The sequence below is a fragment of the Pongo pygmaeus genome, chromosome 13 (assembly GCF_028885625.2).
Source record: "Pongo pygmaeus isolate AG05252 chromosome 13, NHGRI_mPonPyg2-v2.0_pri, whole genome shotgun sequence".
In the NCBI taxonomy this organism is placed as follows: domain Eukaryota; kingdom Metazoa; phylum Chordata; class Mammalia; order Primates; family Hominidae; genus Pongo; species Pongo pygmaeus.
The window spans coordinates 20,504,005-20,648,183 of NC_072386.2; the positions used below are offsets into that span (position 1 = coordinate 20,504,005).

The 144,179-nt window shown below is 42.1% G+C and overlaps 1 protein-coding gene and 1 pseudogene across 15 annotated transcripts; both read right to left on the minus strand.

The window, feature by feature from the left end:
• Positions 1 to 17,778: 17,778 nt before the first annotated feature.
• MELK (maternal embryonic leucine zipper kinase) lies at positions 17,779 to 116,800 on the minus strand. 15 transcript variants are annotated; one of them, XM_054502052.1, is made up of 19 exons: positions 116,602 to 116,741; positions 109,423 to 109,521; positions 107,859 to 107,954; positions 105,888 to 105,973; positions 100,255 to 100,371; positions 95,153 to 95,296; positions 92,360 to 92,428; positions 90,165 to 90,257; positions 83,252 to 83,350; positions 61,943 to 62,011; positions 59,135 to 59,233; positions 49,370 to 49,456; positions 40,265 to 40,396; positions 34,810 to 34,932; positions 29,872 to 30,103; positions 25,987 to 26,083; positions 24,231 to 24,399; positions 20,532 to 20,635; positions 17,779 to 18,303 (listed from the first exon to the last, which is right to left on the minus strand). In XM_054502052.1, exons 3-19 carry the CDS (start codon positions 107,914 to 107,916, stop codon positions 18,126 to 18,128), a joined length of 1,956 nt encoding a protein of 651 aa, XP_054358027.1. In that variant the 5' UTR covers positions 107,917 to 107,954; positions 109,423 to 109,521; positions 116,602 to 116,741; the 3' UTR covers positions 17,779 to 18,125. The 15 variants fall into 15 exon arrangements, with proteins under 15 accessions (XP_054358027.1, XP_054358023.1, XP_054358026.1 ...); XM_054502048.2 differs by having other exon boundaries at positions 116,403 to 116,602; XM_054502051.1 differs by lacking the exon at positions 109,423 to 109,521 and having other exon boundaries at positions 116,602 to 116,800.
• A 1,357-nt stretch (positions 116,801 to 118,157) lies between these two features.
• Positions 118,158 to 120,684, minus strand: LOC129044744 (tigger transposable element-derived protein 1-like; annotated as a pseudogene).
• Positions 120,685 to 144,179: the final 23,495 nt, after the last annotated feature.

Genomic DNA, 144,179 nt, shown 5'->3' on the forward strand with positions numbered 1-144,179 from the left:
TCACTCTTGTCGCCCAAGCTGAAGTGCAATGGCGCCATCTCGGCTCACTGCAACCTCTGCCCCCCGGGTTCAAGCTATTCTCCTGCCTCAGCCTCCTGAGTAGCTGGGATTATAAGCACCTGCCATCACGCCTGGCTAATTTTTGTGTTTTTAGTAGTTTTCGCCATTCTGGTCAGGCTGGTCTCGAACTCCTGACCTCAAGTGATCCACCGGCCTCAGCCTCCCAAAGTGCTGGCATTATAGGCGTAAGCCACCGCACCCAGCCTAAAATTACATCTTTTGCTATACACTCTATGTTTGACCATTTGGATTATGCTTCTATGAAGTTATTCTTCTCCATCAAGGGAATGACTGAAGTTTTCCAGAGAGATTATCCAAATGAGGCTGAGAATTTAGGACACCAAGCAAGTTGGCAGAATGGACACCTCAATGTAGAAGAGGTGTGCTGTTCAGGCCAGAGCATCTTGGGAAGAAATGTGTATTTTGAGTATTTTTACATCACACAGTGAACTGTTTGTAGCTACCCCGCTGGAGCTACTTACCTTGCTGAAACTTTTTTTTAACTTTTATTCTAGGGTCGGGGTACCTGTGCAGGTTTGTTATGTAAGTAAACTCTCCACCTTTCCAAATTACACATCGAGCCCTGATGTCATTTATGATGTCAGCTATGAGCAACCCTAAATTAGGTGTGTATGTGTTTGCATGTGTACAGAAACAAACCTGCAAATAAGCAGTGCCTTACCCAAGGTGTTCTAGGTCTGGAGTCCAACTGCCTGACTTCCAAAATCTAGTGCTTTTCCCACTAATGTGCACAGCCTCATAGGCAGTGATTCAACACCACAGCTGGTCTTAGAGAATCCTACTGTGCCTCACAGTAGGAATAAGAGGTCACATGACAGACCTTTCTCTCATATGCTGTGAGAAACAGGTGGCTTACAGTGAAAATTGTGTAGAAAGGACCCACCAAAAAATCTTATGTGTAAACTTGTATGCATCTTGGTGTCACCCGGTGTGCTTTTCACTAAGGCCCTAAGCAACTTGATGGCAGGATAATGCATGTTTTCTTTTCCATATACCACCTAGCACCAAGTATGAAGTTCAAATTTAATAAATGTTGACTGGATAAATGAGCTAAATGAAGTTAGAAGTGAGCCAAGGATGAATAAGAAGTGAGCCACGGCTGGGTGCAGTGACGTGCACCTGTAGTCCCAGCTGTTTGAAAGGCTGAGGCAAGAGGATCACTTGAGCCCAGGAGTGCAAGATCTGCCTTGGCAATATAGCAAGACCCTATCTCAGAGGAGGTGGAGGAGGAAGAGGAGGAAGAAGAAATTAAATTAATATTCAATAAATGGTATTGGGTCAACTAGCTAATCATGGGGCAACATAGCAAGATCCCATCTCAAAGGAGGAGGAGGAGGAGGAGGAGAAGGAGGAGAAGGAGGAGGAGGAGGAGGAGGAGAAGGAGAAGGATAAGAAAAGGAGGAGGAGGAGGAAGGAGAGGGGTAGGAGAAGGACGGAGAGCAGGAGGAGGAGGAGGAGGAGAAGGAGGCCAGATGGGGTGGCTCATGCCTGTAATCCCAGCAGTATGGGAGGCAAAGGCGGGTGAATCACCTGAGGTCAGGAGTTCCAGATCAGCTTTGCCAACACGGTGAAAGTATTCACCTTGCAAGTATTCACCATCCAATTGTGAACAATTGTCATGCATCCACCATTATAGTATCATAGGAAATAGTTTTACCATCTAAAAATCCTCTATGCTTCACCTATCACCTATTCAACACCCTGCCCCTGCCCCACTACTACCATTGGCAACAACAAATCTTTTTTTTTTTTTTTTTTTTGACACAGAGTCTCAGTCTATCACTCAGGCTGGAGTGCAATGGTACGTTCTAGGCTCACTGTAACCTCCGCTTCATGGGTTCAAGCAATTCTCCTGCCTCAGCCTCCTGAGTAGCTGCAATTACAGGTGTCTGCCACCAAGCCCAGCTAATTTTTGTATTTTTAGTAGAGATGGAGTTTCACCATGTTGGCCAGGCTGGTCTCAAACTCCTGACCTCAAATGATCCACCTGCCTCAGCCTCCCTAAATGCTGGGATTACAGGCATGAGCCACTGCACTGGGCCAACCACGAATCTTTTTAATGTCTTTATATAGTTTTGCCTTTTTCATAATGTCAAATAATTGGAATCATTCAGTAGGTAGTATTTTCAAACTGATTTCTTTCACTTAGAAATATACATTTAAGTTTCCTCCGTGTCTTTTTATGGCTTGATAGCCCATTTCTTTTTACTGCTGAATAATTTTCCTTTGTATAAATGTACCACAATTTGTTCATCCATTCACCTATTGAAGGACATTTGGTTGCTTCCAATTTTTAGCAATTATAAATTGTCACTCTAAGCATTCATATGCAGGTTTTTGAGTGGACTTAAATTTTCAAACCAATTGAGTAAAGACCTAGGAGCTTAATTACTGGGTTATATGGTAAGATTATGTTTAATTTTGTAAGAAACTGTCAAACTGTCTTCCAAAGTGGATATAACATTTGGTGTTTCTGCTAGCAGTGAAAGAGAGTTCCTGCTTCTCCACATTCTTGTCAGAATTTGGTATTTGGTGTGTGTGTGTGTGTGTGTGTGTTTGTGTGTGTGTATTTTAGCCATTCTAATTGGTATGTAGTGGTATCTCTTCATTTAAAATTCTCTAATGACAAACGATGTTGCATCTTGTCATATGTTTATTTGCCATCTGTATATCTTCTTTGATGAGGCATCTGTTCAGACCTTTTGCCCATTTTTACTTTTAATTTATTATTTTTTTCTGTTCAGACCTTTTGCCCATTTTTAAATTGGGTTTTCTTACTGTTGAGTTTTAAGAATTCTTTTATATTTTGGATACAAGTCTTTTTGCAAATGGATACAAGTTCTCGCAAATATTTTCTCCCATTCTGTAGGTTGTCTTTTCACTTTCTTGATGGTGTCCTTTGAAGCAAAAAGTCTTTTTAATTTTGGTGAAGTCCAATGTGTAACTTTTTTCATTTGTTGCCTGTGCTTTTGGTAGCATATCTAAGAAACTATTGCCTAACCCAAGGTCATATTTACTCCTACATTTTCTTCTAAGAATTTTTATCATTTTAGTTCTTACATTTAGGTCCCTGATCCATTTTGAGTTTTTATATGTGGTATGAGGTAGGGAATCCAACTTCATTTTTTTTTATATGTGTATATCTACTTGTTATAGCACCATTTATTGAAAAGACTATTCTTTCCCTATTGACTTGTCCTGGCATCTTTGTTAAAATGCAACTGGCCATTGTAATAATCAGAACAATGTGACCCCCTACACACACACAACATCCTAATTCATGGAATCTACAGATGTAATATGTTACATGTCAAGGGAGAATTAAGGTGGCAGATGGAATCAAGGTTGCCATTTAGCCCACCTTAATATAGGAAAATAATCCTGTAGTATCTGGATGAGCCCAATGTAATCATAGGCATCACTAAAATGAAACAGAGAAACAGAAGAATTCAGAGTCAGAGGGAATGTGACTACAGAAAAAGTCAGAGTGATGTGATGTGAGAACGACTTGACTTGCCTCTCTTAACTTTGAAAATAGAGGAAGGGAACAATGAGTCAAAGAATGTAGGCTGCTTCTAGAAGTTGAAAAAGGCAAGAAAATGTATTCTACCCAGAGTCTACAGAAAGGAATGCAGCCCTGTCAGTGCCTTAATTTTGGCCTGGTGGGACTTGTGATAGACCTCTGACCTACAGAGCTGTAAGATAATAAATCTGTGTCTCCAGCCACTAAATTTCTGGTTATTATGAGAGAACTAGAAAAATAATACAATTATAATGTGTTTATTTTTGGACTTTCAATTTTATTCTCTTGCTCTTATATATATATCTTTATGCCGGTACCACACGATCTTGATTACTGTAGCTTTGTAGTAAATTTTGAAATTGAGAAGTGTCAGGCCTCCAACTTTGTTCCTTTTCAAGATTGTTTTGGTTATTGTGGGTCTTTGCATTTTCATATTAATTTTAGAATCAGCTTGTCAATTTCTGTAAAAATAACAACAACAACACACAGCTGAAATTGTGATAGGGATTGCATTGAATCTGTTGGATCAGGTTGGATAGCACTGCCATCTTAACAACATTATGTTTTCCAATCCATGAACATGGGATGTCTTTCCATTTAGGTCTTATTTCTTTCAATGACGTTTTGTAGTTTTCAGTGTACATGTGTTACACTTTTTTCCTAAGTATTTTTCCGTCTTAATTGTTGTTTTTTAAATTTCATTTTCAGATTCTTCATTGTTAGTGTATAGAAACAAAATTCATTTTTATATATTGACCTTGTATCCCACAACTTTGCTGAACTTATTAGTTCTAATAGTTTGTTTTTGTATGTGTGTATTCCTTAGTGTTTTATATATACAAAATCATGTCATCTGCAAATAGAGATAGTTTTACTTCTTCTTTCCAATATGGATGACTTTCATTTCTTTTTCTAGCTTAATTGCCCTGGCCAGATCTTCTAGTACAATGTTGAAGAGAAGTGGCAGGAGCAGACATCTTTGCATTGTAATTGATCATAGAGTGAAAGCATCCAATCTTTCACCATGAAGTATGATCCTAACTTTGGGTTTTCAGGCTGAGGAAGTTCCCTCCTATTCCCAGTTTGTTAATTATTTTTATTACAGAAGGGTGTTGGACTCTGTCAATTATTTTCCGCATCTATTGAAATGATCATGTAGGGTTTTTTGTCTCTTATTCTCTTAAAGTGGTGCATTACATTAACTTATTTTTAGATGTTAAGCCAACTCCCAGGGCATTTTTAAAAACATCCATTTTGTGCAAAGTTCTATGATTCATATACATTAATTCAGGTCATTTACAGGACATTTCTAGACATTCTAATTTCTTCTTTATAAAACTACTGTCTCACAGGCATTAGTTTCATATAGATGAAACTAAAGCAACTAGAGGGATAAAGCAACTTCCTCAGGGTCATGTGTCTAATAAGTGAGAAACCAGCATTACACCCAATTTTGACATTTTGTTCTCCTCACCCTGCCACTCTGTGTCTCCATACAAACATCAGTCCCAGGGCAGACAGCTCCCAAGGCACAAAAAGTACAGGATTAAGGGAAGGATTCACCCACAGTCAAGTGATCCTCCTGTTACTTTAATGCTTTCAGGTAATAGCTGATCATCCAAGGGTTGAGGACGGCATCCAAGTAACTGTTGAATTCTTTCACCTCTCGACATGCTCCTCTCCTCCCTCCAGACCCTTATAATCAAACCCATTTCTAGAGATGACAGTTTTGAGGTATGGACCCCACCTTTAGCAAGCACCAGGTTAAAGCCCAGACCAGACCTTCCACATACCTCAAACCATTCACCCGTCAGGGGCATGAACTCTTCCCCTAGGCCCTCCTGCATAGGGGTAAGGCTTCTCGCTGTAGTTTATCTGAAGATCCAAGACTGATAAAGAAGCACTCTGAACAGTTGATGGTGCTGGATCCTCTATTTGAATACGAGATACTCTGCCTTTTGACTTCTGGTTGAACCAGATGTCTGTGTAGCCACCACCTGGCCATGAGGTTTTCCTAGAGCAGGCTTGTGCTCTTTCTTCCAGGTCTTTATTCTGAGGCCCTTCCAATCTCCACTATCCTAGATTCTCTGCATTCCAGTCTCATTTTCCTGTCTAATCCATTTTATTCAAAGTTTCCTTAGCTTCTTACCATTTTCCCAACAACATCATCAAGTTGCCTGGGTTCTGAGGATCTGTATCCCCACTGATGCCAGAATAGACAGACCTTCTCAGGGTTCAGCAATTCTCACTTGCATGTTAATCATCGCCATCACCTCATCCTCCTGCTTATAGTATGTGCTCCAGATGACGCATTACAAAGTCAAACATCAAAGGCACTGAATCACATCATTTTAATACATTAACCTTCAGGCTCTTGCTTACTCTTTGATTACTCCAAATACTGTTAGATGTGGCAGTGGGGGCAGGAGATTTTGCCATGGTAGTGAACAGGAATTCTGTGAAAGATGGTTCTTGCAATAAACTTACTCTCCAAAGAAAGGTGCCTCACAACACCTTACAGTTCAAAACAGTACCCAACACTCTGGGAATACCAGTGAACATAGGGCTTAATATCATAGTACCTTCATTTCAATCCCTTTTCCAGAGTCTCCCATACCTTTCCCACAGCTTCTTTCAGTTCCTTTAACTCAGAAACAAGCTTAATCTCTGCCAAGGTTCACCCCAAATCCTGATGTAGAGCCTGCTGGATGAGTATTGGGCTAGCCAGAAAAAGCCCCAGCTAGAGTCCATCTACCTAGGAAAAGAGCAGTGAAGTCGCATCTGTATCTGTACCACAGTCTAGAGAGGCACACTCCACATTTTTTGCAGTTGGCTCTGCCCCCACACTTGGCAACAGGCACCCCAGATCTGTTGTGTAACACAAATAAACTCACAACAACAACAAAACTACTAATACCACCAACCTTATATCCAGATGTCTTGATCATTTTTATCTTCGTCGTTTCTAAAAGATCATAGTATCTACTATCTTATTTGACAGGATAAATATTATTATTATTTCATTATGAAGATGAGAAAATTGATGGTTAAGAGAGAGGTAAGCTCTCCTAAAGAGATTGTAGATATCTGAGATTTTATAGATAGTAAGTGGGAGTCAGAACTAGAAGCTAAGTCTTCAGACTCCTTGTGCAGTGCTTTCTGCTACTCTCTGCTAAATCTGCTCTTCAGTGCTGCTTCACTACTTGTTTGAAGAAGGGTCCCGGGATATATCTTTATTCAAATATATGTATACATATCTCAAAGTCAATGATAATTATTAATCAATCATCAGGGCTGGACTCGGTAGCTCACACCTGTAATCCTCTTTGGAGAAGAGGGAAAGAATTGGAAAAATATTTTTATTCCAGGAAGCTTATGGGACAACCTAAATAAATTAATTCAGATATACTTAAATTACAACTTTTTTAAGACTATCACAAAATCTCACTAGTTTGTAAAGAGATTAGTCTCACAATTATTAATAAATATTTGCATTATAAATCATTGCAAAGAATAGGATTTTTTTTAAATTATATAATGCTGTAGGCCCTATATTACATAACAACAGAAAGTTCTTTAAAATGCATGAAATTACAGAGGAACCTAGAAGCTGAAAGTCTTTTGATTATTTTCTTAGTAGACTCTATTCTTATTCAGAGGAAAACACTCTGAACTTGTTACTTTAACAAATAAGAATCACATAACGAGATCTCAACTGTAGTAAATACACAGTAATCTGGTTTGAACTGGTGAAGTTTTCCTATACTTCAACAGTTTATGTAAGATTGCTGCTATAAAAAGGCAATGTCTTAATAAATATCATATATAATCATGCTTTCATATATGGTACAATTTCAGGAGAGAGGTAGAACTTCTATTTCTAGTATAAGAAAGAACATGGACTTTGGAGCCTGCCATACCTGGTTCCAATCCAAACCACTTATAAGTTCTTTGACCTTGAGAGTTATTACTTTGCCTCCCTGAGCTTGGGCTTCCTCTTCTGTAAAAAGGGACACCATCTACCTTGCAGAGTTAACATAAATATTAATGAGTTAATACGTATAATATGCAGAATTGTTATATTTACCTAAATCAGGGGTCAGCAAACTTTTTCTGTAAAGGTTCAAATAGTAAAATACTTTATACTTTGCAGGTCATCAGTCTCCGTCAAAACTATTCAATTCTGCCACTGTAGCACAAAAGCAGCCACAGACAATGTGAGTATGACTATGTTCCAATAAAACGTCACAAAAAGGGGCCACAGGCTGGCCCACAGGCCAAGTTTGCCGATCCTTGATATAAATTTTTCAACATAGTGTCTGGCACATAGTGGGTGCTCAATATATGATCGCTGCTGTGATCATCATTTTATTTCTCCCTATTACAGCCAACAAACACCCAAATAATTGATCCATTATCTTCCATATTGTTACTGGATCACAGATGCTAAGGTTAAAGGAAGCTTTTATGACAATGGGATTTAGTTCAATACTTAAATCCCTTCTATGACAACATCCCATGAATGGTTGTCCAACGTCTGAACAACTCCAACAACAAGGAAACCACTGTATAAGCAGCCCTTTCTCTTGTCAGATAGTTTTGAGTGTCTCTGAAAGCTTTTTAGTGTGAGCTCAAGTTCAATGTGATTCAATTTTATGAGCATCTGCTGAGCCTGATGTGTTCCAGACTCTACTACATGCTGGAAACACAAAGATGAGTAAGATGCAACCTCTACCTCCAACTTCTCACTGGATTTACTTAGCCTGTGTGATGATTAATACTGAGTGTCAGCTTGATTGGATTGATGGACACAAAGTATTGATCCTGGGTGTGTCTGTGAGGGTGTTGCCAAAGGATATTAACATTTGAGACAGTGGGTTGGGAAAGGCAGACCCACACTTAATCTGGGTGGGCACCATCTAATCAGCTGCCAGCGTGGCTGGAATATAAAGCAGGCAGAAAAACTTGAAAAGACTACACTGGCCTAGCCTCCCAGCGTACCTCTTTCTCCCATGCTGGATGCTTCCTGCCTTTGAACATCAGACTCCCAAGTTCTTCAGTTTGGGGACTCAGACTGACTGTCCTTGCTCCTCAGCTTGCAGACAGCCTATTGTGGGACCTTGTGATTGTGTGAGTTAATGCTTAATAAACTCAATACTTAATTGAGTTAATTAAGTTAATAATTAATAAAGTTAATACTTAATAAACTTAAATACTTAATAAATAATAAACTTAATACTTAATAAATAGGAGATATATTTATCTCTCTCCTACTAGTTCTGTCCCTCTAGAGAACCCCAACACAGCCTGCTAAAACAAGTCTCATAATCTCCCACACATGACAGTCATTTAGATATTTGAGGGTAATGCCCTGAGTTTTCTCAGGTTCCAAATGCTTAATTTCTTCAACCATAAGTTCCCTTATCATCTCTTCATACTGCCTTCCTCTGGATGTAAGATTCCTAAATGTCCTACAGAGAAGCCTAGGTGTGGCTGGCCAGCAGATGATGAGGCAGACTTACAACTGTGCAGATTTAGTTTAGTGCCAGCAACCTGATCATATTTGCCTCTTAGGAACTAGCCTGGCCTCATTTGCCTAACTCATGTCTATATTCCTTTAATTTTTCAAGTGGTTCTATAGAATTAGAACTAAATGATAGCTTTTAGATGATATGGCAACCATTGATGTTTTATTTTCCTTAAAGAAAAGATTTAGGCCGGGTGTGGTGGCTCACGCCTATAATCCCAGCACTTTGGGAGGCCGAGGCAGGGGGATCACCTGAGGTCAGTTCGAGACCAGCCTGGCCAACATGGTGAAACCCCGTCTCTACTAAAAAAAAAAAATACAACAATTAGCCAGGCATCGTGGTGTGCGCCTGTAATCCCAGCTACTCTGGAGGCTGAGGCATGAGAATTGCTTGAATCCGGGAGGTAGGGGTTGCAGTGAGCCAAGATCGCGCCACTACACTCCAGCCTGGGTGACAGAGACTCTGTCTAAAAAAAAGAAAAAAAAAAGAAAGAAAATATTTAGCCTAACTAGCAGAGTACCTATTTTTACTTGATCCAGCCTGATGGGTAGTAAAATAGCATTTGTCAGCTGAATTGATGTGATTAACTAAAAAATGTACAAAATTGATGTGAAAACTTCTACCTATCCACTAATGAGTAACAAATTCACAGCTCCAGCTCCCATCTCTCTCTTGGGTTCCAAATAAGTGATTCTTTCTGCATATCAGAAACTTCCACTTGGATGTCATATAGGTATCTCAAACTCAATGTGTACAAAAGTAAACTTAATCTCAATTCTCTAAAATAGATCCTTCTCCTGTTTTATTACTCCATCTTGGTAAATGGCTTGCCTATCCACCTGGATGTCTGAGTCAGAAAAATCAGTGCATTCTTCATTCCACCATCTCCTTCCCCTTTGACAACTAAACACTTCCTAAAATCTGATAATTCTACGCATCTCCTGGATTTGTCTCACACATTTATCCTTTATGCATTTCATACACTGCAGGTTGCAACTAATCAATGTGTCATGAAATAAACTGAGTAAGCTTTAATCTGCATATTTAAGAGTAAAATAGACTTCTCCCTCAAAGTAGGATAGAATAGTTTGTGGCAGATTAACACTCCTGCAAAGAACTAGAAAAAAAAGGATTAAAATATGTTTGTTCAAACTACTATGGAAAACAGTATGGACATTCATTGAAGAACTAAAAGTGGAACTACCATTTGATTCGGCAATCCCACTGGGTATCTACCCAAAGGAAAAGAAGTCATATGAAAAAAAACACATGCACACACGTTTATAGTAGCACAATTCGCAATTACAAAGATACGGAACCAACATAAGTGCCCGTCAACCAACCAGTGGATAAAGAAAATGTGGTATATACACACCATGGAATACTACTCAGCCACAAAAAGGAATGAAATGTCTTTTGCAGCAACTTGGATGGAACTGGAGGCCATTATTCTAAATAAAGTAACTCAGGAATGGAAAATCAAATATATGTTCTCACTTAGAAGTGGGAGCTAAGCTATTAAGATGCAAAAGCACCAGAATGATAAAATGAACTTTGGGGACTCAGGGGGCAGAGTCGGAGGTAGGTGAGGGATAAGAGACTACACATTTGGTGCAGTATACACTGCTTGGGTAACAGGTGCACCAAAATCTCAGAAATCACCACTAGAGAACATATCCATGTAACCAAAAACCACCTGTACCCCAAAAACTACTGAAATAAAAATTATTAAAGAAATAAAAAATAAAAAAATGTTTGTTCAAAAGCGTCAGGGAGCTACTGAAGCAATGAGGATTAATAGCCAAAATACTGGAGAGGAGAGACCTGCAGAGAGCTGACCCCAGGCTTTATCCAGACAGAGGGGCACTGCCAAGGATCAGAGAAACAGCAGAGCTTTTTATATTTGTACAGGGCTACAGTAACAAAACTGGAGACTTGGGGAGCCTCAAACACGTAGTCAGTCTCCCCAAGACATTCTGAAGCTGTGCAAAGCTGGAAGTAAAAAATTAAGCCAAAAACTAACCAAAGCAGTTTTCCACAATCTTGTAGTGTTGAAGAGGCAAAACTTAGATATCTTTCAGGACCTGTTGGGAGCATGGATCTTGGTAAATACAGCAGGCTCTCAGTTGAAAGCCCTGGTCCAACTGAAAACATCAGTTCAGTCCTGATGGAATTAATTTGATCACCCTTGACCCTCTCTGCCTGACAGAGAAACGCTGAATTCTCCTTGAGGAAGATATCATCTGAAGCTTTAACAGTTTTTAATACACAGTATCTAGCATTCAATAAAAATTACTAGACATTCTAAGAAATGTGTTGAAAAACAAAGGGAAAAAATACACAATAAAAATTTACCCACAGGTGATTCTGAAACTAGAGTTTTATTAGACAAGGACGTTTTAAAAATTGCTGAGATTTATGTCCAAGAAAACAAGACAAAATGAAGAGACAAAAAGATGAAAAATTGCACTGGAGAAATGAAATATGTTTTTTTAATCAAATAAAAACTTTAAAGTTAAAAATACAATAGCCACACTGACAAATCAATATAAGCCAGGTGCAGTGGTGCACACCTGCAATCCCAGCTACTTAGGAGGCTGAAGCAGGAGGATCACTTGAGCCCTGCAGCCAAAAATGGTTAGCTGGATTTAACTCATTGAGCCCAGGATTAAAGACCAGCCTGGGCAACATAGTGAAAATCCATCTCTTAAAAACATTTTAAAAATCAAAATGTTTACAATTTTATAAAAGAAATAATCTTTTTCAGTGTCTAGAAAGATTCCATTAAAAAAATAAAAACAATCAATACATAAGTATGACTGCAGATTAGACACAACAAGAAGACAAAGTTAATGAGCTAGAAGACATGTTAGTAAGTAAACTGAAGCACACAAAGAGTGGAAAACATACAAAAGGGAATAAAAGTATGTGAGACACAAGGAAAAGGTTTAACTTCCATGTAAGTGGAGCCTCAGAAGGAAAGACTAGAGCAGAAGCAGTATTTGAAGAGAAAACAGTAGAGAATTTTTCAAAACTGGTAAGACATCAACATAAAGATTCAAGTCTCTCAACAAACTCCAACCAGCATAAATTCCAGAAAACAAACAAAAAAATGTACATCAAAGTCAAAATCAAAAGCAAATAAAAATAATTTTTTAAGCAGCCAGAGGAAAAGAAACATTATCTTCAAAGAAGCAACAATGAAACTGACAGCTGATTTCTCAAAAGAAATGATTGAAACCAGAAGACAATGCAATGACGTCTTTAAAATGCTGAAAGAACAGGCAGGAAAGCAAACTTGCCCATCTGGAATTCTATTCCTAGGGGGAAAATCTTTTTAACGTGAAAGTAAAATAAAAATGTCTTCAAACAAAACGAGAATTTACCATCAGCAGACCTGCACTAAAATGCATATAAAAGGGGGTTCTTTATGCAAAGTTGCAAGGCAAAAAAATGACCCAAGATAAAAACACAGAAATGCAGGAAGAAATCAAGGGCAATGAAGTGGGTAAATCTAAATGAATATTAATTGTAAAACACAGTAACTGCAATGTCTTTTGAAATTTAAAATGCAGACAACAATAATGCAAATTGCAGAAAGGAGTAATGTATTTAAACTATTGGAAAATGTTTGCTTTGTTTGGAAAATGCTGTGGTAGACTATAATAAACTAACATGCATATTAAAATCTAGCAGGACCACTAACAAGGGAGCAAACAAATGTATAACATGTTAATAGATGGCAAATAATAAAATAATATAAAGTATTTGAACTAAAGGGAGGCAAGGAGAGAAAGATGAGTATAAAATGGGTGGATTAAAAGAAAAACAAATAGTGGTAACTGTAAATTCAACTATATAATTATATTAAAAGTAAATTGGTTGTAATTCACTATATGAACAAATTTAAGAGAAAACCCATGTAATCATCTTGATACAGAAAAAGGATATGACAAAATTCAGCAATCGTTCATGAACAAAAATCTAAACAAACTAGGAATAGAAGGGCTCTTCATTGAAATGATGGCAAATATCTATGAAAAACCCAGTTAACATCATGCCTAATGGTAAAAGAATTATTCTTTCTCCATAAAATCACGAACAAGGCAGGAATGTTTTCTCTCACCACTTTTATTCAATATCATACTGGAGGTCTTTGCCAATGTGATATGGTAAGAATAAGAAATAAAAGGCAGAAAATTTGAAAAGGAAAAAAAATGGCTTTATTCACAAATGACATGACTATTTACACAGAAAATCCTCAAGAATCTACCAAAAAAGCTACTAGAATTACTAGTGAGTTTAGGAAAGTTGCAAAATACAATGCCAATATATAAAACCCAATTGTGTTTCTATAATGAACAATTAGAAATTGAAATTTAAAAAATACCAGTTCAAAGGCATCAAAAACACATGGAGGCACTGATGAGACAAATTAAAGACGACCAAATACCATGTTCACGAATCAAAAGAATCAATATTTTTCCTGACACGACCTAAAAAAAGAATCAGGCTGGGCACGGTGGCTCCATTCCTGTAATCCCAGCACTTTGGGAGGCCAAAGTGGGCAGATTACTTGAGGTCAGGAGTTTGAGACCAGCCTGGCCAACATGGTGAAACCCTGCCTCTACTAAAAATGCAAAAATTAGCTGGGTGTGGTGGCACATGCCTGTAGTCCCAGCTACTCGGGATGCTGAGGGAGGAGAATCACTTGAACCCAGGAGGCGAAGGTTGCAGTGAGCCAAGATCGCGCCACTGAACTGCAGCTTGGGCAACAGAGGGAGAATCTGTCTCAAAAAGAAAACAAAACAAACAAAAAAACCTCTCATATGTGCTAGTAACTGTTGGTAGTTCCTTCTACAAACACACTGACCACAGGATCCATTAATTCCATTCCTGGATATTTACCTAAGTGAAATGAAAACACATGGCCGGGTGCGGTGGCTCACGCCTGTAATCTCAGCACTTTGGGAGGTCGAGGCGGGTGGATCACGAGGTCAGGAGATCGAGACCATCCTGGCTAACACGGTGAAACCTCGTCTCTACTAAAAATACAAAAAAATTAGCTGGGCGTGGTGGCAGGTGCCTATAGTCCCAGCTACTTAGGAGGCTGAGGCAGGAGAATGGCGTGAACCCAGGAGGTGGAGCGTGCAGTGAGCCGAGATTGAGCCACTGCACTCCAGTCTGGGTGACAGAGAGAGACTCCGTCTCAAAAAAAAAAAAAAGAAAACACATGCATACATCAAAACCTGCACACAGATGATTACAGCACCATAAAAGCCCAAAAGTAAAAACTCAAAAGTCCTTCAATTGGTGAATAAACACATTTTGGTATATCCAATTGACTACTGTCAATAATATTGTTCAAACTATTATTCAACAATAAAAAATGAGCTACTAATATAGACAACCACATGGATAAGTCTCAAAATCATCATGCTAAATGAAAAGAAATTATACCCAAGTCCCATGTAGTAAATGATTCCACTTACATAATACTCTGGAAAAAAAACAAAACTATAGAGATGGAAGTCCTATCAGTGATTGCAAGGGCCTGGGAGAAGGAAGGATTGCCTATAATATAAAAGAGCAAGATGAAACTTTTTAGGGTGATGGAAACATTCTAATCTCAACTATGGTGGTAGTTACACAACTACATATATTCATCAAAACTCATCAAAGTGTACACCCAAAAAGGGTAAATTCCACCGTATGTAAATTATATCTCAATAAACCTGATCCCCCAAAAGGATTTTAACTTCAAAGTAAATGTGTTAAAGAACTCTAATTTAGAGATTACAATTGTCAGACTAGATATTTATAAGAGAAAATAGAATATGTTGTCACTTACAGTAAGGCTAAGCAGTGCTTCATATACGTTTATATGTGATGGATCCCAAAGTCATTAGGGAAACGTAAATTAAAAGCAAATGAGATAGATACTACTAACGCACTACAAGTGCTTCCATCATGTGTACTTGTTTCTTGCTGTGGCTAGTGGTCAAAAACTTTTGAGAATCATTGTTTCAAACCACGCCACTTCCCATAGGGATGGAAGATTAATCATACCTCTATATTTTATAAAAATAGGTAAATTGGACTTCAGAAAATTAAAAACTTTTGTTCTTCAAAATACACTATCAAGAAAGTTAAAAAGCCCACAGAATGGAAAAAACATTTGTATATCATATATTATATATATTATCATATAGCTGGTAACAGACATATCTAGAATATATAAAGAACTCTTACAATTCAACAATAAAAACATAACCCAATTTAAAATGTGCAAAGGATCTGAACAGACATTTCTCCAAGAAAGATATACAAATGGCCAAAAGCATATTAAAAACTGCTCTATATCATTAATCATTAGGGAAAAGACAATCAAAACCACAATGCCATACCACTTCACACCCACTAGGATGACTAAAATTAAAAAAACAGATAACAAGTGTTTGACAGAATGCGGAGAAGTTAGAACCCTCGTACATCACTGGCAGGATCATAAAATGGTGCAGTGGCTTTGGAAAAACAGTTTGATAGTTCCTCAAAATGTTAAATGACCCAGCAATTCCGCTCCTAGGTATATACAAGAGAAATGAAAACATGTCCACACAAAACTTGTATATAAGCATTCACAGCAGCATTCATAATAGCCAAGCGGAAACAATCCAAATGTCTATCAAGTGATAAATAAAATGTGATATATCCATACAATGGAATATTATTCAGTTATAAAATGAAGTACTGATATATGCTACCTTATAAATCTTGAAAATGTTATGCTAAGTAAAAATAACTAAACCCCAAAGGTCTTATATTGTATGATTCCATTTATATGACATGTTCACACCAGCCAAATTCATAGAAACAGAAAGTAGGTAAGTGGTGGCCAGGGGCTGGGGGGTGGGGTATGGGGAGTGACCGCTGACGGGTATGGGGCTTCTTTTTGACATGATAAAAATGTTCTAAAATTACATTGTGGTGATGGTTGCACAACTATGAATATACTTTTATTTTATTTATTTTTTTGAGATGGAGTTTCACTCTGTCACCCAGGCTGGAGTGCAGTGGCACAATCTCGGCTCACTGCAACCTCCACCTCTCAGGTTCAAGTGATTCTCCTGTCTCTGCCTCCTAAGTAGGTGGGATTACAGCCACATGCCACCACACTCGGCTACTTTTTTGTGTTCTTAGTAGAGACGGGGTTTCACCATGTTGGCCAGGCTGGTCTCAAACTCCTGACCTCAGGTGATCCACCCACCTCAGCCTCTCAAAGTGCTGAGATTACAGGGATAAGCCATGGCACCCGACCTGAATATACTCTTAAAACCCCACTGAATTGTACACACTTTAAGGGGTAAATCTTATGATACATGAATTACATCGTAATAAAGCTGTTGTTAAAAAAGTAAAAACCCTTTGACAGCTCTCCTTTGCCAAAACACTTATTTTAATGGGCATTCAAGTACTTTCATGACTTATTTCCATCTAAACTTTCAATCCTCATCTACTGTCATTTCCCGCTTCCACTATCTTCTGCTTCTACCCCAAACACATAATGACATTTTATAATTCCCTATCTTTGCACGTATTGTTCTCTCAAAAATGTCATGTACCAAGCGGGGGTGGTGGCTCATGCCTGTAATCCCAGCACTCTGGAGGGCTGAAGTGGGAGGACTGCTCGAGATCAAGAGTTTTGAGATAGGCCTGGGCAGCAGAGTGAGACCCTGTCTGTACAAAAAGTAAAAAAATTTGCTGGGTGTGGTGGCGCACGCTTGCAGTACCAGCTACTTGGGAGGCTGAACCGGGAAGACTGCTTGAGCCCAAGAGGTCGAGGCTGCAGTGAGCTGAGATCACGCTACTGTACTCCAGCCTGGGTGACAGAGTGAGACTGAGTCTCAAAAAAAAAAAAAGAAAAAAAAAATTCATACTCCTCACTCTTCTCTTTCTGCTGAACTCCTATATATCCTTCAATGACAAATGCTGTTTCTTCCAAGAATTCGTTTCTAATTCCATGCAAAGTGGGTAGGTCCCGCTATGCTACAAATACATCTAGTAAATCCTTGGGTTTACTAGACAGTAGCAGCTTCAGCCTGAGGACCTAATGCTTGTAAGCACTTAGTAAACATTTATTGAATAAATGAATGACAAAACATTCTCTTCACTACTGACCAGGAGTGCTATTTTTTCTCCAACTAGTTTAATTGGTGAAATCCATACCAATGTAACTTGAGTTCTAGCCTTTGGAGACCAATAACATGAAATAAAAATACAAATTTGGGGCCAACATTGAGACTTAGGGAAATTACCATAGAGTAACATTTCAGGGGGGATTCATAGTTCGGATACTTATCATTTGTTGACCAAACATACTTACTGAAGTCAATACTCTTTTATTCAACATATTAAATGTGTTGTTTAACTCTGGTAACCACAGCTGTGACTTAGTTAACGATCTCAATAAATCCTACTTAAATCAGAGACAGGAAAAAATTATGCAAATGAATTCTTATCTGTTTTTCTGCCCAAGGCATATTTGATAACACATAAAACATACTCCAAATAGTCTCTACTTAATAGTCAGGAAGCCATTTGAGGTTTTATTTGGATCAAAATCAAATACAAAGAAGAGAAGCCTGCTATATTCACAAATGGTTTTATTTCAGAAAGAAATTACACATTAAAAAGAGACATAGTTAAGAGCTTACATTCACATATGGAAGTGAATCTAAGAAAGTCAACAATTATTAATATACAAAACCACATGATTAAAAAAGACAGTAACAGATAATGACAGATGGGCTTGATTTAGATTCATACACAAAATAATATCTTTTGTTTAAAAACAAAGAGATATTGGTCTTAAGATAGCTCTTTAGAAACAAGTTGGTAGTTCCAATGAACTTTAAAATCAAAGCGATCATAACAGTCTTTATGTAGGCTGTATCACACCCACACTCATCCGGCAGGATGGAAGAATCCATCAATTATACCTTGCAGCTAGATAGGATGTCTTCCACTAATCTTTTGTAAACCCAGGCATCGCCCTTAAGCCGCTGCCTCCTGATACCCACCACATCCGGTTTTTGAAGCTGGCACACTTCTAGTTCAAATTGCATTGTCACTTTGCCAAAATCTGACTGTGTTTGACACTTCAGTGTATAACTGTGAAAAACAAGATAAGAAGCTAGTTAGTAGGAGAACCATATTCTGTATAAGAGTTTTCTAAGCCTCTAGGAGGCCAGTGGAGGAAATGAACCATTATTTCATATTAAGCAATGTATTACTGTTTACAGTTTCCAAATGACCTAGCTATGCTTTAGTAATAGAGTATGACTGGTGTTTTCCCAGAAACTGCACTAGGATCCTAAGAATAAGCATGAAAAGGCTTTAGTAGAATTCTCCCTTGCTCCAAAGAAAAGCCCCTGTTTCATAGCTATACATGCCATTCATGCTCAAGAAATCTGGCATTCTTTATGCAATCCTTTCAACAGTGTAATCCGCAAACACTGGGCATTTCCACAACATTCACAACAAAGGAAAGTGCAAGAAAGATAATATTTCATGTGTGTGAGCCTTGTCAGAAACTTCTGTCTTTCATATAAATAAAGCTGAAGCCAGTAACCTGTCAGAAAGGCACATGTGTTTTTGAGGTTTTTCTAATTAGTAATAAGAGATAACCTCTTATGATGATCATCACATCACTTTATGGCAGAAAGAAAAGCAGAAGAAAAAGCTCAAGGAAATGGTATATTCTCATAACTGAAACGTATGGCATTTATAGCTAGAACTGCCGCATTATCTACTCTGAGAATGGAAAGGCCTAGTCAAAATGAAGCCTGAAACTCATCTTAAGACATATGTATGATCCTGAAAAGCTGTATAGATTTAATTCATGTAATAATTTTTAGTTAGTTTACATTCTATTTTAGAGTTTTGTTTGTCTTACCAATCTTCAATAAATAGGACTGATTTTAAGTTTCAATTCCCTAAATACTTAAGGGTTCCTGATTAGGTGCTGTTCCACAGATGTGTGGAGAAGTTACATTGTTTCTGTTATGTACTTTTTTCTGTTTCATATTGTTATGTACCAAAATATTCTTTTTCTTACTAACTTAGTCATGTGTTTTGGGAAAGAGGCTTGATCTCTCAAAAATAAGCAGTCAACATCAGAAATGCCAAAAGGAGCACCCTGCAGTTAAGATTCTTGACAGGAAGATGAGGCATAGAACAATTTAGTCACATGTTAGATAACAGATCATTGAGAGGCCTGTGACAGAGATATGCCCAGAGGCTCATAAGCCCCAAGCATGAAGAAGAGATCAGAGTGGGAGAGATGTGTTCTAATGAAGCCTGAGAGGAATGCCAGGGTTCACAGAAGGAATGCTTGCCAACATTTACAGATAAGTAAAAACTAAAATTATATCTGCACAAGATTGTTTCTTCAAATCTTACTCTATATTGACTATTCTATTTACATGTTTAAATCCATGCATGCCTCTTCTGGTTGCTTTAATAAAGAAATTTTAAAGGGAAATAATCAAATGGAAATGCTTAGAAATATGGCCATCTTGGGTAATCAGAAGAGGCCTGGCTATTGAGACCAGGAGATCATAACCAAGGAGCCTTTGATGGCAGTTTCTTCAACAGAGGGAGAGAGGTAAGGTGAAAAAACTTCCCAAAGCACTGAAAACCCAGCCCTGTAAAATAGCCAGTCATGAAGAGAAGGATTCTATATAAATCCCTGATTTGTTTGAAATGTCTCACAAATTTAGATTATAATTTATAAATATTATTGTAAAGCAGAAAATCAAAGGAAAATAGAGGATCTACAAGAAAGCCAGAAGAATTTTGAATTTTCCTATTTTGAAATAAAGTGGGACAATATCTGCACTTCTAAAACTTCTATAGCTTGAACCAAACAAAAGAGAATAAATTATAAGCAATAACACTACCTTAAAAGCTTTTGGGAATGAGGTGGGAGAAATACATTTTTTCTAAAGCACAGGGGTGAGGAGATCAACTTCTATTTTCTCTTTTTTTTTGAGACAGAGTCTCGCTCTGTTACCCACGCTGGAGTGCAGTGGTGTGATCTCAGCTCACTGCAGCCTCCACTCCCGGGTTCAAGTGATTCTCATGCCTCAGCCTCCCACGCAGCTGGAACTACAGACATGTGCCACCATGCCCAGCTAATTGTTTGTATTTTCAGTAGAGACGGGGTTTCTCCATGTTGGCCAGGCTGAACTTGAACTCTTGGCCTCAAGTGATCTGCCCATCTCAGCCTCCCAAAGTGCTGGGATTACAGGCGTGAGCCACCGCGCCCACCCAACCCCTATTTTCTCAAAGTCCAAAAGATATTAATAAATGCAACAGCTTGTAAATGTGCTTCTTACCCCTTTTGTACAAAGTCAACATGCTTCTTTGGAAGAATAGACATTATTTCATTCAACAGTTGATCTGGATTCACTAATCTAGTTGTAGTCACATTATAGTGAAGCTTAAAAAAGAAAAAGAAGAGATGAGAAGTAAATTTTTACATCAACACAAAGACCATCACACCAGATCAAGAGTTCCAAAACTCCTCAATATAGTACCGTTTCAAATGGAACTATTTCCTAAAAAAATATCAAAGGAATTTACAGTCAACCCTTAGTGAGTTAATGGCACACTGGGAGAGCTTGGAGAAATTATGGTTATTAGTAACCACACCCATAGCTTCCTTTTCATACTTTCATCTTACTCTCCTACCAATCCTTTTAAAGAAATAAATATTAAAGAGCACCCATCTAACTGCTTGAGCTTTGCCTGTTTTCCCCTTCCCACACTATTTTAAGAGACATTAACAGTCCTGAAATGTATAACACGGAAAGATAAACAAAGTATGCTTTGTACCTAGTTGGATATGTTTCCTTAATTCTTTCTGGATTATCTAAAGAATATTATAGAGTTCCAGGAGCTGATTTTATGACAGTTCTATGAGGAAATAAATGTAACAGGTATTCCTTTAAAAAAGTGATGTCATATTATTTTTTCTCATTGACTGAGAGCCTAATTCTCAGAGATAATTTCATTCCTAATTGATATTTATCCTTCATTCAACAACTATTTTTTGAATGTTTACTATGTGGTAGGCACTGTTTTAGTGGGTCCTGGACACACAAAAATCCCTCCCTTCCTGGTAAGTACCTTCACTGTCAAACAAAACCATAGTTTCTATATCTTTCAGGTTTGAGTTCATTGTATAAATAATGAACTACCTTACTTTTCAAAATAAGAACCTATGGCCCAAAGAAGAGATACAAATTTCTTAAGGTAGTGCTTCTCATAGTGTGATATAAGATATACAAGGTAATTCTGGGTGGCACATGGATAAATATTTTTAAATATGTATTTGTTCCCATCTGATTTCGAAAACATAATTAACAACAACAACAAAAAAACCCTAATGATATATGTTTCCTTTTAAATAAATTTGAGTTTTAAAAAATTATCTTGATTGTGGTAATGGTTTCACAGATGTTATATATAATGCCAAAGCATATTAATTGTACTTTAAAATATGCACAGTTGGCCAGGTGTAGTGGCTCATGACTGTAATCCCAGCACTTTGGGAAGCCAAGGCAGGAGGATTACTTGAGCTCAGGAGTTCAAGACCAGCCTGGGTAACATAGTGAGACCTTGTCTCTGCAGAAAATTAAGAATTAGCCAAGTGTGGTAGCACGCGTCCCAGCTACTCAGGAAGCTGAGGCAGGAGGATGACTTGAGCCCAGAAGGTTGAGGCTGCACTGAGCTATGATCATGCCATTGCACCGCAGCCTAGGCAGCAGAGCAAGAATCTGCCTCAAAAAATTAACAACAAATAAAATATGTGCAAGTTTATTATATGTCAGTTATATCTCTATAAATCTATTTGTTAAAGGAGAGTCAACATAACAAAAATACCAGATAAATAATAGTGCACCCAATACACCCATAGAGCAAATGTCGTGGAACTGAGTTTTAACGAAGGGACCCTCTCTTTCTTGGTTCCTGATCCAGTACTCTTTTCACCAAACTAAATTGGCTCTGTTAAGATGATATTAATAATAAACTGAACACCTTCAAATCACAATATAAATTACTGCTTTGGTAAAATAAAGAATGAATCCTAATTTGTCTACTTAAATTTTGGATTTTTTATAGACTGCTTCCTAAAAGAGGACATAACTACATATGATTTGCTATCTTAAAAAACTAAGGTATTATTTCTACTATCCTTGCAACTCTTCTGGTAAGTGTATAGTTTTTAGTACAGTATTTGAAGTTGGTGAAAAAAAATAAGGTTAATTTCCCAAAGAAAGTCCTTCAGTTTTGCAAAAACTTAAAAGCATTAAAAAGTGTTAATGACCTAAAGTTAAACTTTTCGATCTTAGGACTGTGCTAATTAGGACCATGGGTCTATACATGGGTGGTAAAATGCTCAACACTGATAGTAATCCTTGACATTGGAAACACCACCTTATACTAATAAGCATTTAATATGCCATGTAGCATCCCATATGTAGAGTCTTGTTTCTATGTCTCAGCCCTGTGAGGTTGCCAGGGTAGGAATTATTTCAGATTTTACAAATGTAAAATGATTTATCAAAGCTATACAGTACAAAGCTGGAGCCAGAACCCAGGTCTTCTCATTCCTAATCCTGTGGTTTTTCTCCCACATTCTGGAAGTACTGGAGAACTACCTAGAAAGCCAACTAACACCACAGTAGTTTCTGTTGAAAAATGCCATTCAGGTTCCAAAATATTTACATAAGTGACCATTTTTAGAACATTATCTGTTAGTATTTGGTAACTGCTTAGCTTCTCAATAATGTATATATATGTGGTTGAACTAGTTTCCTTAATTTTATTTAACATTTTTCAGTGCAATGGTACTATGGTTTTTTTAAATCTCAGTGTCAGTGCTTGAAATACTTAACTAACTCCAACCAGAGAAATTTCAGAACAAAAGGATAAAATATGCCTAATAAACAGCCATATGTAACGTAAACGTCTCAGCACACTACGTAAGTTCAAGGCAATGACTGCTAGTGGATAAGTCCTATCTTCTTCCACTTTAAGACAGAACATAAATGAGATCTCAGAACATTCTCCTCTAAAACACCCTTCTGCCCAAAAGCTCAGCATTTTCCTTCCCTCAAACCGCCCAGATATGCTCATTACGAGAGTCTCAGTGCAAAAACTAAACACAGACCCAGTCCCCAAATGATGGGCACACTACCATCTTCTCCCTGGCTTGGGCCCACACCTCTTGGAATGTGTTTTTACTATAGCACTGAGCCCAGTGTTTCAGAACAACATCCCAGCCTGTTTTCACAGCCAGCCTAAGAGTTCCTCAAGGACATGGGCTGTGTCTCATTTGTCTCTTTACCTCTTAATTACTCCCCTTCTACGAAACAAACATGTATTCATTAGATGTTTGAATGAATGCTCAGAGAGAATTCAAGAGAATAAAAAGTACTTTATATCAACTAACAGCTTATTTTTCCTTTCCTTCCTTGACTAAATATATTGTCCACACCAGTGACACATTAACCCTTTTAAAGCATACTGGGTCTATTAAATAAGATCCACACCTTCTTAGCCAGGCCTTGAGGCCCTTCCGGCCTTCCCTGCTTGTCACTCACTATTTTCCTGACACACATCACACTCAAAGTTCCAATTATCTTCCCATGCATTCAGATATTTCATGAGGGCCTACAAAGTATCCATGAATCAGGGACACAACTGAGCTCAAGTCCCCCTCCTTAAGGCAGCTCTCAGCGCTCCATCTGTGCCCCCTGCTTCCTCACCTCCATGTTGCCCCTGTGACTAATCCCTCCACCTGTTCTTGAATATTTGAATGACAGCTGTTTGCTCCTTGAAGGGAGTGACTGTATCTATTTACTGACTGCACAGTAACATGCAGATTTTAGTTGCTCAAAAAACATATATTAACTAAGTGAATAAATACTCAAATAAAAATACTAATCAATTCATTCAGTACCTTAAAAAAAAAGGCAGTCCATTAGCAGTCAGCTTCTGCTCCATATGAAGAATCCCAGCCTGCTTACCTTTAGTCTTCTGGGCCCGTCTCTGGCAGCGCCCTTCCTCTTGCTCCTGGTAAGCACAGTGATAACCTTATCCAACCCCCTTTCAAGGCTCCCAAACACTTTGGCTCCCTTTCTTTTTGGAGTCTCCTCCATATGTGCTTGGTTGAGATCCAGTTCCACTGAGCGGCACCTGAAACAAAACATAAAACAAGGCACAAGTAGAGCTGGGCCTCCGGCCTGTGGGGTCCACAAGGGCGAACTTTTGTCCCTTCATACACATTAGGGTGCCTCATTCAGGTATGCCAGGGCCAGATCACCTCTCTCCTCCTCAGGAAGCACCAAAGCCATCTCCCCTGGACAGGAGCTGTCACGCTTCCACCAGGCAACTGCCACTCAGCAAAACTATTTATCCCCTTCCTTTTTAAAAAAGGATATATATATCCTTTTTTCATATATATAGAAAAGTTCAAAGAAGAGTACAATGAACACCGGTATATCCTCCTAGATTCAACAATTGTTCATATTTTGCCACATTTGCTTTCTATATGGATATAGATAATATATTAATGTACATATGTATATAGATATATACTTATATATATACATCAATGTATATATCTATATATACACATAAATTTAATGTATGTAGATGATACATTAAATTTACTTATTTGCTAAGCCATCTGAAAGTAACTCATCTGAACATATCATGACACTTTACTCTGAAACACTTCAGTATACATCTCCAATGAACAAGGATGTTGTCTTCCATAAAGACAATACCATAAAGTGTGCTGAGAAGTTTACGTTATATATGGCTGTTTATTAGGCATATTTTATCCTTTTGTTCTGAAATTTCTCTGGTTGGAGATAGTTAAGTATTTCAAGCACTGACACTGAGATTTAAAAAAACCATAGTACCATTGCACTGAAAAATGTTAAATAAAATTAAGGAAACTAGTTCAACCACATATATATACATTATTGAGAAGCTAAGCAGTTACCAAATACGGATAATGTTCTAAAAATGGTCACTTATGTAAATATTTTGGAACCTGAATGCATTTTTCAACAGAAACTACTGTGGTGTTAGTTGGCTTTCTAGGTAGTTCTCCAGTACTTCCAGAATGTGGGAGAAAAACCACAGGATTAGGAATGAGAAGACCTGGGTTCTGGCTCCAGCTTTGTACTGTATAGCTTTGATAAATCATTTTATTCCTGATCTACTCAGTTTCTTCATCAATAAATTAATAATAATTCCATAATATCATCTAATACCCTGTTCACATTCTAATTCTCCCAATTGTCTTGAAAATAGACAATGCCTTCAAGAAATTGCTATAAAAGAAGAGCAACTTGAAGGGTTACCTATGCTGTAGAACTTTTCATACAGAGGATTTTCTTTGAAACAACAGTATCTTTATGATTTGGGAGGACTACAATCTGTTAGAGGATATCTGTATTTTACTGGCAGAAGCGAAGGGTAAGATGGGCCTCAGAGAGGTAACTAGTTGGCTGGGGTGAGGACCACTGTCTTCCCAGCCTGTTGTACTTAAGGTGCCGTCCTACTGCTGATCAGTTTCATGATTCTACCCCATGAGGAAGGCAGTGGCTACAGGTCCAGGAATGGCCACAGGTCATCCACATATAAACAGATATTCCTACTCTCCAACAGAATCTATGTGATGATTTACCTTAATCAGGTCTATTAATACATGAAAAAGGAAATCTGGTTACATATACTAAAGAGTAGAGTCTAAAAATACCAAACACTTACCGCCTCTCAGGGCTAATGACACCTGTCATTAACTTGTCTGTTCCTGTTGAATTTACTGGTATTTTAATTGGAGTTTCTTTCAGGCACTGGTTTCTAACTATTAGAAACAGAACAAACACAATCCATATGCAGCACATACTATGGTTCTGAAATTTCTGTTATTAATAATAATGCATGTATCACATCATTCATTGACTCAGAAATAGTATAATCACTTGACCTGTGATGTCAAAGGATCTAATTCTTTCAAGATACGTTTCCATGTGATTTATAATAAAAACAAAGTCATTTTGCCTTGTATGTGTGGCTCTTCTTTTTTTTTCTTCACTGCAAATTGAGGCCATGCTTTTAATTTTATTATAAACATCATATTATAAATCTAAACAGATCATATAAATACAAATCTCATAATTACTGATTCTTTTTCTAAAAATAAAAGTCAATCTGTATTTATACAAGGGCCCAATTTATGCTTTTAATTGATCTAGTATTAAAAGGTGTTAATTCAATTCATAGACCGATTCAACTCATGTTAGGCAAAAAGAACAGACCCCTGTGAAAGCTTGACATAGGTTATTAAAGAGACGTAAGCTTTGGCCAGGCACAGTGGCTCACGCCTGTAATCCCAGCACTTTGGGAGGCCGAGGAGGGCGGATCATGAGGTCAGGAGTTCGAGACCAGCCTGGCCAACATGGTCAAAACCCATCTCTACTAAAGATACAAAAAAATTAGCCGGGCGTGGTGGCGCATGCCTGTAATCCCAGTGACTTGGGAGGCTGAGGCAGAAGAATCCCTTGAACCCAGTAGGCAGATGTTGCAGTGAGCTGAGATCACGCCATTGCACTCCAGCCTGGGAGACAGAGCGAGACTTCATCTCAAAAAAAAAAAAGAGATGTAAGCTTTGATTATTTTTTATATTCCCTGTTCCAGAATTTTGTGTTTTATTCTAAGTAGGGTATTTGCATTCCAGATAGTTTATGACAAATTTGTACTAACAAATCTGGTTATACTGATTAGCTCATGATCTAAAAGTTTTATACCCTTTAGAATAATATTCACACTATAAAAACAAAGATATATCAAAATTTTTAAAAGAGATTAGGGGCTTGGTTTTGTTTATGACTATTTGGCTATATTCTCACTTTCCACAAGAACAAGAAAATAAGAGCAATCAGAAATATCTATAAAAACAGTTTTCATCTTTGTATACAGACAGTATCTATCACCATACAGAACTGCCCTTCAACAAACTGCCAATGCCTGCATTGTGTAGGAGTGACAAAAATGAAATTAATGTTCATGTCAAAAATAACTCACAATAAAAGTAAAATGCAGGGCTGGGCATGGTGGGCTCACCCCCATAATCCCAGCACTTTGGGAGGCCGAGGCAGGTGGATCACCTGAGGTCAAGAGTCCGAGAGCAGCCTGCCCAACATGTTGAAACTCCATCTCTACTAAAAATACAAAAAATTAACCGGGCATGGTGGTGCGCACCTGTAATCCCAGCTACTCAGGAGGCTGAGGCAGAAGAATTGCTTGAACCTGGGAGGCAAAGGTTGCAGTGAGCCAAGATCACGCCACTGCACTCCAGCCTGGGCAACAAGAGCGAAACTCTGTCTCAAAAAAAAAAGAAGAAAGAAGAGAAGAGAAGAGAAGAGAAGAGAAGAGAAGAGAAGAGAAGAGAAGAGAAGAGAAGAGAAGAGAAGAGGAGAGAAGAGAAGAGGAGAGAAGAGAAGAGGAGAGGAGAGAAAAAAGAAAAGAAAGAAAAACGCAAAGTGCCAGTGGAAGCTAGCAATCATGGCTTCAGCCACTTGCTTCCTTAAGTGGCTCTTGTGTTTGAAAAGAAACAACCAATAATAGCTTTGACCAACACAATATTTCTCGTCATGGCAACATATGTCAACTGATAATATTTCAAGATTATAAAATAAATTCCAAACTACCCACATTGCAAAACCTTCAGAGTTACACAAAAAGTAAAAAGTGTCAATAATGGAAGGGATTATGGCATTAAAAGTTTCTTTAAATAAAAAAGCCCTGGGCCGGACACACTGGCTCACGCCTATAATCCCAGAAATTTGGGAGGCTGAAAAGGGCGGATCACCTGAGGTCAGGAGTTTGAGAACAGCCTGACCAATATGGTGAAACCCTGTCTTCACTAAAAATACGAAAATTAGCTGAGCATGGTAGCAGGCACCTGTAATCCCAGCTACTAGGGAGGCTGAGGCAGGAGAATCGCTTGAACCCAGGAGGCGGTGGTTGCAGTGAGCCGAGATCGCGCCACTGCACTCCAGCCTGGGCGACAGAGCAAGACTCTGTCTCAAAGAAATAAAAAAAAGAAAAAGAAAAAAAGGGAAAAAAAAAATCCTTGAATGAGCTAAGGTGAGCTGAGGTCCATTTTATCTCCCTGCCCAATCTCATGATTCACAAAGGGTACTGTATTTACAGTAAGAAATAACAGAACAGAAAGAGACCCTTTCATTGGGAAAGAATGCAATAGCAGCTACCATTGCAGGGTAGAGGCTACCTCACTGAATTCTCATAACAACCACAGACAGCCCCACCGCACCCCACCCCACCCCCACCCACACACCATCACACACACACACAAACACACACATCATCAGGACACCAAACTGGCCTCACATTTTGGCGGAAAGTGTTATTTGAGTTGATGAAATGGAAAATGTCATTAACATAAAAATGGGACTTCTAGCAAATATTCTGGCAAAGTCTTCCATAATATCTTTATAGATAAGAAGTTAACCCCTCAAACTGGCTATGAGCTCCATTAGTACACTAGAAGCACAATGGTAGGATGTGGTTTCACAGCAGTTCACATGGCAATGCTCCAGAGTTTAGGTTTGTTAGAATCTTAAAACTAGAGAAGGTCACAATTGGTGGGGGGAAAAAGGCTAATAAAGTTTAGGTAACATTTTTTAAAGTGACATAAACAGGATCAGTGTAAATAAAATTCCTTTGGGCTCTAATTTATTACTTCATTACATAAATATGGCCCCTATTATGTACTAGGCATCAGGTCTAGCACCATGTACGATGTACCAGACAGGTATGGCCCCTACTACAGACCATGCCATGCTGCAATAAACAAGGCAGAGAGTCTCTACTGTCATGACACTTACCACCCTTATCCTAGTGAGACCTAGTCTAGAAAACTCAGTTTAGTTCTAGGCACTGTATTCTAAGAGGCAGACTGATCAAATAGAATGTGTCCAGATAAGGCCAGCAACCAAAACAGTGAAGTATCATAAAGGAAATGGTTTAAATAACTGGTGATGACTAAATTGAAGAGGAAACCAAGGGAAATGAGGAAGTTGTGATAACTGGACAAAGACAGATATCTGGAAGGGCATCACGGATTCACCCTGTCTGCTGAGGACAGGCAGTAATACCATAGGGCAGAATAGGACCAGACACCAGAACTGAAGATCCAGATAAGTAAAGGCTCAGCGAAGGTGTCAACTTGAGCCATAAGTCAGGGTAAATGGGCATGCAAGGTCTAAACCTAGGTATATGACCTTGGGCAAATCACTTCACTCCTTCTGAGTCTCAGGTTTCTTAGCTGTGAAAAAGGGAGTTGGATTAAATGAGCTCTAACTTGCCTTTCAGCTTTGATATCCTACAATGCTATGATTCAATTTTATAAACATGAAAAAGAGGAAAAACTTGGTATCATTTGAGAAGAAATTGAAATTGACAAATATGCTTTCATTTCAACTAATGCAAATGACATGATAAAAAAAACAGCTTCACCTCTCCTAGAAATTCCTGAAAGCAATGCTAGTCATTTCTGACCTGCTATATGTTTACTTAACATGGTAAGAAAAATGAAACTTCTTACTGCTTAATTCACTTAGCAAATACCTTTTGAGGGTGTAGTGTAATGATTTGGCGTAGTGAGTATTTCTCTCTTATGCTGGTTCTTATTAACTGGAGTCTTTGGCTCAGGAAACATAAAGTGCTCTTCATTCTTTACAGCAGACTTAGGAGTATATACATTTTCTTTGTTCTTTAATTTATTTGCAGGTGTTCTGCATAAGGCTGGAGTTAATGATTTAGATTCCACCCCATTTGATTCTGTCCAGTACTTGGTAAACTGGAAAAAAAAAGTTACTAGATAAAGCACACTGAAGAAGAAAAGTCAATTTCTTTACAACATTCCTTAATCATTTGCAAACTACCTTGTACTATTTTTATTAAAATGAATTATCAAAAGGATATTATTGACAATATTAGGAAATTTGAAAATATATAGTTTTCTTTAATACATGTAGATCACTTTAATCTGTTCTATTGACAGTAATTTTCAACATGATACAGGCTGAGTGTATACACATACCCAGATCCTAGGCAATATTGTGAATGGCCACAAATCAATCGCTAAGAAATGTTTTCCATACCTAGATAGTCACGGCTTGCCTATGACATGTACCAAAAAAAAAAAGTTTAGTCAGCAATTAGGGCAGAAAAAACATGTTAAACTACTCTAACAGAAATGTTGGATAAAAAACACTTTTTTAATCCTTTTAAATTTATGGTTGAGCTTGCAAGAGAGTAAGGAAAATCCTGACAGGCCAAACTAAAAACATGAGAATGAATCCAAAGGAGTAACCAAAAGGCTGAAACTCTCTGCTGCCCTAAGGGCATCTATCTTCTGCCTCTGATAACCTATAGCAAGTGTTTCTACAGCCACAGAAGCCTTGGGCCTCTGCAAGGTGGTGAGTTAGATCCAAAGCTCCCATGTAAAGCCAGGAAGGGCTATAACTAAAATGAAAGGCTGAGTTAAATATAAATCTGCTCTTCAAACGGAATAGGCAAGAAAAAGGGTGTCTTGGTCTTGGTTCTGAGGGAGGAGAAAAATGAAGTTTCTTTTAATAATTTGTAAGTAAACACAGGCCAGTCTTCAGATACATAAAGGTCCAAATTAATACAACCTGCATGGTTCCAGAAACCTCAAGCCTAAATTTAACTTAAAGTAGTCCTAGGCTAAGTTGTGCCCCAGGAACCTGGTAGAAGCAAGCACAACTCCTACCTGAAAGAAAAGCTTCACTCCAACCCAACTCAAGCCCTTAACCCAAGCCTCAGATAATTCCCATAGAGTTCAAAGAAAAATAAACCTACATAAAAAATTCCAAAAGACACAAGCACTATGAGCATAAACATTTCAGATATTAAAATTATCAAATACAGAACATAAATAAGTATGTTTGCATGTTTAAAATAGTGAAACAAAAACATGAGAAAAGAACAAAAGACTACCAAAACTGTTCAAATAGATTTGAAGAAGAATAAAAACTTCTAGAAATAAAAACATGATAAAAATGAAAAGTGCAATGCACATGTCAAATAACAGAATAAAAGAAATAGAGACATTTGGATAGAAACATAAATCCGAAATTACTCTGAATGTAGCCAAGACAGAAAAAGATATAAGATACATGAAAGATGGTTGAAGGAAACAGAAAATGAAATAAAATGTCTAACATAAGGCTATTCTAACTTCCAGAGATAGATAGTATGGACCGTGCAAAAGCAGCAATTCCCTCTACTTCTTTCCCCAAAGGAAAGGAAATCAACACATCAAAAAGATACCTGCACTTGTATATTTATCTCAGTACTTATTCACAATAGCAAAGACACAAAATCAACCCAAGTGTCCATCAACAGATGACTAGATAAAGGAAATGTGAGACAGACAGACAGACAGACACATAGATAGAATACTATTCAACCATAAAAAAGAATGAAATCCTATCTTTTGCAGCAAGGTGGATGGAAGTGGAGGTTATCTTAAGTGAAACAAGCCAGACACAGAATGACAAATATTGCATGTTCTCACTCATAAGTGGGTGCTAAAAAAAAGGTGTACACACGGGTGTAGAGAGTGGAATGATAGAAAATGTAGACTTGGAAGGGCGAGGATATGGAAGGGGGTGGGTGATGAGAAATTACTTAAGGGGTCCGATGTACATTATTCAGGTGACACCTTAAAACCCCTCACTTGACCACTATGCATGTAAGAAAATTGTACTTGTACCCTATAAATTTATATAAATATTGTTTTAAAGAAAAAGCAGGCTGGGTGCGCTGGCTCACACCTGTAATCCCAGCACTTTGGGAGGCCAAGGAATGTGATCACCTGAGGTCAGGAGTTTGAGACCAGCCTGACCAACGTGGCGAAACCTCGTCTCTACTAAAAATACAAAATTAGCCAGGTGTGGTGGCACATGCCTGTAATCCCAGCTCCTTGGGAGGCTGAGGCAGGAGAATCGCTTGCACCTAGGAGGCGAAAATTGCAGTGAGCTGAGATCGTGCCATTGCACTCCAGCCTGGGCAACAAGAGCGAAACTCCATCTCAAAAAAAAAAAAAACAAAAAAAAAAAACACCACACTTTAGAAGGATCTAAGATCTCACCTCAAGCTGACCTTGAGGTTCTATACAAATAGGAAGTGAAATCTAATGCAGAGTTGTCAGCTGCCTGGCTGAAAGTTGAAGGCATACCCCAGATGTACACAGAGCCGGCACAAAGACTGAGAGACAAATTGATTCCAGGCATCTAAGGAAACCTCGCCAAGCATTAGCTGATCACTATGCTAATTGAGCAGAGAAAAGGTATAGTAAAAATATGCTATTATAATCTCATGGACCACCATCATAAATGCAGCCCAACACTGACCTAAACGACTTTACAGAATTAGTTCAGAAAAGTCACTAACCAACAACAACAAACAGCAATAATACCAAATCCTGAGGAGGGGATAAATCTGATTACCAGAGCTGCCACATGATATTATTTAAAATGTCTAGTTTTCAACAATTACAAGACATATACATGCAAAGAAATAAAAAAGTATGGCCGGGCGCGGTGGCTCATGCCTGTAATCCCAGCACTTTGGGAGGCCGAGGCAGGCAGATCACCTGAGGTCAGGAGTTCAAGACCAGCCTGGCCAACATGGTGAAATTCCATCTTTACAAAAACACAAAAAAAAGGCCAGGCGCAGTGGCTCAAGCCTGTAATCCCAGCACTTTGGGAGGCCAAGGCAGGCGGATCACAAGGTCAGGAGATTGAGACCATCCTGGCTAACATGGTGAAACCCCGTCTCTACTAACAATACAAAAAATTAGCCGGGCATGGTGGTGGGCGCCTGTAGTCCCAGCTACTCGGGAGGCTGAGGCAGGAGAATGGCATGAACCCAGGAGGCGGAGCTTGCAGTGAGCCAAGATAGCACCACTGCAGTCCAGCCTGGGCGACAGAGCAAGACTCTGCCTCAAAAAAAAAAAACTACAAAAAAAAAAAAAAAAATTAGTCAGGCATGATGGCGGGTGCCTGTAATCCCAGCTATTCAGGAGGCTAAGGCAGGAGAATTGCTCGAACCCGGGAGGCAGAGGTTGCAGTGAGCAGAGATCCCAACAATGTGCTCCAGCCTGGGCAATACAGCGAGCCTCTGTCTCAAACAAAAAACAAACAAACAAAAAGGATGGCCCATATACACGAAAAAAACAAAAACAGTCAATAGAAATTGTCCTTGAAGAAGTCCAGACATGGGCCTTACCAAGCAAAGACTGAAAATCAATTTTTAAATATGTTCAAAGAACAAAAGGAAACATCTAAAGAACCAAGGGAAAGTGTAAGAGCAATGTCACAATAAATAGAGAGTATAAATAAAGATAAAATTATTTAAAAGAACAAAACAAATTCTGGAGTTCAAGAGTACAATAACCGTAACAAAAAATTCACCAGAGGGATTAAACAGAACTTTCAGTAAGCAGAAGAAAGAATCTGAAACTTGGAAACAGGTTAACTGACATTAGTCTGAGAAACAGAATGAAAATAGATAAAGAAAAATGAACAGGGCCTCAGCGCACTATACGGCACCATCAAGTGTGCCAATATACATGGAAGGGGAGTACCAGAAGATAAAACAAAGAGAGTGGGGCAAATAAAATATTGAAAATGTCCCAAATTTGATGAAAAACATTAATCTATACTAATATTCATTAATCTAAAAAGCTCAACAAACTTAAAGTCACAATAAAAAGATTATCAAAAGGAAAGAAAAAAGATCAATTGCCACCGACAGTTGGGAGGGGAAGTTAACCACAAGGGGAATGAGGGAATTTTGAGGAGTAATGGAACTGTTTTATATCTTAATTTTGGTGGTGGTTATACAACCGTATGCATTTGTCAAAACACATAGAATTACACACTAAAAAAGGTGACTTTACCTATTTAACTACATGTAAAGTCTACCTCATTATACCTCATTTTAAACAAAAAAGAAGGCTGGGCACAGTGGCTCACGCCTGTAATCCCAGCACTTTGGGAGGCTGAGGTGGGCGGATCACCTGAGGTCAGGAGTTCGAGACCAGTTGCCAACACGGTGAAACCCCGTCTCCACTAAAAATACAAAAATTAGCCAGGAGAGGCAGCAGGCACCTGTAATCCCAGCTACTCGGGAGGCACGAGAATCACTTGAACCTGGGAGGCAGAGGTTGCAGTGAGCCGAGATCGTGCCACTGCACTCCAGCCTGGCCAACAGAGCAAGACTCGGTCTCAAAAAATAATAATAATAAACAGGAAATAAAGGAGCAGTAAAGAGCTCTAAAATAGAATCTTGGCTTTCTTCAACTTGGATATAATTGACTTCCCTTTCATTCGTATTCCAGTTATCTCTCATTAACATTTTCAGTGGCTTAAGCATTCATTAAATTTGCAAGCACACCTTGGTTTCACATTAGTCTGGTTGTTTTTATAATTGAAACAATAGATTCTGCCTTAAATAGTAATAAAAATTACTAACCTGTGATGTTTGGGGAGTAGCAGCACCTGTTGATAAATTATCTTCACACCAATCATAGTCTATTAATCCCGCCACATAATTTTTATCACTTGTGGTCACATCTTCCAGACTCCGATTATTTGACTATTCAATGAAAGACAGAAGAACTTAAAGACGACAGTATTATGATTCAATATTTAAAATACAGTCATGCATCACTTAACGACAGAGACACATTCTGAGAAATGTGTTATTAGGCAATTTTATCACTGTGTGAACATCATAAAAGGTACTTACACAAACTGAGACGTCAGAGCCTACTACAACACCTAGGCCACACCTAGGCTATATGTTATAGCCTATTGCTCCTACACTACAAACCTGTGTAGCACGTTACTGTACTGAATACTGTAGGTGGCTTTAACACAACAATAAGTATTTATGTATCCAAACAAATCTAAACCGAAAAAGGCCGTCCCCGTGGTGGCTCATGCCTGTAATCCCAGCACTTTGGAAGGCTGACACAGGTGGATCACTTAAGCTCAGGCGTTGGAGACCAGTCTGGGCAACATGGTGAAACCCCATCTCTACAAAAAATAGAAATTAGCCAGGCATGTGCCTGTAGGCACAGGTACTTGGGAGGCTTAGGTGGGAGGATCACTTGGGTCCACGAGGTGGAGGTTACAATAAGCAGAAATTGTGCCACTGCACTCCAGCCTGGGTAATACACTGAGACTCTGTCTAAAAAAAAAGAAAAGGTAGAGTAAAAACATGGTATTATAATTTTATGGGACCACCATCATAAATGCAGTCCAACATTGTCTTTATGCAGCACAAAACTGTATTCCATGCATAGGGCAAGGCCCTGGAAACAAAAATGAATAGGAGACACTATATTGAAGGAGCTGACCATCCGGTACAGAAAAACAAAGTCAGAAAATTTCAATTCAAATTACCAGAAAGGAAAATCTCCGACTCTCAAATAATATGTCTGGCAACATTCTTATGTTATATGGCATACTACTTTTCATTATCACATAATCACTATAACACCAGACAACTCTATTGCAAATTTACAAATAAAAAGATCTGACAAAGTAGAAGATGGAGGGGAAACAACTTCGAAATATAGGTTTCTTCTTTGTAGGAATATACAGGTTAGTGAATAATTTCTACCAGGAAGAAAATTAGCCTTATGAAGGATCTCCTAGGGATAGGACATTTGGGGTCTTGTGCTAACAACGCCACCAAAATAACTTATGTTCTTTCATTCTTCCTCCTCTATAAACTAAGGGTATACTAATTATACCCTGAATTCAAGACTGTGGGTGTACTCGGAGTTTTTATTTCTCCTTCCTTCCTTTTCCCTCAATATATTGTTAATCTAGCCAAGCAATTTTACTTGAATTTCTTATATCTCATCCTTTTTTTCCCAAAGTCTCACTGTCACTATCCTAGATCAAGGACAAATCTTCTCATACCTAGACTATTCAAACAGACAATATTGTCTCTACCACTAATCTTTCCACTGTCTCAACCAAGGATGACAGAGTTCTCCAGGATTACCAATTACCGTCATTTGGAACTGGACGCATGGAGAGCTAGGCTGAGAAAAATCCTAAAGCTAAGTCTAGGCTTGGTGGGGAGAAGTACAGTGCTGTACGAATGACGGCTGTCATGGGTACTTCGGTAGGGACTAATAGCACACATATCACCCCTGACTGAACAATTGTATACACCACTGGATGAATTTTTCAAAATCATGTTCATGTCTCTCTCTCTTGCTCACAAATTAATGGCTCCTCATTAACTATTGAACAAAGTCGAAAATTCTGATGTGCATTTTCAGGTTCTCTACTGTCTGGCTCTTGTCCACCCTTCCAGCTCACTTGCGCTCTCTCTCTCTCTCTTCCCCTACTTGAACTCTTCTTTTTTAACACAAGTCCAGCCACTGTCAACAGAATACATCAAGCAAAATTAGGTGCCCCTGCTTTTGCTGATTCCATTTATCGTGCCCTGAATGTTGTGCCACTTCTTTTCCATCTTTCTAACCTCGACTGTTGGTCCAGTTTGGATCCCATGGTGATCATTCCTGTCCTCTAAAGCTCCCCAGGACACCTCTGGCCACTTCTCTGGCCCCCATCATCTACTATGATGCAGTATTATCTATGTCTTGCCTCAACTTGACTCTTAGAGAATAAGTATCATACTTTACACAGATTTGTTTCCCAGCAGCCTAGCATGGGGCCTGAAAATGCTAATGACACTGATGATGATGTGGTTATTTCTGATTCTTGGATCAGTCTGTACTGCTGTTTCACTGAAAGGGCCACCTATTGATTGACTGATCGATCAGGATTACTTACTTTCTTATAAACAACACCCCAGAGAAAAGGGATAATTCTATCAAGGGGAAGAACAGTACAACCAGACTATGTGACTTGCTTCATGTCTCAATAATCTGCATAAAGATTAGAAGCGAACCCAAAATTTGATTTCTATTTCATTTCTTGTCATTAAAATGTCTCTTGATCTGTCATAAAACTGATTCAATAATATGACTTTGCAAATAATTAAATTATTAGGTAAATGTTCATTATGTAGTAGATGGAAGATAAGAGTAAATATCTTTCCAGGTCTTTTCCACTTACAACTCATATAAGCAGATCAATTGAGACCAGGCCAATTCAGATATAAGAAAATCCAAGCAGGGCGTGGTGGTTCACGCTTGTATTCCCAGCACTTTGGGAGGCTGAGGCAGATGGATCATCTGAGGTCTGGAGTTCGAGACTAGCCTGACCAACATGGTGAAATCCCATCTCTACTAAAAATACAAAAATTAGACGGGTGTGGTGGCACGCACCTGTAATCCCAGCTACTCGGGAGGATGAGGCAGGAGAATCACTTGAACCCAGGAGGCGGAGGTTGCAGTGAGCCAAGACCACACTACTGCACTCCAGCCTGGGCAACAGAGCGAGACTCTGTTTCAAAAAAAAAAAAAAAAAAAGACAATCCAATGTCTCAGGAAAATGTCTCAGGCCCCTTAACTGAGGTGTCGTAAATTTTAAAATTTAGTGAAAGTGATTTTTCTAAGCATAGAGGTATAGGTATCTAATAGCTTTCTCCAATTACCTTGAGCAGATGCAAAATTCAGGGTTTTGCATTTTCCTGGACCCAAATGTGTTACTTGCACCTGAAAGTTTAAAGGCTTTGGCAGTGTGGGTGGGATGTGGGATTGGCTGATTCAAGGACCCCATGTGCAAAAGAGCTGCCTAGGCACAGAATATTTACCAGCCACTAAAACTCCCGAACAACAGACTAGAAAACCATGCAGGAATAAGATTATCTCCCTTCAGAGATTTCCTTACACAACAGTCAGTGTACTGACCAACTAGGGAGGGAAAAAGAGGGGCAGATTAGGTCGGGCAGTGACATAAGACCCACTATACCTGTAGCACATGACTGATGAGTACCAAAAGGAGATCTAAATGAGATAGATATTAAAGGAATTTGAGGGAGGGGGAATTCAACAAAAGATCATAAAAGAGGTGGCATTTTAACATTTTTTGTTTTTTTTTCACAGTTTTGAGGCCTATAAAGGGGAAAAAAAAAACTTTCATCCACACAGTCAATTGTGTTATCTTGGATTTCATAAACAGGGCCAACCAACTACCTTTCTCTGAGGATGAGGTAGAATTTCCTAGTGCTAAGATTATTTACATTGCAACCCGAATTAATCTGAGGGAAGATGACATTACAAAGTTCCATAACCATCTGGCAAAGTATTTGGATAGCTGAATTTTAAGCCATGGGAAATACAAAGAATCACACAAAACAAGGACTAACACAGCATTTAGGATTTAGGAATGACACGGTGCCTCTATGTATGTAAGCTTCTTCACCATTTTAAATGTCCATGACAGGCCAGGTGCAGTCACTCACGCCAATAATCCCAGCACTTTGGGAGGCAAAGGAGGGAGGATTGCTTGAGCCCAGGTGTCCAATACCAGCCTGGGCAACATAGCTGGACTCCATTTCTATAAAAAATTAAAAATTAGCCAGGCGTGGTGGCACACGCCTGTAGTCCCAGCTACTAGGGAGGCTGAGGCAGGAGGATCGCTTGAGCCTGGAAGGTTGAGGCTGCAGTGAGCCATGATCACACCACTGTACTCCAGCCAGGACAACAAAGCAAGACTTTGTTTCAAAAAATAAAACAAAAAAATTTTTTAAAGTCCATGACAAAACTGAGACAAAGACAGCAAAGTAGAGAAAAATAATTTGGTTATAACAAACACTAATCAACATGCTCCATTTCAGTATGCAACTTTTAAAAGAAACAAAAACCTAAACCCTTAACATAAATATCAAAATATTTACCAAAATATTTCATGTCATATAAAGTATTATATATTCGGTATCACAGATCTTATTCCCAACAATTTTTTTGTTCTCTGCAATTCAATAATGTGTCCTTTAAAAGTACTTGAATGCATGTAAAAGCACACTTTAAAAAAAAGACTGGAAAGACACAATAAATATTAACTACATCCTCCACAGGTAGTTGGTTTATAGGTAAATTCTATTTTCCTTTTAGCTCATCTGTGGCTTAAACATTTTCTTTTTTTCTTTTTTGAGACAGAGTCTTGCTCTGTCGCCCAGGCTGGAGTGCAATGGTACGATCTCAGCTCACTGCAACCTCCGCCTCTCGGGTTCAAGCGATTCTCCTGCCTCATCCTCCCAAGTAGGTGGGACTACAGGTGCTCACCACCACGCCCGGCTAATTTTTGTATTTTTAGTACAGACGGGGTTTCACCATATTGGCCAGGCTGGTCTCGAACTCCTGACCTTGTGATCCACCTGCCTTGGCCTCCCAAAGTGCTGGGATTACAGGCGTGAGCCACCACGCCCAGCCTGGCTTAAACATTTTCCATAGCCATCAGGAATTGCTATTATGAAAAAAAAGGAGTCGGGGGAGGAGGTTTGTAAAATGCCATGTTAACATTCAGAATTTTAGAGGCCAGGCACGGTGGCTCATGCCTATAATCCCAGCACTTTGGGAGGCCGAGGCAGGCTGATCACTTGAGGTCAGGAGTTTGAGACCAGCCTGGCCAAAATGGCGAAACCCCGTCTCTACTAAAAATACAAAAATTAGCCAGATGTAGTGATGCACACCTGTAATTCCAGTTACTCGGGAGGCTGAAGCACAAGAATCACTTGAATCCAGGAGGCAGAGGTTGCAGTGAGCTGAGGTCACGCCACTGCACTCCAGCCTGGATGACAGAGTGAGACTCTGTCTCAAAAAAAAAAAAAAATTAGAGTTCAACTTCAGAACTTCCCATTTTTCTCATCAAAAATATTGAAATCATAAAACATCTTGCCTCTGACTCCTTGACACCAGAAAGTTTACCTTCCAGTGGTATATGCGCTCAGGAACAGGGAGGGCACGTGGCAAGACACAACAGGCTGTAACACTTACCTTGATGTCTGTGAATGGGGTAGCACTGGCTTGTCCACAGGAGAAAGAAGAAAGCCTTAAACGAACTGGTTTTCCCCGAGCCTTCTTGGCTAGAAGCAGAAGATAGGTAGCTGTGAGGTGATCATACTGCCACTAAAGGAAAAGAAAATCAAGTTGGTTAGAAGACCACTTGTTTGTGGAAATGATGTTCTATCTTTAATTAATTTTTTTCTTCAGTGTAACATTCAGAACTTTAAAAGTCAATAGGTTTACACAGCACATGATGAAAAACAGCAACCATTGCACAACACCTCCACACACATACAATTTCCTCTCCCACTAAGGAACAACTTTTAAACACTTTTAGCTATTTCTTCTGCTATTAATTCTGTATTTCCAAACTAAATGCTTACATGGCTTAAAATTTTTTTCAGCTTCAGATAACATGTATAAATTTCCTAGTATGAGAAATATGAATTTAGCTCTACTACAACTCCCTTCCTTTCCCACACATCTCCTCCCTGTTTCCTCCTACTATAATTTTATCACAATGTTTAGCTAAGTTAATATTTGCATTATTATGATTATGTAAATAGCATTCACAACTAAGTAGGGATAATGTTCAAAATATTTAATTGTTACCCTGACATCAACCATCAAAATAGAGGCCAAGAGGTCAGTAGGGTCCTGGGAGATGCCTGCCTTTCCAATTACTAATCTTTTAATTGTGAGAAGAGGGGAGGGAGTAGTGTCCAGGGTGTCAAAGGGAAGTAACAGGGCAACATGGAGGGCACTGGAGATAGTGGTTATTTACCAGTCAGTATATAAATACACTCATATTTTAACAACCAGTGTGGTCATGCTGGCTGAGTATCAGCTCTGCAGCTAAACCACACAGGGTGCTATTCTTGCATTTCCATTTTTTCATACCTTTGTTTTTCCTGAAGATAAAAATAAAAGAGTCAGTTATTCCTTACAAATTGAACTCCACCCTTTCCAACACTTTACCTCCTCTCAACATGTTCACACACATCTGCTAACTGCTTCCCCACTTAGAGAGATTCCACCTGATGTCTGCATCCTCTGCTCCACTCTGGACCAGCTTTTCAGCCAGCTACTCAATTGTCAGTCTAGGGATTCCTTTCCCCTCTATCTTACAATGTAGCCCCAGTTTCCCAGATCCTAAGTACTCTTCTTTCTTGGTTTAATCTCTCATTTTTGTGGAACACATCCTCCAGTGACTTCCTGAGGGCACATGCATGGGGGGTAAATTTTTTGAGATCTTGCATATCTGATAAATGACTGTATTCTATCTTCACACTTGATTCCGATTTGGTTAAGTAGAAAATTCTGGGTTGATAATAATCTTTGCAGTTTTGATGGTAGTATACTCTTCATTCTAGTACAGCTACTGAAAAACCTATAGTCATTTAGGTTTTGATTCTCCAGCCTTTGTGTATGAACTTTCATTTTTATCTTTGAAAACTTCCTGAATCTTATTATTTTCCTCCAGTTTTCTGAAATTCCACTAAAACAGGCCTTGGTGTGAATCTGTTCTCATCTACTGTTTTATCCCATGTTAGGCCTCTTCATTCTTGAAAACTCATATTCTTCGGTTCTGGAATATTTCTCTTTTTTGTTTTTAACTTTAAATTTTTTTTTAATTTTTAATAAAATAGAGGCCGGGCGCGGTGGCTCACGCCTGTAATCCCAGCACTTTGGGAGGCTGAGGCAGGTGGATCACGAGGTCAGGAGATCGAGACCATCCTGGCTAACACGGTGAAAACCTGTCTCTACTAAAAATACAAAAAATTAGCTGGGCGCGGTGGCCAGCGCCTGTAGTCCGAGCTACTCGGGAGGCTGAGGCAGGAGAATGGCGTGAACCTGGGAGGCGGAGCTTGCAGTGAGCAGAGATCACGCCACTGCATTCCAGCCTGGGCGACAGAGCAAGACTCTGTCTCAAAAATAAATAAATAAATAAATAAATAAAATAGAGATAGGGTCTCACTATGTTGCCCAGGCTGATCTTGAACTCCTGGCTTCAACCAATCCTCCCATCTTGGCCTCTCAGTTTTAAAATTACAGGCGTGAGCCACAGTGCCCAGCCTGGAATATTTCTTCTTGTATTATTTTTCCTTTTTTTGAGATAGAGTCTCGCTCTATCGCCCAGGCTGGAGTGCAATGGTGCAATCTCGGCTCACTACAACCTCTGCCTCCTGGGTTCAAGCGATCCTCTCGCCGCAGGGTCCTGAGTACCCGGGATTACAGGCACCCGCCACCACGCCTGGCTAATTTTTGTATTTTTAGTAGAGATGAGGTTTTACCCTGTTGGCCAGGCTGGTCTCGAACTCCTGGTCTCAAGTGATCCACCTGCCGCCTCAGCCTCCCAAAGTGCTGGGTTTACAGGCGTAAGCCACCATGCCCAGCTGTTCTACTTTGCTCTGTCACCCAGGCTGGAGTGCAGTGGTGCGATCTCGGCTCACTGCAAGCTCCGCCTCCCGGGTTCATGCCATTCTCCTGTCTCAGCCTCCCGAGTAGCTAGGACTACAGGCGCCCGCCACCACACCCGGCTAATTTTTTTGTATTTTTAGTAAAGACGGGGTTTCACCGTGCTAGCCAGGATGATCTCAATCTCCTGACCTCATGATGTGCCCGCGTCGGCCTCCCAAAGTGCTGGGATTACAGGCGTGAGCCATCGCACCTGGCCCAACAGGTTCTACTTTTAAAAGATTTCAAATGAATTTCATTTTCAAACACTTTTACTGAGCTTTTAATTTCTGTGGTCATATTTCAGATTTTCAAGAGCTATCTCTTGGAATGTTCATTTTTATTCATCTTATTCCTATGTCAAGAATGAAAATCACTTCTCTTACCTGAGAATATTAATTAGCAGTTTTTAGCCATTTTCTCCCGCTCCCTGCATATCTGGGTTTTTTTTTTCTCAGTATCTACTTTTTCTTCTTTCCTCTCCCCACCTTACTCCATTTGTTTTGATCTCCGACTTTCATGTTAGAAGTTTTCCTCAAATTTCTAGTGATTTTTGGTTGTCTGTTTCTACTTAAAAGTGAAGAATTATGTTACACAGCTGATTAGAGGTTCTATGTGTATGATGGGGCTGCTCAATACCTTGAAGGCTCCTCTCTAAGATGAACGGACAGGAACCTGAACTCCCAACCACTAATATAGTAGGACATTTATCTTAGCTTTTCCCTGGAGATAAATCTTCCAATATTTTCCCAACCATCACTGCAAATAGGATACAAATCCTGGTTTCAGCATTCTCAAAGTTGAATAGGGAAGGGAATTCGAGATGGTGGTTCACTGTTCAATATGAAGACTTTGTGCATCCATTTCAGAATGGTTCATCATCCGCATCTGAGCTGTATTTGGTACAAGAATGCCTTGTGACCTCCAGTCTTCTGCAGCGATGGGGAAGAGGAGGCTGTTATGCAGCACAGGTAGAGAAAGGAATCTAGGGTTCTAACTGCTTCTAATACAGGCTTTCACCCATCTTCCTGATTTTCCTCTTCACTTCCCTGACTTCAGAGGCTCCTGGTACCTCTGATTCCTGAGCCTTTCTGGAGCTCTCACCAGTTTGCTTGACGTCTTTCTCACTGCAAGCACTTAGCTTTCAGCTTTCTGCAAAATGCTCTGACAACTACCACTTATACCACTTATCTATATCTTCCAAACTTCTAATGACATCCCTTTGTCTCGCCTTTTATTCTGTTTGTAAATGTTTTGCCTTTTTATCCCTTTTTGTTAAGGTTTCAGGAAGTGTTCGATGTAAACTTAGCTGTTCAATCCACTATGTTTAATGGAAAGTTTCTAAATAATGTACTGAGAAAACTATGGGGCTATCTGCCCTACAAAAGTGTTAACTTTTAACAGTACGGAATAGTCTTTCATGCTATGTAGCCCCCTCACAAAGTACATGACTCAAAAGTCAACTACCAACTCTGTTTTTAGTAATGAATTTTATTAGTTAATAACTTAGATGGCCACGATCATAGTATATACTTTGAAATTTGCATAATGGCCCAATCAATCTAGTAGGAGAAGCATAAAATACTGTCATAAATTATGAAATGTTGCCTTTAATCCAAACAGGGTGAGGCAAAGAAAGGACAGTAAGGCTTCATGGCCAGGCACAGTGGCTCATACATGTTTTAATCCTAGCACTTTGGGAGGCTGAGGCTGGTGGGTCACTTGAGGTTAGGAGATCAAGACCAGCCCGGCCAACATGGTGAAACCCTGTCTCTACAAAAAATACAAAAATTAGCTGGGTGTGGTGGCAGGCGCCTGTAATCTCAGCTATATGGGAGGCTGAGGCAGGAGAATCGCTTGAACTCGGGAGGCAGAGGTTGCAGGGAGCGGAGATTGTGCTGCTGCACTCCAGCTTGGCAACAAAGGGAGACTCCATCTCAAAAAAAAAAAAAAAGAAAAGAAAAGAAAAGAAGAAGAGGCTTCATGGAGAAGGTGTCTGGGAAACCATGGTGGGGTGGAAAATATATACTTATAATCACTCTCCACTTTCCAAAAACTACATTAAAGACTTTTTCCCACCCCACATCTATGATAGCCCCATGTACGATAGCCACCTTTTTGAAAGAGATGTCATAAACTGACTAGAGACAATGGCTAAGAAACAAGTTGCCACTTTCTTACCAATGATGGCATGGCATAACCCAAGCATTGTAAACAATTCCTGGATAGTGCTAAGAGTTTTAGATGGAGTTTCCTAAACATGCCTAGGATTTCTACAACCATCCTCTAAACCCTCCTTTTCCCTATGCAAAAAAAGCTCTTTTTCATAACTTTCTGGCCAGTGCCACTGTATACTTCTCATTATAAGATGCACAGGAGAGTTCTGTGTTCAATAACAGATAAATCAACACATTAGTTATGCTGTCAGGTGATGTCAATCCACAAGTCTAAGACAAAGGTTTCCCTTATCTTTTAGGCAATTCCCTCTTTTGAAAGTCAAATGTCTGAAAGTAAAGTGATAGGGTTACCTATGAGAAAGTTCCATTTCTAGAAAACTAAGAACATTCTTAAATCCCCAGTTAAATGTTAAAGAAGTGTCCTGGCACCTGGGTTGAGGAGAGGCAGCTACTAGTGCACAGGGGCACAGACATGGAGGAGTGGCCCCTACCCTTCCTGAGACCCTCCTCCTGAGGCCTTCAGTCTTTACACACATGGGTGTTTACATCACAGGAGTGGGGAAAATGGATCTGTCCTGGACTGAACAGGTTCTCGAACACACATGTGACCCTTAGTGAAGGTCCCCTAGCAGAGGACTGGCTGCTGCCACAATCCAGAGCCACTCAGGGCTGGAGGAACAGGGAGACAGTAAGGAAAGTACTGTTGGGAATCTCAAAAGGAATACAATGAGATCACTCAAAATCATGAGACATAGGAGGCTTACTGCTGCATAGAAAAAGCAGTTCCAGAGTGCTCCTGTATATAATATAAAAGTAGGAGTTCTTACGAGTTGAATGTTTGAGAATAATATTGTTTCTCTCTCTCTCTCTGCACAAAGATCAGCAGCACCATACCAGCATATGGATCACACAGAACTACTCTCTCTCTGTCCTGTCTAATCAGCCCCAAAAGTGAAGGCAGAGCTCTCAGGATGTCACAGAAAAACACAGCAGACCCTGGCTAATCTCAAACCTGGTTTTCCTGAGGCTCTTCAAATTGGAAAGTATGTAGAGCCAGCATGAATTCTCTGAGCTACCCAGACAAGGGTTTCTCGACCTTGGCACTACTGACATCTGACCTGGATAACTGTTTGTTGTGAGGGGCTCTTCTGTGCATTGAAGGATGTTTGGTAGCATCCCTGGCCTCTACCCACTAGATGGCATTAGTACACATACACAAACCCCAGTTATGACAACCAAAAACGTCTCTAGTCACTGCCAAATGCCCGACTGCCAAAATCACTCCTGGTTGAGAACTGACCTAGACCAACACTTCTGAAGCTTTACTAACCATATGAACCACTTGGAGATTTGACACAGATTCCAATTCAGTAGGTCTGAGGTGAGGCCTGAGATTCTTCACAGCTAATAAGCACCTAGATGCTGATGCTGCTGGTCCTAGACCACACTTTGAACAGCAAGAATCTAGAGCACTGCTTCTTGACTCTGGCTGCATACCACCATCAGCTGGGAAGATTTAAAAACATTCTGATGCCTTGGCCATACCCCAGACCAACTGAATCATCATCTATGGGGTTGAGACCTAAACATCAGAATTAAAGTTCCCAAGAAATGCCACTATACAGCCAAGGTGAGAATCTCTCATCTAGAGTGAGTAGCCTATATCCTACTCATCCCTGGGACTCAACGAGGTATGAACAGGGATTTAAGAATGAGAAAAGAGTACAAAGGAAGAAAAACTATTACTTTCCTCACTACATTCTTGATGTTGGTCATGCTTAAATTTCAGAATAACTGAGAAGATCTTTAGAGAGCTGTAACACCAGGAAACAACCTCTACTATGCTTTGTTATGTTTTATGCACCAGAAGGAAAGCAAATAATTTGTATTTCCATTTCTTTTTTTTTTTTTTTTTTGAGACAAGATAGTCTAGCTCTGTCGCCCAGGCTGGAGTGCAGTGGCACGATCTCGGCTCACTGCAAGCTCTGCCTCCCGGGTTCACGCCATTCTCCTGCCTCAGCCTCCCGAGTAGCTGGGACTACAGGCACCCACACCACGCCGGGCTAATTTTTTGTATTTTTAGTAGAGATGGGGTTTCACCGTGTTAACCAGGATGGTCTCGATCTCCTGGCCTCGTGATCTGCCCGCCTCGGCCTCCCAAAGTGCTGGGATTACACGCGTGAGCCACTGCGCCTGGCCTCCATTTCACTTTTAAGTCTGAAAATTATAGGTAGAGGCGTCATAAAAGATATCATTTTAAAGACTTTTTTTCAATGATTATTGAAACTCTAAGTATGTTACTTTTTTTTTTTTTTTGAGACGGAGTCTCACTCTGTCACCAGGCTGGAGTGCAGTGGTATGATCTTGGCTCACTGCAACCTCCGCCTCCCAGGTTCAAGCCATTCTCCTGCCTCAGCTTCCCGAGTAGCTGGGATTACAGGCGCGCGCCACCACACCCGGCTAATTTTTGTATTTTTAGTAGAAACAGGGTTTCACCATGTTGGCCTTGATCTCCTGACCTCATGATCTACCCGCCTCGGACTCCCAAAGTGCTGACATTACAGGCATGAGCCACCGCGCCCGGCTTAAGTATGTTACTTTTAAGATTCAGATTTTTAAAGTTTGTGGATCTCATACCAATTTGTCCTGGATAAAATGACATGCTATCTGGGATTTACTTGGAAATATCCCAGCTGGAAAGGGAAGAAGGGAGAAAGTGGTAGGATATAGATTAAATTGGCAAAATGTTATTAACTATTGAAACTGAATGATGAGAACATGGAAACTCAGTGTTGTTATACTATTCTCTCTACTTTGGTGGGTAAATTTTTCTATAATAACATTTTTCAAAATTTCAGTATCTAAAGTATAGTCTTCCATTCAAGATTATCCCAAAGAAAATGTCCTACAATTTATTTTTTTAGGTTGCTTAAATGGAAACTTCAAATTTTCACTAATGAAAGACTGAGGACCATACAAATCTTACAGCAATTCCCAATTCTTATTATTTCCCTAAAGGCATTATCCATGAAAAAGTAAATTACACTACCATTTCCAGATACATTCTGTGTGTCTTTACTTATTATGTCATTCAGAAGAACTCCTTTATATTTTCTCCTTACTGAAAAGAATTGTGCCTTAGCAAAGCTTTGTTTAATTTTTTTAAAAAATTGCTTAAGGACTCCACCTTGCAAGTTAAAGAACAGATAAAGCAAACATAAATCACAGGTGATAGAAGACATAGTACTGGGCCAGGAGCAAAGCGAGGTACAAGTCACCCTTCACATTAGAGACAGCTAAGACTGCCTTGATCTCTTAAAACACACACACACACTAAAACACAGGTATGATCTAGAGATTGAGCATCTGAAAGAGCCAAAATAATCCAACACCAGAAATCATGATAATGCTTTCATGGTATTTGGTCTGTCCGCTTAGGGGTGACGTGATGCTGCTGTTGCTTTCAGGTGAGAAGAAAATTGCTTTGTGTTTACCTCATTTCCACAGCAGAAACTCAGTTGCATGTTAGAGAACTTTAGTCAAAATTAGAACTCTGTCCATTCTTTGTGCACTAGTTTGTTGTTTCTTTTCTTTTCTTTTTTTTTTTTTTTGAGATGGAGTCTCACTCTGTCGCCCAGGCTGGAGTGCAGTGGCGTGATCTCGGCTCACTGCAAACTCCACCTCCCGGGTTCACGCCATTCTCCTGCCTCAGCCTCCCAAGTAGCTGAGACTACAGGTGTCCACTACAACGCTCAGCTAATTTTTTGTATTTTTAGTAGAGACGGGGTTTCACTGTGTTAGCCAGGATGGTCTCAATCTCCCGACCTCGTGATTCGCCCGCCTCGGCCTCCCAAAGTGCCGGGATTACAGGCCTGAGCGCCACCGCGCCTGGCCAGTTGTTTCTTAATTATTTTTTCACTGTAATTCTTCTTCATCAATGTTTTAAGTTTGGAGTGTTCATTTTTAAAGAAGATATATAGCACACATCAGGATTGTGTGGAAATCATATGTAAATATTTTTTAAATGCAATATTTGTACCCATAATAAAATCACAGGTCTGAAAATGCTACACTATTTTTCATGTACTGATAAAACAAAGAACAATGAAACAAAAGATACTACTCTCAAGTTGGTGCTGTATTTTTTTTCTTTTTCTTTTTTGAGATGGAGTTTAGCTCTTGTCGCCCAGGCTGGAGTGCAGTGGTGTGATCTCGGCTCACTGCAACCTCTGCCTCCCGGGTTCAAGTGATTCTCATGCCTCAGCCTCCCGAGTAGCTGGGATTACAGACACGCACCACCACACCCGGCTAATTTTTGTATTTTCAGTAGAGACGGGGTTTCACCACATTGGCCAGGCTGGTCTCGAACTCCTGACCTCAAGTGATCCTCCCACCTCGGCCTCCCAAAGTGCTCAGATTACAGGTGTAAGCCACTGCGCCCAGCCCATGCTGTATTTCTTACCAGTGAAACTAAATCCTCCGTTGTTTGCCTGTTGTTTCTGTGATGTACAGAAAGTTCTGTTATGCAATCATCATCGAGGTGAATAAACTACAAAAAAAAATTATGCACTTTATTAACAAAAAATTACAAATATATTCATTGTTTTCACATTTTAAAATCAGTATAATTACTTTATACAATCAAATATCATTATGTAAAACATGAATCTGTCAATTTCTTGGGGAAGAATCAACATTCTCTATAATCTTTTAAGAAGTAAGCATATTCCAGCAAGCATTTCAAGAAGATGAGCTCTTTCCCAGCTCTTTATCTCCATCATCATCTGAGCAACTGTTGTTAAAGTTCTGTTGTACAATGCCGGGCACAGTAGTTCACACCTGTAATCCTAGCATTTTGGGAGGCTGGGGCAGGCAAATCACCCGAGGTCAGGAGTTTGAGACTGGCCTGGCCAGCATGGTGAAACCCCATCTCTACTAAAAATACAAAAATTAGCCAGGCGTGGTGGCGAGCATCTGTAATCCCAGCCACCTGGGAGGCTGTGGCACAAGAATCACTTGAACCCAGGAGGCGGAGGCTGCAGTGAGCTGACACTGTGCCACTGCACTCCAGCTTGGGCAACAGAGCGAGACTGTCTCAAAAAAAAAAAAAAAAGTTCTGTTGTACAGCCCAGGGACTGTATACCCCCCTTCCCCACTGCAAAACCTGCATTGGCATTTTCATCAAAGAGCAGCCACCTAGGCATCTAAAATCAGTGGCTATACAACAGACTGGTAAAAGGGTGATTCAAACTTGTAGAGCACAGGGTACCTCAGGTTATGTTTACATTTAGCACAATTCAAGGAGCCTTTACGATGGTGCCACAGATGCCACACGATCATTATTTTGCTGAACCACAACTTTAAAAAAGAAAAAGTAAGAGCCTCTACACAAAATTCATTTTGCTTAAGGACAGAAATTATCCAAATAATCCCTACATGATGGTACCTCACTAAAGGTAGGGCTGGAAATGGGTTCTCAGAACCAAGCAAGGATCACTGAGAACAAAAAGGCAGGAATCAGGAATAGTCTGGCCTGGACCTGGAAGGGAGCTCAGAAGATTACATGGGAAGAGAAGCAGAGGAATACAACTTTAAAGTTCATCTTTCCAACATAAGAACTCTCTTAGGCCAGGTGCGGTGGCTCACGCCTGTAATCCCAGCACTTTGGGAGGCCGAGGTGGGTGGATCATCTGAGGTCAGGAGTTCGAGACCAGCCTCATCAACATGGAGAAACCCCGTCTCTACTAAAAATACAAAATTAGCCAGGCATGGTGGCGCATGCCTGTAATCCCAGCTACTCAGGAGGCTGAGGCAGGAGAATCGCTTGAACCCAGGAGGCGGAGGTTTTGGGGAGCTGAGATCAAGCCATTGCACTCCAGGCTGGGCAACGACAGTGAAACTCCATCTCCAAAAAAAAAAAAATCTCTCTTTATGGCAGCCCAAGTGAGGGATGCTTTACATTCTGCTTAAAGGCCTCCTCTCCAGAGTACACAGAACAGCTGGAATGGTTAGCATCTCCCTCCTGCTGCCTGAGGTCTGTCTCCCTGTGATCTCTGTCCACTGGGAATTGGTACAACCTGACGGCTAACAGGCTTTGGAATTAGACAGACCTTAGTTTTAATTGCAACAGGACTTAATAACCATGTGTCCTTGAACATGACCACACCTCTGAGTCTCAGTTTCATCATCTGTTAGAGAGAGATGGTACGTGCCCTGCAATATATGCAACATAGAGCAAGTGCCTAGTACAACATCTCAACAGAATAGGCCCTCAAAAACTGGTTATTTTCACCAACAGTCATAATTCTATTTCCTCTGTGATAGAAGAGCCTTTCAGAAATTTGCGTATTCCCATTATAAGCAAACTTTCCTCTGCAAGTCTTCCGTTTTCTAGTTCCGCCAACCTCCACTTTAATGATTAACTCCCCTTACTATTCTGGCCCTTTCTTTAGATCACACTCCAGGTTGATATTACACATCAAAGTGAGGTATTCAGAACCAAACATAACATGAAAGAGAGGTCTGCCCAGCACAAGGCAGGGCAATATCATGAGCTTCCATTGTTTTGAACATCACACTTGTAACAACAAGCTCAAGAGAAAGTCAGGCTGCCATCATGAAAAGAAACAGTAAAGACAAATTTTTCCCCTCAATTCACATGCTGAAACCTAATCACTAGTGTAACAGTATTAGGAGGTTGGGCCTTTGGGAGGTGAGTAGGTCACAAGTGGGCTCTGCTCATAAATGGGGTTATTACACTTATAAAAGAGGCCCCAGGCCAAAGTACAATGGCTCATGCCTGTAATCCCAGGGCTTTGGGAGGCTGAGGTGGGAGGATCACTTGAAGCCAGGAGTTGGAGACTGGCCTGGGCAATACAGCAAGACCCCATTACTACAAAAAAAAATATTCAAAAATTAGCCAGGTGCAGTGGCTCGCATGCGTAGTCCTAGCTACTCAGGAGGCTGAGGTGGGAGGATCACTTGAGCCCAAGAGTTCAAGGTTACAGTAAGGTATGATCAAGCCACTGCACTCCAGCCTGGGTGAAAGAATGAGACCCTATCTCTTTAAAAAAGAAAAAGAAAAAGAAAAGAAAAGAAAGAAAAGAGGCTCCAGAGGCCTCTCCCCTTTCTCCCCTTCCACCATGTGAGGACACAGCAAGAAAGAGCCATTCTATGAACCAGAAAGCGGGCCCTCATCAAACACCAAATCTGCTGGTGCCTTGATCTTTTTTTTCTTTATTTTTACTCTCCAGAGTAAAAATAACTGCAAGAAATAAATTTCTGTTCTCTCTAAGCCACTCAATTTATGGTATTTTGTCACAGCAGCTCAAACAGACTGAGACAGCCTTGCATTATTGACTGATATAAGCACAACCTCATGGGTTACAAAGTAGAGACCACAAAGGTTTATACTAGTGGTACTGTGAAAGTCCAAAGTACTAAGAATAAGTTTTCATTGTGCTGCTTTGACTATGACTGCTCCTAGAACTGTAGATTCCACCTCAAGATGGTCTCAACCTCAGAAGCCTAGACACCTTAATACCTGGTATCCTCTTGTTGATGTCAACACTGCTCAAGCAAGAAAATAAATTTTTGAGGTTCCCTCCATCATCCTAAGTTTAAAAAAAAAAGTTTTTTTAACTGTAAAAGAACCCCTCTCTCCTGCAGCCTCCGCCTTTACCACAAGGCATATGTGTGAGAAAGGCAGGAGGAGATGGAAGAAGGAGGTTCTACCATCTCTGCTGGGCTCCTGAACTGGAAACAATGAAATGAGTGGGGTAGAAAAGATACCAAGGGTCTAAAAAACATGATTAATCTCAAGCTCTGTTTTCCAAAGAGGATCAATACTTAAAGCACTCTGAATTCTCAGCCACACATACTCAAATTAAGTACAAAACTGCATACCAAAAGCTAGCCAATTATTTTGGATTATCCGTGCCTACTACATTTCCTGTTCACTAGGGCAGAAAATGGAACTGACTATAATTTCTATTTGATACAATACTTGGGTACCAGAACTATGTATGAAAATGGGAGGAGATCATGCATAGAGTTACAGAACAGACAGCGTCTATACCTTAAATATTCAAGGAAATCTGAATTTTTTTTAATAGTTCACTCTTGATGAAACACAATACTGAAAGAGAAAAGCAAATCCTTCAAAAAGCAACAACAATCCATTATGCCTCTCCCGTATATAATTCATTTGATCCTGTAACAGCTCTGCAAGGCAGGCAAAAGAGATTAATGATACGACATGTTAAGGTACTCTATAAATGGCAAAACATGACCCAAACATACACAGATTGACATTAGAATACCCATATTAGAGGGATAAAATGAAGACTCAGAAAAGTTACTGTGATCTGCCTAAGACTGGCATTTTTCATTCCTAGCCCCAGGTTTTCCTACCATAACACAATGCCACCTCTCCATCACTCTGCTCCAGTAGCTACTTCAACAGAAACCAGATAAGCAATGCTTGCCACAAAGGCTGCAAATACACAGGACGTGGGCCCTGAGCTTGAATCAGCTAGCCTATCAGATCCATTCCATTCCAGAACCCTTTGGTATGGGTTTAAAGCCTGGTTCTACACTTACTCGTTGTTTGACCATGGGCAAGTCACTTAATGATTCTGTGTCTCAGATGCCTCATCTGCAAAAGGGGGCAATAATAGTACCTTCCTCGGAGGGTTGGTGTACAGATTAAATGGATTAAAGGAGTTAAAAAACATGAAGCCCATAGGATAGTGCCTGACTCTTAAAGGTACTATCCTAACAGTTCTACCTATATTTTACCACAGTATAATATACAGAGAGCCCTTACTATAATAGTACACTATTCTACTCTACGTGCTCAATAAATAGTAGCAATTATTAAATTAAGATGTAAGGGAGGCTGGGCGTGGTGGCTCACATCTGTAACCCCAGAACTTTGGGAGGCTGAGGTCAGCGGATCACCTGAGGTCGGGAGTTAAAGACGAGCCTGACCAACATGGATAAACCCCGTCTCTACCAAAAATACAAAATTAGCCGGGCATGGTGGCGCATGCCTGTAATCCCAGCTACTCGGAAGGCTAAGGCAGGAGAATCGCTTGAACCCAGGAGGAAGGGGCTGCAGTGAGCCGAGATCACGCCACTGCACTCCAGCCTGGGCAACAAGAACGAAACTCCATTTCAAAAAAACAAACAAAAAAAAGATGTAAGGGAAACTGTATACTCTTTTGGAACACTCAGAACTTTATATATTTTACTTTATACTGTGTCCCAAATAAAAAAAAAAAAAACTCTTGGGGTTGTAGAAAGCAGATACTTCCTTCATTTTGGCATCTAACACAAACAGTAATGTATTCTATCCTATTAGGATCATGGCTGAGAAGATGTGCAAAGCCCTGCACACATGGAGAAATGATGACCCCCAATGGCTGAACACAGGCATTTGCACCACCCACTCTCTCCACCTCACAAGGGGCACATCACAGCTTCCCTGGTTCTGCTGCTACACTGCTCAGACGCTTGCACATTCTGCTTTTCTTAGGATCTTGGTGTGGTTGCCGTTAGAATTATGTTGTATTTGCTCAATAGATATTAAAGATGTCATGTAGGGCTGGGGGAATTTAGGTAAGAGAAGTTTTAGGAGTTGACAATCATAGGAGAATCAGGAGTGATTTCAGCTCAGGCCACATGGCCCATTAATAGTGGGCAGAATAGTGAGAAGGGGCTTGGAGCAAGTATAGTCTATCTTTCCAAGATGAGCTGGCTACTGGGAAGGATATTTACATTGGTGTGATTATTCCAGAAAGCAAATACCCCACAGCTCTACCAATTCTATGCTGTGGCATATCTGAGACACACCTCTAAGCTATTCTGTTGATCCATGCACATGTCCTAGTCCACTGCAAAAGTTTTGGTTAGATATCAGAGAACATCCCCAATTATCTGGAAACACTATTAAAATACTTCTATTTTTTCTAATTACATATCTGTATGAGGCTGTATTTTCTTCATTTGTTTCAGTCAAAACGACATTATCAAAACAGGCTGAATGCAGAAGCACATGAGTTGTCTTCTAATAAGACAGACTTCAAAGAAATTGGCAAAGATGTAAAGCAATGCCACTCTTCTCACTAAATTTATTTCTTAAATAGTTGTTTTTCATTTTTCCGTTCCCTTATCTATAAATAGGGAATAAGAATTGTACAACCTTGAAAGATACACCTTCCACAGTGGCTCTGGGCTTTGTCACATGGCTTGCTTTGGCCAGTGGGACATTAGTAAGTACAATGCAAGCAGAGGCTTGAAAAATTCTAGAGCATTAGGGCTTATCCTCTTTCTTCTTTTGAAATCTAGTTGCTGGCTGGGTGCGGTGGCTCATGCCTGTAATTCCAGCACTTTGGGAGGCCGAGGCAGGCGGATAACAAGGTCAGGAGATCGAGACCATCCTGGCTAATACAGTGAAACCCCGTCTCTACCAAAAACACAAAAAATTAGCCGGGAGGTGGCGGGCGCCTGTAGTCCCAGCTACTCGGGAGGCTGAGGGAAGAGAATGGTATGAACCTGGGAGGCGGAGCTTGCACAGTGAGCAGAGATCGTGCCACTGCTCCAGCCTGGGTGACAGAGTGAGACTCGGTCTCAAAAAAAAAAAAAAAAAGAAAGAAAGAAAAAGAAAGAAATCCAGTTGCTATATAAAAAATCCAGGTTAGCCTGATGGACACATGTGGCCCAGGAAACAGCCAGTCTTTCTAGTGAGGCTTGGACCATTCAGCCCAGTTACAAGACGACTGTAGCCAAGACCACAGGTAAGGCCTACATAAGAACGGCCCAGCTGAACCCAGCCCAAATATCTGGTCCACAGAATTGTAAATTATTATTGTTTTTTTTAATTAATTTATTTTTTGAGGCGGAGTTTCGCTCATGTTGCGCAGGCTGGAGTGCAATGGCGCAATCTCGGCTCACTGCAACCTCCGCCTCCCAGGTTCAAGTGATTCTCCTGCCTCAGCCTCCCCAGTAGTTGGGACTACAGGCATGTACCACCACGCCCAGCTGATTTTGTATTTTTAGTGGAAACGGGGTTTCTCCATGTTGGTCAGGCTGGTCTCAAACTCCCAACCTCAGGTGATCCACCTGCCTCGGCCTCCCAAAGTGCTAGGATTACAGGCGTGAGCCACTGCACTCAGCCAAATTATTGTCTTAAGCCACTAAATTTCAGGGTAGTTTTTAATGCAGCAATAACTAATACACAAAATATCCAAGTCCTATAGTAATATCCACATTTTTACCAAGTGGCCATTTGTTTGAAAAAAAAGCATTTTTAAGGCCAGGCGCAGTGGCTCATGCCTGTAATCCCAGCACTTTGAGAGGCTGGGGCAGGCGGGTCAGGAGTTCAAGACCAGCCTGGCCAACATAGTAAAACCCCGTCTCTACTAAAAATATAAAAATTAGCTGGGCATGGTGGCACATGCCTGTAGTCCCAGCTACTCAGGAGTCTGAGGCAAGAGAATCACTTGAACCCAGGAGGTGGAGATTGTGGTGAGCCGAGATTGCGCCATTGCACTCCAGCCTGGGCATCACAGCGAGACTCCATCTCAAAAAAAAAAAAAAAAAAAAAAAAAAAAAGCATTTTTTAAAAACAATGTAGAAATAATATTTTTTAAATTGTTTAAACTTAAATAACACTTGGTGTTGTTTATGTTTTTTACATATACGCATATTAGACCAGTTCTCAAAGCACAGTCTGCAGATGCCTGACAGTCTCCAAGGTCAAACTATTTTTATAATAATATTATTTTTCATTCTTCAAAGTGTTGACATGTGTATGGATGGTATGAATGCAGTGATAAAATTGCTGGCAGCTGGGTGCACTGGCTCATGCCTATAATCTCAGCATTTTGGGAGGCCAAGGCAGGTGGATCACCCAAGGTCAGGAGTTCAAGACCAGCCTGGCCAACATGGTGAAATCCCATCTCTACTAAAAATACAAAAATTAGCCAAACGTTGTAGCAGGCGGCTGTAATCCCAACTAATCGGGTGGCTGAGGCAGGAGAATTGCTTGAAACTGGGAGGCGGAGCTTGTAGTCATCCAAGATCGTGCCATTGCACTCCAGTCTGGGCGATAATAGCGAGATTCCCTCTCAAAAAAATAAAAAATTAAAATTAAATAAATAAATGAAACTGCTGGCCCCTTAGTATGAATCAATGCAGTGGCACCAAACTGTACTAAAATATTGTATTCTTTGTCATATACCCATAGTTCGAAAAGAAGCCAGTTTCAATTAAGAATTTCCTTGATAAACCAATAAAAGATATTAATTTTATTACATTTTTACTTTGAGTACATGTTTTTAATACTCTGTGTGACTAAACAGGAAGTAGCATAATGTACTTCTACATACCAAAGTATGATAGCTGTCTCGAGGAAAAGCACCTGTGTGACTGAATTATGAGCTCAATTAGCCATTTTTTTCTTTTTCTTTTGAGATAGAGTCTCACTCTCCTCCCGGGTTCAAGCGATTCTCCTGCCTCAGCCTCCTAAGCAGCTGGGATTACAGGTGTGTGCCACCGCGCCCAGCTAATTTTTGTATTTTTAGTAGAGACAGAGTTTCACCATATTGGTCAGGCTGGTCTCGAACTCCTGACCTCACAATCCGCCTGCCTGGGATCCCAAAGTGCTGGGATTACAGACGTGAGCCACCACACCCAGCCTCTTTTCTTTTCTTTTTGAAACAGAGTCTCGCTCTGTCACCCAAGGCTGGAGTGCGGTGGCGCTCTCAGCTCACTGCAACCTCTGCCTCCCGAGTTCAAGCAATTCTTCTGCCTCAGCCTCCCGAGAACCTGGGATTATAGGCACTACCATGCCAGCTAATTTTTTGCATTTTTAGTAAAGACGGGGTTTTACCATGTTGGCCAGGCTGGTCTGGAACTGCTGACCTCAAGTAATACACCTGCCTCAGCCTCCCAAAGTGCTGGGATTACAGGTGTGAGCTACCGTGCCTGGACTAATTAGCCATTTTTTTCAAAGAACACCATTTTGATGAGAAAGAACACTGACCAACTATAGTTATTTAGACTTAAATGTTCAGCAGACATTTTCTCAAAAATGAACCAAGGGAACTTGTCAGTTCAAGGAAAATGACGTATTTGTTGTCAATTATAGAATTTGAGCTTTTAAGCAAAAATTAGAATTTAGAAAACTTTTATTTGCCACCATGATCTTGAGTGCTTTCCAATAGTTAAAGACTTTTCTACTGAGCTCAGTAGTGATTTTAAGGAATGTGATTTAATGTTGTATAATGAAATGTGTTAACATTTGGAAGATTTGCATAACTCAGCAAACCAATGTTTTCCAAATAACTAATGCATCACGTTATGTGGGGAAAAGATCCAATGGACAGAACAATGGATTTTATGGAATACAGTAAAAAATTTCATTGATATGGCTTCAGATTCGACATGCAATTACCCTTTAAGAAACTACCATTTTTCAAGTTTTAATGGGATATCAGAAACTGTCTGAAAGGCTATTAAAATTTTTCTTCCTTTTCCTATTACATATCTGTGTGAGGCTGCATTTTATTCCTTGGCTTCAATCAAAACAACCTACCAAAACAGACTGAACACAGAAGCAGGTGGCTATACAGGTGTCTTCTATTAAGCCAGACTTTAAAGAAATTTGCAAAGTTGTAAAACAATGTCATTCTTTTTGCTAAATTTATTTTGTAAATGGTTATTCTTCATAAAAATATTTGTGTTAGTATGTAATACTTTTATCACGTTATTTTTTAATGAATAAATGAACATTAAGAGTATAAAGGGATCCTCAAACTAAAAAGTTTGAGAACTACTGTACCCTCATAACTTCTCTGGGAAGTAGAACTGGTTTAACCTACTTTTTACAGATGAATAAATAGGTTCTGCAAAGTTAAGTAACTTGCCCAAGATTCCCAGAGCACTGTGACTGACTGCACATGAGAAACACCTGGGAGCTTTTAAAAACTCCCATTAAGTGTTCTGGGATGGGGAGCAGGTATTTCTTTTTAAGGTCCCAGGTAATTCTCATTTGCAGATGGGGTTAAGGAACCACTGTCCATTAGGTTACAAGTCTCCCAAACACCAATCTGATTAATATATTTTCTTATATATTTAGACCACATCATTTTAGGTTCTGAATTCACCCAAAGACCACACAAAATTTAAAAAAAAAAATTCTACTGGATTTCATTTTACTTACAGGATTCTTGCTTTGCCACTCAACAGGATAGTTGTAATCTTGCATGATCCAGGGATGGTTCAATAGATTTTTCATAGAAATCCGTTTCTTTGGGTCCACCTAGTGGCCATTAAAAAGTAGCTAGAGATTAACATTTCAAATAGAGAACATAGAACACCTTTCCTCCTGAGAACTAAAAATGCATCAGAACAGATGTAAACTTTATCATCACAAAAATGCTGTCAAAGACTTTAAAATGGCCTTGGAATAAATTCTTTTAAAAAGGCAACAGAGGCAAGAAAACTATAGCCACCAACACAGGCTTAGAAGATAAATGTTTAACAAACATGAACTTCATTGGTATGGACATTATTCATGAAGTTCAGTCAATCTATTGTATGATGTAATAGTCTTTTGCTGGAAAACCTATTCACGGGAAATATTCACCAATTTAACATTCAAGCAGCCACAATGCAGGGCATTCATACTGAATATGAAATCTCTACCTCCAATGAGCTTACAATCACACAGAACAAGTTGAAAAGCACACCTTTCCATTTGTAATTTTCAAATGTAAGGAGAGAAAAATTAATCAACAAAGATTAAGGTTATTTTGGAGTCTAGAAGAAAGAATAAGGCATTTTCAATCTCATTACGGAGATTTGGTGGCCTGGCCCTACTTAATCAAGGTGAGTGAGCCTGAGGTAAATTTTGAATAAAAGATGGAGATGACTTAGTGGATGAAAAAACCAGAAGATATTCTGAATACATAATGAAAAAAAATTGCACTAATAAGATACTCATATTTTCAAAGTGTCTCCTATCAATCTCATTTTGTCCTTATAACACTACATAGCAGTGAGGCCAGGCTCAGAACCCCCATTTTATAGATCAGATTAGGTGATACATTGATTAATTGGTAGAGTGCTTAGCTAGGCTTCAGCACTCCTATCTTTCACCCTCAGAGGCTCATTCCACTAAATCTGTGGTTCTCAAAGTGTGGCCCCAAACCTGCAGCATCAGCGTCTTCTGGGAGCTTGTTAGAAATGCAAAATTTCAGTCCTGCCCCAGATCTATTGAATTCCACACTCTGGGGCTGGAGCCCAGCAATCTGTATTTTAACAAGCCTGGGGTAATTTTGATATCTGCTGAAGTTTGAGAACCACTGCACTAGGTAACAGGGCCCATTCAATAGTGCATTAACTCATTCAAGTATTTATTGAGTATCTACTAACATACTTAATGTGCAAGAGTTGGGAATAGGCGGGATGCCGTGGCTCATACCTGTAATCCCAGCACTTTGAGAGACCGAGACAGGCAGAATGCTTGAGCTCAGGAGTTCGAAACCAGCCTGGGCAACATAGCGAAACCCCATCTCTACAAAAAATACAGAGTTTGCTGAAAGTAATTATAAGGAATGAAATGATAAATAAAATTTAAAAACAACCAAAAAAAAGAAAACTAAAGAAAGAACACAAAAAATTAGTCAGGTGTGGTGGTGTGTACTAGTGGTCCCAGTTACTTGGGAGGCTGAAGTAGAAGGATCACTTGAGCCTAGGGGTCAAGGCTGTAGTGAGCCAAGATCATACCACTGCACTCCAGCCTGGGCGACAGAGTAAAACCCTGTCTATAAAAATTTTTTTTAAAAAAAGAGGCCAGGCTGGGAGTGGTGGCTCACACCTGTAATCCCAGTACTTTGGGAGGCCAAGGTGGGTGGATCACCTGAGGTCAGGAGCTCAAGACCAGCCTGGACAACACAGTGAAACCCCAACTCTACTAAAAGTACAAAAACTGGCCAGGCATGGTGGCACATGCCTGTAATCCCAGCTACTTGGGAGGCTGAGGCACGAGAACCACTTGAACCTGCGAACCCAGGAAGCGGAGGTTGTGGTAAACTGAGATCGCACCATTGCACTCCAGCCTGAGCAACAAAGCAAAACTCTGTCTCAAAAAAAAAAAGCCAGTGGCTCACACCTGTAATCCCAGCATTTTGGATTTTGAGAGGCCGAGGCAGGCAGAAAATGTGAGGTCAGGAGTTCAAGACCAGCCTGGCTAACATGGTGAAACCTCGTCTCTACTAAAAATACACGCCTGTAGTACTAGCCACTCAGGAGGCTGAGACAGGAGAATTACTTGAACCTGGGAGGCAAAGGTTGCAGTGAGCCAAGATCACGCCACTGCACTCCAGCCTGGGTAACAGAGGGAGACTCCATCTAAATAAAAAAAAAAAAAAAGAGCTGGGGCCAGGTGTAGAGGCTCACGCCTGTAATCCCAGCACTTTGGGAGGCTGAGGCAGGCAGATACCTTGAGGTCAGGAGTTCGAGACCAGCCTGGCCAACATGGCAAAACTCTGTGTCTACTAAAAATACAAAAATTAGCCACGCATGGTGGTTCACGCCTGTAATCCCACCTACTCGGAAGGCAGAAGCAGAAAAATCGCTTGAACCCAGAAGGCAAAGGTTGCAGTGAGCCAAGATCGCGCCACTGCACTCCAGCCTGGGGGTCTTCTAAGGAGTGAGACTATCTCCATCAATCAATCAATCAATTAATAATTTGGGAATAAAAGAGAGTGGAACAAGAACTAGTTAGAGAAAACAGAAAATGCTCAAAAAAAGTAAGAAAAACCACACCAGCTATAACATATGGTAGGTGTCTAAAATAAACTGGGTTTACAACATAATTAAGAAAGGATCTAATAGAGGACATTTTCAAGGTAGGTAAGAGTGGGATTTTTTTCAAGCTAATAGGAAATGATGTAGCACCACAGACATCTTAAAAGTTGAACCAAACAATTACAATAGACTTCTATTATTTAAAAATAAAGTTTACCTGCAGCATTTGTTGAAGAAGCAGAATGCTACTAGGAGAAAGCCACTTGGGAACGTCATATTTTCCTCTCTACAAAAACAAAACATTTAAGAGATTCAGGTTCAATTAGCCTTGACACAAATTCCTTAGGTAATAACATGCTGAAGGTTTACTTTTAAGCTTGAAGACTTCACTCAACTACAATACTTGGTAAACATTATTAACTAAAAAAATCAATTTCTTGGCTGGGCGTGGTGGCTCACACCTGAAGTCCCAGCACTTTGGGAGGTCAAGGCGGGCAGATCACCTGAGATCAGGAGTTCAAGACCAGCCTGGCCAATGTGGTGAAACACTGTCTCTACTAAAAATACAAAAATTAGTCAGTCGTGGTGGCAGGCGCCTGTAATCCCAGCTACTCGGGAGGCTGAGGCAGGAGAATCGCTTGAACCCAGGAGACGGAGGTTGCAGTGAGCTGAGATCGCGTCACTGCACTCCAACCTGGGTGACAGAGCGAGACTCCATCTCAAAAAAAAAAAAAAAAAAATCAATTTCTTGCCTTAAAGAACAAAATCGAGCATATTAAATACTATCATTGCCTCTAAATTATCCACATATCAGAGACGGGCTAGAGCACAAAGAACATAACAGTAGAAAACAAAAATGTCATATGGCTTTGGAATCTGTAGTATTAAATGGACAGTAAGTATACACTATAGTCCATTTTTGTACTGCTGAAACAAGTATTAGTTTATAATCTCAGAGCAATTATCAGCTGACAAAATGAAGCAGCAGAAAAGCATATTTGGTGACAGTACATAGGCTATGGTTAAAAACAGGTCATCTACAAAACAGAATTCACAATCTTTGAAGAAAACTAATGAAAGCCACTTTCTAAGGTAAATACCTCTTTTAGGACTAAAAGAGATTAAGAAGGCAAATGTATACAACTTAGTATACTCCGAAATTATGGCCACCAAGTCATCAAAGACAAGATCAGGGACTTGGCTAAATACTAATACATGATAGAATATCTCTTACAAACCTGCCACACTCATCCTCTTTCCCAATTCAGAGGAAGCAACACAACAGTTTCTCACAGCAGAAATCACATTGTTTAATGATGCTAAGATAATAGGTTAATTATTTGAGAAAAATTGATTGAACCGTAATTCATAGAACATCATACCAAAATTAATTCCACCCAGATTAAATGAAAATACAAAACCAGGCTGGGCACGGTGGTTCACACCTGTAATCCCAGCACTTTGGGAGGCCAAGGCAGGTGGATCACGAGTTCAGGAGTTCAAGACCATCCTGGCTAACACAGGGAAACCTCGTCTCTACTAAAAATACAAAAATTAGCTGGGCGTGGTGGCGGGCGCCTGTAGTCCCACCTACTTGGGAGGCTGAGGCAGGAGAATTGCTTGAACCCAGGAGGCAGAGGTTGCAGTGAGCCCAGATCGTGTCACTGCAGCACTCTAGCCTGGGCAACAGAACGAGACTCTGTCTCAAAAAAAAAAAAAAAGAAAGAAAATACAAAACCATAAGAGTACTTAGAGAAAGCATGAGTGATTATTTTTAGAATCTTTCTTTCTAGACATGACAGCAAAGCAAACAACTATAAAGAGTAATATATGACAAAATTAACGTTTGATATCTCTGTATAACAAAACATCAATGGCCGGACGTGGTGGCTCACGCCTGTAATCCCAGCACTTTGGGAGGCCGAGGCAGGTGGATCACGAGGTCAAGAGATCAAGACCATCCTGGCCAATATGGTGAAACCCTGTCTCTACTAAAAATATAAAAATTAGCCGGGCGTGGTGGCACGCACCTGTAATCCCAGCTACTCGGGAGGCTGAGGCAGGAGAATTGCTTGAATCCGGGAGGCGGAGGTAGCAGTGAGCCGAGATTGCGCCACTGCACTCCAGCCTGCCAATACAGCGAGATTCTGTCTCAAAAAAAAAAAAAACATCAACAAAGTTAACAACAAATTGAGAAAAAGGTCACAGGCAACTGTCACTGACTACTGCTGACTCCCAGAGAGTTGGCTAGAGCATCTAAACCCCTCCTTCCCAGGGATAGGCATGGAGCCCAGGCAACAGTGAGCCTTCAGGTTGGGGTCCAGTTGGCCATATATGAGGCTTGGTAGGGAGAAATAAATTCAAGGCTTCATTGCTATAATTAAAAAACAAACTCTGAGCCGGGCACAGTGGCTCATTTCTGTAATCCCAGCACTTTGGAAGGCCAAGGTCAGGAGTTTGAGACCAGCCTGACCAACATGGTGAAACCCCGTCTCTACTAAATACAAAATATTAGCCAGGCGTGGTGGCGCATGTCTCTAATTCCACCTACTCAGGAGGCTGAGGCAGAAAAATCACTTGAACCCGGGAGGTGGAGGTTGCAGTGAGCCAAGATTGTGCCATTGTACTCCAGCCTGGGCAACAAGAGTGAAACTCCGTCTCAAAAACAAAACAAACAAAAAAGACTTTGTCGGTTTTTGTCTCTGGCAAGTGTTAAGGTGCCCTGGCAAGGTATAAATAAGAATGGGCTCTCAGACTGGGTGCAGTGGCTCACGCCTGTAATCCCAGCACTTTAGGAGGCTGAGGCGGGCGGATCACCTGAGGTCGGAAGTTTGAGACCAGCCTGACCAACATGGAGAAACCCCGTCTCTACTAAAAATACAAAATTAGCCAGGTGTGGTGGCGGGCACCTATATAATTCCCGGCTACTCAGGAGGCTGAGGCAAGGAGAATCGCTGGAACCTGACAGGCAGAGGTTGCAGTGAGCCGAGATCACGCCATTGCACTCCAGCCTGGGCAACAAGAGCAAAACTCTTGTCTCCCAAAAAAAAAAAAAAAAAAAAGGAAAGAGAGAATGGGCTCTCTGGGTTAATACTGAGTGCTTTCGATAAAGGGAATAAAAATGTAATAATATTAAAAGTCATTTGTAAAATGAAAGCTACTGTTCTTCCTAGGAAACACTTGTAGGTCAGTCCGTCTACTCATCAGAGAGGCTGATTTTTGACCCTTTCTTTTTAGATTCATTGTTTGACAATGCTTCTCTGGGACTTTTATTACTTCTTTAACATAATTGAAAGCCAGCCTGCCATAACATCCTAGGACTCTGAGTGATCCATACCTGTCTGTTTTCCCCTTCACCTTTAAGGTGGACTGATTCTGTAAGAATTATATCCTAGACAGTTCATAAGAACAGAGAACCCCAATGCTGGTACGAGTCAATGGCTTCCTCACCTATCTGCCTCCATCCTTCCAGCTGCATTCACTTATAGTTGGCGTGTGTGTGTGTGTGTGTGTGTGTGTGTGTATGTGTGCTTGTGCTTGTCCTTGTCTTCTTTGTGTTCCCAGACTAAACTGAGGGTCAGGCTGCTACTTCTTTTCTTTTCTTTTTTTTCTTCTTGAGATGGAGTTTTGCTCTTGTTGCCCAGGCTGGAGTGCAATGAGTGATCTCGGCTCACTACAGCCTCTGCCTCCCGGGTTCAAGGAATTCTCCTGCCTCAGCCTCCAGAGTAGCTGGGATTACAGGTGCCTGCTACCACGCCCAGCTAATTTTTTATATTTGTAGTAGAGATAGGGTTTCGCCATGTTTGTCAGGCTGATCTCGAACTCCTGACCTCAGGTGATCCGCCCGCCTCAGCCTCCCAAAGTGCTGGGATTACAGCCATGAGCCACCATGCCCGGCCTCTTGGGCTGCTATTTCTTGAGGCCCAATAACAAGATGTAGATGAACTGGGGAGGAAGAGTTTTTATTTCTGTAACCAGCCACGGGGAAAAGGCCTGGAAATTATCACCAGACCAACTCAAAATTACAAAGTTTTCCAGAGCTTATACACCTTCTAAGCTATATGTCTACGTGTAAGTGTGCATTTATCTAAAAACATAAGTGACTAACTTCTTTTAAGCTATAACTAAGGTCTGAGTCCTGAAGACCTTCTGGAGCCTCAGTAAGTTTACCTAATCTAAATGGGTCTAGGTGCTGAGGTGATTACCCTTATCTTGTATCCTGCTAAATCATAAAGGTTTGGGGAGTTCCTTTAGACTCCAGTGAAATTGTTTGTGCTTTCTTCAGACCCCCAATAACATTTGTTTAATCCTAAAAGAGTCCTGAGAAGAATTCCTTCGTTATCTTGAAATGCTTCAAGGCCATGGAAAAGCCTAGGCAAAACTCTTGGTGGGCTCTTTGTTACATTCCAGCCTTGGTATAAGGGCACTGGCTCAATCAGCTTTTAATGTATAACCTAGCTACTCAGTCAGTGCTGGGACAGTTGTAATGGAGGCCTGCATTAGTGAGACCTGGCCTGCCACACTTGCACTTACATTTCTAACCTAGAACCCTTATTCAGTGCATTTTGTCTTTCATTCGTTTTGGAGACCCTCTGGAGTTTGTCATAGACCAATTCCTAATTATATCATAAACAATTCTGCAATGAATGTTACCCTTCATAATTTTTTCTTTTTTTTTTTGAGATGAAGTCTCATGGCACAATCTTCGCTCACTGCAACCTCTGCCTCCCGGGTTCAAGCCATTCTTCTGCTTCAGCCTACTGAGTAGCTGGGATTACAGACGTGCACCACCATGCCTGGCTAATTTTTGCATTTTTAGTAGAGACAGGGTCTCATCATGTTGGCCAGGCTGGTCTTGAACTCCTGGCCTCAGGTGATCCACCCGGCTCAGCCTCCCAAAGTGCTGAGATTACAGGCGTGAGCCACCCTGCCTGGCTCAAAGTTTGTTTTTGAACTATAGCAATGAAGCCTTGAATTTATTTCTCCCCTACCACGCTTCATCTACAGCCAACTGGACCCCAATCTGAAGGCTCACTGCTGCCTGGGCTCCATGCCTATCCCTGGGAAGGAGGGGTTTTAGATGCTCTAGCCAACTCTCTGGGACTCAGCAGTAGTGAGTCACAGTTGCTGCATGACTGGCCCTGACCTACTTGGCCCCACTCTCGTATCTGAGCTTTACTTTATTCCTGAGACCCAGGCTTTTCGTGATCCCAGTCCTGAGGACTTGCCTTGTTCTCTTTCTTGGCAAACTGCTTATTTGCCCGGTCTCAAATATTTCAGCTTGCTCTTGCCAGGGTCCCATAGAGAGTGGAGATCAGCTTGGAACAAAGAGCTTCCTATGTGCTGATCAAATGGCCGTGAGCTGCCTGAGTCTCCGATCACAGCCTGCTCCTAGAGTGTCCTCTGTCAGCTTCACTCCCTGTACTCTGGGTGGTCTTCCCTCTGCTGTTTGCAAAGCCGTTTGCTGCTTACTCTCTGGACACTATCTGTACTGGGTTGAACAGTATCCCTCCAACTGCTCAAGAATCCATTTCTGTTGTTTTAACCCATCACTCTCCAGTATTTTGTTACAACGACCCTAGGAAGCTCATACACTATCTATTAGGGTTTAGCTGCTTCACATCACCTCCCCCACACCAGCATCTGCCCACCTCAAGGACAAGTCTGATTCCAGGTTTCAGCCCTTTCTGGTCTGCTCCAACACACAAATAACAGGCCCATAACCAGATCTATCATAATAAAAAAGACATTATGCCTTTAAATTCTGAAACTATCATAATAGGAGACATTATGCCTTTAAATTCTGAAAAGTACTCTTAACTAAAAGTAGGAGTACTCCACAGAAACCAAATGTAAAAATAAATACTCAGACCAAAGTACTAAATAAGAGAGCTCTACCATACTGATTCCAAATTCCTCTTTGCCTTTTAATCACCCCTTTTTATCAACCTATTTTGAATTCTTAAAGTATCTTTTAATAGATTCCCCTGTGCTTTGCTATAAGCTGGCACCATAGAAGCAATCCTATCCAGAAAGCAGCAGAGAAAACAAGTGAATGAGAAGTGTGGTGTTTGGCACATTGGAACAGCAATGGATTGGAGTCATATATTATATTTGAATCCCAGTTCCGCCTCTTACTGGCTCCATGGGCTTGTAAGAGTTATTCAGTCTCTCTGGCCCTGTTTCCTAAGAAAGGCTCTGAAAACAAATTGGCTAGGTTCAAATCCAGGATCTACCTCTTACTAGCTGGGTGACCTTATACAAGCTATTTAACCTTGCTGTGCTTCAGTTTCTTCATCTAAAAAAAGAAGTATAACAACCAAAATCAGCTGGGTGTGGTGGCACGTGCCTGTAGTCTCAGCTACTTGGGAGGCTAAGGCAGAAGAATCACTTGAACCCGGAAGGTGAAGGTTACAGTGAGCTGAGATCGCGCCACTGCACTCCAGCCTGGGCAACAGAGTGAGACTCCACCTCAAAAAAAAAAGAAGTATAATAACAACACCTACTGCATAGAAACTTTGCTAGGATTCAATGATTTAGTATACATAAAGCACTTAGCACAGTACGATGGACACAGTAAGAGCTCGATAAATGTTAGCTTCAACTGCTGCTGCTGATACTATTACTACCATTATTTCTATCTGTAATACAACTAATGCCACTTACAGGATTATAAACTAAGAGAATATATGTGAAAGCACTCAGCATACTGCCTTGCATGTAAGAGACAATAAATCTGTATTGAATCTGAAATAAATAGGAGGAGATAGGAATATTCAAAAAAGTAGTATTCCTTTTTTGAGGCCAGAGATGGACACATTGGCCAAAAGCTGTGTATCCAAAAGTGCTAAATACTCAGTGCAGCAAGAAAGGCTAAAGGCATTCTGAGGAATGTCATAGGCCTTCCCAATGGAGCACTGCCCCACTGCAGCTATCTCAGAATCTCAGGATTGTCTGGTAAGGTACACATCATCTAGTCAAGCCCTGTTCACATCACCTCCTGCAATGTCCCCATCCAATTCCCCTATTTGGGCAGAACACCTCTGTAGAGTATCATCCACAAGTGGGTCATAAGGCCTGTGACTCATTACCATGTCCTGACATTCTCAACTTCATTCTCTGTGCTGAAATACTGGCCAAAATAGAGTCCAAAAATGAGCTCTGCTGCCAGGCTTAACCCAATCTCTTATTTGTACACCGTGCTTTAAAATGCACAAAACACTTGTACATATATTTTACCCTCTGTAGTAGGCAGGGACTATTAACCACATTATACAAATGGAGAAACCAACTCTCAGCCAGGGAGATTAAGTACTTGTTCAATATTGTAGGGCACTGGTGCTCAACTGGGGATGATTTGTCCTACAAGGGGACATCTGGTAGTGTATGGAAACATTCTGAATTGTCACTACTTGGAGATTACCCCTAGCAATTAGTGGGTAAAGGTAATGGATGCTGCTAAACATCCTATAATGCATGACAGTCCCCTACAACAAAGAATTATGTGGTCCAAATGCCAATAGTGTTAATGTTGAGAAACACTGTTACAGAGCAAAAAAGGGTCAGAGATAGGACCTTTGTTTCTGCTATTCTTTAAAGAATTTGTGTTTGTTTATTTAAGGGACAATTACCTTGCAAATGAGAGCAAGAAACAGATAACAGTGGGAGAATCCAAGTGAAGAGGGGGAGAAAAGATCTATGGACTAAGCAAAATAATCGTGGGAATTCCAGTGGCTTGAAATTGTTTGTTTTTCACACTGTTCTAAAAGAGGCAGGCCATCTCTCCAACACATAATCATAATGCTGTAGTAAACTCCGTAATTGTAAAAATATAATTTCATAAAGAGACAGCTTGCTCATTTTCTTTAAAATTATAAATTGTAATTGTTAGGCAGCAATTTTGTTGTCAAACTACTCAATTTTCAATTGCTAAATTATTTATACTTCCCTAATATTTGTATACCACAGCTGGAGTACAGTCGTGCTTGTCTTTGAATGCAGTGACGACAAATGAATATAGGTGACATTAATAAGATTAATACTCAAGCCATTAGTAATCATGCTAGAAAGTGCAGTTGAGTATTTTGGTTAAAATAGTCAACAAATGCAAAAGATAAACGAAATCTGCCTTTTAAACAAGAGTTACATACGGTGCATCAAATATTGCTGGGTTTTTCAATCAAACCAAGAACTGAGGAAAGTGTTATTCCCAAGTGAGGAATTTTAGAACATTCTAGGCAAAGATACATACTGCATGCAAGTGATACGACACCTTAATTAGATTCAACCAGCAGACTGTATTACACTGCGACTCGGAACAATAGTTCTGAGCCAAGATTACAATAAATTTCAAAATCTATAATGTGTGAAATTAAATTCCACAATAATGCATAAAAGTCCTAATTTGAATCAATTTTCAACTTGCAAATACATGAAAAACTAAAAAATGAAATTCAGAGTAGGAGAAACAAAGAATATACAAGTATTAGTAAATACTATTAATTAGGAAGGCCAAATCTCCACTGAACAAGAATTAGACATTTTCTACCATATTCATTCCACTGCAAAGATATTTAATTTTTCAAAAATATCAGAACTTGAATCTCACATATACTATTAGGATATACTTTTTTATTATTTTAAGGTAAGCTCTCTCCCTCAAAGGATTAATCTAGGATCTACTAGTGCATTCAAATAAATAAAAGTAGAAAACACTGAAGTCTGTATGTTGGTACATTCACCTTTTATTGATGAAACAATATACTGATAATAGTATGAATTCCACGGCTGCCATATGAATGTGAACTTGCAGTAACAACAAATGAAGACAAACAAACAGCATAGAGGATTAAGGTCCAAACAGGTAAAAATATAGCAAAGGTTAGAGTTAAGTCAATAAATTAGGATCACCATGAACAGTTCCATTTCAGTAAGGTATTAACAGGGTAAGGTATTCAGTCTCTCTGGCCCTGTTTCCTAAGAAAGGCTCTGAAAACAAATTGGCTAGGTTCAAATCCAGGATCTACCTCTTACTAGCTGTGTGACCTTACACAAGCTATTTAACCTTGCCGTGCTTTAGTCTCTTCGTCTAAAAGAAGAAGTATAATAACAAAAAATAGCTGGGTGTGGTGGGTAAGTAAAATAACAGTTACTTATCTTATCTTTGTGGGTAAGTGAAACAGAATAAAACTAAAAACCAATACTCAGAACACTTAGGGAGTGGTTCTGTTCAAGTTTTTTTTTTCCCTGAGACAGAGTCTCACACTCTGTCATTCAGACTGGAGGGCAGAGGCACGATCTCACCTCACGGCAACCTCCGCCTCCCAGGTTCAAGCAATTCTCCTACTTCAGCCTCCTGAGTACCTAGGATTACAGGCATGCACCACTATGCCCGGCTAAATTTTTTTGTATTTTTAGTAGAGATGGGGTTTCACCATGTTGGCCAGGCTGATTTCGAACTCCTGACCTCAAGATTCGCCCACCTCGGTCTCCCAAAGTGCTGGGATTGCAGGCGTGAGCCACCACGCCTGGCCTCTATTCAGTTTTTTAATGAACAACTTAGTTTAGGGATATTGAAGAAATGTGCAAATGCTGGCAGGTGCAATGCTGGCAGGGACAGCTGTTATTACTTGAGTGCAGAATCAAGATTCAAAATTTCAAAAGAAGGGAATGCGGCCAGGTGCAGTGGCTCATGGCTGTAATCCCAGCACTTTGAGAGGCCGAGGGAGGCGGATCACAAGGTCAGGAGTTCGAGACCAGCCTGGCCAATATGGTGAAACCCCGTCTCTACTAAAAATACAAAAATTACCTAGGCATGGTGGCAGGCGCCTGTAGTCCCAGCTACTCTGGAGGCTGAGGCAGGAGAATCGCTTGAACCCAGGAGGCGGAGGTTGCAGTGAGCCGATAATCGCGCCACTGCACTCCAGCCTGGGCATGCATCTCAAAAAAAAAAGGAAGAGAATGCTAGGCTGAAACAAGAAAAATTGAATGTGAAGAAACAGAAGTCAAAGAACTTATAGCTACTCAGAGCTGGAATGGATCTTGAAAATAATTGATTACTGCAATGCTCTAATGCTGCTGATGAAGGAAACAAGGACCAGTAAGTACCCTTCCAGAGTGACACCTAAAATTTGTGGGAAAGCTGATGCACAGTAATACCTAAATGAATTAGGAGAACTAATTTGTAGCCTTAGTAAATTAGAAAAGATGGGATGTCTGGGAATATTCCCAAATTAATAAGCATAAAAAGATGCTTGGGAGGGGATCCTTCTTCCTCTAGGCATCTGTGATTCTCACTAGCAGCTACAGAGCTGAGAAACAATATTTCATTGTGGTTATAAGAATGGGCTCCCAGCTTGACTGCTAGGGTTCAAATCCCAGCTCTGCTACTCACTAGCTATAAGACCCTGAATAAGTTATTTAAGGTCTCTGTCCCTTCGTTTCTTCATCTGTAAGAGGAAGACAATAATAGCAACCACCTCATTTAGAGCACAGCCTGGTAAGTAACAAAACTCATGCATTTTAAGTATTACTTTTGTGACAATAGGATGAGAATATGCACGCCAGCAAACATTTTATTTTTTCTGAGCAGCCATGTGCAATAGCCCCAAAGATATGCAACACACACACTTCAGAAAGCTCTATCCATTTGGAGGGGGGAAACAAGGAAGTAGAGGAAAAAGCAGAAAGAATTAAACCACCAAAAGACTGCTGCAGATGCTCTAGACAGAAGAGATTTCATTCAGCACAACTCAAACAAACACAGAACTCCATTTCTGGACACCTACAGAGACTTAGACCTGGCCTGCAGAAGGCATCTCCCCCAGTCTCTACATCATTTTTGGGGGGTTCAAAACTCACTGAAAACTTTATCATTCCATTTTTTAAAAAAATCCACATAATACCTCATTTTGTTTTACACATCATACATCTTTATTAAGACTTTTTATGGTCAAGGTGAATATGCAAAATTTTAGCTGGATAAAATGACTCTAGTTATCCTTTACGGCATAGTATCTCATAACCAAGAAGTAAGTATGGTTAGAAGGCTCAATGTTTACAGAAGAATGCCAATCCTAGCCCCAGTTATATTCGTGGCCCCTCTTGTTCTTATTCAGTATCATAGAATACCCACAACTTCAAGTAATTTCCAGGTAGAATAATCCCTAATTGACTGACACTCATTAACCTGGCTGAGAGGTGGTATACTCATCAAGGGACTGCCTAAAGAATACGTAGAGTTAGGCCAGGCACAGTGGCTCATGCCTGTAATCCCAGTACTTTGGGAGGCTGAGGCAGGTGAATCATTTGAGGTCAGGAGTTCAAGACCAGCCTGACCAACATGGTGAAACACTGTCTCTACTAAAAATACAAAAATTAGCCAGGTGTGGTGGTACACACCTGTAATCCCAGCTACTTAGGAGGCTGAAGCAGGAGAATTGCTTGAACCTGGGAGGCAGAGGTTGCAGTGAGCTGAGATCGCGCCACTGGACTCCAGCCTGGACAACAGAGCAAGACTCCGTCTCAAAAAAAAAAAAACACTTAGAGTTGACCATTCACTCATTCTTGATTGGCAGTCTTCAAAGTTGGGGCATGTGTACCACAGAGGATATGCAAGATGATCACCGAGGTGTGGAAAGAGTATATTAGGACTTCTATTTATATTCATTTTCTATCTATCTAATAAATAAAAAATTGAGCTTTGTTAATATTTAGTACATGGATCGGCACTGGTACGCTCCCTAGTCCCTATATAACCTACACTATAAGACACTCTTAAGAAAGAATGGTATTGCAAAGCACCGTGCTTTACAGGAGCACAGTTAATGGATTTACAGATTATAGTATACGGTTTAATGAAGCTAAATCCTCATTGAAAAGACAAGTGGCTCAAGACTCTTGCAAAGAAACCACAGATTGAAGACTATGAATACAAGCAAACAGTAATGGAGCTGACACTTCTACTTTTAGTATATCAACCAAAACACAAAGTTAAAAAAATACCTAATTAGATTTAACAAGTCGTCTGCAAAACTTGAAATTAGCAAGACTATTTTAAATAAGGACTTACATACACTATTGTTAAAAATGAACCTCAAATCTTAAGTATATATGGCTACATTGCCATCACAATTCAATTTTCTTTTTCTTTTTTTTTTTTGAGAAGGAGTCTCTGTCTGTCACCCAGGCTGGAGTGCAGTGGCACAATCTCAGCTCACTGCAACCTCTGCCTCCCAGGTTCAAATGATTCTCACGCCTCAGCCTCCAAAGTAGCTGGGATTACAGGCATGCACCACCACGACCAGAAAATTCTTGTATTTTTAGTAGAGATGGGGTTTCACCATGTTGGCCAGGCTACTCCTGGCCTCAAGTGATCTGCCCACCTCAGCTTCCCAAAGTGCTGGGATTACAGGCGTGAGCCACCGGGCCCGGCCTTCTTTTTTTTTTTTTTTTTAAAGACATGGAGTCTATGGCCTGGGCTGGAATGCAATGGTTGGTGGAATCATAGCTCACTGCAGCATAGAACTCCTAGGTTCAAGCAATCCTCCCACCTCACTCTCCTGAGTAGCTAGGACTAAAGACAAATGCCACCATGCCCAGCTAATTTTTTTTTTTATTTTTTGTAGAGACAGAGTCTCACAATGTTGCTTAGGCTGGTCTCAAACTTCTGGCTTCAAGCCATGTCCCTGCCTCAGCCCCGCAAAGTGCTGGGATTATAGGCATGAGCCACCACACCTGGCCTACAATTAGATCTTTAAAATCCAGAATCCAGAATACGAAAGCAAATCTCCACAGTTTTTTTTAATGATGTTTAAAGTCAAGAAAACATACTAAAGCAAATTCTAGATGAATCAAACATTTAAACATTTTTAAAAAGTGAAACCATAAAAACACTAGATGAAAACACGGATATTTTAAAAAATAAAGTCAAAAAGCCCTTCCAAATATGACAATAAAAAATTGACAGGCTGGGCACAGTGGCTCATGCCTATAATCCCAACATTTTGAGAGGCCAAGTTGGGAGGATCGCTTGAGGCCAGAGACAAGCCTCAGCAATATAGCGAGGCCTTATCTCTACAAAAAATATTAGCCAAGTGTGGTAGCGCACGCCTGTAGTTCCAGCTACTCAGGAGGCTGAGGCGGGAGGATCACTTGAGCCCAGGAGATTGAGGTTGCAGTGAGCTATGACTGCACCACTGCACTCCAGCCTGGGTGACAGAGCAAGACCCTGTCTCTAAAAACAAAAAAGAAAGAAAGAAAGAAAAAGATTGATGAATTTCACTAAATAAAAACTAAAAATTCCTGCAGAGCAAAAATAAGTCTTAAACATAACAATCAAAAACAGTGATACACTGTATTGGTGGGGGGATATGGAGAAACTGGCATTATTATGCTACTGTTGGTAGTTGCATAAACCAACAGGACTTTACTGGGAAGCAATTTGGCGATATCTATCAAAATTACTAATTCACATACCTTTGACCCAACAACTGTTCTAGAAATTTTCTTACAGATTTATTATATTCACAATGTACAAATGACTACTTGGAAATTACTTAAATGTCCATTAACCTAGGACTGGTTAAATAAATTATGGTACGTGCATACAATGCAATTCTATGCAATCATAAAAAGAATGAAGAGGCTCTGAAGTGGGTATGAAGTGTTATGATTTGCAAGACACACTGCTAAGGGAGGAAAACAAAGTGCAGAACAGTGTTTATGGTATGCTACCATCTGTGTAAAAAAAAAAAACAAAACTGGGAAGGGGGTAGCAGAAAGAGAAAATATATAAATATATAATTCCTTACATATGCAGGCTAATGTCTGAAAAAAAATACATAAAAATCTGATAAACGTGATAGCAATGATTGCCTCTAAGAAACAGGTTTTATGGCCAGGCTCACGCCTGTAATCCCAACACTTGGGAGGCTGAGGTAGGCTGATCACCTAAGGTCAGGAGTTTGAGACAAGCCTGTCCAACATGGTGAAACCCCATCTCTGCTAAAACTACAAAAATTAGCTAGGCGCGGTGATGGGAGCCTGTAATCCCAGCTACTCAGAAGGCTGAGGCAGGAGAATCGCTTGAACCTGGGAGGCAGAGGTTACAGTGAGCCGAGATCACACCACTGCACTCCAGCCTGGGTGACAAAGTAAGACTCTGCCTTAAAAAAAAAAAAAAGTTTCACATGCTAGATACCTTTAATAATTTTCCAACTTTCTAGCTACTCAGGTTACTCTCCTCATCCAATCCATCCACAAATCATGTTAGCCACACCTTCAAAAGACATCCAGACTGTTCTACATTCTGACTGTGGCAATGGTTATATGAATCTATATATGTGTTAGAATTCATAGACCTGTATATACAAAGGGTCAATTTTACTGTATATACAAAGGGTCAATTTTACTTTACCCTTTGCACATACAGGTCTACTTTTACTTTTAATTTTGTTAATACAAAAATAATTTTTTAAAAAAGACATCCAGGCCAGAAGCAGTGGCTCACACCTGTAACCCCAGCACCTTGGGAGGCTGAGGGAGGTGAATCACCTGAGTCAGGAGTTCAAGACCAACCTGGCCAACATGGCAAAACCCCATCTCTACTAAAACTACAAAACTTAGCCACGCATGGTGGCAAGGACCTATAACCCTAGCTACTCAGGAGGCTGAGGCAGGATAATCACTTGAACCCAGGAGGCAGAGGTTGCAGTGAGCCAAGATCGCACCACTGCACTCCAGCCTGGGTGACAGGGCGAGACTGTCCCCAAAAAAAAAAAAAAAAAAGACATCTAGTATCTACCCACCTTTTACCACCTCCACTGCCACCATCTCTTATCTGAATCATTACAATATCCTCCTGACCAGATGCCCTGGTTCTCTTCTTCACTTCCTACAGGCATCTCCACATAGCAGCCAATATGATCCTGTTAAAAACTAAACCAAATCATGTCCTCAAAAGCTTCCAATGGCTCCCCATTTCACGTAGAAAAAATGCCAAAGTCCTTATGAGAGCCTACCCAGCCCAAAGCAGCTTGACCACCTGTTCCCGAGGTTTCCTTTCCTACTGCCCTCCTCACTTACTAAACTCAGGCTGCACTGGCCCTCTCGCCCTCCCTTGACAACACCAGGCATGTTCCTACCTCTCAGTCTTTGCTCTAGCTGTTCCCTCTGCTGGAAATATTTTTCTCCTAGATATCCACTTGACACTCTCACATCCTTCAAGTCTCCTTACATCTCGCCTCCAAGAAGTTTATCCTGACCCCCTTATTTAATCATGCAACCTACTGGCCCTTTCCTCCACAACTACCCCATCTGTACTCCTGATTCCTCTTTATCCTACTTAATTTTTTTCTCTTTTCCAAAGTACATCTCATCTTTTAGTAAAATTTACTTATTATGCTTATTGTCTTTCTCTACATCCCCACCACTAGAAGATAAACTCCACGAGGACAGGGATCTTTCATCCGTTTTATTCACAGATATACCCCACACATCTAGAAAAGCGCCTGGCACATATTAGGTGTTTGGTAACTATTTTATCCTCCCTAAGGTGAAATGACATGGAATAAATGAGTAAATGAACAAACACATGAACACATAAACAAGTCGCTGTCTTTCTGATTAGAGAACATTTGAACAGAGACCTGAAAGAAGGGAGGGAACAAAGCATCTCTCCTGGAGAAAACCATTTCAGGTGAAAGGGTAAGTACAAATGCCCTGAGGCAGACACACCTTAGCGTGTTCCAGAAAAAGGGGAAAAAAGAAACGACAAGGAGGACAATGTGGGTGGCACAAGTGAGGCAGGGAGTAGACCACGAGGGCAGTGAGGTGATGGGAGGCCACATTACACGGGGGAAAACCCACAGCACACAGGACAAACGCTGGCTTGTACTTGAGGAGAAAGAGGCCACTAGAGAGCTTCAAATGAAATGTTATGATCTATGTTAGTTAAATGTTATATGTTAGTTAAAAATCTTTCCATAAAGAAGGCACAGGTGGAGTTGAACTTCCAAGCACATTCTACAAAACATCCACAAAAAAATTGTTAAGCTCTCCCAAAGAAAAGTAAAAGAAAGAACACTCCCCATTGTAACTTTATGGGGCTAATACAAATCATGAAACCAAAACCAAACATACAAAGATAGTTGCCAAAAAAGTGCACATTAATTTTTGAGCCAATTTTAAGTCCTGGACAAAATACTGGCAAATCTCATTTAGAAATGCATGTAATCCCAGCCTCTTTGGGAGGCCAAGGCAGGAGGATCACTTGAGGTCAGGAGGTCAAGACCAGCCTGGCCAACATGGTGAAACCTCATCTCTACTAAACATACAAAATTAGCTGAGCTTGGTGGCACTCGCCTGTAATCCCAGCTACTTGGGAGGCTGAGGCAGGAGAATCGCTTGAACCCAGGAGGCAGAGCTTGCAGTGAGCCAAGATGGCGCCACTGCACTCCAGCCTGGGCAACAGAGCAAGGCTTTGTCTCAAAAATAATTGCCAGATGTGGTGGCTCATGCCTGTAATCCCAGCATTTTGGAAGGCCAAGGTGGTGGATCACTTGAGGTCAGGAGTTCAAGACCAGCTTGGCCAACATGGCAAAACCCCTTCTCTACTAAAACTACAAAAATTAGCCAGGCACGGTGGCGCATGATTGTAATCCCAGCTACTCAGGAGGCTGAGGCAAGAGAATTGCTTGAACTGAGGAGGCGGAGGTTGCAATGAGCAAAGATCGCGCCATTGCACTCCAGCCTGGGTGACAGAGTGAGACTCTGTCACAGAAAAAAACAAAACAAACAAACAAAAATAAAACAATAATAGCAGCTAGGTGCAGTGGCTCACACCTATAATCCCAGCACTTTGGGAGGCAGAGGCGGGCAGATCACAAGGTCAGGAGTTCAAGACCAGCCTGACCAATATGGTGAAACCCCGTCTCTACTAAAAATACAAAAATTGGCCAGGCATAGTGGTGCCCACCTGTAGTCTCAGCTACCTGGGAGGCCGAGGCAGAAGAATTGCTTGAACCCAGGAGGTGGAGGGTGCAGTGAGCCGAATCTAACCACTGCACTCTAGCCTGGGCGACAGAGCGAGACGCCGTCTCAAAAAAAAAAAAAAAATAGCTACATTTATTGAGCACCACTCTAAATGCTTTCCATGGATTAACTCATTTAATCTTCACAACAACCCTATGCTGTGTTATTTCATCCATTTTTACAGACAAAGAAACTAAGACACAGAGAGGCTAAATAATTTACCAAAGTCCACAGATAGTAGAGATTCTGAAGATTCTGAATTTCAAAAACATCAATGATATTCTGATTTAATTGCTCTGGGGGTGGAACCAATACTTTTTAAAGCACCCCAAGCGATTCTAATGCGCAACTAGGGTTAGGAAGAACTAAATCCATTAGCTAACTTCCCCCACCCTGAGAGAGAGTACATAGACATAGCCAAGGCAGGAAACATTTTAGTGAGGATTAAATATAAAACAAGCAACAAGGGTCAGAAAACATGATTTCCCAGGTGCTTTCCAACAGTGAAATTCTACCATTATCTGTTTCCACATAGTCTTTCTAGAAGTCTAGGAGGTGTAATATTCCGTGTTACACCAGCTAGCAGATTCAATTCTAGTTCACTTTGGAGAAATCTGTCAGCTTATTTCTTTGGGATGGAGTTCCCAAAACAAGAATAGGGTAAAATATCCTAGCAGCTTATAATACAAGTTGAGTATCCCTTACCCAAATGCTTGGGAACAGAAGTGTTTCAGATTTCAGGCTTTGGAATATGTGCATTATACGCTTACTGACTGAATATCCCAAATCTGAAAATCCGAAACCTGAAATGCTCCAGTAAGCATTTCCTTTGAGCATCATCTCAGCACTCAAAAAGTGTCAAATTTTGGAGCATTTCAAATTTTGGATTTTCAGATTAGGGATACTCAACCTATACTACAATACAATTATCCTCAGAATAAAAAACACAGTCCTACTTTACAGAAAAGAGTAGCAAAAAGAGGGAAGAATTCAAGAGGCCAACCTAATATTTTGTAGAAGTATAACTGGATAAATGTTACTGAGCTGCCCAAAGACCACTTCTGTTGACTGGAGCTAAAGCCACAAAAAGATCCTAACCCTACTCTCCCCCATATCCTGATGTTGATGCAGTCAGGTATGGCTCTATGGAGTCAGGAACTGCTGCGACAGTCGCATGCAGAAGCCAAAGCAACAAGTGCTACCCAGCAAAGATCAAGAAGGCTCAAGAAGGGACAGGAGGAAAACAAGCTGTCTTGGCTACAGCAGCAGGCTCTAGGAGGCCGGCCTCCAGCCCACTGCCTCATTTATCTCCCCTTCACAAGAAGAAGCCTGGACACACATGGGTCCCCAAGGCGGTGTTAATAGTTACCGCTCACACTGCTTCTCTTTGATCCTGCAGAATCAGAGCTCCTCAGTCTTCAAGGAGTTGGAACTATTGCAGTTCCATCTCTTCCCAAAGCTATTCTCTGAAGCTTGGGAATCAACTTTAAAGAATCTTCCAAGGTGGGATATAGGAAAAACTATAAGTCAAATAAAAGTTGAAGATTGAACTCAGTGTCCTTAGACTTGGTGTTCTATAGAGTGGGCAACAAGCCAACTGGGTCTACCACTTTCAACACTGTATGCTACTTCCTAGAAGTGAGAGTTGCTCTAGGTAGTCTCCTCATCTAATTGTTAGAGATCCAATGGTCCAGCTACAAAAAACTGCCCATTCCTCCCCACGTCTCTCCCACCTCTATGCCTTTGCTCATACTATCTGTACTATCAGGAATGCTCTTGCCCACATCCCTTTCTGAAACACTTCTACCCTTCTTTTAAAGACGTGCTCAAACCTCACTTCCTCTAAGATGCCCTCCCAGAGCCACCCCAACTCCTATATTAACTTCATTTACACTCTGTTATAATATGGCATTCCTCACTCTTTGCCGTTTTTAGATAGCTTATACCTGTTTCCAACAAGAAATCAGGCCCTGGTGGGCAATAAAGTTTCATAGGTCTTTTCTATGCCTTTCAGCATCTTATATAAAGCAGAAATTCAGGAAATATTTGTTAAACAGAATTGGATTCAGGAAGCATTCAGAAGGCCGGGCACAGTAGCTCACACCTGTAATCTCGGCACTTTGCAAGGCTGAGGTGGGAGGATCACTTGAGCACAGGAGTTTGAGACCAGCCTGGGTAACATAGGGAAGATCCTATCTCTACAAAAAAATTTTTTTAATTAGCCGGGTGTAGTGGTGCAGTGCCTGTGGTCCCAGCTAGTTGGGAGGTTGAGGTGAGAGGACCACTTGAGCCCAGGGTGTCAAGGCTACAGTGAGCCATGATCGCACTCCTGCACTTCAGGCTGGGTGACAGAGCAAGACCTTATCCCAAAAAAAGAAGAAGAAAGAGAGTGAAGCATTCGGAGAAGCTGCTCTGCTAGCCTGACCTCAGTTTGCTATGGAACACAAGATGTTCTTTCTTACTCTTTACATGTCTTCTTTTGTTAGTTTGCTTTGAAATATTAATTCTTTAAAATAATTTTCCTATTTTCCTTCCTATGATTTTTTTCTGATTTTTTAACCGAACATAATTCACATACCATAATATTCACCCTTTTAAAGTGTAGATTTTAGTATATTTACAAAGTTGTGTAATCATCACCTCTAATTCCAGAATGTTTTCATCATCCCAAAAAGAAAACCCATACTCACAGGCAGTCACTCTCCACCCCTAACCCCAAGCAACAACTTATCTACTCTCTGTCTCTGATATATAGGATTTTAACAAAGCTTACAGTAGGTGATCTCAATTGTGGTTTTATTGTACCCTGAAGCCAAAATTTTGTCTTCCAAAAAAAGAAAAGAGGAGGTTCCTATTTTATAAGTCAAAAGGAAAATGTGATTTGACACAGCATTCTGTTTTTATTTTGTTAAGCTTTTCATTGAGGAAGTATATGTACAGAAGTTTATATATTGGGCCGGGCGCGGTGCCTCATGCCTGTAATCCCAGCACTTTGGGAGGCCGAGGCAGGCGGATCACCTGAGGTCAGGAGTTCGAGACCAGCCTGACCAACATGGAGAAACACTGACTCTACTAAAAATACAAAAAATTAGCCGGGCGTGGTGGCACATGCTTGTAATCTCAGCTACTAGGGAGGCTGAGGCAGGAGAATCGCTTGAACCTGGGAAGCAGAGGTTGCGGTGAGCCAAGATCGCGCCATTGCACTCTAGCCTGGGCAACAAGAGCGAAACTCTGTCTCCAAAAACAAAAAAAGAAGTTTGTATATCATAAGAGTACACCTCAATGAGTTTTCAAAAACTGAATACTGTAGTCCCCCTTTATCAGCAGGTAATACTTTCCAAAACACCCATGCATGCCAGAAACCACGGATAGTAATGAACCCTATATGTGCTATGTTTCTTTCTATATATATATATATATATATATACACACACACACACACACGTTTGATAAAGTTTAATTTATACATTAGGCAGAATAAGAGATTAACAATAACATAATAAAATAGAATAATTATAACAATATACTGTTAAAAATGTTATGTGAATGTGCCTTTTTTTTTTTTTTTTTTTTAATTGAGACAGAGTCTTGCTCTGTCACCCAGGCTGGAGTGCAGTGGCATAATCTCGGCTCTGTAAGCTCCACCTCCTGGGTTCACCCCATTCTCCTGCCTCAGCCTCCCGAGTAGCTGGGACTACAGGCGCCCGCCACCATGCCCGGCTAATTTTTTGTATTTTTAGTAGAGACGGGGTTTCACTGCGTTAGTCAGGATGGTCTCGATCTCCTGACCTCGTGATCTGCCAGCCTCAGCCTCCCAAAGCGCTGGGATTACAGGCGTGAGACACCACGCCCGGCCTGAATGTGCCTCTTTCTCTCAAAATATCTTACCGTATTACATAAACTCACCAATTTTCAGACCGCAATTGACCATGGGCAACTAAGACCGCAGAAAGCAAAACCGCTGACAAGGGGGAACTACTGTATACAAGTGTAGCCAACTCCCAGATTAAGAAACAGAACAGAGGCCGGGCGCGGTGGCTCACGCCTGTAATCCCAGCACTTTGAGAGGCCGAGGCGGGAGGATCATGAGGTTAGGAAATTGAGACCATCCTGGCTAACACCGTGAAACCCCATCTCTACCAAAAATGCAAACAAAATTAGCTGGGCGTGGTGGCGGCCGGCGCCTGTAGTCCCAGCTAATCGGGAGGCTGAGGCAGGAGAATGGCGTGAACCCGACAGGCGGAGCTTGCAGTGAGCCGAGATCGCGCCACTGCACTCCAGCCTGGGCAACAGAGCGAGACTCCGTCTCAAAAAAAAAAAAAGAGAAACAGAACAGAAGCCCACTCCTTAACCACTCCCAAAGAATAACTATGATTTTGACTTCTAATAGCAGAGAATAACTTTTTTGCCTGTTTTTGTATATTTATGAATGAAAGCATATACTATTCAGTATAGAAAAGTTCTACATTGAAATTCTATGCTTTGTAATACTCACCATAATCTTCTTATATAAAGCCATTACATTATCATCATCAAATGGTAGAAATCCACACATAAGAACATATAACAGTACGCCCATGCTCCAAACATCTGCCTGAAAGAAAGAGGGAAAAAGAAAAATTACTGAAACAAAAATTCAAACATATTTCAGAATGGTAGGACTCTTGATACAATCACAGAGTTGTAACAAAGCTAAAAAAGAACTCAGATATCAACCACTTCAACCTGCTTATTCTATAGTCAGAGAATCTGAAGCTAAGGAGGCTTGTCTAAAGTCACCCAGTCAATTGGAGGCCACCCAGGAAGGCCTCCTAACTTCCAATTTAACGCACTCTCCTCCAGCTGGACTCTAACACTTAAAAGAAAATAATTTCCAGTAGGCTGGGCTGGGTTGGACATGATAAGATGAGACAATTCTACAGTGCTACTGAAGGTTTAGGTTACATATAAAGATTATGTAAACAGGCAGGAGGATGTCTTAAAATTTACTGATAATCAGCAAGTATGACTAAGCTGTACTATAAAATTCTATGTAGAGAACTTTAATAAAGTTCAGTGATTGACTTTTCAAATGTAGAAGTGGCTGGGCCTGGTGGCTTATGCCTGTAATCCCAGCACTTTGGGAGGCCAAGACAGGCGGATCACCTGAAGTCAGGAGTTCGAGACTAGCCTGGCCAACATGGTGAAACCCTGTCTCTCCTAAAACTACAAAAATTAGCCAGGCATGACGGCACATGCCCATAGTCCCAGCTACTTGGGAGGCTGAGGCAGGAGACTCGCTTGAATCCAAGAGGCAGAGGTTGCAGTGAGCCAAGATCACGCCACTGTACTCCAGCCTGGGTGACACAGTGAAACTCCATCTAAAAATATATATATGTATATAGAGAGACTAGAAATTAGCCTACCAGCACAAATAGTCCTACAAATCTCAAATACATATGTATATATACACATATATATATGGGGGGGGGGGAGAGAGAGAGAGAGAGAGAGAGAGACACTAGAAATTAGCCTACCAGCACAAATAGTCCTACAAATCTCAAAATCCCAGAAAAAAGCTTAACCTTTATATGTGATATCCATGTGTCCCATGAGTCCTAAGCAGTAACGATTTATTCAAGCAGTATTTGGCCTTAGTCAGTAATGATGCCACCATTAGCTGAGGAGAAGTCGCAGCTCTTACTCTCATTTGAGCCTTAGGAAATTTTTTTTTTTTTGGAGACAGGGTCTCACTCTGTTGCCTAGGCTGGAGTGCAGTGGCACAATCTCAGCTCACTGCAACATTTGCCTCCCAGGCTTAGGAAAGTTTTAAGAGGAAAAAAAGAAAAAGAGGAAAGAAGGAAAGGAAGGAAGAAAACAAAGAAAGAGAAAACAGTTAAAATAACTTGAGCAGCATCACATATCTGGGTAGTACTTAAACTAGATAAGCCAAATCTAACCCCTAGTCCTGTCTACCAAATCATATCAAATTATTAGGACTCTACTATGATGTCTCAAGTGAACAATTTGCCTTGAAGCAAACACCTGATTACTCTTCCAAGTTGCAGGAGGTCAGAAATTGACCATTTATGCCTCAGAGATGTCAAATATTTAATCTATAAATTGAGACATGATGGCATGACACTCATTCATGGTATTAAATTCAAAGCAGATCGGGTGCAGTGGCTCACGCCTATAATCCCAGCACTTTGGGAGGCCAAAACGGGCCTCCTCCCACCTGAGGTCAGGAGTTCAAGACCAGCCTGGTCAACATGGTGAAACCCCGTCTCTACTAAAAGTACAAAATTTGGCCGGCTGTGGTAGTGGACACCTGTGATACCAGCTACACGGGAGGCTAAGGCAGGAGAATCACTTGAACCTGGGAGGTAGAGGTTGAAGCGAGCTGAGATCACACCATGGCACTCCAGCCCGGGCAACAGAGCAAGACTCCGTCTCAAAAAAAATTCAAAGCAAAGAGGTTGCACAGGTAAGAGTGAACTACATAGTGGCTCACGCCTGTAGTCCACACTTTGGGAGGCGAGGTAGGCAGATCACCTGAAGTAGGGAGTTCAAGACCAGCAGGGCCAACATGGTGAAACCCTGTCTCTACTAAAAAGATAAAAAAATTAGCCGGGTGTGGTGGTGCATGTCTGTAATTCCAGCTACTCAGGAGGCCACTGCACTCCAGCCTGGGGGACAAGAGCAAGACTTCGTCTCAAAAAACAAAAAAAAAGTCCAGGAGCGGTGGCTCACGCCCGTAATCCTAACACTTTGGGAAGCCAAGGCGGGCGGATCACCTGAGGTTGGGAGTTCCAGACCAGCCTGACCAACATGGAGAAACCCCGTCTCTACTAAAAATACAAAATTTGCCAGGCGGGGTGGTACATGCCTGTAATTCCAGCAATTCGGGAGGCTGAGGCAGGAGAATCGCTTGAACTCAGGAGGTGGAGGTTGCAGTGAGCCAAGATCACACCATTGCACTCCAGCCTGGGCAACAAGAGCGAAACTCCATCTCAAAAAACAAACAAACAAACAAAAAAACACACAAGAAGTCAACAGAAAGATTATGTCTAGGATTAAACTTAAAGAGGAATAAAATGATAATAACATCCCCATAGTGCTACCAACACTTATTAGAGAAAAGAAAGCAGAAAAAGTATTTTTCAATTAAAGTACCTTTACTTCACTGTTTTGAATTGAATATGAGAATAAATTAACTAAAATCATAAACCAAAGAAAATGCAAGTAAATCCATAAACTACCAGTTGACATGAAAAAATAACTGGCTCCCAGCACTTTGGGAGGCCAAGGTGGGAGGATCACTTGAGCCCAGGAGTTCAAGACCGGCCCCAGAAACACAGCAAGACCCTATCTCTACAAAGAAACTTAAAAAATTAGCCGGGCGTGGTAGTGCACACCTGTAGTCCTAGCTACTTGGGAGGCTGAGGTGGGAGGACTGCTTGAGTCTAGGAGGTAAAGGCTACTGTGAACCAGTCATGCCACTGCACTCCAGCCTGGGAGACAGAGTGAGACTCTGTCTCAAAAAAAAAAAAAAAAAAGATAATAAAATAATTGGGAGGAAGAGAGAACTGAAACCATTTCCCATGAAAAATTACTGAAGAAATTAGAGATATTTACAATGGAACATGTCCTTAAAGCATAATCAGGACCGTGAACATCAGAATCAACTATTTTATTAGTATTTTAAATGAAGATTCTTAAAGCCCCATCTCAGAAAACGAAACCAAAATCTCTGAGGGAGTTACCACCCTGAGCTCTGCATCATTTAGTAAGTATCTCAAATGACTCCTCAGTCCACTATCCTTTAGACACTCTGAGGATAGGAAATTGAACTAACATGGACAAGAAAACAATTTAAAATTACATAGGAAAAACCCAGATACACTCAAATCAGCAGATTCTCATCACCTCTAGGAATCTTGTGAGATCAGGCATACGATTATCACTCCTTCTGGGAAACTAAATGGAATAGTGGAAACAGTACCTCACTTCACTCAAATCTCACTCAGTCACCAGCTGTGTGACCCTCCAAAGGCACCAAATTTCTGAGCCTCAGTTTCTTCATCTTCTTTATCTTATGGGATAAGGTAACAGTATTCACTTAAAAGGATGTCTGTGGCCAGGCGTGGTGGCTCATGCCTGTAATCCCAACTCTTTGGGAGGCCAAGGCAGATGGATCACCTTGGGTCGGGAGTTCGAGACCAGCCTGACCAACATGGAGAAACCCCATCTCTACTAAAAATACAAAATTAGCCAGGCATGGTGGCACATGCCTGTAATCCCAGCTACTAGGGAGGCTGAGGCAGGAGAATCGCTTGAACCCGGGAGGCTGAGGTTGCGATGAGCCAAGATCATGCCATTGCACTCCAGCCTGTTCAACAAGAGTGAAACTCTGTCTCAAAAAAAAAAAAAAAAAAGTCTGTAGAGCTTAATTGAAAATTATTAAAGGTATCCAGCATGTGAAACTCTTTTTTTTTTTTTTTGAGACAGTCTTGCTCTGTCACCCAGGCTGGAGTGCAATGGTATGATCTCGGCTCACTGCAACCTCTGCCTCCCAGGTTCAAGCGATTCTCCTGCCTCAACCCCCGAGTAGCTGGGATTACAGATGCGCATCACCATGCCTGGCTAATTTTTATATTTTTAATAGAGACAGGGATTCACCATGTTGGCCAGGCTGGTCTCAAACTCCTAACCTCATGATCCGCCCACCTCAGTCTCCCAAAGTGCTGGGATTACAGGCATGAGCCACCACGCCCAGCCCATGTGAAACTCCTGTACACTGTTGGTGGAAATGTAAGATGGTACACTCACTATGGAAAACAGTATGGAGATTCCACAAAATATTAAAAACAGAATTACAATATGATCCAGCAACTCCGCTTCTGAATATATACCCAAAAGAATTGAAAGCAGGATCTGAAAGAGATACTTGTATACTCATATTCCTATCAACATTACTCACAGGAGCCAAAAGGTGGAAGCAATTTAAGTATCTACCAATGGATGAATGCATAAACGAAATGTGGTATATACACACAATGGAATATTATTCAGCCTTATAAAGAAAGGAAATTCTGACACATGCTACAACACGAATGAACCTTGAGGACATTATGCTAAGTGAAACAAGCCAGTCACAAAAAGAGAAATATTTTATGATTGTTTAACAGGTATAAAGTTTCAGTTTTGCAAAATTAAAAGAGCTCTGGAGATCGGTTGCACAACAATGTGGTTATATTTCAGTACTACTAAACTATACATTTTAAAACAGTTAAGATGGTAAATTTTATCTTATTAGTATCTTAGCACGATTAAAAATAAAAAGTATCCAGCATGATTCCAGGACTATGATAAATGTTCAGAAAACATTTGGTCCCTTTCCTATAATGCACTAAGAAGGCTACAACATCATTTCTGTGGTATTTCTGCCAAAAATACATAACCTGAATCTAATCATAAGGAAACATCAAATAAATTCAAATTGATGTACATTCTACTAAATAACCGGCTTCCTCAAAAATGCTGAGATCAAAAAAAAATAAAGAAAGCCTAAGGAAGTCTTCCAGATTAAAAGGGACTAAAGAGACACAATAACTAGATGCAATAACTAAATGCATCCTGCACCATATCCTAGACTGGGGGGAAAATAAAACTATAAAGGACATTATTGGTACAATTAATACCATTTGAATATGAATTATGAATTCAATAAATTGTATCAATGTTAAATTTTGATACTAAAGTGTGGTTATAAAAGAAAAGGTCTTTGCTTTTAGGAAAAATATATATAGAAGTATTGAGTAATAAAAGGATATGATGTTTCTAGCTAACTCTCAAATGATTCAAAAAAAATAATATGCATATATACAGAGAATGATAAAGCAAATAAGGAAAAATGTAAATAACTGTGAATTTGAGTAAAAGATATACCAAAGTTCCTCATTCTATTCTTGCACTATCTTGTAAGTTAGAGATTATATCAAAATAAAAAGTCACCAAAAATAGTTCCCATCTTCTCATGTTATGAAGTAACCTGGTATTCCCAAAGTTCCTTACACTAGTTCCAAAAGATGCTCTCCATCAAAAGTGGATCCCATAGGCAAATAAAATCCGGACCAGCTGCTATCTGTGATGTTCCTTTCCTGAAGGATCACACTGTACAAGAGCACATTAAAGATTTGGAGGCTGGAGCTGGGCACGGTGGCTCACTCCTGTAATCCCAGCACTTTGGGAGGCCGAGGTGGGCAGATCACGACGTCAGCAGATCGAGACCATCCTGGCTAACACGATGAAACCCCATCTCTACTAAAAATACAAAAAAAGGTAGCCAGGCATGGTGGCGGGTGCCTGTAGTCCCAGCTACACGGACGGCTGAGGCAGAAGAATGGCGTGAACCCAGGAGGCAGAGCTTGTAGTGAGCCGAGATTGTGCCACTGCACTCCAGCCTGGGCAACAGAGTGAGACTCCATCTCCAAAAAAAAAAAAAAAAAGATTTGGAGGCTGGGCACAGTGGCTCATGCCTATAATTGGGAGGCCGAGGTGGGTGAATCATTTGAGGTCAGGAGTTTGAGACCAGCCTGGCCAACATGGTGAAACCCGTCTCTACTAAAAATACAAAAATTAGCCAAACGTGATGGCAGTTGCCTGTAATCCCAGCTACCTGGGAGGCTGAAGAAAGAGAATTGCTTGAACCCAGCAGGCGGAGGTTGCAGTGAGCCAAGATCGCGCCACTGCACTCCAGCCTGGGTGACAGAGCGAGACTCCGTCTCGAAAAAAAAAACAAAACAAAACAAAAAAAGATTTGGACATGTCCTGAAATAGGAAACCTGTTTAACTGAGCACTTCCTGAGCTTTTCACAACTAAAGTGTTTTTTTAATCTTATGACACTCACATCAGCAAAACTAGTACTCCAGAGAATGGCAGGAGCTGACTAATTTGATAATTTGAGATATAGCAAATATAAATCAGGCAAAGCCCAGTCCTTCTCAGCCTGGACTCCTACACAGGGCTGCTGGCCTTGGAGAGTCAGCTCTGGATGGGCGAAGCACAGGTTTTCTCTGTGCTAACCAGCATCTCTGAAACTGAGCCTGGAACCTTGGTCTTTTGTTCTATCCAGCTAGACTAACAAGTCCAAACTATGGCACTATTTAATACAAAAGCAGCCACAACAAGGACACCAGAAATATCCCTGCTTCATAAGTATATTATATGTTACTATATTTATTGCAAGTTATTAATTTCATTTATAAGTAATCATGTCTCACTCTCCAAATAGACTGAACTCTTTGATTAACAAGATTATTTCTTACTTCATCATTATACCCCCAATGCACAGTGCCTGACTCACTACAGGTGACCAATATAAATGTCTGTTGATTATATAATGAATTAATCAATGAATAATTACCTCTGATCCAAGATATGATTTGCCTTGTATTAATTCAGGTGCTGCATAAGCCAGACTCCCACAGCATGTCTGTAGATGGTAATCCTTGTTACCCTGCCAATAAGATAAAAATGAAACTTATTAATTACAACCCTTAAGAGAATTAAACCTTGATAAACATTCTTTTTTTTTTCTGAGACGGAGTCTCACTCTGTCACACAGGCTGGAGTGCAATGGCGCAATCTCGGCTCACTGCAACCTCTGCCTCCTGGGTTCAAGTGATTCTCCTGCCTCAGCCTCCAGAGTAGCTGGGATTACAGGCATGCAGTGTGCCACCACGCCCAACTAATTTTTGTATTTTTGGTATAGACGGAGTTTTGCCATGTTGGCCAGGCTAGTCTTGAACTCCAGACTTCAGGTGATCCACCTGCCTCGGCCTCCCAAAGTGCTGGGATGACAGGCAATGAGCCACCACGCCTGGCTGATAAAAATTATTTGAGCACAAGCAAAGAGAAGCTAGATGAAAAACCACCCCACATAATAAAGGATTTCTGCAGCCAACACAATACTCTGTATACACGTGTGCATGCACGTGTGGTCTCTGCTTCTCCGGATTCCCAACACCACTACAACCTGGCATGAACAAATCCTTTCCCCTTAGCTCAGTCAAATCAGGTTCATACTTCCCTAAATACCCACATAATAAATAAGCCTAGCATATATCCAAGCATCCACGTCTTTCCATCCCCAAGTATCCCAGGGGGGAAAAATTTATTTACTGGACCTTATCTCCAGTATGAAATCTTTACAAATACAAAAGAGCTCTATTTTCTTAAAGGGAAAAAAGCAATATGTTACATAAAACAGTGCCTTGAAAGTCTGTTTTCTAGATGCAGTTATAAGACAAATCACTCCCTTAGCTTCCAGATCTGTTAAAATGAGTAATCTGCTCATCCTCCTCTGCCCTCTCACGGAAATACCAAGACATAATGAAAACAAAGCTACAGTCCAACAGCTGTATAGAGTTCCTACAGCTGGCAAAGGATTTGTGAATTGTGAGATGTCATTTACAACTGAAACAACATGCCCAGGAGCGCGCTCCTCGGAAGAAGGCTGAGGCAATCCTCTCCCAGGCAACCCCACTTTCGTTAGATGGTGTCTGTGTGGGTAATCCATGGCAGCCATAAATGAAGGCTCACAGGGTCTGTCACAAACCTTCTCCACTGCCTCCCATGGAGAACAACTTAAACCAGTTTATCTGTTCAAAGTATGTTTTCTCTTTATATGTCTGTCAATCAAAAAAAAAAAAAAAAAAAAAAACCTGCCTTCCAGCATTTGGTTCCCAGAAAAAAGACTCCACTGATAGTTTCTGAAGAGCCAAGGGAAGGAGAGAAAAATCAGAAAGAATCAGACATTCTGCCAAAGGGGCAAAATCTGCTTCCCTCTGCACCTAGCTAATTCTGATCGGGGCAGGAAACAGTCATGGGATTACAAAAGCCTGAGACAAGTCTGCAATTTCAACATTCTTAATGAGTGTAGACAGCTCATTTTAGAGACTGTGAGTACCATGATTAGAGAACTCCAGAGGAAGCCTCCAACAGGCAGCCACACAGGAGATCTGCTGCAGACAGCAGAGCCAGAAAGTTCAAAGTCACCTCAAAGAGAAGTTATGCTGGAGAACACCAATACGTAACCATGGAATGCAAATTAAGGAAATATATAACAGTTATAAATTTAGAAGTGCATATGGGCTTTTTCCTTCTTTTAAAAGGAAAGCGGATTGTTTCTCAAAATGTAACTAATTGTTAGTTATAGAACCATTTGGTTAACAGATTTGCACTAAATTCTCAACTTTTATCTAAACAAACAAAGGCATCATCTAGTGGCAATATACTTAAACTGCAAGCACTGGTCAAGTCAGCATTTTTGCTGTAATAGCCTCAAATCACTTCTGCACTGCAAATTCTCACAGCATACCCATGGAGTCTTCAGCAGGACCAATCCTAGAACTAGGGCAGTGACTCTCAATCTTGATTGCATGTTATGATCATCTAGAGAACTTACAAAAATTACCCATACCAGGGATGAAATTTAACATTCTTCTCAATGGATGCAACCAAGCTCAATAAAGACTAAGAGGAAGTCGGGACGAAATCATACACTAAGAAATGAATGCATTTACAAAGAACATAGATGCATCTTATTTCTGCACTTACCTTGGGTTTTGCACAGAGACCAAAGTCAATCAGCTTTAATTTACGATATTCATCAAACAGCAAATTTTCCTGGGAAAACAAAGACATTTTGATAACTGCATACTGACTTCCTTATATCACATCCCACCTCTAGCCATTTCTAAAAATGATTTAAGGCCGGGTTTGGCAGCTCATGCCTGTAATCCCAGCACTCTGAAGGCAGATGGGAGAGGATTATTTGAGCCCAGGTGTTCAAGACCAGCCTGGACAACACAGCAAGACCTGGTCTCATTTTTTAAAAATAAATTAATTAATTAAAATGAGTAAAAACGATTTAAGGTTGTTTCTGTTCAAAAGTCTGGGTTACAACAAATTGAAAATGACTAGAAACTAATGAAATGACAAGAAGTATATAAGGGAAAAGAAGGGCTGGGCACGATGGCTCACGCCTGTAGTCCCAGCACTTTGGGAGGCTGAGGCAGGCACATCACCTGAGGTCAGGAGTTCGAGACCAGCCTGACCAACATGGAGAAACCCTGTCTCTACTAAAAATACAAAATTAGCCGGGCATGGTGGCGCATGCCTGTAATCCCAGCTACTTGGGAGGCTGAGGCAAAAGAACTGCTTGAGGCCGGGAGGCGTGGGTTGGGGTGAGCCGAGACAGTGCCATTGCACTCCAGCCTGGGCAACAAGAGCGAAACTCCAACTCAAAAAAAAAAAAAAAGGGCCGGGCACAGTGGCTCACGCCTGTAATCCCAGCACTTTGGGAGGCCAAGGCGGGCGGATCACAAGGTCAGGAGATCAAGACCATCCTGGCTAACACGGTGAAACCCTGTCTCCACTAAAAATGCAAAAAAAAATTAGCCAGGCGTGGTGGCAGGCGCCTGGAGTCCCAGCTACTCGGGAGGCTGAGGCAGGAGAATGGCGTGAACCCGGGAGGCAGAACTTGCAGTGAGCAGAGATCGCACCACTGCACTCCAGCCTGGGCGATCACTCTATCACTTCCCCACAAGACTCACTAGCATAAACCATTTTCTCCTATTTTCTCCTTGGTGTTCTGAGGGTCAATTACAAGCAAACACAATTTGTGCCAAGAAAAAATTTAAACCAAAAGAGTGAGTTCAAATCGACAAGTTCAGTATAAACAGATGGAAAAAGATAGTTTCCGGCCAGGCGCCCTGGCTCACGCCTGTAATCCCAGCACTTTGGGAGGCCAAGGCAGGCGCATCACTTGAAGTCAGGAGTTTGAGACCAGCCTGGCCAACGTGGCAAAACCCCGGGCCTACTAAAAATACAAAAATTAGCCGAGAGTGGTGGCAGGCACCTGTAATTCCAGCTACTCAGGAGGCTAAGGCAGGAGGATCACTTGAACCTGAGAGGCAGAGGTTGCAGTGAGCCAAGATGGCACCACTGCACTCCAGCCTGGGTAACAGAGCAAGGCTCAGTCTCAAAAAAAATAAATAAATACATACATATATAAAATAAAAATACAGAAAATTAGCTGGGCATGGTGGCATACGCCTGTAGTCCCAGCTACTTAGGAGGCTGAGGTGGAAGAATCACTTGAGCCTAGGAGATTGAGGCTACAGTGAGCCCTGATCATGCCACTGAACTCCAGCCTGGGTGATAGAGTGAGATCTTGCTTAAAAAAAAAAAAACAAGACATTTATAAAGTCACACACAATTGACAGATCACAGAATGCTCATAAATGCATCCAAAAAGCCTACCAAGGCCAGGAGCGGTGGCTCATACCTGTAATCCCAGCACTTTGGGAGGCCAGGGCGAAAGGACAGCTTGAGGTCAGGAGTTCCAGACCAGCCTGGGCAACATGGTGAAACCCTGTCTCTACAAATAACTAAAAAATTAGTCAGGCAGGGTTGTGCGTACCTGAACTCCCAGCTACTTAAGAGGCTGAGGTGTGTGGATCACTTGAGCCCTAGAGGTCAAGGCTGCAGTGAGCCAAAATTGCACCACTGCACTCCTGTGTGAACAACAGAAAAATAAAAATAAAAATAAAAAAAACACCTTCCAGAAGTCAAAAGAGGAAAAAAGGCCAGGTATAGTGGTTCACACCTGCAATCCCAGCACTTTGGAAAGCCAAGGCAGATGGATCACCTGAGGTCAGGAGTTCAAGACCAGACTGGCCTGGCCGGGCGCAGTGGCTCACATCTGTAATCCCAGCACTTTGGGAGGCCGAGGTGGGCGGATCACAAGGTCAGGAGATTGAGACCATCCTGGCTAACACGGTGAAACCCCGTCTCTACTAAAAAATATAAAAAATTAGCCAGGTGTTGTGGCGGGCGCCTGTAGTCCCAGCTACTCGGGAGGCTGAGGCAGGAGAATGGCATGAACCCAGGAGGAGGCGGAGCTTGCAGTGAGCCGAGATCGCGTCACTGCACTCCAGCCTGGGCGACAGAGTGAGACTCCGTCTCCAAAAAAAAGACCAGATTGACCAACATGGTGAAACCCCATCTCTACTAAAAATACAAAAATTAGCCGGGCATGGTGGCCTGTGCCTGTAATCTCAGCTACTCAGAAGGCTGAGGCAGGAGAACTGCTTGAATCCGGGAGGCGGAGGTCACAGTGAGCCGAGATCACACCACTGCACTCTAGCCTGGGTGACACAGTGAGACACCACCTCCAAAAAAAAAAAAAAAGTAAGAGGAAAAAAGAAATCTGATAGGTATGACTGGAGCAACAACAACAACAAAAAGCAAACCTAAGACAGATTCCTAAACAGATCATTTGTAAACCTAAAAATAACAGGTAAATGATGCTGAAGGTGAGCATCTAACTGTGATGCAGTCACTTACTGGCTTGAGGTCCCTGTGAGCATAGCCCTGGCTGTGCACATAAGCGACAGCAGATACTATCTGACGGAAGACAACCCGGGTCTCCTCTTCTGACAGGCGATCCTGGGAAATTATATAGTCAAACAGCTCTCCTCCAGGGCAGTACTTCAACAGCAATGGAATCACAGATATTGTTACAACTTTAAAAATCACTTCACAGAAATTTAAAATAAAAAAGTACACTTAACTCAGAGATATTATTAATTTGATTTTATAGGGAATGGAACCGAGTAAGGTATATTCAAAAGTACACTCTCAGGATCAAACAAGTCAATAATGACTCCAGGAATGAGAACAATAACTCTTTCTTCGAACAGTTTTATTACCAGTAAGTAGAAGTAAAACCAACTACCACTGTGATTTTAAAAAGCTCACCCAGGGTTTTCTATTTTTATAGCAAAGTATTAAAACCCATTCTCATCTTAATGTACTCTCATTTAGTGTAATTACCTGAAATTTAAAAACCCAGCAGTAATTATTGTTTCTCTATCCCAAAGACCAGTGGTTTTCAATCTGTACCAGAAGGAGCCCAGGTCTACAGAGGTATCTCAGAGGCTGCAGAACAGGTACCAGAGCACAAAGCTCAAGGCTTTCCATCCCTTTCCCAGGGCAGCTCCACTTTTCTGTGAGCTGGGTTTCCATTTTAACAATATCAATTAAAATTACAAATGCATATAGACTTGACCTCACAGTTCCACATTTAGTTATTGCTCTTACAGATGTACTCACTCATATCAAAAAACAGTACTTTGGCTGGGCACGGTGGCTCACACCTGTAATCCCAGCACTTTGGGAGGCCAAGGTGGGTGGATCAGGAGTTCGAGACCAGCCTGGCCAACCCGTCTCTACTAAAAATACAAAAAATTAGCCAGGCGTGGTGGCAGGCGCCTGTAATCCCAGCTACTCAGGAGACTGAGGCAGGAGAATCGCTTGAACCCGGGAGGCAGAGGTTGCAGTGACCCAAGATTGCACCACTGCACTCCAGCCTGGGTGACAGAGTGAGACTTCGTCTCAAAAAACAAGCAACAACAACAACAACAAAAAATGTACCTTAAAGATCATTTACTGCAGCAGCAGTGTTTGTAAAAGCAAAAGACTGGAAACAACTGTCTTAGTCCATTTGGGCTGCTATAACAAAATACCTTATACTGGGTAATTTATAAACAACAGAAGTGTATTGTTCACAGTTCTGGAGGCTGGGAAGTCTAACATCAAGGTGCCAGTAGATTCAGTGTCTAGTGAGGTTCTGTTGCTCACAGTTGGCATGTACTACGTATTCTCATATGGTGGAAGGGAGCAAACAGGCTCCCTAAAGCCTCCTGTATAAAGGCACTAATCCCATTCATAAGGACTCTGCCCTCATAACAATCACCTCCTTAAAGGGCCCCACCTCTTAATACTATCACACTGGGGATTAAGTTTCAACATACGAATTTGTGGGGAATACCAGCATTCAGACCTAAATGCTGATACTATATAAACTATATAGACATGGAATGGAATTCTAGGCAGTAATTAAAAAAAAAAAAAAAAAAAGAGGAAGCTCTTTACAAATTGATATGAAACAATGTCCAGTACTGTTAGTCATTAAGACTATAGATTGATATAGTGGCTTGCAAAAGCATTATGCTGAGCAAAAGAAGCCTAACAAAATAAGCAAAAGAATACTGTATGATGAGTCATTTACATCATAGTCTAGAATAGATTAAACTAATCTGCTGTGATAGAAATCAGATGAGTAGTTGCTGGTAAGGGCAGGGTGGCTATGGTTACAGGGAAAACTTCAAAAGGGCTGGAGAAAACTTTCTGAGGTGATAAAGATGTTTTATACTTTGGGGTGGGAGGTACACGGGTATATACATTTGTCAAACTGCATACCTAATGTGTACATTTTATTATATGTAAATTATACCTCAATAGGAAATTTTTTAATGTTATCCAGTAAGTTTTACAAAAAGAAAACAGCCTACTTCATTATTTTCAAATAAATACAAAATAAAGAGAAATAAAATGTCTAAAATATCTTAATATGCTCAGATGGTCTCTAAGATCAATTGTTACATAGGAAAAAAACAAGGTGCAAAGTAATAATTTGTGACCATTTGTGTCACACCATGTGTGTGTAAGCTACACACACACATATAAAATACACATACATATAAAATATATGTAGGTATCTACAAGAGACACAAGAAAAGTACATGAATGGCTCAGAGAAAAGAAAATTTGAGGGCCGGGCGCGGTGTCTCACTCCTGTAATCCCAAGCACTTTGGGAGGCTGAAGTGGGCAAATTGCCTGAGGTCAAAAGTTTGAGACCAGCCTGGCCAACATGGTAAAACTCCGTCTCTACTAAAAAATACAAAAATTAACCGGGGGTGATGGCACGTGCCTATAATCCCAGCTACTCAGGAGGCTGAGGCAGGAAAATCACTTGAACCCGGGAGGCGGAGGTTGTAGTGAGTCAAAGTTACGCCATTGCACTCCAGCACTCAGGACAGTGTGAGACTCCGTCTCAAAAAAAAAAAAAAAAAAAAGAAAAGAAAATGTGATGACTAGGGTGGGGCATAGTTGCTCATGCCTGTAATCCCAACATTTTGGGAGGCCGAGGAGGGAAGATTGCTTAAGGCCAGGAGTCCAAGACCAGCTTGGGCAACAGGCCAAGACCCCCATTTCTATTAATAATATAATAAAATTTAAAAATTAAAGAATATTGGATGACTGGGATGTAGGGGAAAGAGAGGATTTTGTTTTGTAATATATACTCCCTGTACCTTTTTTTCTGAGACAGGGTATCACTCTTTTGCCAAGGCTGGAGTGCAGTGGTGCAATCATAGCTCACTGTAGCCTATATCTCCCAGGCTCCTCACCTGAGCCTCCCAAGTAGCTGGGACTACAGGTGTGCACCACCAGACCCAGCCTTTTTTTCTTTTTTTTTTAAGTAAAAACAAGGTCTCACTATGTTGCTCAAGCTAGTGCCGAACTCCTTAGCTCAAGTGATCTTCCCACCTTGGCCTCCCAAAGTGCTGGGATTACAGGCACGAGACACTGCACCCAGCCACTCTCTTGTACCTTTTAAATTTTCTCCTAGGTCCATGGATGCTTGGGAGATTTTGTTTTTTAACAATTCTTTTTCATTTTTGAGACAGAGTCTCGCTCTGTCACCCAGGCTGGAGTGCAGTGGCACGATCTCAGCTCACTGAAAGCTCTGCCTCCCAGGCTCAAGTGATCCTCCTACCTCAGCCTCCCAGGTAGCTGGGACTACAGGCATGCACCACCACAACTGGCTAAGTTTTCGTATTTTTTGTAGAAATGGGGTTTTCCCATGTTGTCCAGGCTAGTCTCGAACTCCTGGCCTCAAATAATCCACCAGCCTTGGCCTCCCAAAGTGCTGCAGTTACAGGCGTGAGCCCCTGCGCCTGGCCCTAAGAATTTTATTTGAACAAAGGGATCAGCTAAAAATATAAAGAGGTTTTAAAATTACCAAAGAAGTTTTAAAACCAAAGAGGTTTTAAAATGTGGACCATGTAGGTAGATCTACAGTGTAGTAACAGGAGAAAATAGCTCTAGATCCAAAACATTCAACATTATAATTTTTCTGTTTTTATATTTTAGAGACAGGGGTTTGTTCTGTCACCTAGGCTGGAGTACAGTGCCATTATCATGGCTCACTGCAGCCTCAAACTCCTGGACTCAAGCAATTCTCCCGCCTCAGCCTCCTGAGGAGCTGGAATGACAGGTGTGCACCACGCGCCATCACACCCGGCTTTTTTTTTCTTTTTTTTTGTATGTAGAGACAGGGTCTTGCTATGTTACTGAGGCTGGTTTTAAACCACTGGTTTCAAATGATCCTCCCGCCTCAGCCTCCCAAAGTGCTGGGATTATAGGCATGAGAGGACCTGGCCAAAATTATGATTTTTAAAATATGCTTTTAAAACAGTGCTATCCTGTGAAAATCATGTGCAAATTACATATTATTTGGCTGAGACTAACGAAAACTAAACAAGTTGAATAATACAAGTTCTAAAGACATCTTTCAAGACAAAAATGGCAAGTTAAAACTTGAAATTGCTTGGTTTACATAAAAGACACTGGAAGCTACCCAGTGTTGTGGGTTGAACTGTCACTGGATCAGGGTAAGCCTAATTCTTGGGTCCTTTTAAGAAGAGAGACATTTGGACAGAGACACAGCTACACAGAGAGGAAAACACCATTTGAAGACAGAGGCCAAGATGCAAGTGGTGCATCTATAAACCAAGGAGTGCCAAGGACTGCCAGCAACTACCAACAACTAGCAAAGAGGCAGGAAACAGATTCCCCCTCAGAACCTCCAGAAGGAACCAGCCTTGCCGACATTTTGATTTCAGACTTCAAACCTCCAGAACTGTCAGACAATGAGTTTCTGTTGCTTTAAGCCACCAAGTCTGTAGTAATTTGTTCCAACAGCCCTAGGAAATTAATATATCATATAAAACTAGAATGAGGCTGGGCACGGTGGCTCATGCCTGTAATCCCAGCACTCTGGGAGGCCGAGGCGGGCAGATCACAAGGTCAGGAGATTGAGACCATCCTGGCTAACACGGTGAAACCCTGTCTCTACTAAAAATATAAGAAATTAGCCAGGCATGGTGGTGGGCGCCTGTAGTCCCAGCTACTCAGGAGGCTGAGGCAGGAGAATGGTGTGAACTGGGGAGGCGGAGGGTGCAGTGAGCAGAGATCACATCACTGCACTTCAGCCTGAGCGACAGAGCGAGACTCCGTCTCAAAAAAAAAAAAAACAAAAAACAAAAAAAAAAACTAGAATGAGTCCTTCCCTCTAGGAGAAAATTCTAACATATTCTATCTACTAAACCATACTACCCCATTAGGGGTGTATTAGAAAAGTGACATTTACATTGAATCTCCAATTTATTATATACATCTATTTGATCTAAATTGCTACAAATGGAACAAAACAGGTAAGTCGCTTAACATCTCTTCTAATCTTTCAAGTGAAATGTACTTTTCTCTTTTACTATTGATAAAGTGACCAAATGTTTTCAGGTATCTGGAACATACTACTAACCTCAAGAACCAAGAATATTTTGTTGGCTGTCTCTAGCACATGGTAGAGTTGACATATATGCTGATGTCTCAGGTTCTTCAAGGCCTCAATCTCCGTTTTGATCCGAGGCAAATCACTCTGTGACAAAACATCATATGGAATGAGCAATAAACTTATTCAGGTGGTGTTCCAAGCTCCAATACTAACAGCTTTTAATACTAAGTAGCTGGGCGGGTGCAGTGGCTCACGCCTGTAATCCCACACTTTGGGAGGCCGAGGTGGGCGGATCATGAGGTCAGGAGATTGAGACCATCCTGGCTAACACGATGAAACCCCATCTCTACTAAAAATACAAAAAAATTAGCCGGGCATGGTGGCGGGCGCCTGTAGTCCCAGCTACTCAGGAGGCTGAGGCAGGAGAATGGCATGAACCCAGGAGGCGGAGCTTGCAGTGAGCCAAGACTGCGCCACTGCACTCCCGCCTGGGCAACAGAGCGAGACTCTGTCTCAAAAAAAAAAAAAAATACTAAGTAGCAAAAGCTATCAAAAAGCCCCCCAAAAATTGTTCAACACTACAGAAAAATATAGCAAAATTTATTTGCATGTACGTAAAAAGGGCATTGGAGATTTTATGAAAAACAGGTTCCATGTGGGTCAACAGTACAACATCCAGCAAACAATCTCAGACTCCTTAGAAGGTTAGCATTCCAAACAAGGAAAATGACAGAAACACTACTCAGTTATCATGCCTGAGCTACCACTTTCAGCCTCAGCAACACCGTTTAAGAAGTATGCTGAGCAAAAAACCAGTGAACTTAGGTGAAAGGTATATGGGTATTCACTGTCTCAGTCTCCTATCTTTTCTGAGGTCTTGAAACTTTCAAAATAAAAAGTTGGGTGGGGAGAGGAAGATAAGCCAAGCTGAAAAAGCTTTAAAGGACAGAAGCCTAGAGATATCATCAAGTAACAAGTAAAACTTCATTATAAAAAGGGACCCTGAGGCAGGGTGCAGTGGATCACGCCTATAATCCCAGCACTTTGGGAGGATGAGGTGGGAGGACCACCCGAGGTTGGGAGTTCGAGACCAGCTTGACCAACATGGAGAAACCCCATCTCTACTAAAAATATAAAATTAGCCAGGCATGGTGCCGCATGGCTGTAATCCCAGCTACTCGGGAGGCTGAGGCAGGAGAATTGCTTGAACCCGGGAGGTGGAGGTTGCGGTGAGCCAAGATCATGCCACTGCACTCCAGCCTAGGTAACAAGAGCAAAACTCATCTCAAAAAAAAAAAAAAAAAAAGGGGACTCTGGCCCAGGCGCGGTGGCTCATGCCTATAATCCCAGCACTTTGGGAGGCCAAGGTGGGTGGATCAACTGAGGTCAGGAGTTCAGGACCAGCCTGGCCAACATGGAGAAACCCTGTCTCTACTAAAAACACAAAATTAAAAATACAAAATTAGCCAGGCATGGTGGCGCATGTTTGTAATCCCAGCTACTCTGGAGGCTGAGACAGGAGAATTGCTTGAACCCTGGAGGTGGAAGGTGCGGTGAGCCAAGATCGATCCATTGCACTCCAGCCTGGGAAACAAGAGCAAAACTCCATCTCAAAAAAAAAAGGACTCCGATTGGGTGAGGTGGCTCACGCCTGTAATCGCAGCACTTTGAGAGGCCGAGGCAGGCGATCCAGGCAGATCGCGAGGTCAGGAGTTCAAGATCAGCCTGGCCAACATGGTGAAAACCCATCTCTAATAAAAACACACACAAAAAAATTAGCCAGGCATGGTGGCGGGTGCCTGTAATCCCAGCTACTTGAGAGGCTGAAGCAAGGAGAATCGCTTGAACCTGGGAGGTGGAGGTTGCAGCGAGCCGAGATGGCGCCACTGCACTCCAGCCTGGCGACACGGCGAGGCTCTGCCTCAAAAAAATTAAAAAAAAAAAAAAATACAAAATTAGCTGGGCATGGTGGCACATGCTTGTAATCCCAGCTACTCAGGAGGCTGAGGCAGGAGAATCCCTTGAACCCAGGAGGCGGAGGTTGCCATTGCACTCCAGCCTCAGCAACAAGAGCGAAACTCCATCTCAGAAAAAAAAAGGCAGGGGGGCTCTGCAGTGGCTCACGCCTGTAATCCCAGCACTTTGAGAGGCCAAGACAGGCGGATCACGAGGTCAGGAGTTCAAGACAAGCCTGGCCAAAATGGTGAAATCCCGTCTCTACTAAAAATACAAAAATTAGCCAGGCATGGTGGCGGGTGCCTGTAATCCCAGCTACATGGAAGGCTGAGGCAGGAGAATTGCTCCAACCGGGCAGGCAGAGGTTGCAGTGAGCCGAGATCACACCCCTGCACTCCAGCCTGGGTACAAAGCAAGACTCCATCTTGAAAAAAAAATAAAATAAAAAGGGACTCCGTCTTAATGGCCAGTGGCTCAGGACCCAATTACCCAAGACTATGCAACCAGATGTCATGTCTTGACAAAGAATCAACTGTAACTTTGACTATCTTGGTATGATCATCTTTTTTCTTTGTGAGGAGGAAGCCTGATGACTAAAACCATGGAAGTAATCGGCCGGGCGCGGTGGCTCAAGCCTGTAATCCCAGCACTTTGGGAGGCCAAGGCGGACGGACCAAGAGGTCAGGAGATCGAGACCATCCTGGCTAACACGGTGAAACCCCGTCTCTACTAAAAATACAAAAAACTAGCCGGGCGTGGTGGTGGGCGCCTGTAGTCCCAGCTACTCTGGAGGCTGAGGCAGGAGAATGGCGGGAACCCGGGAGGCGGAGCTTGCAGTGAGCCGAGATCGCGCCACCGCACTCCATCCAGCCTGGGCGACAGAGCAAGACTCCGTCTCAAAAATAAATAAATAAATAAATAAAACCATGGAAGTAATCAAAATATTATTAAAATCCTAGGAAATAACTAAAATAAGCATAATAACAACAGAAAATATAAAAACAAGTTTAGAAATCATGAATTAATGTCATACTAAGCTTTAGAATAAGTTTTGAGCAGCAGTGTGATGACACATTTTGTAATAACATTTTGTTTGCTATTTAAGTATTTGAAGTGTTAAAGTAAGTCATACTAAAGTTATACCTGAAATTTAAATTGCTTAAGGGAATTAATCTAATTGATACTCAGGTTTAAATGCTCAAGAAAAATGGTTTTAATGCTTTTTTCTTAGATTAATAAATAGAAAACAAAAAATTGAATAAAACAAAAAAACTGAAGGAAAGCCTGAACTGTCCACTGACAGATAATTAAAATTAATTTCTTATACTGGTCACTGTATGATTTTAGCATATATTTAGGAAGAAATTCAAATAATTTAATGACATTGCTGTAACAAAACTACTTACATACTCTTTGACTTTTTTTTGTTTTTCTGGAGACAGGGTCTTGTTCTGTCATCCAGTCTGAAGTGCAGCGGTGCCATCTCGGCTTTCTGCACCCCGACCTCCCAGACTCAAGTGATCTTCCCACCTCAGCCCCACAAGTAGCTGGGACTACAGGTGTATACCAACATGTCCAGCTAAATTCTTTGTATTTTTTGTAGAGAAGGGCTTTCACCATGTTACCCAGGCTGGTCTCAAACTCCTGAGCTCAGGCAATCCGCCCACCTTGGCCTCCCGAAGTTCTGGGATTACAGGTGTGAGCCACCCTGCCTGGCTCCCTTTGACTTATTTATGTGTTAATCAGAACTTATATCTTTAACAATTAAAAAAGTACGTAACAATTGATATTAAGCCCTATCTCATTCCAACAATAAAAACATCAAAAAAACACTTTTTTTAGACAAGATCTTGCTCTGTTGCCCAGGCTAGAGTGCAGTGGTGCAATCACAGCTCACTGTAGCCTCAAACTCCTGGGCTCAAGGGATCCTCCCACCACCACCTCCCAAGTAGCTGGGACTACAGGCATGCACAACCACACCTGGCTAATTTTTTTTTATTTTTTGTAGGGACAAGACTTGCCATATTGCCCAGGCTAGTCTCGAAATCCTGGCCTCAAGCAATCCTCTGGCCTCAGCTTCCAAAAGTGCTGGAATTACAGGGATGAGCCACCACACCCAACCAAAAATTATTTTTTATGTTTGATAATTAAGAACATTTACAAAATGTTAAGCTGGGAGTGGTGGCTCACGCCTGTAATCCCAGCACTTTAGGAGGCCGAGGTGGGTGGATCACTTGAGGTCAGGAGTTTGAGACCAGCCTGGCCAACATGATGAAATCCTGTCTCTACTGAAAATACAAAAATTAGCTGGACATGGTGGCACACGCCTGTAGTCCCAGCTACTCAGGTGGCTGAGACAGGAGAATCATTTGAACCCGGGAGGCAGAGGTTGCAGTGAGCCGAGATCGCGCCACTGCACTCCAGCCTGGTAACAGAGCAAGACTCCGTCTCAAAAAAAAAAGAATGGTAGAAGGAATTAGAAAAAAAAGATGACTCAAGGTGACTTCAAACACTGGAATGGGTATAGAAGCCCCAGAAAAAACATCAAAAGAGACAGGCTTTATCTCAACATAAAAAATAACTTTTTATACATTGTAGCCAAGACCACAAATTGAATGGGCTGCTTTAGGAGGTAACAAGCTGTTCCTCCTGGAAGAATTCACATAGAGGAAAAACAGGCTGATTAGGAAAAGGATTTAATTAGATAACTTCTAAAGCCATTTTGAATAAAACGCCGGGACAGGTCAAGTACAGTGGCTCACCCCTATATTCCCTGTACTTTGGGAAGCTGAGATGGTAAGACTGCTTGAGGCCAGGAGTTTGAGACCACACTGGGCAACAGAGTGAGTCTTTGTTTCTAGAAAAATGTTTAAAAATTAGCTGAGCATAGTGGCGTGTGCCTCTGGTCACAGCCACTCAGGAGGCTGAGGTGGGAGGATCACTTAAGCCCAGCAGGTACAGGCTGCAGTGAGCTGTGATTGTGCAACTGCACTCCAGCCTGGGCGACAAAGTGAGACTCTGTCTCAAAAAAAAAAACAAAACTAGGACGTAATATTTATCTATCTACCTATCTATAGTACCAAAATGATTTATATTTAGTATCATAAGAAAATAAAGATGGGGCCGGGCACGGTGCCTCACGCCTGTAATCCCAGCACTTTGGGAGGCCGAGGCGGGCGGATCACAAGGTCAGGAGATTGAGACCATCCTGGCTAACAAGGTAAAACCCCGTCTCTACTAAAAATACAAAAAATTAGCCGGGCATGGTGGTGGGCGCCTGTAGTCCCAGCTACTTGGGAGGCTGAGGCAGGAGAATGGCATGAACCCGGGAGGCGGAGCTTGCACTGAGCCAAGATCGCGCTACTGCACTCCAGCCTGGGCAACAAAGCAAGACTCTGTCTCAAAAAAAAAAAAAAAAAAAAAGAAAGAAAAGAAAAGAAGAAAGTTGGGACACATTAATATCCAGAAACACCTACAGATGGATGCTACAGACTTCAAATATGTGCCACTGCCCTGCATTAAAATCTGAAGAACAAAGTAATCCCTTCCCCCAGATTACTTCTTAAAACCACAGATCTATATGTTTTTTAAAAGCTATAAAAATATTATTCTAAGAGCAGTAACTAGAACATTAGAACAATTCAGGTTTTAATTCACAAAACTGATCTATAAGTAGACTATTTTTAAAATAAATTTAAACTTACCCCTAGTGTGTTTTTATCCATGATTTTTATAGCTACCATCTCTCCAGTAAGGATATGGCAGGCAAGTTTGACCTTTGCAAAGCCACCTAAGTAGGAAAACGTATTATGAAAGCATAAGCAAGGACTCAGGCACAAACACCTTTTTATATATAATAATTTTAAAAGACTCTATCAAGCCAAATTTTCCTAGAAGTTTGTGGCTTTTTTTTCCTGTTGCTTCTTGTTATCCAATGTCTAGCTGAAGGTTTTTGTTTTTACCATGATACTGTATCTCTAACTTTGTAATAAAAAAAAAAAAAACAGAACTCACTTTAGAAATCTGCTTTATGATTAACCCTGCAATTAAATTTCCTTTATAATTAACATTGCTAGAACACAATATAAAGTTGCTGAGGCCAAAGATAAATTATATGAAACTTCCACTCAGTTTTAAAACTTTGAAGCCGGGCACGGTGGCTCACGCCTGTAATCCCAGCACTTTGGGAGCCCGAGGCAAGCGGATCACAAGGTCAGGAGATTGAGACCATCCTGGCTAACACAGTGAAACCCCGTCTCTACTAAAAATACAAAAAATTAGCCTGGCATGGTGGCAGACGCCTGTAGTCCCAGCTACTCGGGAGGCTGAGGCAGGAGAATGGCGTGAACCCAGGAGATGGAGCTTGCAGTGAGCCGAGATCGCGCTACTGCACTCCAGCCTGGGTGACAGAGCGAGACTCCATCTCAAAAAAAAAAAAAACTTTGGCAATTATTTTTCAAAACTGGATCAAAAGCTGGATAAATGTCTCCACTCAGGCAGCTAAAAGAAATCTCCAAATTAACATTTCCAAAAAGAACTTCCTAGTAGTCTCTCCCATGGTCTTCTTCCTTTCAACAAAGGGCAACTCCATTTTCCCTCGTGCTTAGGCCAAAAACCCTGGAACCATCCTTAGCCCTTCTCTTTCTCTAGCACTCCAACCCATCAATAAATCCCATTGGCTCTGTCTTCAAAATATATCAGTGGTTACCTTGGGGGAAAGCAGGCAGGTACTCCCTGGAAATGGTCTATGTCTTGATCCACGCAGGGAATATACGGGTATGTGTATACATATATTTGTGTAAAACTCCACTGAGATTACTGCACTTTGCATATTTTACTATATGTTATACCTCAATAAAAACATACACACATACGTGTGTATATATGTGTGTGTGCAATGTCCCACCCCTTTCACTGCTTTTACTACATCACCCTCATCCACACCACCATCATCTCTAGCATCAACACCTGAATTATTGCAATAGTCTGCTAACATCTCCCTGCCTCTGCTCCTGCCCTCCTTCATCCAACCTTTTATCTACCAAGCAGCCACAGCAACTCTGTAAAAACAAAGGTCAGATTACCTCTTAACTCAAAACTCTCCAATGACTTTAATTCAGAATAAAAGTCAAGAAATAAAAGAAGGCCGGGTGCGGTGGCTCATGCCTGTAATCCCAGCACTTTGGAAGGCCGAGGCGGGCGGATCACGAGGTCAGGAGATGGAGACCATCCTAATTAACACGGTGAAACCCCGTCTCTACTAAAAATACAAAAAATTAGCCGGGCGTGGTGAGCGCCTGTAGTCCCAGCTACTCAGGAGGCTGAGGCAGGAGAATGGCATGAACCCGGGAGGCGGAGCTTGCAGTGAGCCGAGATCGCGCCACTGCACTCCAGCCTGGGCGACAGAGCGAGACTTCGTCTCAAAAAAAAAAAAAAAAAGAAAGAAAATATTTAGAATAAATTTATTATTTAGAATAGAAGTCAAAGTCCTTGCAATAACCTACAGGGCTTCTCCTATTATTCTCCTCTCTGCTTGCTCCACTTTTTCTTACTGAAGTAGGTAGAAGAATTGTTAAAACTGTATGGGTTAGACGAAAAAGCTCATGCCTACCTAAATAATCTATACTCTCAAATAGTTGATCTATCCACTGCCTCCAAAAAAAAATAACAATTACCTGTCCCAATAGTTTCATGTAATTCATAATATTTGAGAAGTTCATCATAATCTTTCATAGTCCTCTTGCAAGTTTATTTGGAATTAGAAAAAGAACCTAGAAGACAGAGAGTACATAATCAATAAAGGAAACAATACCAGATCATCTCCTCCATTCTTGTAACTGCAAATCTAAATAAGTCTTATGCATTTACATGATACTGAAAAAACTGATTATTGGCCATATGAAAAAAAGGATTCCTATCTCACACCATATACAAAAATGAATTCCAGATAAAGACTTAAAAAGTATGAAACATAAACCTTTAAAACTTTTTAAAGAATATTGTCATTATTTCAGGATAGGAGAGGATCACTTAAATAAAATACTACTAATAATAATGAAAAAATTCATATATTAAACAACATTAAAATTAAGAACTTCAGCTGGGCACAGTGGTGCATGTGTTGTCAGCCACTTGGGAGGACAGCTTGAGCCCAGGAGTTCGAGGCCAGCCTGGACAACATAGCAAGACGTCTCTAAAAAAAATAAAAATAAGCATTTCTATACATCCAAAGACACCATCAAAAAAAGAAAATCATAAATGTGAGAAGATACTTGCAACAAATATAGTAGTGGATGTACATAGAAAACACATAAACTCTGACAAAACAATAAGAAAAACTCAACAGCAAAATAAGCAAATGATACAAAAAACTTTTCTCAGCCGGGCATGGTGGCTCACGCCTGTAATCCCAGCACTTTGGGAGGCCAAGGCAGGCAGATCACGAAATCATAAGTTCGAGACCAGCCTGGCCAACATGGTGAAACCCCATCTCTACTAAAGATACAAAAAATTAGCCAAGCGTGGTGGCATTCACCTGTAATCCCAGCTACTTGGGAGGCTGATGTAGGAGAATCGCTTGAACCCGGGAGGTGGAGGTTGCAGTGAGCCGAGATCGTGCCATTGCACTCTAGCCTGGGCGAAATGGCCAGACTTTGTCTCAAAAAAAAAAAAAAAAAATTCTCAAAGAAACACAAATGGCCAACAAAAACATGAAAAAGGGAGTCCCTGAGCCTACTCTGGCTCGAGAGGCTGCCTGAAGAAAAAATAATTAAAAAAAAAAAAGACACGAAGCTGGGCAAGGTGGTGCACACCTGTAATCCCAGCACTTTGGGAGGCTGAGGCGGGTAGATCACCTGAGGTCAGGGTTCAAGACCAGCCTGACCAACATGACGAAATGTGTCTCTACTAAAAATATAAAAATTAGCCAGGCATGGTGGCAGGAGCCTGTAAGCCCAGCTACTTGGCAGGGTGAGGCAGGAGAATCGCTTGAACCTGGGAGGCGGCAGTTGCAGTAAGCTGAGATCGCGCCATTGCACTCCAGCCCAATCAACAAGAGTGAAACTCCGTCTCAAAAAAAAAGGCCGGGTGCGGTGGTGGCTCACGCCTGTAATCCCAGCACTTTGGGAGGCCAAGGCGGGTGGATCACAGGGTCAGGAAATGGAGACCATCCTGGCTAACACCATAAAACCCTGTCTCTGCTAAAACTATAAAAAATTAGCCAGAGGTGGTGGCACGCACCTGTAGTCCCAGCTACTCGGGAGGCTGAGGCAGGAGGCAGAGGTTGCAGTGAGCCGAGACCACGCCACTGCACTCCAGCCTGGGTAACAGAGCGAGATTCTGTCTCAAAAAAAAAAAAAAAAAGACATGAAAAAATTATCAGTAGTCATCAGGAAAACCCAAACTAAGACCCCAGTCATACACAATTTTATTATGTATATGATATGTATTTTATTATTATGCTTCACAACTTATGTGGGTTATATATACTGTTAATTATACATCAAATAATATATAAAAATTAGTTGTAAAAAAAATTAGGTAGATCTTATTGATTTTGTCTCCCTGAGTTTTAAAATTAAGTAGTTTATTTTAAAAAACCATAGAAATGAGTAGGGCCCTGTTATGCACATTAATATACAAAGTCACACTCATACCATCTCTGTCTTACTTGTGGAAAATACCCTCCTGGTTGACTTTTAGAGATCAGCTGTGTGTCTGGAAGAACTGCTAATGCAGTTCTAGAAAACTCTTGAATTTGCTCTTATTCATTCATTTATTCATACAGATATTTACTGAGCACCTATGATATGCCAAACCTGCCCTTGGCACTAGGGCTATAATGGAGAAGAAATGTGATTCTGCCCTCATGGAGTGTATATTCTAGTGGAGAAGACAAAAGGCAAGTAAGTAGACAACAAATTAATAATTATAATTTATAGGCCGGGTGCGGAGGCTCACGCCTATAATCCCAGCACTTTGGGAGGCCGGGGTGGGCAGATCACGAGGTCAGGAGTTCAAGACCAGCCTGGCCAACATAGCAAAACTCGGTCTCTACTTAAAAATACAAAAAATTAGGCCGGGCACAGTGGCTCACATCTGTAATCCCAGCACTTTGGGAGGCCGGGGTGGGCGGATCACGAGGTCAGGAGTTTGAGACCAGTCTGACCAACATGGCGAAACCCCATCTCTACTAAAAATACAAAATTAGCCGGGTGTGGTGGCATATGCCTGTAATCCCAGCTACTCGGGAGGCTGAGGCAGGAGAATAGCTTGAACCCAGGAGACGGAGGTTGTGGTGAGCTGAGCTCGCGCCACTGCACTCCAGCCTGGGCAGCAAGAGCGAAATTCCATCTCACAAAAATAAATAAATAAATAAATTAGCCAGGCCTTGTGGTGTGCGCCTGCAATCCCAGCTACTTGGGAGGCTGAGGCAGGAGAATTGCTTGAACCCGGGAGGCAGAGGTTGCAGTGAGCCAAGATCACGCCACTGCACTCCAGCCTGGGCGACAAAGCAAGATTCTGTCTCAAAAAACTAATAATTACTATTATTATTATCTATAATAAATACTGAAATAAAAATAAGCAACAGTGGTTTCTGAGAAGGTAACATTTAAGCCAAGCTCTAATTCAAAGGATGAGAATTGAGAAAAATCAGCCCTGCCAGTAATCAGACTGTGATACTCCTATCAAAACTTGAACAATGGTTTCAATAGAATCTGAACATAACCATGTAAACAATGTTTCCATACAAGGTTGTTAAAATAAAGATCCTTTATTTGGCTGACTTCATTGTCTTCAATGACATCCTCAGCCCCACCTCATTCTTCCCTCATTCTGCCCCTTTCAACTCACTCTGAGACTACCCAAAATTCTCAAGAGTATGGTTTCTCCTGCTGCAGCAAACTAAATACATCTAATGATTTTTACTACAGATGTGGTCTTTGGTCTGTAGGCCTTAACAGTCATAGCCCACAAAGAATTAGAGGGAGAATATTCCAGAAAGAGGGAATTTAGGTGCAAAGATCCTAGAGGAAGTAAAAGTTGACAGGTACTGAACTGAGGCGGCTTTTAGACGTAACAGGTGATGGAAATGCAGCTCTGAAGCTGGGACAATTGGTTAGCCATGAGGTGAAGGAAAAAAAAAAAACACATTGGATCTCTATCTCACACCATACAAAATCAGTAACAGTTGTAAAGACTTAAGAGCAAAAGACAAATATTTGAAATGTTGAAAACATAGATAGCTAAGGTCTTACCCATACCAAACCTACAGCTAGGAGTGGCAAAAGGAAGAAGCATAACGATAGCTGGGCATGGTGGCTCATGTCTGTAATCCCAGCAATTTGGGAGGCCAAGGCAGGAAGATTGCTTGAGGCCTGGAGTACAAAACAAGCCAGGGCAATATAGCAAGACCTTGTCTCTACTAAAAACAAAAAACGGCCAGGCGCGGTGGCTCACTCACACTTGTAATCCCAGCACTTTGGGAGGCTGAGGCGGGCGGATCACCTGAGGTCGGGAGTTTGAGACCAGCCTGACCAACATGGAGAAACCCCGTCTCTACTAAAAATATAAAAAATTAGCCAGGCGTGGTGGCCCATGCCTGTAATCCCAGCTACTAGGGAGGCTGAGGCAGGAGAATCACTTGAACCCGGGAAGCAGAGGTTGCGGTGAGCCGAGATTGCGCCACTGCACTCCAGCCTGGGTAACGAGCGAAGCTATGTCTCAAAAAAATAAATAAAAATTAAAAATTTAAGAACTAGTCGAAGCCAGGTGCAGTGGCTCACGCCTGTAATCCCAGCACTTTGGGCGGCTGAGGTGGGTGGATCACTTGAGGCCAGGAGTCGCGTGCCACCACTCCTGGCTAGTTTGTGTTTGTTCGTTTGAGATGGAGTCTCGCTCTGGTGCCCCGGCTGCAGTGCAGTAGTGCGATCTCAGCTCACTGCCACCTCCGCCTCCCAGGTTCAAGCTATTTTCCTGCCTCAGCCTCCCAAGAAGCTGGGACTACAGGCGAACAACACCACACCCTGCTAATTTTTGTATTTTTAGTAGAGACAGGGTTTCGCCATGTTAGCCAGGCTGGTCTCAGACTCCTGACCTCAAGTGATCCACCCTCCTTGGCCTCCCAAAGTGCTGGGATTACAGGCATGAGCCATCGCCCTGGCCAAGCAAGCCTGTTTAAGCCTCAAATTGATGAGTGGCAAGTGCCACGTAAACTACCTTCAAATTCTCTGTTCTTCACCCTGCCTTTACGCAGAACTGAGTGACTAGCATGTTACTAAGCCTTAATAATGGCCATGAATTTGAAAGACCTAGAGTGTGAGTTCGACCTCAGAAGTGTGGTGAGCTTATAAAGGAAGACAGAGCTTAATAAGAGAAGGCCCTTCATACAATGATGAGTAGTCTTCTTAAAACTGAGGTGGAAAAAAAATCTGAATGAAGTTATCAGAACCCCAAGAGCCACAAAGGACATTTTAAAAATATCATTTTTCTATGCCTGAAACACTGATTCCATGAATCATTTTACTTGGAGAGAAAAAGAAAATTATTATCAGCAAGTAAAAAGCCAGCTGGGTACAGTGGCTCCTGCCTGTAATCCTAGCACTTTGGGAGGCCAAGGCAGGTGGATCACCTGAGGTCAGGAGTTCGAGACCAGCCTGACCAACATGCAGAAACCCCGTCTCTAATAAAAATACAAAAATTAGCGAGGCATGGTGGCGCACACCTGTAATCCTAGCTGCTAGGGAGGCTGAGGAAGGAGAATTGCTTGAACCCAGGAGGTGGAGGTTGCAGTGACCTGCGATCACGCCACTGCACTCTAGCCTGCACGACAGGAGTGAGACTCCATCTCAAAAACAAACAAACAAAAATTTGGTCAATGAATAGAAAACTAGAGCAGAAGCTTTAGAAGGAAAAATATCAACACTCAAGAAAAAAATTAAATCGGCTTTAAAAAACAGGGTTCAGTCTTCAACATCAAAGCAGAAATAGCACACAAAAAGATAACATGCAAAAAGACATTCCGATAAAATAAACAATATTAAGCCATTTCCTAGGAAGAGATCACACTGGACCCAACTTAATAAGTAGGTTGAATATTTAACCTAACGAAATCTGCATGAACAGGGTAGGCAAACATTAGAAGAAGCAAGGTCAGGTCCCAGTGCTGAGGGAAAATTGTTGATAGAAAATGAAACATTCTGCTTCCACTGGAGTAGAAAAAGTTACTCAAGGCAAGGAGATACCACAGAGGACAAATTTATTCTCACTGGGCACCTGAAGGCACAGGATTAAATACTTTAAACAGCAACACTAATTCAGAAATATCTTAAAGGGCATTTGTCAGTGGGGCAAATGTGGGGATAAACTGGAACCTCATCCTAAAAACAAACAGGAACCATAGGACTAAGAAATTCCAAAAGGCAATAAAAACAGTAAAAGTATAGAGGTCAACCTAAGGCTCAGAAATCTTTGGAATCCTGATACAGGAGAAGAAACAGAGCAGGAGAATGGAAATGGAGGCGCACTGGACTATAAATCTGAATGCACATGTTTACATTCCATGCAAAGGACTGGGCTATTTCAAATTTTGTCACTCAGAAAGAGAAAGCAATTTGTAAAATGCTGGAATTCACTTCCCAGATTAGGGATTTAAGAGTGTCATAATTAACTTAATAGACTTCTCCTAAAAGAGTTATAAATTTATAAACATCCCAGTCATGGCCTCTGGAAAACTAGAAGAGATGGGCAAGTTGTCCATTTAACAACTAAGGTAAGACTGAAGCCATGCACTTTTTTTTTCTTTCTTTCTTCCATTTTCTCTATCTACCCCCTTCTCTCAAATTACACCATGTCTTTGGATGAGTAATACCAATGTAGGCCTAGATTATAGCTACTGAATCAAGGCAATATCGTTGTTGCTGCTGTATGAGAAAACTGGTGCTTACATTACAAACTGCTACACTAATAGCAGATTATACTTGATTTGTAAATCTTTGTGAATGTGGAGCTGGTTCTAAATATTCTCATGTGCCCTGTTTATCCTCTAGAGTTTGTTAATATAGAATACAGAAAAGCCTTGGGAACAGAGTCACCCAACTTTGTAGCTGCTGAAGGAGGTATATTATCAGTCAATGTGGAAGACAGCCTCTCAACTGTGAATAATGAAGAAGGAAATTAGACCCCAATCAGACACCTGAGTGCCCTTCTGGGCTTGACTAAATAAATAGAAGAATTGGGGGTATATATAATTGAGTTTGTTTTTTTGTTTTTTTTTTTTGAGACAGAGTCTCACTCTGTCACCCAGGCTGGAGTGCAGTGGTGTAATCTCGGTTCACTGCAACCTCTGCCCTCCGAGTTCAAGCAATTCTGCCTCAGCCTCCCGAGTAGCTGGGATTACAGGTGTGTGCCACCATGCCCGGCTAATTTTTTTGTATTTTTAGTAAAGACGGGGTTTCACCATCTTGGCCAGGCTGGTCTTGAACTCCTGACGTCACAATCCACCCGCCTCGGCCTCCCAAAGTGCTGGGATTACAGGCGTGAGCCACCGCACCCGGCCTATAATTGGAGTCTTTAACTTCTCAGAAGAGCAAGGAATTGGGATAATGAGAAGACGTTTATGGTTAAATTTCAAAGGATAGCAACAAATTGGGGGCATTTTTTAACAATATTATTTGGGCTATTCTATTACTTGCCGCATAAATACATTTACCTTATCTACAGAGCTTGGAAAGACACTGATGCTGAGGATAATTTCAAACAGGAAGTAGAATACAGAATGGTTTTTTGGGTTTTGGGTTTTGTCTGTTTATTTGCTTGAGACAGGGTCTCGTTCTGTCACCTAGGCTGGAGTGCAATAGCTAGATCTCGGCTCACCGCAACCTCCGACTCCTGGGTTCCAGTGATGCTCGTGCCTCAGCCTCCCCAGTCGCTGGGATTACAGGCATGCACCACCATGCCCGGTTAATTTTTTTTTTTTTTTTTTTTTTTGTATTTTTAGTAGAGACGGGGTTTCGCCATGTTGGCCAGGCTGGTCTAGAACTCCTGGCCTCACGTGATCCGCCCACCTCGGCCTCCCCAAGTGCTGGGATTACAAGCGTGAGCCACCACGCCGGGCTCAGAATGGTTTATAATGTGGCCTGTAACACATTTAATTAGCATCCTGCCCTGCTCCCTTGCAAAGGCTTCTGGGAGCACCAACAATGAGGCACTCATTGGGATTGATCTGCCCATCTAGTTGGTCCATAGTAATCACACAGAAAGGACAGACCCTTGGGAGAAACAAGCCCACGAAGGCCCAGTAAGGGCTTTTCTGATTTTTCTGACTTTCTAGCCAGACTCCATAGGAAACAGAAACCAAAATATAAACCAAAGTTAGGAACACTGGCCTCTAAGCAACAATCTAGGCTCCTGATACTCACCTCATTCCACTAACAAAGGAGAAATACCAAAGGTAATTACCGGTCCTAAGTGCTATGGACCCGATTCCTCTCTTGGGCAGCCTTCCCTGAGTCTACCCTTTCCAGCTCCCACAACCCTACACCAGGTTTCTTGGTGGGAGCAACCCTGCTGCTCCTATTACTGATACAGCATTCGGTGAAAATTCCCCTTTTAGGCCGGGCGCGGTGGCTCACGCCTGTAACCCCAGCACTTTGGGAAGCCAAGGCGGGCGGATCACCTGAGGACACGAGCTGGAGACCAGCCTGGCCAACATGGTGAAACCCCGTCTCTACTAAAAATACAAAAAATGAGCCGGGCGTGGTGGCGGATGTCTGTAATCCCAGCTACTCGGGAGGCTGAGGCAGGAGAATCGTTTAAACTTGGGAGGCGGAGGTTGCGGTGAGCCGAGATCACGCCATTGCACTCCAGCCTGGGCAACAAGAGCAAAACTCCGTCTTGAAGAAAAAGAAAAAAAAAATTCCCCTTTTAGTGTGAGCCTCTGAAGCCACTACTTTGCCGGGATGATAGGAGAGGATGGATTTGGACTCTGAAAAGGTAGTGATAACACATCTCCTTTTTTATTGGACTGCCCCAGTAAACTGAGTTGTACAAACAGAAAAAACTCGAAACCCTTCTGTCAACTTTTTTCGCGGGGAAGAGTCACGGAAACGAAACGGGAAATGGGAATTCACACCTATTGCAGCCTCCTAGGTGGCAAACGCTTGGCCTGAACACCTCTTCAATAACCCTGTTAAGTAGACACGGTCATTATCCCCACTTACGCAGGAGAAAACCCAGGGTCGGAAAGGTCAAATATCTTATCCAGGGAACAGGGCTGGTGAAGCGCGGGGCTCCGATGAAATCCTCCAGTCTCCCGAGAGCCAGGAGCAAACTGGGTTTGGGCCGCTGGGCCCCGCACAGCCCAGACCCCAGCCATCAACCCATCAACTGCGACTGCGGCGGGCAGGCGGAAGAACTGACCTGAGGGGCGGAGGGCACGGCGGGGCGGCGCCCGACAGAAGGACAGGGGCCTGCTGTCCTGAGAGAAGCGGCTGGTACAGCGTTCGTAAGAATCTTTTCGAACGCCGGGTTGTGGCCGCTTCCGCCCGCCAAAGGGAATCAAATCTCCCGGGCCGGAAGGGGCGGGGGCGCGGCGGGGGCGCGCGCGGCGCCGGATCCCAGGGAAGCTGACGCGCACGGCAGGCGGGGGCGCGCACAGTGCCGCGGGGTTCTCACCGGGGCAACGGCTCGAGGAGGTCGCCGTGGAGCCCTGAAAGGGATGGCCGGGAGGTCCAATGGGCTGCGAGGGGTGACTTGAGGCCTTGGTCTTGCTCCGGAGGGCACGTGATGATTTTCCAGGTGGCGTGGATATGCCAAGTCTCCACAGAACCCAACTTTCTTACGTTCTCTTCCTAAAATTGACGTGCCCTCTGGCAGTCACAGTTCTCATTTTCGTCCTCCCTTGCCCACTGGCCGTTCTCCCACCCAGCAAAGACAGGAATACCTCCCCCTCTCCAAAATGTGTTGCCACGAGAAATAAGAACCCCAGTAGCTGGGACTACAGGCACACGCCACCATGCCTGGCTAAATTATTTGTGGGTAGAGACGGGAGCTCGCTATGTTGGCCAGGCTGGTCTCGAACTCCTGGCCTCAAGCGATCCTCCCGCCTCAGCCTCCCAAAGTGCTGGGATTACAGGCGTGAGCCACTGTATCCGGCCCAGAAAATCTTTAGACAAATTAAACTTTACAGAGTTGAATTGACCGAAGAATGAGTCCAAAATCCAGCAATCCCTGGAACCAAAATAGATTCAGAGTGATTCGGGCTGCCATATGTTCAAATAACCTTTATGGACAGAGAAAGGAAAATGACTTACAGAAATTGCAGTCAAGTATGGAAACAGCTGGATTGGTTGCAACTCAACCTCTGACTATTTTGAGCACTGTTTAAACAGTTGGCCACCTGTGATTGGCCAAAACTCTGCTGCTGTGCTTGACTGAGACTCGCTACCTGTTACAAGGTTACAGTCTCTTTACACGTTTACAATTGTAGTTGTCTACAATTCACTATGTATGGAGAAACTGTTAGGCCAGGTGCAAAGGCTCACATCTATAATCCCAGCACTTTGGTGGGGGGCGGGGGCAGATCATTTGGGGTCAGGAGTTTGAGACCAGCCTGACCAACATGATGAAACCCTGTCTCTACTAAAAATACAAAAAATTAGCCAGGCGTGGTGGCGCGTGCCTATAATCCCAGCTACTCAGGAGGTAGAGGCAGGAGAATCTCTTGATTCTCTCTGCTGGGAGACAGAGGTTGCAGTGAGCAGAGATCGTGCCACCGCACTCCAGGCTGGGCAACAGAGCAAGACTCCATCTCAAAAAAAGAAAGAGAGAAAGAGAAGGAAGGAAGGAGGGAAGGAAGGAAGGAAAAAGAAAGAAAGAAAGGGAGAGAAAGAAATTGTTAGTCTGAACTTAAAATGCAAAAGGAGGCAGCTTTAGGCTAAACTTAATTTAACATGGTCATCTGAATCTTCAGCAAATCATAATCTTTTTGCTGGTGGAGGGTCTTGCCTCCATGCTGCTGAGTGATCAGGGTGGTGGTTGCTAAACGTTGGGATGGCTGTGGCAATTTCCTAAAATAAAACAACAATGCTGCATCGATGGACACTTCCTTTCATGAAAGATTTCTCTGTAGCATGTGATGCTGTGTGATACCATTTTATCCACAATAGGACTGCCTTCAAAATTAGTTCTCTGAAACCTTGCCACTGCCTTATCAACAAAGTTTATGGAATATTCTAAATCTTTTGTTGTTATTTCAGCAATGATCACAGCATCTTCACCAAGAGGAGATGCCATCTCAAGAAAGCACTCTCTGCTCATCTGTAAGAAGAAACTCCCCATCTATTCAAGTTGGATCATGAGATTGCAGCAGTTCAGTCACATATTCAGGCTTCACTTCCAATTCTAGTTCTCTTGCTGTTTCCACCAAATCTACAGTTACTTCCACAAGTGAAGTCTTGAACCCCTCAAAGTCATCCATGAGGGTTGGAATTAATTTCTTCCAAACTCCTGTTAATGTTGATATGGTGACCTCTTCCCATAAATCATAAATGTTCTTTTTTTTTTTTTTGGAGATGGAGTCTCACTCTGTCACCCAGGCTGGAGTGCAGTGGCATGATCTCGGCTCACTGCAAGCTCCGCCTTCTGGGTTCACGCCATTCTCCTGCCTCAGCCTCCTGAGTAGCTGGGACTACAGGCGCCCGCCACCACGCCCGGCTAATTTTTTTGTATTTTTAGTAGAGACGGGGTTTCACCGTGTTAGCCAGGATGGTCTCGATCTCCTGACCTCATGATCCGCCCACCTCAGCCTCCCAAAGTGCTGGGATTACAGGCATGAGCAGCAGCGCCTGGCCGTAAATGTTCTTAATAACATCTAGAAGAGTTAATTCTTTCCAGAAGGCTTCCAGTTTACTTTGCCCAGATCCAGCATAAAATCACTATCTATGGCAGCTGTAACCTCACAAAATGTATTTCGTAAATAAAATGACTTGACAGTCAAAATCACTCCTTAATCTATGGCCTACAGAATGGATGTTGTGTTAGCAGACATCCAAACAACATTCATTTCCTTGTACATCTCCATCAGAGCTCGTGGGTGACTAGGGGCATTATCAATGAGCATTACTATTTTGAAAGGAATCTTTTTTTCTTAGAAGTAGGTCTCAAAAGTGGGCTTAAGGTATGCTGTAAACCTTAGCCAGCTGTGGCGGCATGTGCTGGTAATACCAGCTATTCAGGAGGCTGAGGCAGAAGGATCACTGGAGCCCAAGAGTTCGAGGTTACTGTGAGCTGTAATTACGTCACTGCATTCCAGCATGGGTGGCAGAGACCCTGCCTCAAAAAAACAAACAAACAAACAAACAAAAAAGATATTCAGTAAACCATAGTATAAACAGTTATACTGTCATCTAGGTTTGTTGTTCCATTTATAGAACACAGGCAGAGTAGATTCAGCATAATTCATAAGGGCTCTGGGATTTTCAGACTGGCAAATGCGCACTGGCTTCAACTCCAAGTCACCAGCTGCATTAGCTCCTAACAAGAGAGTCAACCTGTCCTTTGAAGATTTGAAGCTAGGCATTGACTTCTTCTCTTTAGCTAAGAAAGTTCTAGATGGCTCCTCTTCCAACCTAGAACTATTTCCTCTACATTGAAAATCTGTTATTCAGTGGAGCCCCCTTCATCAATGATCTTAGCCAAATCTTCTGTATAACTTGCTGCAGCTTCTACATCAGCACTTGCTGCTTCACTGTGCATGTTTATATTACAGAGACAGCTTTTTTTTTCTTCTTTTTTTTTTTTGAGACGGAGTTTCGCTCTTGTTGCCCAGGCTGGAGTGCGATGGCGCCATCTCGGCTCGCCGCAAACTCGCCCTTCCAGGTTCAAGTGATTCTCCTGCCTCAGCCTCCCAAGTAGCTGGGATTACAGGCATGCACCACCACGCCCGGCTAATTTTGTATTTTTGGTAGAGATGACGTTTCTCCATGTTGGTCGGGCTGGTCTCAAACTCCCCACCTCAGTTGATCCGCCCGCCTCGGCCTCCCAAAGTGCTGGGAATACAGGCGTGAGCCACCGCACCCAGCCTACAGCTTCTTTCCTTAAATCTCATGAACCGACCTCTGCTAGCTTCCAACTTTTCTTCTGCAGCTTCCTCACCTCTCCCAGGCTTCACAGAATTGAGGAGAATTGTGGCCTTGCTTTGGATTAGGCTTTGGCTCAAGGAATTTTGTGTCTGGTTTGATCTTCTTTCCAGACTACTATCTATCAGCAGTAAGGCTGTTTCGCATTCTTATCACTCACGTGTTCAGTGGAGTAGCACTTTTAATTTTCTTCAAGAACTTTTCCTTTGCATTCACAATTTGGCTAATTATTTGGCACAAGAGGCTTCCCTTTCAGCCTATCAGCTTTGGACATGCCTTCCTCACTAAGCTTAATCATTTCTAGCTTTTTATTTCAAGTGACAGATGTGTGACTTTTCCTTTCACTTGAACACTTAGAGGCCATTGTAGGGTTATGAATTGGCTTAATTTCAACATTGTTGTGTCTCAGGGAATAGGAACGCCTGAGGAGAGGGAAAGAGACAGGGAACAGTCAGCCAGTGAAGCAGTCAGAACACACACAATATTTATCAATTAAGTTTGCAGTCTAATTACGGGTATAGTTCATGGTACCCTAAAACAGTTACAAGAAGAGCTTGTAACTCTCGGATCACTGGTCCGCTGGGCAGGCTCATGCCTGTAATCCCAGTACTTTGGGAGACAGAGGTGGGCAGATCATGAGGTTAGGAGTTCAAGACCAGCCTGACCAACACGGTGAAACCCCATCTCTACTAAAAATACAAAATTAGCCAGGCATGGTGGCGCATACCTGTAATCCTAGCTACTTGGGAAGCTGAGGCAGGAGAATCACTTGAACCCAGGAGGCAGAAGTTGCAGTGACCCAAGATCGCGCCATTGCACTCCAGCCTGGACAAAAAGAGTGAAACTCCATCTCAAAAGAAAAAAAAAAAAAAGAGTCACTAACTGGGTAGATCAGGCCATTTGGGATGTAACATCCTTTTTTATGTTTTTGTTTTTCCCTTTTTTTGAGATGGAGTCTCGCTCTGTTGCCCAGGCTGGAGTGCAGTGGGCTCACTGAAACCTCCGCCTCCCCAGTTCAAGCGATTCTTCTGCCTCAGCCTCCCAAGTAGGTGGGACTAAAGGTGTGCGCCACCACGCGGCTAATTTTTGCATTTTTAGTAGGGATGGTGTTTCACCATATTGGCCAGGCTGGTCTAGAACTCCTGACCTCGTGATCTGCCCATCTCAGCCTCCCAAAGTGCTGGAATTACAGGCATGAGCCACCGTGCCTGGCCGGGATGTAACATCTTAACATCTCTTTTTTTTTTTTGAGATGGAGTCTCACTGTGTCACCCAGGCTGGAGTGCACTGGCGCAATGTTGGCTCACTGCAACCTCCACCACCTGGGTTTAAGCAATTTACCTGCCTCAGCCTCCCAAGTAGCTAGGACTACAGGCACGCACCACCACACTCGGCTAATTTTTTGTATTCTTAGTAGAGATGAGGTTTCACCATGTTAGCGAGGCTTGTCTTGAACTCCTGACCTCAGGTGATCCACCCACCTCGGCCTCCCAAAGTGCTGGGATTACAGTGTGCCACGGTACCCAGCCGAATGTAACATCTCTACCAAGAACAACACCATTAGCAGCAATAATAAAACCCACAACCGTCTTTTAAATGATTTATGTGCACATCCATGCATCATCTCTATACTCAAAAGCCTGCCCCTCTCTCACAGGGTAATTTGTGCTATTCATTCTTTCATCAGTCACCGATGTCTACCCTGTGCCAGGCCCTGTTCAGGGCAATACCAGAGAAATGAAGAAAAGAGACGTGGTTTCTGCCCAAGGGAGCTCACAGACAGAGGAACCAGACCCATAGACAGACCCATACTACGGTTGGCTAACACTAATGAAGGACCCCATAGAAGTGCGAAATACAAGTGCAGGTAGCTATCTTGTTTAGAGCTCAGAGGGAAGCGATTGAAATATTTTCTACTGGAGCTAGGCCTTGAAAATAATAGAAAAATCCAACAGGGGAAGAAGAGCATTCCCCAGGCAGGGGAAAATATGTGTGCAGAAGCAGGGGGCAAGAAAACACAAGTCACCGTGGAGAAAGGCCAGTTGGGTGGAGCACAGGATGGAAGAAGGCAGGAGAGGAAGAGCTGGTAAGCAGGGGACCCAGTGGGAGAGCCTTGTGTGCCAGGCTAGAGCTGGGAGGTGTGCTGACCAGGAAAAGAATGGATTTACATTTCAGAGAAAGCCAGAGCAGACGCTGGGCCAGCATAGGAGTGTGCCAGGCCTGCCAAAGCAGGGGGAGAGCTGTGCTTCTCTGTTGGCAGAGTGAATGCCATGAATCTCAGTGCCACGTGTGGCTGAGTCATCAGTGGAACGGGAAAAAAAGGCTGGCGTCCAGTCTCTGAAGGCGCCTCTCAGTGCAAAGCCCTTTGCCTTCTGTGGGCCTGCAGGTTAGCCAGCCTCGGGCAACAAGCCATGCACAGATTTTACATCCAATCCAAGGGCAAGTGGGAAGCCATAGAAAATTAGGGTTTTGGTCACAGTCCTGCTAGAAAAGGAAATAGTTTTAAGAAGCTATTACAAATACTTTAGGGATTTGAATTCAGAAACTACTTCAGGAATTTGTTAAATTTTGTAATTTTGATAACTGAACTGTTGTTAGGTGGTTATATAAGAGAAAATCCAGGCTGGGAGTGGTGGCTCACGCCTATTAATCTCAACACTTTGGGAGGCTGAAGTGGGTGGATCACCAGAGGTCAGGAGTTCATGACCACCTTGACCAACATAGTGAAATCCCATCTCTACTAAAAATACAAAAATTAGCTGGATGTGGTGGCGCACGCCTGTAGTTCCAGCTACTTGGGAGGCTGAGACATGAGAATTGCTTGAACCCGGGAGGCAGAGGTTTCAGTGAGCTGAGATCGCATCACTGCACTCTAGCCTGGTGATAGAGCAAGACTCTGTCTCAAAAAAAGAAAAAAAAAAAAAACAAAAAACAAGACTGGGCGAGGTGGCTCACGCCTGTAATCCCCTGTAATCCCCTGTAATCCCAGCACTTTGGGAGGCCGAGATGGGCCTATCACGAGATCAGGAGATCAAGACCATCCTGGCTAACACGGTAAAACCCCATCTCTACTAAAAATACAAAAAATTAGCCAGGCGTGGTAGTGGGCGCCTGTAGTTCCAGCTACTCAGGAGGCTGAGGCAGGAGAATGGCGTGAACCTGGGAGGCAGAGCTTGCAGTGAGCCGAGATCGTGCCACTGTACTCCAGCCTGGGCAACAACAACAACAAAAAAAACTTAGTCGGGCGTGGTGGCACGTGCGCCTGTAATCCCAGCTACTGGGGAGGCAGAGGCAGGAGAATTGCTTGAACTGGGGAGGCAGAGAGCTACTGCATTCCAGCCTGGGCAACAGAGCAAGACTCCACCTCAAAAAAAAAAATTACATGAAAATAAAAAGTAAGCCAGGTATAGTGTAGTCCCAGCTACTTGGGAGGCTGAGGTGGAGGGATCACTTGAGCCTGGGAGGCAGAGGTTACAGTAAGCTGAAATGGCACCAGTGCACTCCAGCCTGAGCAACAGAGCGAGATACTGTCTCAAAAAAAAAAAAAAAGTAACAAAACATTTCAGGAATCTTAATTCTGTTTATCCCTTAGTACTCACCACAGAATCTTAACATTACTGTAATAAACAATGACTTATTTCTTAAGTTTCCTTCTCTGCTAGACACTAGATTACGGGGTTGTAAATACATTATTTCTAATCCTGTAAAATAATTATTTCTGTTCCCATTTTACAGATGAGGACACTAAGGCGGAAGGACATTAGGTATTAGCTAGGTGTGGTGGTGTACACCTGTGGTCCCAGCTATTCAGGAGACTGAGTGGAAGGATTACTTGAGCCCAGGAGTTCAAGGCTGCAGTGAGCTAAGATCATGCCACTGCACCATAGCCCAGGTGACAGACAGAGCAAGACCCCATCTCTAAATTTCTTTTTTTTTTTGAGATGGAGTTTCACTCTTGTTGCCCAGGCTGGAGTGCAATGGCGTGATCTCGGCTCACCACAACCTCTGCCTCCCAGGTTCAAGAGATTCTCCTGCCTCAGCCTCCCTAGTAGCTGGGATTACAGGCATGTGCCACCACGCCTGGCTAATTTTGTATTTTTAGTAGAGACGGGGTTTCTCCATATTGGTCAGGCTGGTCTCGAACTCCCAACCTCAGGTGATCCGCCCACCTCGTCCTCCCAAAGTGCTGGGATTACAGGCATGAGCCACTGTGCCCAGCCCCCCATCTCTAAATTAAAGTAAAAAATAAATAAAAATAAAAGGTGGTTAGGTATCTAGTAAGAAGCAGAGCCAGGGATCCAAAGCCAAGGCTTTTTCCACTGCAGTTCTTAGTGTTCACTGAATTAAATATAGGAGTTAGAATAATTAAAATTTAAGGTACCAGCCAGGTGTGGTGGCTCATGCCTGTAATCCTAGCACTTGGGGAGGCCAAGGCGGGTGGACTGCCTGAGCTCAGGAGTTCAAGACCAGCCTGGGAAATATGGTGAAACACCTTCTCTACTAAAATACAAAAAATTAGCCAGGCATGGTGGCACACGCCTGTCGTCCCAGCTACTCAGGAGGCTGAGGCACGAGAATTGCTTGAACCCAGGAGGTTGGAGGTTGCAGTGAGCCGAGATGGCACCTCCGCACTCTAGCCTGGGCAACAGAGGAAGATTGAAAAAAAAAAAAAAGTTTTAGGCTGGGCTTGGTGGCTTACGCCTATAATCCCAGCACTTTGGGGAGGCTGAGGTGGGTGGATCACCTGAGGTCAGGAGTTTGAGACCAGCCTGGCCAACATGGTAAAACCCCCATCTCTACTAAAAAAAACAAAACTAGCCAGGCGTGGTGGTGGGCGCCGGTAATCCCAGCTACTCCGGAGGCTGAGGCAGGAGAGTTGCTTGAACTCGGGAGGGAGAGGTTGCAATGAGCCAAGATTGTGCCACTGCACTCCAGCCCAGTGACAGAGCAAGACTCCGTCTCGCCCAGTGGCTCATGCCTGTAGTCCCAGCACTTTGGGAGGCTAAGGTGGGCAGATCATGAGGTCAGGAGTCACAGACCAGCCTGGCCAACGTGGTGAAACCCTGTCTCTACTAAAAATATAAAAATTAGCCAGGCATGGTGGTGCACGCCTGTAATCCTAGCTACTCAGGAGGCCGAGGCAGGAGAATTGCTTGAACCCAGGAGGCGGAGGTTGCCGTGAGCTGTGATCGCACCACTGCACTCCAGCCGGGGTGACAGAGTGATACTCCATCTCAAAAAAGAAAAAAAAGAAATATAAGAGACTCTCTGTATTAATGAGAATGATGATGAACACTGTGATCTAAAGAGCATCCTCATTATCAGGCAAAGGCAAAATGTTATACAGAGGAATATTATGCAATTATTTTTCAAAATAATTAAGTAAGCCTACTCCCATTAGTATTGCTAAATAAAATAGCAGCATATTAGGGACATACCTATGCTAAAAGATCAGCCATTTCAAATTTAAATAGGCATCCTGTATTTTTATTTGCTGTATCTGGCAACCCTAAATGCTATGGAAAGATGTCTGGTTTTTTTTTTTTTTATGTGAATGAAATAAGCTACTGAGATACATAAATAGCACAGCCTCACTTTTGTTTAGAAAAATGTGGAAGTATAGAAAAAAGTCTGGAAAAATATATATTATAGTGTTAACATTCTCTCTAGGGAATGAAATTCTCTAGAGTAGGCACGGAGAGAGAAGACTGTTAGTATTTACTTTCTAAACTACTGTATTGCCTGCATTTCTCATTGAAAATTTTATTGAGATAATTGCAGATTCATATGCAGTAGTAAAAAATAACACAGACTGGGTGTGGTGGCTCACGCCTGTAATCCCAGCACTTTGAGGGGCCGAAGCAGGCAGATTGCTTGAGCCCAGGAGTTTGAGACCAGCCTGGGCAGCATGGTGAAATCCCATCTCTACAAAAAATATAAAAATCAGTCCAGTGTGGTCGCTCACACCTGTGGTCCCAACTACTCAAGAGGCTGAGGTGGGAGAATCACCCAAGCCCAGGAGGTTAAAGCTGCAGTGAGCTGTGATGTCACCACTGCACTCCAGCCTGGGTGACAGAGCAAGTCTCTGGCTCAAAATAATAACAATAATAATAATAATAATAATAATAATAATACTACAAAGAAATCCCTTGTATGCTTTACTCAGTTTCAACCAAGGTAACATTTTGCAAAACTATAGAACAATATCGGCCAGGCGCGGTGGCTCACGCCTGTAATCTCACCACTTTGGGAGGCCGAGGCGGGCAGATCACGAGGTCAGGAGATCGAGACCATCCTGGCTAACATGTTGAAACCCCGTCTCTACTAAAAATTCAAAAAATTAGCCGGGCGTGGTGCCGGGTGCTTGTAGTCCCAGCTACTCGGGAGGCTGAAGCAGGAGAATGGCGTGAACCCAGGAGGCGGAGCTTGCAGTGAGAGGAGATCATGCCACTGCACTCCAGCCTGGGCGACAGAGTGAGACTCCGTCTCAAAAAAAAAAAAAAAAAAGAACAAAAAGAACAATATCATAATCAGGATATTGACATTGGCTCAGTAATCCATTGGTCTTATTTGGATTTCCCCAATTTACTCATTTGTATATGTGTACATTAAGTTCTATATAATTTTTCACCTGTGTAAGTTCATGTACCTACCAATATAGTCAAGACAATGAAAAGTTCCAACATCACAAGGATCCCTTATGTTGTCCTTTTATAACAACTTCTACCTCCCACTGGATCTATCCCCACCTCTACCCCCATCCTTTTGACAAACACTAATCTGTCCTCTATTTCTGAAGTTTTATCATTTCAAAAAGACTATATAAATGGAATTTTACACCATGTAACCTAGGATTGTCTTTTTTCACACAGTATAAATTCCTGGAAATTCATCCAAGTTGTTGTGTATATCAATAGTTCATTCCTGGCTGGGTGTGGTGGCTCAAGCTTGTAATCCCAGCACTTTGGGAGGCCCAGGTAGGTGGATCACTTGAGCTCAGGAGTTCGAGACCAGCCTGGCCAACATGGTGAAACCCTACCTCTACTAAAAATACAAAAAATTAGCCGGGCGTGGTGGCGTGTGTCTGTAATCCCAGCTACTTGGGAGGCTGAGGCAAGAGAATCGCTTAAACCCGGGAGGCAGAAGTTGCAGTGAGCCGAGATCCTGCCACTGCACACCAGCCTGGGCGACAGAGCCAGACTCCATCTCAAAAAAATATCCACTGCGCCTGGCCTATTATATGCATTTTTAAACAAAATTTTCTATCAAAAAATAATAGACTATTGTGTTAGTGTTCTCCAAATTGACATGACCATTAAGAGATATAAATATAAGAGGCCGGGCACAGTGGCTCACGCCTATAATCCCAGCACTTTGGGAGGCCAAGGCCAAAGCGGGTGGATCACGAGGTCAGGAGTTCGAGACCAGCCTAGCCAACATGGTGAAACCCCGTCTCTACTAAAAATACAAAAATTAGCTGTGTGTGGAGGTGCACACCTGTAATCCCAGCTACTCGGGAGGCTGAGACAGGAAAATAGCTTGAACCCGGGAGGCGGAAGTTGCAGTGTGCCAAGATCCTGCCACTGCACTCCAGCCTGGGTGACAGGGCGAGACTCCATCTCAAAAAAAAAAAAAAAAAAAAAAAACCAAAGAGATATAAATATAAGAGAGAGAGGATTAATAAGGAGAATTGGCTGTGGTGATTATGGGAGACACAAGAGGGCATCTGCAATCTGGAGAACTTAGTATGCCAGTATTGTGGTTCAGTCCAAGTTCAAAAGCCTCAGAACCAGTGGAGCTGATGGTACAGTTCTTACTCTGAGGCCGCAGGCTTGATAACCCTGTAGGAGGGTGATTGTAAGCCCTGGAGTCCCAAGTCTGAAAAGCCTGGAATTCTGATGTCCAAGGGCAAGAGGAGGAGAATATCCCAGCTCTGGGGATGAGGGGAGTGAGGAAGAAGGAAGAGGAAATCTTTTCTTCTCTTTTTTTGTTTTATTGGGCCCCTAGACAATTGGATGGTGCCCATTCACACTAAGAGTGAATCTTCCCTTCTCAGTCCACTGACTGTGAGGAAACATCCTCACAGACACATCCAGAAACAATGCTTTACTAGTTCTCTAGGTATTCCTCAATCCAGTAGAGGCAACACCTAAAATTAACCATCACAATTATATAAAACTATTAAAACATCAACATGATCAAAACACAAATAAATTCAAAAGCAAACAAAAAAAGTGGGAAATATTTATCACTTATGTACGGACAAGGGGCCAGCTTCTTTAATACATAATTTCTCCAAATCAATAAGGAAAACTAAATCAATAAAAAAACTAAGCCGGGCACAGTGGCTCACGCCTGTAACCCCAGCACTTTGGGAGGCCGAGGCAGGTGGATCACGAGATCAGGAGATCAAGACCATCCTAGCTAACACAGTGAAACGCTGTCTCTACTAAAAATAAAAAAAATTAGCTGGGCATAGTGGCGGGTGCCTGTAGTCCCAGCTACTCGGGAGACTGAGGCAGGAGAATGGCGTGAACCCGGGAGGCAGAGGTTGCAGTGAGCAGAGATCTCGCCACTGCACTCCAGCCTGGGCGACAGAGTGAGACTCCGCCTCAAAAAAAACAGACAAAAAGGCCAGGCGCGGTGGCTCACGTCTGTAATCCCAGCACTTTGAGAGGCTGAGGCAGGCGGATCACAAGGTCAGGAGATCAAGACCATCCGTGGCTCACGTCTGTAATCCCAGCACTTTGAGAGGCTGAGGCAGGCGGATCACAAGGTCAGGAGATCAAGACCATCCTGGCTAACACGGTTAAACCCATCTCTACTAAAAATACAAAAAATTAGCCAGGCGTGGTGGCGGGCGCCTGTAGTCCCAGCTACTTGGGAGACTGAGGCAGGAGAATGGCGTGAACCCAGGAGGCAGAGCTTGCAGTGAGCCGAGATGGCTGGTGCCACTGCACTCCAGCCTGGGCGAGAGCAGGAGACTCTGTCTCAAAAAAAAAAAAAAAACAAAACAAAACAAAATGCTAACAACCAGAACAACCAGAATAACAATAGGGAAAAGATATGAACAGACAGTAAAAACAAATGACTCTTAAACATATGAAAAGATGTTCATGGCTGGGTGTGGTGGCTCATACCTGTAATCCCAGCAATTTGGGAGGCCAAGGCAGGTGGATCACAAGGTCAGGTGTTCAAGACCAGCCTGACCAACATGGTGAAACCTCATCTCAACTAAAAATACAGAAATTAGCCGGGTATGGTGGCGCACACCTGTAATCCCAGCTACTCAGGAGGCTGAGGCAGGAGAATCGCTTGAACCTGCGAGGCAGAGGTTGCAGTGAGCCGAGATCACACCATGGCACGCCAGCCTGGGCAAGAGGAGCGAAACTCCGTCTCAAAAAAAAAAAAAGGAAAAAAATTTTAAGAATGTTGATGATGAAATGAAGGCACTTCCTTTGAGACAGGAGTTTAGCAGGACTAGTTTCACAAGACACAGCTCACAAAGACCCAGCTGATAAAACATACAGTAAAAGAAGCCGGTCAAAACCCACCCAAACCAAGATGGCCAGGAAAGTGACCTCTGGTCATCCTCACTGCTTATCATATGCTAATTATAATACATTACCATGCTAAAGGAAGCTCCCACAAGTGCAATGACAGTTTACAAACACCATGGCAATGTCTAGAAGTTACCCTATATCCTCTGAAAGAAAGAGGAACCCTAGGTTCCAGGAATTCCCTGCCACTTTCCTGGAAAACTCATGAAGAATCCACTCCTTGTTTAGCATATGATAAAGAAATAACCATAATAACCATAAAAACAGCCACCCACCAGCCCTCAGGGCTGCTCTGCCTATGAAGGCTACTTTTTATTTATTTATTTTTATTTATTTATTTGTTATTTTTTTGAGACGGAGTTTAGCCCTTGTTGCCCAAGCTAGAGTGCAATGGCGCGATCTCAGCTCACTGCAACCTTTGACTCCTGGGTTCAAGCGATTCTCCTGCCTCAGACTCACAAGTAGCTGGAATTACAGGCACGCACCATCACGCCCGGCTAATTTTTTGTATTTTCAGTAAAAACAGGGTTTCACCATGCTGGTCATGCTGGTCTCGAACTCCTGATCTTGTGATCCACCCCCCTCAGCCTCCCAAAGTGCTGGGATTACAGGTGTGAGCCACCACTCCCAGCTACTTATTAATTTTTTTAAGACAGTCTCACTCTGTCGCCCAGGCTGGAGTATAGTGGTGCGATCTCAGCTCATTGTAACCCCTGCCTCTGGGGTTCAAGTGATTCTTGTGCCTCAGGCTTCTGAGTAGCTGGGATTACAGGCATGTGCCACCACACCCGGCTAATATATGTATTTTTGTAGAGATGGCATTTCACCATGTTAACCAGGCTGTGAATTCCTTCCTGTGAAGCCAGGAACCCAAGGGGCCTCCCAGGCTGAACCCCAATTCTGGAGTTCACCCTGTGACACCTTCAAACCTTAACCAAAGCTGGGCACAGTGGCTCATGCCTGTAATCCCAGCACTTTCAGAGGCTGAGACGGGCAGATCACATGAGGCCAGGAGTTCGAGACCAGCCTGGCAAACATGGTGAAACCCTGTCTTTACCAAAAATGCAAAAATTAGCCAGGCGTGGTTGTGGGTGCCTGTAATCCCAGCTTCTCGGGAGGCTGAGGGATGAGAATAGCTTGAACCCCAGAGGCGGAGGTTGCAGTGAGCCAACATCACGCCACAGCACTTCAGCCTGGGCAAGAGAGAGAGAATCTGTCTCAAAAACAAACGAACAAACCTTAACCAAGAGAACAGAAAGCACATAACTAAGAGGGTATAATTGTCAGAGGTATTTGAACTACAGCAACTCCGTCTTGAATAAAGCTGGGTAAAATGAAGCTGAGACCTACTGGGCTGCATTCCCAGAAAGTTAAGGCGTTCTAAGGCACAGGATGAGATAGGAGGTCAGCACAAGATACAGGTCATACAGACCTTGCTGATAAAACATGTTGCAGTAAAGCAGCCGCCCAAAACCCACCAAAACCAAGATGGCGACGAGAGTGACCTCTGGGTGTCCTGACTGCTACATTCCCACCAGCACCATGACAGTTTACAAATGCCATGGCAACGTCAGGAAGTTACCCAATATGGTCTAAAAAGGGGAGGCATGAATAATTTACCCCTTGTTTAGCATCTCATCAAGAAATAACCATAAAAACGGGCAACCAGCATCCCTCAGGGCTGCTCTGTCTGTAAAGTAGGCATTCCTTTCTTCCTTTACTTTCCTAATAAACTTGCTTTCACTTACTTTACTGACTCACCCTGAATTCTTTCTTGTGTGAGATCCAAGAACCCTCTCTTGGAATGTGCGTCAGGAGCCCTTTCTGGTAACATAGTTATCAGCGAAATGATAATCAAGGAAACCATAAATTGCTGGTAACAAAAATGGAGAAGGAAAGGGACCTGCATGGAGCCCAGAGGGAAAAAGGATACATTTTTTTTTTTGAGACAGAGTTTCACTCTTGTCTCCCAGGCCTGAGTGCAATGGCGCAATCTCAGCTCACTGCAACCTCTACCTCCCGGGTTCAAGTGATTCTCCTGCCTCAGCCTCCCAAGTAGCTGGGATTACAAATATGCACCACCACGCCTGGCTAATTTTTTGTATTTTTAGTAGAGACGGGGTTTCTCCATGTTGGTCAGGCTGGTCTCGAACTTCCAACTTCAGGTCATCCGAGTTTGGGAGTAGCCTGGCCAACATGGTGAAACCCCGTCTCTAATACAAAGAAAAAAAAATTAGCTGGGCATGGTGGTAGGCACCTGTAATCCCAGCTACTCGGGAGGCTGAGGCAGGAGAATCAATTGAATTCAGGAGGCAGAGGTTGCAGTGAGCCGAGATCGTGCCATTGCACTCCAACCTGGGCAACAAGAGCAAGACTCCGTCTCAAAAACAAAACAAAACAAAACAAAAAAAACCCAAAAAATTAGCTGGCCGTGGTGGCTTTTGCCTGTAGTCCCAGCTACTAGGGAGGCTGAGACAGGAGAATTGATTAAACCAGCAGGCAGAGGCAGTGAGCCGAGACTGCACCACTGCACTCCAGCCTGGGCAACAGAGGGAGACTCCATCACAAAAAATAAAGAAATAAACAAAAAAATACAAAAACTAGCCAGGCGTGGTGTTGGACCCTGTAATCCCAGCTACTCAGGAGACTGAGGCGAGAGAATCGCTTGAACCTAGGAGGCGGTGGTTGCAGTAACCTGAGGTCGTGCCATTGCACTCCAGCCTGGGCAACAGAGCAAAAACTCCATCTCAAAAAAAAAAAAAAGAAAGAAAGGAAAAGTAAGGCCAGGTGTGGTGGCTCATGCCTGTAATCCCAGCACTTTGGGAGGCCAAGGTAGGTGGATCACTTGAGGTCAGGAGTTTGAGACCAGCCTGGCCAACATGGTGAAACCCCGTCTCTACTAAAAATACAAAAATTAGCCAGGTGTGGTGGGGTGCTCTTGTAATCCCAGCTACTCGGGAGGCTGAGGCAGGAGAATCGCTTGAACCTGGGAGGTGGAGTTTGCAGTGAGCTGAGATTGTGCCACTGCACTCCAGCCTGGGCGACAGAGCAAGACTCTGTCTTAAAAAAAAAAAAAACTAAAGAGAAAGTTCAGTCTCCCAGGGGGAATAGATGGCAATGGAGGACAGTGGGACAAACAGAAAAAATAACAGCACCACTGTAAGGGGATGTAGGGTGGAGACAGGAAGGACAGGTGACTCCAATATAGACCAAAGCAGAAGACTGGCACAGAAATGGTTGAGAACAAGTCTTGACACCAAACTCCAGCATCACCACTGTTTTACAAAACATGAACACCATGGTTTAGTATTCCTGGGTGTTGTGAGAATTAAATGAGATATGGATATAAGGTTCTTGGGGTTAATAAATTGTAACTATTATTTCATGCTATTAGACAGCATTAGACTATTTTATTTTTTAGAGACAGGGTTTTGCTGTGTTACCCAGGCTGGAGTACAGTGGCTGATCATAGTTCACTGCAGCCTTGAAATCCTAGGCTCAGGCAATCCTCATGCCTCCACCTCTCAAAGTGCTGGGATTAGAGGCGTGAGCCCACTGCACCCAGCAGCCTTGTTTAATTTTATTTAATTTATTTAATTTATTTATGTATTTATTTTGAGACAGTCTTGCTCTTTGTCGAGGCTGGAGTGCAGTGGCCTGATCTTGGCTCACTGCAACCTCCACCTCCCAGGTTCAAGTGATTATCCTGCCTCAGCCTCCAGAGTAGCTGGGACTACAAGCATGCACCACCATGCCTGGCTAATTTTTTTTTTTTTTTTTTTTTGAGACAGACTTTCGCTCTTGTTGCCTAGGCCGGGGTGCAATGGCGCAGTCTCGGTTCACTGCAACTTCCTTCTCCCAGGTTCAAGTGATTCTCCTGCCTCAGCCACAGAGATGGGGTTTCTCCATGTTTGTCAGGCTGGTCTCGAATTCCCAACCTCAGGTATTCCGCCCACCTCAGCCTGAACAACTGGGATTACAGGCACACGCCACCACGCCGACTAATTTTGTATTTTTAGTAGAGACAGGGTTTCTCCCTCTTGGTCAGGCTGGTCTCGAACTCCCGACCTCAGGTGTCCCGCCCACCTCGGCCTCCCAAAGTGCTGGGATTACAGGAGTGAGCCACCGCACCTGGACACCTAGCTAACTTTTGTATTTTTAGTAGAGACGAGGTTTCACCATGTAGGCCAGGCTGGCCTTGAACTCCTAACCTCAAGCGATCCTCCTGCCTCAGTTCAGGATTACAGGCGTGAGCCACAGTGCCCGGCCTTATTTTAAAAGTAGCTTTGCTCCCTGGGCAACTTAGTGAGACCACATCTCTACCAAAAGAAAAAAGCAAAAAAAAAAAAAAAAGACTAGCCAGGCGTGGTGGTGTGTGCCTGTGGTCCCCACTACTCAAGAGGCTGAGATGGAAGAATAGCTTGAGCCCAGGAGGTTAAGGCTGCAGTGAGCAATGACTGTGCCACTGCACTCCAGCCTGGGTGACTGTCTCTAAAAAATAATAATAATAGGCCGGGTGTGGTGACTCACGCCTGTAATCACAGCACTTTGGGAGGCCGAGGCGGGTGGATCTCCTGAGCTTAGGAGTTGGAGACCACCCAGGGCAACATGGTGAAACCCCGTCTCTACTAAAAATACAAAAAAAAAATTAACTGGGCATGGTGGCGGGTGCCTCCAGTCCCAGCTCCTCGAGAGGCTGAGGCAGGAAAACCGCTTGAGTCCCAGAGGCGAAGGTTGCAGTGAGCCGAGATCACGCCACTGTACTCCAGCTTGGGCTACAGAGTGAGACTCCGTCTCAAAAATAATAATAATAATAAAATAAAAGTAGCTTTGAAGTATCGTGTTTGAGAATAATGATGATTTATTGTAGGTTCAATGAAGAGGACAAGTCCTACCGTCTGGGATCTCACAGCAGTGTTTCTTTCCTTTTACTACTCCTTGAACCTGCAGCTATGGCATGCTGCTACCACCCGGTGGCAGCAGACCCCAATCACGGGTTCCATTGTTAGGCCAGATGACTCCTTTACAAAGATTATGGACAGAAAGACAAGAAGACATGAGGCACCTCCTGATGGTATGCACAGCACCGTCTATTAGGTAGCCTTGTCAAAAAAATCAAACCTGAATCCAATTAAGGCTCTGGATCCAACTACCAATTTATAGGAAATACAAGAGAGAAAGGAACATGCTCAACAACATCAGGAGGATGTTGGCAGCAAAATCCACACTGGAAAACTCTACAGAACAAATACCTAGTTTCTTAAAAATAAGTAAATAAATAAAAGTAAGGAAAAGAAAAAGCTGGAAGGAGAATCTTCAGGTTAAAAATGACTGAAGAGGCCGGGCATGGTGGCTCACGCCTGTAATCCCAGCACTTTGGGAGGCCGAGGCGAGCAGATCACGAGGTCAGGAGTTGGAGACCAGCCTAACCAACAAGGTGAAACCCTGTCTCTACTAAAAATAGCTGGGCATAGTGGTGAGAGCCTGTAATCCCAGCTACTCAGGAGGCTGAGGCAGGAGAATCACTTGAACCTGGGAGGCAAAGGTTTCAGTGAGCTGAGATGACACTACTGCACTCTAGCCTGGGTGACAGAGCAAGACTCCATCTCAAAAATATATAAATAAATAAAATAAAAAATGACTGAAGAGACATATTAACAAATCACAATAAAAAAGCATTCATGGGACAATCAGGGAAATGTGAATTGACTGGATACTGGACGATACTCAGAAATCACTGTTAGGCCGGGTGCAGTGGCTCATGCCTGTAATCCCAGCACTTTGGGAGGCCAAGGCGGGCGGATCACGAGGTCTGGAGATCGAGACCATCCTGGCTAACACGGTAAAACCCCGTCTCTACTAAAAATACAAAAAATTAGCCAGGCGTGATGGCGGGCGCCTATAGTCCCAGCTACTCGGGAGGCTGAGGCAGGAGAACAGCATGAACCCGTGAGGTGGAGGTTGCATTGAGCCGAGATTGTGCCACTGCACTCCAGCCTGGGCGACAGAGCGAGACTCTGTCTCAAAAAAAAAAAAATAAATAAATAAATAAATAATAAAAATAATAAAAAAAGAAATCATTGTTAAACTTTTGAGGAGCTCCTGATGCTATTATGATTATATTTTTCAAATGAAGCATTTTGAAGTTTTCAATGAGATATGTAATTAAATACAGGTAAATCATAGAATGTCCAAGATTTACTTCAAAATAATCTGGGGCAGAGAATGGATAAGAAGATGGAAACAAAGCTGGCCAGTAGTTAACAGTTATTAAAGCTGAGTTATGGTATTTGAAAAGTATATCCTTGCTGCTCAAAATGTCAGCAGACAAGCAGCACGGATGTCACCTAAGAGCTTGTTAGAAATGCAGGGCCTGGCAGGGCACAGTGGCTCACGCCTGTAATCCCAACACTTTCAGAGGCTGAGGCAGGAGGGTCACTTGAGCCCAGAAGTTCGAGACCAGCCTGAGCAACACGGTGAAACCCTGTCTCTACAAAAAATACAAAAATTAGGCCGGGTGCGGTGGCTCACACCTGTAATACCAGCACTTTGGGAGGCTGAGGTGGGCAGATCATGAGGTGAGCAGTTTGAGACAAGCCTGGCCAACATAGTGAAACCCCGTCTCTATTTAAAAAAATACAACAATTAGCCAGGTGTGGTGGCAGGCGCATGTAGTCCCAGCTACTTGGGAGGCTGAGGCAGAGAATCGCTCGAACCCGGGAGGCAGAGGTTGCAGTGAGCTGAGACCACACCATTGCACTCCAGCCTTGGTGACAGAGCAAGACTCCATCTCAAAAGAAGCCCCAAATTATATTATTCTGGGCCAGGCATGGTGGCTGATGCTTGTTATCCCAGCATATTGGGAGGCAGAGGCGGGAGGATCACTTGAGCTCAGGAGTTCAAGACCAGCCTGGGCAACATAATGAGACCTTGTTTCTGTAAATAAATAAATAAATAAATAAAATTGTTTTATTCTGTGGGGTTTTTTTTGGGGGGTGTGTGAGTGTGTTTGTTTTTTGTTTATTTGTTTGTTTGTTTTTTGAGACGGAGTCTCGCTCTGTCACCCAGGCTAGAGTGCTGGAGTACAGTGGCATGATCTCGGCTCACTGCAAGCTCTGCCTCCTGGGTTCACGCCATTCTCCTGCCTCAGACTCCCGAGTAGCTGGGACTACAGGCACAGCGCCCACCACTATGCCCAGCTAATTTTTTGTATTTTTTAGTAGAGACGGGGTTTCACTGTGTTAGCCAGGATGGTATCGATCTCCTGACCTCGTGATCTGCCCACCTCGGCCTCCCAGAGTGCTGGGATTACAGGCGTGAGCCATTGTGCCCGGCCGTGTATGTGTTTTTGAGACAGAGTTATGCTCTTGTAGTCCAGGCTGAAGTACATGGCATGATCTCAGCAACCTCTGCCTCCCGAGTTCAAGCAATTCTCCTGCCGCAACCACTTGAGCAGCTGGGGATTACAGGCACCCACCACCACGCCCAGCCAATATTTGTATTTTAGTAGAGATGGGGTTTCACCATGTTGGCCAGGATGGTCTCAAATTCCTGACCTCAAGTGATCCACCTGCCATGCCGCCCACAGTGCTGGGATTACAGGCATGCGCCTGTAATATATATTATCATGTGCCTGGCCATGATAATATATATTAAATATTACATAAAATGTGGTCATCAGATATTGGTTAGAGTGAGTTGGATGAGGTCTGGATAACAAATATTTCTAATTTTCCTATCAGTAATAATTGTATCATAATTGCAGCATGTTTTTGTTAAAAATACAGCACATATTGGCCCTTTAAGCTTTGCCAAAAACCTCTGAGGTTTTCATCATTACAGATCTCAGGGATAGAAAACTGAAGTTTAGAGGGGTCAAATGACTCATCCAAGATCCCACAGCTTTTATGTGGAAAAACCAGAATTCAAAACCAGGACTTCTAAGTCTTTGTTTTGTTTTTTTTTTTTGAGATGGAGTCTTGCTGTGTCACCTAGGCCAAAGTGCAATGGTATAATCTCAGCTCACTGCAAACTCCTTCCCCTTGGTTCAAGCGATTCTCCTGCCTCAGCCTCCCGAGTAGCTGGGATTACAGGCGTGCACCACCACACCCAGCTAATTTTTGTATTTTTAGTAAAGACAGAGTTTTGCCATGTTGGCTAGGTTGGTATGGAACTCCTGACCTCAAGTGATCCACCCTCCTCGGCCTCTCAAAGTGCTGGGATTACAGGCGTGAGCCACCATGCCCAGTGATTGGCCAGAACTTCTAATTCGAAAGCCTGTCTTTTGGTACCACTACATCATATGTCTAGGAATTGAAATGCGTCCTAGGCATTTGTGGTTTGTTTTTATGTAATTTGGACTTAGTTTTAGTCTTATATATCTATTTTAAGAAGTTTCTTCTTCTAACCCAGCATGTTAGGCCACAGTTACTTTTGCTTCCCCTTTGAGCTCTACTGACATTCTGCTGGGAAAATAATGCTGCACTAGCTGTAAATCTTATTCTGGAGAAATGATCTCCACCTTTGATTCCCCCACCCCGCCCCCGAGACATTGTCTTGCTCTGTCGCCCAGGCTGGAGTGCAGTGGCATGATCTTGGCTCACGGCAACCTCCGCCTCCTGGGTTCAAGCAATTCTCCTCCCTCAGCCTCCTGAGTAGCTGGGATTATAGGCACACGCCACCACATCCAGCTAATTTTTGTATTTTTAGTAGAGACAGGGTTTCACTACGTTGCCAGGCTGGTCTCAAACTCCTGACCTCATGATCCGCCCATCTCGGCCTCTCAAAGTATTGGGATTATAGGCACGAGCCACTGCGCCTGGCCTCAACCCTTGATTTATCTCATCCACAGGATCTTGAAACTTTAGGACTAAAATGACTGAGACGTGGGAATAGTATCAATGATTCATGAATTTGTTTGTACATTGAAATACCTGGGGAACTTTTACAATTCCTGATGGCCAGGTCACATCCCAGACCAACTAAACTAGAATCTGTGAAGCAGGGACCCAGCCACAGGTATGTTTATAAAGTGCTCTAGGCAATCCGAATGCACAGCCTAGTTTGAGAGCCAGTCATCTAATGATTCTCAGTAGACACAATGCTACCACCTGGGTAATATTTTAGAAATTTGTGGGCAAATTTTGATTGTCAAAGTACTAAGAATGGCTAAAATAAAAATAGTGATAATGCCAAGAGCTGGTGAGGATGCAGAGACTCTGAGTCCCTCATACTTTGCTGGATGGGACATAAAATGGTACAGCTGCTCTGAAAAATACTTGGGCTGTTTCTTCTTCCTTTTCTTTTTTCTTTTTTTTGAGACGGAGTGTCGCTCTGTTGCCCAGGCTGGAGTGCAGTGGTGCGATCTCAGCTCACTGCAACCTCCGCCTCCCGGGTTCAAGCAATTCTCCTGCCTCAGCCTCCCGAGTAGCTGGGATTACAGGCGCGTGGCACCATGCCTGGCTAATTTTTGTATTTTTAGTAGAGATGGGGTTTCACCATGTTGGTCAGGCTGGCCTTGAACTCCTGACCTTGTGATCTGCCTGCCTCAGCCTCCCAAAGTGCTGAAATTACAGGCATGAGCCACCCTGCCCGGCCAGAGCTGTTTTTTTTAAACAACCCAAAATGGACTTAACATATGACTCAGCAATTTCACTCTTGGTCATTTTTCTCAGATAAAAATTTTTTTTTCACACACAAGCTTGTAATAATGTTCACAGCAGCTTTATTCATAATAGCCAAACATTGTAAATTATCTAAAGGTGTTTTTTTTTTTGAGACAGAGTGTCACTCTCACTCAAGCTGGAGTGCACTGGCACGATTTCAGCTCACTGCGACCTCCTCCCCCCCCCGGCCCCCAGGCTCAGGTGATCCTCTCACCTTAACCTTCTGAGTAGGTGAGACTACAGGTGTGAACCACCAAGCCTGGCTAATTTTCATTTTTCTGTAGAGACGGGGGTTTGCCATGTTGCCCAGGCTGATCTTAAACTTCTGGGCTCAAGTGATCCTGCCTGCCTTGGCCTCCCAAAGTGTGGGGATTACAGGCATGAGCAACCACGCCCAGCCTCTAAATGTCTTTCAATAGATAAATGGCCGAACTGCGGAACATTCAAACCGTGGATTACTACGCAGCAATAAAAGTGAATGAGCTATTAACAGATACAACTTGGATGAACCTCAAGGGAATCATACTAAGTAAAAACAGCCAATTGGAGGTTGCCGCGAGCCCAGATCGCATCATTGCACTCCAGCCTGGGCAACAAGAGCGAAACTCCGTCTCAAAACACAAACAAACAAACAATAATAATAATAATAATAAACGCCACTCTAGGTAGGGCTGGGTGAGGTGGCTCATGCCTGTAATCCCAGCACTTTGGGAGGCCGAGGCGGGCGGATCACCTGAGGTCGGGAGTTCAAGACTAGCCTGACCAACGTGGAGAAACCCCGTCTCCTCCATAAATACAAAATTAGCCGGGCGTGGTGGCACATGCCTGTAATCCCAGCTACTCAGGAGGCTGAGGCAGAAGAATCGCTTGAACCCGGGAGGCAGAGGTTGCGGTGAGCCGAGATTGCGCCATTGCACTCCAGCTTGGGCAACAAGAGCGAAACTCCATCTCAAAAAAAAAAAGATTCTTTCCTTCATCTTAACTTTAGATTATCTGACAACAATGTGCCTTGGAGATGATCCTTTTTTTTTTTTTTTCTAGACAGAGTCTTACTCTGTTACCCAGGCTAGAGTGCAGGGGCATGATCTCAGCTCATTGCAACCTCCACCTCTTGAGTTCAAGTGATTTTCCTGCCTCAGCCTCCTGAGTAGCTGGAACTACGGTCGTGCACCACGACACTGGCTAATGCTGGTCTCCAACTCCCAACCTCAGGTGATCCGCCCGCCTCAGCCTCCCAAAGCGCTGGGATTACAGGCATGAGCCACCGCGCCCGGCCATTTTTTTTTTTTTTTTTTTTTTTTTTTGGTGATGATCTTTTTGCGATGAATTTCCCAGGTGTTCTTTGAGCTTCTTGTATTTGGATGTCTAGGTTTCTAGCAAGGCTGGGGAAGTTTTCCTTGATTATTCCCCCAGATATGTTTTCCAAATTTTTAGGTTTCTCTTCTTCCTCAGGAATGCCGATTATTCTTAGGTTTGGTCGTTTAACATAATCCTAGACATCTGGGAGGCTTTGTTCATATTTTCTTATTCTTTTTTCTTTGTCTTTGTTGAATTGGGTTAATTTGAAAACCTTGTCTTCGAGCCCTGAATTCTTTCTTCTGCTTGTTCAATTCTATTGCTGAGACTTTCCAGAGCATTTGCATTTCTATAAGTGCATCCATTGTTTCCTGAAGTTTTTATTGTTTTTTATTTATGCTATCTTTTTCACTGAAGATTTCTTCCTTCATTTCTTATATCATTTTTGTGATTTCCTTAAATTGAGCTCTGCCTTTTTCTGGTGCCTCCTTGATTAGCTTAATAACTGACCTTCTGAATTCTTTTTCAGGAAAATCAAGGATTTCTTCTTGGTTGTATCCATCGCTTCTGAGCTGGTGTGATTTTTGCAGAGTGTTGAAGAACTTGTTTTGTCATATTACCAGAGTTGGTTTTCTGGTTCCTTCTCATTGATATAGGCTTTGTCAGAGGGAAGGTCTAGGGATCAAGGCTGTTGTTCGGATTCTTTTGTCCCATGGAGTGTTCCCTTGATGTGGGAACATTTTCCTAGGGATGTGGTTTCCTGAGAGCAGAGCTGTAGTGATTGTTATCTCTCTTCTGGATCTAGCCACCCAGCAGGTCTACCAGGCTCCTGGCTAATACTGGGGGTTGTCTGCACAGAGTCATGTGATGTGACCATCTGTAGGTCTCTCAGCCATGGATACTAACACAGTATTTAGGGTGTCTCCCAGGTCCTGCAGGAGCAATCTGCTTCCTTCCTAGGGTCTGTGGGTTCTCTTGGCTTTCCTGATCTATTCCCGCAGTACTTCTGGAGCAAAAGTTCACGGTGCGAGAGGCTACACACTGCTCTGTCCGTCCAAGTGGGAGCTGCAATCTAGTCCTGCCTCCTCACCGCCATGATCCCTCCCTACTCGACAGTTGTGTATCTTGATTATAATGGTAATTATACAAAGCTAGGCATGTGGTAATGTTATATAAAGCAAGACACATACACACACACTAATGACTGCAAGTATAATGGGTGAAGTCTGAAGAAGCTATGAGGATTATACCAATGTTGGTTTCCTATCTGAATAGGCTCTGTGCATTGTACCAATGTTGATTTCCTGGTTTTGTTATTGCACTGTAGCCATGGAAGATATTAACATTGAGGGAGAATGGAGTGAAGGGTGCACTGGAACTTCCTGGACATTTCTTTGGAAGTTCCTGTGAATCTATAATTATTCCCCCCAAAAAATGTTTACAAAATATTGAGATGCTGTAAGCATGTAATGAGGGAGGGCAGGGATGCCACACTCTCTTCATAGCAAATAATTGCTTTGTGTCTTTTAGGATTTTCCACTGTATCACCAGAGATTCCTGTAAGATAAAAATCTGTTTATAATGATCTGAGCTGATTCTGTTTTACATACACGCCCCCACGCCACATACACACAAAGAGAAGTATTTTTGCATGGTTTTAACATTCACTGAATTTTCCAGGAACCAAACTGCTGTGTAAATGTAAGAAAAATGTACTTTGTTTTGTTGGGAACCTTACTGAGTGTTGTTGACCATTTTGGGAAATCAAATTGTTTTTGGCCATGCATCTACTAGAATGTGAGTGTCAGTACAACATTCCTGGGTCACTACATTTGTAATTGCAAATGCACATGCAGGCCAGCGTGGTGGCTCACGCCTGTCATCCCAGCACTTTGGGAGGCTGAGGCAGGCAGATCACTTGAGGTCAGGAACTCAAGCCCAGCCTGGCCAACATGGTGAAACCCTGTCTCTAGTAAAAATACAAAAATGAGCCGGACATGGTGGCGCGCGCCTATAATACCAGGTACTCAGGAAGCTGAGGCCGAATTGCTTGAACCTGGGAGGTGGAGGTTGCAGTGAGCCAAGATCGTGCCACTGCACTCCAGCCTGGGAGCAGAGTGAGACTCCATCTCAAACAAACAACAAAAAACAAATGCGCATGCAAGTAGGTAACAGAGAAGATTCAAAACTCCTTTTAACAGACTTAGAACCAAATACCAATTATTAAATTGGCAGAGTAATGAAATGCAAATACCATTAAATTTCATTAGTAAGGGTTATTTTATGAAAAGCTAATGTTTTTGCCACTTTATAATTTTGACACAATGCTAAAAAATATTATTGAAATGTACTTATTAAACCATTTAGTTAAGTTTTCCATGTATTTCAACTTTGATACATTTCCCATGGGTCTTCATCACAATTTCTCTCTAGCAGTGCTATCCCATAGAAATATAATGCAAGCCATATTATAACTTTAAATTCTCTTTCTTTTTTTTTTTTTTTTTGAGATGGAGTCTCGCTCTGTCACCCAAGCTGGCGTGCAGTGGCACGATCTTGGCTCACTGAAACCTCCGCCTCCTGGGTTCAAAATTTAAATTTTCTAGTAGCAATATTAAAAAGTTTTCTTTAAAAGGTGAATTAATTTTAATATTTTATTTAACCCAATAGATACATAATATGATTTCAACATGTAATCACTTAGAAAAAAAATTGTTTTTGAGATAGAATCTCACTTTGTCGTCCAGGTTGGCATACAGTGGTACAAATACAGCTCACTGCAGTCTCAAACTCCTGGGCTCAGGTGATCCTCACCACTCAGCATTCTGATTAGCTGGGACCAGATGTATGTGCCACCATGCCCAGCTGATTCAAAAAAATATATTTGTAGATATGAGCCCAGGTTGGTCTCAAACTTCTGAGCTCGAGCAGTCCTCCTGCCTCAGGTTCCCAAAGTGCGGGGATTACAGGTGTGAGCCACCGTGTCTGGCAGAAAAAATTATTAATGAAGTATTCTATATATTTTTTTATTTTTATTTTATTAATTTTTTTTTTTGGAAAGGGAGTTTTGCTCTTGTTGCCCAGGCTGGAGTACGATGGCGGGATCTCAGCTCACCACAGCCTCAACCTCCCTGGTTCAAGTGATTCTCCTGCCTCAGCCTCCTGAGTAGCTGGGATTACAAGCATGTGCCACCAAGCCTGGCTAATTTTGTATTTTTAGTAGAGACGGGATTTCTCCATGTTGGTCAGGCTGGTCTCAAACTCCCGACCTCAAATGATCTGCCCTCCTCAGCCTCCCAAAGTGGTGGGATTACAGGCGTGAGCCACCATGCATGGCC

Excerpts from the sequence above, each read along its gene's own strand:
- MELK (XM_054502051.1), bottom strand. The coding sequence starts at position 107,916 with ATGAAAGATTATGATGAACTTCTCAAATATTATGAATTACATGAAACT. Across the intron at positions 83,351-90,164 it reads AATCATATCTTGGATCAGAG|GCAGATGTTTGGAGCATGGG; the intron begins GTAATTATTCAT and ends TCTTTCTTTCAG. Across the intron at positions 59,234-61,942 it reads TTCTTCAACAAATGCTGCAG|GTGGACCCAAAGAAACGGAT; the intron begins GTAAACTTTATT and ends AATGGCCACTAG.